The sequence below is a fragment of the Rhinatrema bivittatum genome, chromosome 3, assembly GCF_901001135.1.
Source record: "Rhinatrema bivittatum chromosome 3, aRhiBiv1.1, whole genome shotgun sequence".
In the NCBI taxonomy this organism is placed as follows: domain Eukaryota; kingdom Metazoa; phylum Chordata; class Amphibia; order Gymnophiona; family Rhinatrematidae; genus Rhinatrema; species Rhinatrema bivittatum.
Genome location: NC_042617.1, coordinates 514621398 through 514740685, shown reverse-complemented (window position 1 = coordinate 514740685; position 119288 = coordinate 514621398). Strand labels below are relative to the sequence as shown.

The 119288-nt window shown below is 42.7% G+C and overlaps 1 protein-coding gene across 1 annotated transcript; it reads right to left on the bottom strand.

The window, feature by feature from the left end:
• Positions 1-14631: 14631 nt before the first annotated feature.
• LOC115088184 lies at positions 14632-71567 on the bottom strand. Its single transcript, XM_029596202.1, has 4 exons — positions 71445-71567; positions 55471-55821; positions 29466-29636; positions 14632-15426 (listed from the first exon to the last, which is right to left on the bottom strand). Exons 1-4 carry the CDS (start codon positions 71515-71517, stop codon positions 15398-15400), a joined length of 624 nt encoding a protein of 207 aa, XP_029452062.1. The 5' UTR covers positions 71518-71567; the 3' UTR covers positions 14632-15397.
• Between the last annotated feature and the right edge of the window lie 47721 nt (positions 71568-119288).

Below are 119288 nucleotides of genomic sequence, written 5' to 3'. Positions count from 1 at the left end.
TGGCGGTGGCGTCCTGGCCGCCACAAGGAACTTTGAGGTATGCGGCGATAGAGGCTAGCCCCACTGCGAGCAGGCCCAGAGAGGGGAGAAGGGCAGCACAAGACATAAGTAGACACAGTTGCAGCTGTCTGCGACCGCCGGTCATAACATACACTAACTGCCTGGCCTGATTCACTAAAAATGTCCTCCCATTTTGTGTCTATGGGAAAAAGCTTAGGGGTTAATTTTGAAAAGATTTAAATGACCAGCTTCCTGAATCCAGTTAATCCTTGCCACTTATAAAAGGATCCCCCTCTGATCAGCTAAATGTATCTTCCCTAAATGTAGAAGGAACATACATTTATTCCATTTAAATAAATTGGCATCTCAGGGGCAGTCCTGGGCAGATTTAAGACTTAGCTGGTTAGTTCTGATTTTCAGCACTAACTAGATGTTTAGGAAAATAGAACTAGGTAAATGAATTATTAGCTTAAATCTAACTGATCAAATTTTGACCAACTACATTTAGGGAAATTTTCAACTGAAAACCTGGTTGAAAATGTGACTAAAGATTATTAGTTAAAATTAACCAGTTATCTTTCCTGCTCAGCAACGTTTTGAAAATTGATTACTTAGTGAATCAGGCTCTGTAGTTGTGTGGATGCATAGTTAGGGCACTTCCCATTGCCAGGGCACTTCCCATTGCCTGGCACACATGATTACATGATTAATGAGTTAATTGAATGGGTAAAATCCTAAAAATAATATATATATATAAATATATTTTTTAAATCTATAGTACAGAGTCTAAAAATGAAGACACAATAAGTTCTGTGCAGTGACTATTGCAGTGGCCACTGTAAAATTGTATGCCATATAGTGTAAATGAGGACACTAGGATCCCTGACCTGGCAAGAGAGAGCCAGTCAATGAGGATAAAAGGATCCCCATCCTGGGAAAAGAGAACCAATCATTGAAGATCAGGGGATCCACCCCAAGGGTCTTGCAAAGGAAGAGGGTAAACCCAGTTTCAGGAAATCACCCCTCTCTAGGACCTGGGTAAGAGAGGAAAAGTCAACAGCCTTTAAACTTGAACAAGAGGGAAAGCCGACATTCATTCAGCAGTGCATAGTTCAGAAGGAGGTATTTTTGAAGGATACTAATGAAACAGCTGAGATAGGGGATCCCAACAGAGAGGTTCCAATAAAAGCAAGTAGTCCATGTACCTAAAAGTAAAGATTCACCTAAGCTAAAGGATTCCAAATTATTCCTAATAATGAAAAGCAGGTTGTTAATAAGAAACAAAAAACACACTTTGACATATCTGTATGCCAATGCCAGAAGTCTAAGAAGTAAGATGGGAGAGTTAGAGTGTATAGCTGTGAATGATGAGATAGACATAATTGGCATCTCAGAGACCTGGTCGAAGGAGGATAACCAATGGGACAGTGCAATAGCAGGGTACAAATTATATTCCAATGATAGGGAGGATCAACTTGGTGGTGTATCATTATCCCACAGGATAAAGATCATACAGGAGACTAAATGCACAGTAGTATTTGTCTGGATAGAAATCCCTTGTGTGTTAGGTAAGAGTATAGCAATAGGAGAATACTACAGTCTACCTGGCCAAAATGAGACGGATGATGAAATGCTAAGAGAAATCAGGGAAGTTGATCAATTTGGCACTGTAGTAATAATGGGTGATTTCAGTTACCGCAATATTGACTGGGTAAACGTAACATCAGGACATGCTAGAGAGGTAAAGTTACTGGATAGAATAAATGTTTCAGGTGCAATTAGTTCAGGAACCTTTGAGAAAGTGAGTTATTTTAGATCTAATTCTTAGTGGAATGCAGGATTTGGTGAGAGAGGTAATAGTGATGAGGCCACTTGGCAATAGAGATAATAACATGATCAAATTTGAACTAATGACTGGAAGGGGGACAATATGTAAATCTACAGCTCTAACACTAAATTTCAAAAAGGAAACTTTGATAAAATGAGGAAAATAGTTAGAAAAAAAACTGAAAAAAATGCAGCTGCAAAGGTTAAGAGTGCACAGCAGGCATAGACATTGTTTAAAAATACCATCTTAGAAGCACAGTCCAGATGTATTCCACTCATTAAGGAAGGTGGAAGGAAGGCCAAACAATTACCGGTGTAGTTAAAAGGAGAGGTGAAAGAGGTTAATTTATCCAAAAAATGTTCTTTAAAAATTGGAAGAAGTATCCATTTGAAGAAAATAGAAAAAAGCATAAGCATTGTCAAGTTAAATGTAAAACATTGATAAGACAGGCTAAGAGAGAATTTGAAATGAAGTTGGTCACAGAGGCAAAAACTCCTAATAAAAAATTTAAAATATATCCAAAGCAAGTAACCTGCGAGGAGTCAGTTGGCCTGTTAGATGATCAAGGGGTTAAAGGTGCACTTAGGGAAGATAGGCCATTATAGAAAGACTAAATGAATTCTTTGCTTCTATGTTTACTAATGAGGATGTTGGGGAGACACCAGTTCTGGAAATGGTTTTCAAGGGTGATGAGTCAGATGAACTGAACCAAATCACTGTGAACCTGGAAGATGCAGTAGATCAGATTGACAAACTAAAGAGTAGCAAATGACCTGGACCAGATGGCATATACCCCAGGGTTCTGAAAGAACCCAAAAATGAAATTTCAGTTCTATTAGTAAAAATTTGTAACCTATCATTAAAATCATCTTTTGTACCTGAAGACTGGAGTGTGGCCAAAATAATTCCAATGTTTAAAAAGGGCTTCAGGGTGATCTGGGAAACTATAGATCGGTAAACCTGATTTCAGTGCCGGAAAAATAGTGGAAACTATTCAAAAGGACAAAATCACAGAATATATAGAAAGACATGGTTTATTGGAATGCAGCCAGCAAGGATTTACCCAAAGGAAATCTTGCCTCACTAATCTGCTACTTTTTTGAAGGGGTTAATAAACATGTGGATAACAGTGAACTAGTGGAAGTAGTATATTTGGATTTTAAGGAGGCATTTGACAAACTCCCTTTGGCGAAGCTTCTAAGAAAATGAAAAAGTCATGGGATAAGAGCAATGTCCTTTCATGGATTGCAAACTGGTTAAAAGACAGGAAGCAGAGTAGGAATAAATGGTCAGTTTTCTCAGTGGAGAAGGTAAACAGTGGAGTGCTCAGGGATATGCACTTGGTCCAGGGCTTTTCAATATATTTATAAATGATCTGGAAAGAGAAACATTAAGAGGATCAAATTTGCAGATGACACAAAATTATTCAGAGTAGTTAAATCATATGCAGATTGTGATAAATTGCAAGAGGGCCAAATGGCAGATGAAATTTAATGTTGACAAGTGCAAGGTGATGCATATAGGGATAAATAATCCATACTGTAGTTACACAAGGTTAGGTTCTATATTAGGAGTTACCACCCAGGAAAAAAGATCTAGGCATCATAGTGGATAATACATTGAAATCATTGGCTCAGTGTGCTTCAACAGTCAAAAATACAAACAGAATGATAGGAATTTTTAGGATGGGAATGGAGAATAAAATGGAGAATGTCATAATGCCTCTGTATCTCTTCATGGTGAGACCGCACCTTGAGTACTATGTGCAATTCTGCTCATCGCATCTCATAAGAATATAAGAAGATAAGATATGCCATCCTGGGTTAGACCAAGGGTCCATCAAGCCCAGTATTCTGTCTCCAACAGTGGCCAATCCAAGTTACAAGTACCTGGCAATTACTCAAACATTAAATAGATACCATGCTACTAATGTTGGCAACAACTATTCTCTGTTGATTATTAATAGCAGTTTATGGACTTCTCCAGGAACTTATCCAACCTTTTTTAAACCCAGCTACACTAACTGCCTTAACCACATCCTCTGGAAATAATTCCAGAGCTTAATTGTTCATTGAGTGAAAAAAACAATTTCTCCAATTTTTTTTAAAATGTGATACTTGCTAACTTAATGATATGTCCCCTAGTCTTTGATTTATTCAAAAGAGAAAATAACTGTTTCACATTTACCCATTCAAGTCCTTTCATGATTTTGTAGACCTCTGTCTCTTCTCCAAGCTGAACAGTCTTACTCTTTTTCACCTTTCCTCATAGGGTAGCTAACTGTTGCATGTCCTTTATCATAGTTGCACTGGAGAAGGTACAGAGAAAAGTACAGAGAAACGTACAGAGAAAGGCCTCTATATCGCCCATGATGAGACCACACCTTGAATACTGTGTACAATTCTGGTCGCCGCATCTCAAAAAAGATATAGTTGTGATGGAGAAGGTCCAGAAGGCAACCAAAATGATAAAGGGGATGGAACAGTCTCCCTCTGAGGAAAGGCTGAAGAGGTTTGGAGAAGAGACGGCTGAGGGGAGATATGATAGAGGTCTTTAAGATCGTGAGAGGTCTTGAACGAGTAGATGTGAATCGGTTATTTACACTTTCGAATAATAGAAGGACTAGGGGGCATTCCATGAAGTTAGCAAGTAGCACATTTAAGACTTTCAGAGAAAATTCTTTTTCACTCAACGCACAATAAAGCTCTGGAATTTGTTGCCAGAGGATGTGGTTAGTAGGGATGTGCAGAGGGACCTCATACGTTACATTCGGTATTCGTATTCGTGGGGGGGCAGATACATTGCATTCGTCAAGGGGGGCCCCAATCCGTTCATGCATTCCATTCTTATTTGATTCCTGGCTAAAATTTAATTAACTACAACCCCCCACCCTCCTGACCCCCCCCAAGACTTGCCAAAACTCCCTGGTGGTCCATCGGGGGTCTGGGAGTCATCTCCTGCACTCAGGCCGTCGGCTGCCGGTAATCAAAATGGCGCCGATAGCCTTTGCCCTTACTGTGTCACAGGGGCTATTGGTGCCATTTTGAATACCGGCAGCTGACGGCGTGAGTGCAGTAAATGGCTCCCGGACCCCCGATGGACCATCAGGGAGTTTTGGCAAGTCTTGGGGGCAGGTGTAACTCTCGCGCGCGGGCCAGCTGCCCGCGCGCCAGGTTCCGGTCCGGGTGCTGATCCCGAGGCCACGGCCACGCCCCTGGAATGCCCCCGGGCCGGAACACGCCCGCGGCCACGCCACCAGAACGCCCCCGAATGACGTGTCACCGCGACACGCCCCCCGACATGCCCCAACATGCCCCCCAGGAAAGCCCCAGGACTTACGCGTGTCCCGGGGCTTGCGAGTGCCGCCGAGCCTATGCAAAATAGGCTTGGCACACGCCGGGGGGGGGGGGGGGGTTTTAAAGGGTTATGTGCATAACTTATGCACGTAACCCTTTTAAAATCTACCCCTTAGGGAATAGCCACTGCTACTAATTGCATCAGTAGCATGGGATCTTCTTGGTGTTTGGATAATTGCCAGGTTCTTGTGGCCTGGATTGGCCTCTGTTGGAAACAGGATGCTGGGCTTGATGGACCCTTGGTCTGACCCAGCATGTCAATTTCTTATGTTCTTAACCAAATCTATTTAGCTTTTCCTCTGTGAGGAAAAGCTAAATAGATTTGGGCTGGAGAAGAGATGGCTGAGGGGGGATATGCCAGAGAATGTGGTTAGAGCAGTTAGTGTAGCTGGGTTTATAAAAGTTTTGGATAAGTTTCTGGAGAAGTCCATAAACTGCTATTAATCAAATTGACTTAAGAAAAGCGACTGCTATTACTGGCTTTAGTAGCATGGGATCTATTTAGTGTTTGGGTACTTGCCAGGTACTTGTAACCTGGATTGTTCACTGTTAGAAACAGGATGCTGGGCTTGATAGACCCTCGGTCTGATCCATTATGGCAACTTCTTATGTTATTATGCTCTTAACGAGGGCCAGGAAAGGCCCACCCAAGCCTGGATCCCAAGAGGAGAGAAAAAAATCAGCACAGGATAACTTAAAAAAAAAACTCAACACAACTGTGTTTTTTGTGGATTTCCACTTCTTGTATACTAATATTGAACTCACCATTTTTATGTGGACAGTTAGGGCACATGGTTGAGATGCCATTTGAAACAATAAAACTCTAATTTGGTCTTATAATTGAAAACCAAAATCAAAAAGGTCAGTGTGGTGGCTGTCACAGCAACCAATTAAAATCACCAGAGGTCTGGTAAAAGGACACCTACCTACCTACCTACCTAGAATTATACCTGTGCCATCAGTCAGATGTAAATTCACACTTCTGGATAATGGACTTTAATTTATGAGTATCAATCAGTAAACTTTATTTTAACACCCAGACTTGGTCCTGTCTCAATTATTACAGCCTCTCACCTCATGGGAAGCACCAATACAGTTTGCACATACTGGTGACTTTTTTTTCATCTGGGTCATAGGGAAGAGCTTCCCCTCATAAAAAGAGTCATCCCCCCGTCCCCCCCCCCCCCCCTGAGGATTAGGAGTCCTGGATGGGAGCAGTATGCTAGCTGGAGCAGCCCCGAAGATATACATTAGTTGTGTGCCCTTAGTGCAACAAATCTACCAAAAAAAAGGGGTTACACAAGAAATGGGAAGGTTTCATAACCACAGACCCAGGTCATCTTCTAAGAGCTCCTGGGGGGAAACATTTCCATCCCTCGCCCATGACTGCAGAGGCATCTTCACAGCTCTCTTTTCACAGTTCTGACCATTCTGGTGTTCCTAGCTAGGCCAGGGATTTTCCAGCATGATATTGGCCTAAAAAAATATCATATTTGTGTCAGTAACTGTGTGCCTGCCTAAAAAATGCTGACCATCTTACAACTTATTTGTGAAATATTTTTCTGAGTTAACCCTTAGCAGTGCACAGTATTGTATTGCTAGGCATGAAGGATAATGTTGTCAGAGCCAAGCTAGCCTCTCTCTGATTCTGTTCACAACAGCATGCTACAGAATACTTCATATCTTGTATTATATACCATAGGTCTTTACTGTACTTTATAATTTGTTAGGATACATTTTATGAATTTTTAGTGCCATTCTGCAATAGCATTTTTATATTTCATTCACAGGACTTCAGTAGCTTGTATGAACGCTGTGACAAAATTGCACCTTTATTCAGAATCACCCAAGAAAACAATTATCTTTTTTAAAATATAATATAGTTCAGTACAGTAGTATAGTGTGTGGGCAGAAGCTATAGTTACATTACATGAAGTATTCTAGTTTGCTAAGTCATCTGTATTGTTACGGTCCCGGGCCGTGCCCTGGGACCTCCACTTACTTTTAGGCCGGCCCGGGCCGCTGAAACGACGACAAGGCCCATCCTGGCCTCGGCCGCGGCGCTCCCTCCTCGAAGGAGACACGGCGATCTGCCACGTCTGGCCCCCGCCCCCTAGGCGCACGCGCATGCAGGGGCTCAGAATTTAAAGGGGCCAGCGTGGGAAACCAGAGGACTGCCTCCAGATGACGTCAGACATTGCAGGGATATTTAAACCCTGCAGCTAGGCTCTTACCTTGCCTTGCAACGAGGTTCACTCTGGTTAGAGTTACTAGTTGCTGCTTCGGATCCCTGATCTTATCTTCGGCTTCGGACTTCTGGTTTTTGACTCCGGCTTCCGTTCCTGGACTTCCGACTCTGCTTCTGTCCTTGGCTTTGACTTTGGCTTCTGACTCCTGGCTTCTGACCTTGGCTCATCCACTGACTTCTGGCTTCAGCTTCCGCCTCCGGCTGTATTCCGGCTTCTCTTCATCCACAGGTATCCGGTTCTTCACCCACCAGGGGGCCTCGCCAAAGTCCCAGTGGCTCGGGTCCTCACGGGCTCCTCCCGGGGGGGACCGCGGGCTTCCAAGGGTGAAGTCTTCATCAACCTCCTGGTGCTGGCTGCTTCCTGGGCCTATCTCCTCTGGTCCTCGGTCGCAGAGGATCTCGCCTAAGTCCCAGTGGCTCGGGTCCTCACGGGCTCCTCCCGGGGGGACCGCGAGCTTCCAAGGGTGAAGCCTTCCAGGGCCTTCTCCTCAGCGCCGCCTCCTGGCTGCGACATCCACTGTGGGTTCCCACAGTGCATCACCATCCGTCTCAGCCGACTCAAGGGTCCACGTTCCTAACATGTAGTACTTATAACCATATCACTGGATCCTATAAAATAGCTACAAGGGAGCAAACCATGGAACTGATGTACTAAATTGAGTGAACGTAATAATTCAGACAAATGTGGTGGCTAACAAGCATATAAATAGCCAATGTTAATGAGTTGCAAATGAGACATGTATTACCACAGACAGGAAAGTATGCATATACTTGTGGATGATAATGCAAAAGTTTAAGCATTCAAGGAAGTGTAGTTAAGTTTTTGCATTAATGGGTCTGCGACTGCGTTACATTTTGCATGCTTTAGTGCACATCATTTTTTACTGCGCTAATAAGTAATGAGCTATTTGCCATACTTGTGCCTCTTATTATTTTATTAGAATATATTTTGCTTTAACACTAATGCAAGCTAGTTTACATGAGTTAACAACACTCATATTGTTAATGCAATTTAGTAGAACCTAATTTTGTTTATTTTTTAAAATGTTTTGGAGATTTTTTTTTTTCAATTTGTTTAATATTTATTTTGGATTGGTTCATTGCTGAGCCAAAATAAACACATAAAACAACCCCCAAAAACATTTTTAAAGGGACATTCAAGGGGCAGGAACTGAGTAGGCGACCCTCCTGCCACTTTCATTAATAGGACCCCCACAGAAGTCATAAGTGGAAGGCTGGAGCAATCCCTGGCCCTTCCAGCTTTTTCAGGACAGGGGTTGGAGGTGTTTAGATCCCAGTGACTTTTTTTGGGGGAGGGAGGTTAAAGGGGCCTCGGGAGGTCCCAGGTCCCAGTAGATTTTAGGGGGTGTCCCAGAGATCACTCGGGGAGCCACAGGAAGATCCAGACTAGCAGTGACATTTAAAAAAAAATTGTAGCAATGATTCCAAAAATAAAAGAAAGGAAAACCAACAGTACCATACAGTTCAGTATATTGGCCACCGTGTCATCTGACCTCCAAATAATCCATTGACTGACCAGTACAAGATGCATTTTGTAGCCATACCTCTTCAGAGTTATACATTCTTCAACCATTTTAGGGATAGATAGTCATTGACATTAGCTTACAAAATGCATGTCATAGAAAATAAAGAGTGACTTATCCACAGAATGCAAAGGATAGAAATAGAATCTATGATTCACAGGAGTCTTCATAACAGGGCAATTCTGAAAGTCGATTTCTGCAATAAAACAGTTTTTACCCATATGAATTGGTTCTTGAAAATAGCCCTCCCTCAATATGGATAGAAATAACTGCATAGTTCTACAATACATGTACTTTTATCCGTTTTGGCAGGAGTCATTCTGACGGTGTGTTTAAGGTTAGGGAGGAAAACTGTATGCATAGATTGCATTTTCAAACCTACGCATTTTATCTTCTTGAAAACTTTTGTTTGCACAAAAAGCAGGCACAAATACTGTGGTTGCTTTGTAACTACAGCAATAATCAAAGCACAACTCCATGCAAAATTTTGCTTTGATTCTTGGTACAAATACCACTGGTAAAAGAAATGCAAACAGTATTTGCACCAATGATAGCAGTTTAATTATAATATACCACACAGTATTCAGTAAGTTAGCACATTAAATTGTATTAACTGGTAGAGATGTGAATCGGAACCGGAATATGATCGGTTCCGGTCCCGATCCAAATCTTAAAATTTTTATCGCCCAGCCTGATTTGAGTTCTGATTATCGGCTGCGCCCGATCCGATAATCAAAACACCCTCCCAAACCCCCAAAAAAGGTTTTAAAATTACCTGGTGGTCCAGCGGGAGCGCGGGGAGTGATCTCCCGCTCTCAGGCCATCGGCTGCGTTAATAAAAATGGCGCCGATGGCCCTTTGCCCTTACCATGTGACAGAGCAAAGGTAGCGCCGGTGCCATTTTGAATATTGGCAATACGGCCCGAGTGCAGGAGATCGCTCCCGGACCCCCGCTGGACCCCCAGGGACTTTTGGCCAGCTTGGGGGGGCCTCCTGACCCCCACAAGACTTGCCAAAAGTCCAGCGGGGGTTCGGGAGCGACCTCCTGCACTCGGGCCGTATTGCCAGCATTCAAAATGGCGCCGTCGCTACCTTTGCCCTCACTATGTCATAGGGGCCGACGGTCGGTGGGGGTCAGGAGGCCCCCCAAGCTGGCCAAAAGTCCCTGGGGGTCCAGCGGGGGTCCGGGAGCGATCTCCTGAACTCGGGCCGTATTGCCAATATTCAAAATGGCGCCGGCGCTACCTTTGCCCTGTCACACGGTAAGGGCAAAGGGCCATCGGCGCCATTTTTATTAACGCAGCCGATGGCCCAAGAGCGGGAGATCGCGCCGGGACCCCCCACTGGACCACCAGGTAATATAAAACATTTTGGGGGGGTTCGGGAGGGTGGGGGATTTGTTTTAAAGGGTCGGGGTGGGTTTTAGGGTTGTTTTGGTGTGCCGGTTTTCCCACCCTCCCCCCTCCCCCGATTTATGATTTTTCACGATAAATCGGGGGAATTTCTATTGTATCGCGACTCTAACGATTTTTGACGATTTAAAAAATATCTGACGATTTTTTTAAATTGTCAAAAAACAATTCACATCCCTATTAACTGGTGAGAGATTTGAGGAGGAGAGGAAGCCTGCAAGGGCACTCCCGGTCCCCAGAGTGATTGCAGAGGCTATAACACCTGGCCTGTGCTGGATCGCTGCAGGAGAGACATCATCTGGGTGCGCCTGCCGGCTCTTTAAATTTGCCGGCTTAGCGATGCGCCGTTGCTGCAGAGGCACCGCCTAAGCCACGTGTGCCAGAAAAGCCATGCGGCTTGGTTTATTTGTTTTTTGCTGCCTTTTGCCGCCAGTTAGATTGTTATAATGGGGAAGAAAAGAAAGGCCAAAATTGTGACTTTCTCTCCTACTTCTCATCTGATTCACGGCCCTATGGACTCTCACTTGATGAGAGTGAGTGAAATGACTAACTGTCACTGCGTTGTAGGCACTTCTAGTGCTTCTTTGAGACCAGGCGGTGGTCATCCACCTCCACAACCTTCTGGTGTTCTACCTGGTGAAGTGTTTCAGCTGAAGGAGTCAGCGACCTGCCGTGGAACTGAGTCTGAGATGTGGTCTGCAATGTCTCAGTCTGAGAGAACTCCAGTTATTCAACATCTTGATACTGTGAGTGATTCATATATACCATCAGATATCAATAAGGTTCAACAGGTTACTGATGAACCTATCAATGTAACACTCACATACTTGTGGAGAACGTTAGTTAAGTTGGACACCAATATCTCCCAGGCAAATGTACATTTTTCTTCCTTAGTTAATGCTAATAGATCTACTCTTGAAGAGCAAGGTAGAAAAATTTCTGAGTTAGAAACCTCTGTTCATATGTTAAATTTAAAGGTTCAAGTGTTACAAAATGCTGACAATATGCATACCAAAGATAGTCTGGTACTACATAGTGAACTGGAAAATATTGAAAATGTGTTGAGATCTAAACATTTACTTTTAATTAATTTTCCCTATACTCATTTATTGTCAGCTTATGAAATGTTTAAAAAATTCCTCAAAGAAATATTGGCTTCTGAGGAAAATAATATTCCATCTATTTCTAGAATTTTTTATTTATCGAGACAGAGAAGAATTAATAATATAGAGCAGAGAGAAAATGAAGAATTGGTGTCTAGTCCAGGTATTACCACTTTTTTTTAGAAGAGTCGGTTGATATTATATCTAAAAGGGCCACACTATTAGTATCATTTTGCTCTGAACATGATAAAGAAGATTGAAAATGTTTTAGGAATAAGGATATTTTATTTTGCGGTCAGAAAGTTTGTTTATTTCCTGATGTCTCTAAAGCCACTCAGGCTCATAGGAGACATTTTCTTTCCCTGAAAAGCAAAACCTTAGCTATTGGTGCAACTTTTATTTTTAAATTTCCATGCAAATGTTTTGTTACTTTTCAGGCAAAAAAAAATTATGTTTATTGATCCTTTACATATGGATACTTTTATATCAGATAAAAATACTTAATGTGAAAACTCTTCTTAGCTATGTGTATGTTAATATGACCAATACATTTTGCTTTGACTCCTCTCCTCTTATTAGGATTACTTTTCCTTCTAGATTAAGTTATTTCCTCCCCCCCCCCCCCCTCAATGGATATTGGGATTAGATTATACAGATATTATTTTTGTTGTTATAATTAGTATTATTGGTGGTTTACAGATCTTATTCCTATTCTGTATAATTTGTTTTCTTGATTCTCTTTGTAATATAATTAAACAATTAATAAAGAAATAATTTAAAAAAATTGTCTTAACTGGGTATTATTCTTCTTATTGGTGGAAAATGACTTCTGTATCAACTTATATTCATTTCTGTTGTCATACATTGAAAAATGTAAAGAATCACAGGTGATCACTGAATTCAGTAGGATATCCATCCCTTGTACAGTTCTCTGCTTGTTCTTGGGTGTCTACCAATTATTTTGTACTTCACATTTATTAAGGGCTCATTGTCAATGCAGATTGCACACAATAGGGAGGCTAATACCAGTGCATAGGGCAAGCTTAAGTTGTAAACACAAGGCTAGGATAATTAGACAGTATACAAAGCCAGAACAAATCAATCTCTAGTTAAATTAATATGCCTGCCTAACAGTAATAAAAATAGATCTATTTTGCTAGCATGAATTTTTCATAAAACAACCTTTCTTTGCCAGAAATGTTTCATATGCTAAATCAGCTCATATAATATAATAATTATTTCTTTTCATCCAGAGAGATTCTCAGTAATCACAATTGTCTCAATCACAATATAAACACCAAGGACAGGCCATTTTTTTAACTCATGGAAGCTAGCAACCACTAAGTTATCTGACTCCAGAAAACATCATCTAAAATGGTAACTTGTATTATATTATTTTCATATCTGAATTATTGATCTTTGAAGGAATGGTCAGAAAAGTGAATACATACTTTTGGAGAAGAGTAGCATGAGAGAAGGAGGAAGATGCAGACCTCGGGATAATACCAATAGAAAAAACTAGAGGAAATAATGCTTCTGTTCAGGTTACTTGTAAGATCTCATCTGGAGTATTGTGGCCAATTCTGGAGGCTAAACCTTCACAACAGAGATAGTCCAGAGAATTGTTACCAATATGGTGCAGAGTCTGTACCATAAAATGTATAAAATGATACTTTAATATGTATCACCTAGAAGAGAAAAAAGGGGCATGATAGATACATTCAAATACCTCCATGGCATAAATAATGCACAAGAAAAAAGAAATTTTCAGTGAAAAAGAAGTTCTAGAATAAGAGGGCATGATATGAGGCTCTAAGGAATAACATTAGTAAATATTTCTTCGCAGAAAAGATATTGGATTCATGGAACTGCCTCTAAGTGGAAGTGCTGGAGGCAAAAGCATAAAAGATCCTTAAGGATAACTTTCAAAAATCTCCACACAGCCTCATATTCACGTGTATATGGGTGTGCAGAAATCTACTATAGTATTTTACAATCTGTGCATATCTGGTTCATGCAGAATATATCTGCTCCAGCATACATGAGTATGTTTCAGTATGTGTGAATATTTGCAACATTTTGAAAGCATGTCCTTTTTCTACCTATTTTATAAATGTATGTGCATATATTTTACACGCAAAAAAAAACAAACAAAAACTTGTAAGCATAAATCCCTGATTTGCGTGTGGAAGTAAGTCTATTTTAAAATACGCATGCCTACTTGAAATCACCAGTTTACCAATATATCCACATTTCATCCAGTCCATCTCCAGTTCACTGAGACCCCTCCCCTACTACTTCACTCTGAAATCCCCCTAGTTCACCCAAAAACAGCAGACAATAGATGAGCCTGATATCAATTACCCTGGTTTATCTGCAGGTATAAAATTGCGCAAATATGTTGCCTAATAGAGATGTGAATCGGAACCGGAATCGGATCGGATTCCGGTTCGGATTCACATCGTGTTTTTTTTTTGTCTGGCCCGATCGCGGTTTTGTTTATCGGCTGCGCCCGAGACGATAAAAAACCCACCCTGACCCTTTAAAACTAATCCCTTAGCTTACCCCACCCTCCTGAACCCCCCCAAAAAATGGCGCAGGCCATCCAGTGCTCCTACCATGTGACAGGGGCTGGCCAATGGCACGGATACCCTGTCACATGGTAAGGGCAAAGGCCATTGGCGCCATTTTTGTTAGTGGCAGCCGACGGCCCGAGAGCAGGAGATCGCTCCCGGGACCCCCACTGGACCACCAGGTACCTGTAAAAAGTTTTTGGGAGGGTCGGGAGGGTGGGGGAAGCTAAGGGATTAGTTTTAAAGGGTCAGGGTGGGTTTAGGGGTTGTTTTTGTGTGCCGTTTTTCCCGCCCTCCCCCAAAACGATAAGAGAACCCCCACGAACAATATCGTGGGGTTTTCCTATCATTTTGGGGGAGCCCCCGATTTCTGACGATTTTGAAAATATCGACGATATTTTCAATCATCCGAAGCCCGATTCACATCCCTATTGCCTAATATATTTGTGTGAATCTCTTTTAAAATAATTTCCGTATGTACCTCTTGGTCCCATCCCAGAATATCCCTCGGCCACCCTTTTTAGTGAAGGTAAATGTGCACGCGAAACCAAAAATATGTGAGTACGTTTGAAGTTTATAAAATAACATGTACATGAATACAAGCTACTTATGCGCATATGTACTAATTTTACATGTGTAACTCCTTTGAAAATTAACTCATTAGTTTGACAGAAAGTCAGGGGAAAACCAGAGATCAAATGAAATCTGCCATCATATTTTATGGTTTTATGTTTGAAATACATTGCAATATGATAAATTGTAGCAATAATAAAAATGGTAGTTTTCTTGATCAAAGAAAAAGAAAGGAAGTTGGCAACTCTGGTTTCTCAAAAGCATTTTCAAAGATTTCTCAGAAAGTCAAGACCATTGCACAATATTCTCTAAAAGTCCCAGGCAAATCATAGAAAGGTAGATATTTAAAAAATACGCGCATGCCTCCATATGCATGCGCTACTTGGCACGCGCACATGGACGCATGATTTTATAACATGCGTGTACTGGCAAATGGCTGCTGTACCGGCGCCTCCAGCTCCGCCCCCTCCCCGCTCCCCGGACTGCCTCTTTTCTTGGGCCCGGCGTTTCTGCCCGTAAGGCCGGGCCCCTTTGAAGCTGCGTGCGGCACGCGCAAGGCCCAGTCGCACGCATAACCCCTGTTTTCCCCGCGCGCAGAGGATTTAAAAGTTAGCCGAGAGACTTTAAAATTGCCAAAGGCCATTGATATTCTGATCACTATAAACCATATGCAAGGTATAGTCCTTGACTAAAGACAGTCCTCTTGCTGTGGTTCCTTGACTGTGCTTTTCCATCTTGGTTTCTTTCTTTCTCTTTCTTTCTATGGTGAATCTCTAGGGACAGTGACACCTTAAAAGCAAAAATAAAGAATATGGAATGATTAGTAAAATGCATTCTGATAAGAAGAATATTTTCTACAAAAGCACAAAGAGGTCGATATTCAAAATATTTAGTTGTTTAAAATTTAGCTTTTAACTGCACAAATATTGGAAGTTAAAAATCACCCCCCCCCCGCCCCCATTTCCTTCCCTTTTCTCCCATCCATCTTGAATCTATCCACAAAAAATAACTGTTCAAACAAATTTAGCCAGACAAAAAAGGGACTGAGTTAGGGGCATGCCCAGACTTGGATTTTCAAATTTATTTATTTATTTATTTCGGATTTTTATATACCGACATTCTCAATACAAGTATCGAATCAGGTCGGTTTACATAGAACATTAACTGTCGCAATAAAGGTGTTACATTAAACAGCGTTTCTTAACATATATTTTCTTAACATATCACATATAAATATAACTATAAATACAACTTAAATATAAGTATAAATACAGTTTAACTTAAATATAAATACAACTTGAATATTACATAAACAATAATAATACTGATGATAATAATAACTCGTCAACAGGACGAAGATCAATATCAGGAAAGTTTAAAGCGTGAATAAATATCTTGAATAATTGGAGGGACAGTCTAAATTGTGATGTGAGGGTACATATACCTTGTTGAAATGCAAAAACCGAGTTATGCATGAATTAAAGAAGACTGATGAATCAGAGAAGTAGTCTTAAACAGGTGAGTTGTTCAGGTCTGGCGTGGTTGGTTCTTGAGGGGAATATGGGTGATCGATGATCTGATGTTGGACTGTTTTCCTCTTTGACCGGTGTCTGAGTGATCTTGTGACTCTGAATAAGCTTGCCTGAAAAGCCACGTTTTTAGGTTTTTCTTAAAAGTTAGATGACAGGTCTCTTGGCGTAGATCCGGCGGTAATGAGTTCCAGAGGGTGGGCCCAGCTGTGGAGAGTGCTCGTTTTGTTAGTGTAGATTTGATCGGGGGAGTATATAAGGAACCTTTGTAGTTGTATCTGATGGGTCTTTGTGATGTGTGAGGGCGGATTTGTGTGATTAGATTTAGGTGAGCGATGCCCATGATATCCTTGTGGATCATTGATAATGTCTTGTAGGAGATTCTAGCTTTTATAGGAAGCCAGTGGAGGCTGTGAAGAATAGGTGTTATGTGGGCTCTTTTATTTGTGTTAGTGAGTAGCCTCGCTGCGGCATTCTGCACCATCTGTAATGGTCTTGTGGATAAGGCTGGAAGACCTAGCAGTAGAGAGTTGCAGTAATCCAGTTTAGACAGGATTAAAGACTGGACTACTAGCCGGAAGTCACTGAAGTGAAGAAGAGGTTTAAGATTTTTTAGCACTTGGAGTTTGAAATAGCATTCTTTAGTTGTATTGGTGATGAAGGATTTAAGGTTGAATTTGTTGTCGAGATGCACTCCCAGGTCTCTGACTGAGGTGGAGTGGTTAATAGTTAGTTTTGAGAATTAAGTTGCGTTTTGGGAGTTGGTGAGGGTATTGTTTTCGTCAGGTGAGATGATGAGGATTTCTGTTTTGTTTGGATTAAGTATGAGGTTCAAGCTGGATAGCAGAGTGTTGATAACCTGTAAGCAGTTGTTCCAATGTGCCCAAGTTTTTTGCAGTGATTCTGTGATGGGCAAGAGAATCTGAATGTCATCAGCGAAAATATAATGTTTTAGCTTTAGGTTAGAGAGTAAGTGGCAGAGTGGAAGCAGGTAAATATTAAATAGTGTAGGTGAGAGAGATGATCCTTGAGGTACTCCTCGAGTTGATTTGATAGGATGCGATTCTTCATTATTGATTTTTACTTTGTAGAATCTGTTCTCCAGGAACGATTGGAACCAGCTATAAGCTTCTCCTTGGATTCCTATATCGGATAGCCGTTCGAGTAGGATGGTATGGTTGACCGTGTCAAATGCGGCGGATAGGTCAAGAAGAGCGAGGAGGTGAGGTTGTTTTTTTTCGAGATTAAGAAGGATGGTGTCCGATAGCGATGTTAGAAGTGCTTCAGTGTTTTGAGATTTCCTGAAGCCGAACTGGAAAGGGGAGAGAATGTTGTTATCCTCCAGGTATTCCGACAGTTGTTTGTTGATGAATCGTTCCATTACTCTTGAGATCAGGGGAAGGTTGGCGATAGGGCGGAAATTTGCAGGGTCATCCGTTGAAAGGTTTGGTTTTTTTAGTAAAGGTTTCAGAACGGCTATTTTGAGTTGATCTGGGACCTTTCCTTGAATTAAGGAGCAGTTGATGATGTCTGCTATTGATTTAGAAATGGTGTTAGGGGTCGATAGGAGAAGATTGGAAGGTATGGTATCCAGTGGATGGGAAGAAGGTTTGAGTTTCTTGAGAATAAGTTCGATTTCCAATGATGAAGGAGTTTCGAATGATGATAAGCTGTATTCTTTGTAATGTGGTGAGGTTATTGGCTGAGAAACTGTTGAAGGTTGGGTAGATATAGGCTTAAGGAGGTTGGTGATCTTTTTATCAAAGTAGATTGCTAGTTCCTCAGCTTTGTTGGCTGCTTGATCATCTGGAATGATAGGTGGAGTGGGTTTTGTTAAGGAAGATACAAATGAGAAAAGAGCTTTTGAGTCCAGTGCAAAGTTGTGGATTTTTTTTGCAAAGAAGTCTTTTTTGGCCTTTAAGATGGCTAATCTGTATGTGTTGAGATGTGATTTGTAGTTTAGCGTTGTGATGGTGGAAGGAGACTTGCGCCAATTGTTTTCTTTTTTCCGAAATTTAGGCCTAGATTTATAAAAATGCTATAAACATAGCAGAATTAGTGCTTGCGATAAAAAAAAGGGGGCAAGTTTAGGCTAATTTCCCTGCTCCTGCATCACATAGGTAATTTCCACAAGATGCGATACATTAATTACATCTGTGCTTTTTTTCACTTCATGAGCTAATGAAGCTGGGAAAAAGGTTTTGTTTTTTTTACCACACATGCCATTTGGGCAGGAGAGAGAGAGAGAAACAAGATGTCAATCTACTATTTATACCACTGTAAGAGGGAGGCACTTGTAACTTGGAGTGGGGTTTGTTGCACTGTTTACCTACCTTGTCTGAAGTAGAGAGTGCATTGTACAAATCAACTCCTCTTGTACCTTTCATTGATTCAAACAGCAGAAAATCTTCAGTGATGTCAACTTTGCTGTTCGTATCTCTTACTGTGTATGTAAAACTGCCCCCCAAACCTACACCACCCAAACTTCACTCCGAGTTAAAAGTGCCCCCTCTTACAGTTATATTAATAGTAGAGTGACATAATTTTAAAAAGATATAGTTATTTTTGGTGTTAAAACCTGCAATGCTGTGCATTACTCTATCTCATTTGATGTTAGGAACTGCTCACTACCATTAACTCTGCCCAACTCCTCCCATTTGCATAACAAATGTGACATTTGCATACTAAAGCATGCGTTATGGCATTATCAGGTGTGTTAAGGCCCTAATGATAAATGACCCTTGTTAGCTGGTTAGCACAATTTTAAGCTTTAACCTGCTATATTTTTCTTGTGAAGTGTGGCCATACAAATGGTTGTCTTAAATCTAACCAAATCGGTTTTGTGTGGTCAGATTTAGCAGAATCTCCAAACATAGCTTTAGCCAGTTATCTGTGGCTGTTTAGTGACTCTTTGAATATTTACTACAAAGGGTTAAAAAATTGTTTCTAATAGTGGAATCTGTGGACTTTGAGGTGCTGTAATGCACATGACATGTCATCTGGAACTAAGCCAGAGCAGCAGATCCTCTATGCTTATCACAGGCTTTTTTGAATTCCATTATTATTATTTTTTTTTGTCTCCACCTCCTCTATTGGAAGGTTATTTCAAGCATTTACCACATTTTAAGTGAAAAAATATTTTTGAAATGTTATTCCTGAGCTGTCACAATCTTTTCTTCTTGAATTTTCATTCTATGGAAAAAGTTTATTTCTTGTGCATTTTGTCTATACCTTTGAGGTATTTGAATGTTTCTATCATATATTTAGATAGATCCTCAATTCTCAGCTCATAGGGGTTACGATGCAGATTGTACGCCTTCTCTATACTGCTTGCATTCTGTGTCCTCCAAAACTAGACCTAATATACCTGATAAGGATTCCCATAGAGGCATCATTACTTCACGTTCCTCTATTGGTAACGTCTCCCTGGCATTCTGGCTCTGGCCATTGCCCTGTAACACTATGATATGATATGGTTGCTCAGAGTTCTCTTTCTTATTTGAAGCACATCAAAATTCCATCGACTGGAATCCCTCACTGCCTTTTTTTCAGTGAACACTATGCAAAAGCATTTGTTCAATATTTCTCCCTTTTCCCTGTTGCCCTTACACATTCCCTACACTTCTCAGTTTTACAATCTTACCCTTGCATAGCTTCCTTTCACTAACATATCTAAAAAAAAAAAAGTTTTTATCTTGGTTTACTAACTGTCTTACTTTTAACTCTGTTTCCTCTTTTGATACCCCTAAATAACTTCTCTGCTTTCCTCAACCGTTCTAGATATGTTTGACCCTCCTCCTCCTCCTTTTGGGATCTCTTATTTTCTGACTGCTAACCTTATTGCTAGTGTTATGTTTTGTAGGGTTTGGGTGGACCCTTGGACACTGTGGCAGCTGACCACGCCCACAGGGGGAAGTCCCGTGAGGGGCCACAAGTCAGGCTCAGCGTAGGACACACAAAGACAGATTATATCTTTTATTAGACAGTTTATGAAGCCAGCAGAGGTGGCGGTAGTGAGTAGAAGATGGAGCCTGGCTGGGCTAGTATTCCTCAGGGCGCTGGAACAGCGGCTTCTCCGGTAGCAGTGCTATAGGAAGAAGAACTGAGAAAATGAATACACTGAGATATTCACAGAGTCCCCAGTATGGAGAAGCCCCGAGATAGGGAGAGCTGGCCCTCGAGGAGCGAGTACCAGATCCCTAGGCACAGAGACTCGTTGGCAAGTACTCATGCAGCAGTTCTCCATGGAAGATGGCACTGGTGCTGGAACAGAGGCAGGCCCTCGAGGAGCGAGTACCTGGTTCCAGGGAAACAGCTCTGAGGAGTAGATGGTAGTAGTACTCACAGATGGTGTCTGTAGCAAATTCTTCTAAGTAGAAGAGGAGATGGACACAGGCAGCGCGTCAGGGAACATGGGCCCTCGAGGAGCGAGTACCGGTTCCTGATAGCGACCTGAAAGAAGCAAAGAGGCCCCCGAGGAGCGGGTACCTCATTAACACCAAAGAGTCCAAATAGAAGTTGGAGGCAGAGTAGCTGGGTACGGAGAGCGAATCCCATCCATAGGAAATACCTTGCTAACTCAAAGGCTAGCAATAAACAACAGGCTTAAATATCCAGGCAGCATGACATCATCACAGGGGGACGCCCCTGAGGTTCACGCTATAGAGGAAATAAGAATGAGGGCCACGTGGCGCGCGCGCCCTAAGGTACCTGAGGTGCATGGTGGGAGGCAGTGCCCAAGCCAGTCCAGGGACACCGGAGAGGACAGAGGGCAGACCCCGTGGTAGCCAGACGTCCACAGGGAGAAGGAGGAGTTGCAGAAAAAGAAAGGTAGGTGGAGTGAAGCCGTTGGGCCACGACGGTTGTAACAGCTAGTCAAATCTTTTGAAAGGAATATAGGTCTGTTTTCTCTTATGTATTGCATTTATGTATTTTCTTAATGTAGACGTTAATGTAAGGACCTGTGGTTTCCCTGCTAAAAATTAAGCCTTCCTAAATGAGGGCGTATGTAAGGTAAATTGAGTAGCAGTCGGGTTACTATTTTCTTGGGCATACCCAAGGAAATAGGTCCTATTCTGTGTTAGAAGGACACTTCATGGGAGGAGGGGGTGTTTTCTGTGTTTTTGTGAAGGAGAACGGAGTTGGAGCTTGGAAGGGAGGGAAACGTTCTTTCCCTCTTCCAGCCTACAGTAGGTTGCAGGCTGACACCACAATCCTACCAAGGGCATATTGTCCAGTTGGGGGATCAAGCATCTCTTGGTGGGGCAATGAATTGGTCAGCAGTGGTGCTGACAGGTGCTATTTGGGAGGCAGTGCAGCCATAGTGGCAGTATCCTGTCCCATTGGATTCTACCACATTAAGTATGCATAGATTTATGGGCCAGTGGCATTAGAATAGCCACACACCCATGAGCCCTTGCATCTTGAAAAGGGGCAGATTTGGGCAGGATGCACTGTGCCTTTGCTGCCACTGCTTGTTCAAAGCAAAGGTGATCAGCACAGGCAGTGAGGTGAGCAATGGCCCTACAAAGGAGTGGATTTGTCTTACCAGTGGTCATTTTCATCCTTGGCAAGCTCTGGGTCAGCAAGGATCACAGTATGAGTGGATAATGATGAGGAACCAGTGGTGGTAGAAGTGAAGATCTGGGTAGCGGTGGTGGTGTTGGAGGTCTAGTATTATGTATAGAAAAGTGGCCCTGGACTGAACATAAGAATGTAAGAAATTGCCATGCTGAGTCAGACCAAGGGTCCATCAAGGCCAGCATCCTCTTTCCAACAGTGGCCAATCCAGGCTACAAGTACCTGGCAAGTACCCAAACACTAAGAAGATCCCATGTTACTGATACCAGTAATAGCATTGGTTATTCCCTAAGTGAACTTGGTTAATAGCAGTTACTTAATAGTCTTCTGGGTAAGGCTCTAGGAGTAGAGATGGAGTGTGTGTGACTGTAGGAGAGTGGCCCAGAGCTGGAGCTAAAGATGGGGCCCCAGGAACACAGTGTTTACATAAAATGCCTTATCCACACATACTGCAGATTTCAGAAATCCTAATTATCTTTCCTTACATAGACACAGTATGGCATCCCTCCTGACTGATGCAGGGCCTCTAACTGACTACACTTTTACTTGTCCCTTTTCTTATAACAATAGAAACTTCCTATGCCCCTGGCCCCACAAAAGGTTAAGGAGGAGAAAAGGTTAAGGAGAGAAAGAGAGACTGAGTGGGGGTAAAGGGAAGAAAAAGACTGCAGAAGGGGAGAATAAGAGGGAGATAAAGGGAGATAGAGAGAGACCCCTTGCCCTGGGACTATTTTTGCCACAACCCACTCCATGTCTGACTGTGAGAGTCTTTAGAGACTTCTTGTGGTTATAGGAAGCCTCATTCTGTTACGTCTGCAGAAGATTTGTGTTGATGTTAAAAGAGAGATTTATGTATTTATTTATTTTAAAATGCTTATGTACCACCTGTACAATTGGGTTATAGATCTAAGCAGATTCAAAGATGGCATACATACATAAGATTTTTCATTACAAACAAAATATAAAATCAATAAAATAAGGGAAAATAAATAGATAAAATATTAAGATATAAAAGCAGCAATCATAATAAAATGACAGAAAGTAAACTAAAGAATAAACAGATAATGCTGATCTAGTAAGGAAGGTAATCTTAATGATTATAGATCTTATAAATTATTATAGGCGAGAGTACAAAAGTATATTTTAAGTACTTTTTAAAAATTCTTTGGTATTTGATGAATGTGTTCTGGGAGTAGTTCCACAAGATTGGTCCTGCGACAGAAAATGCAAGCCTGCAAGTCAGATCCAGTCTTGTCATCTGTTATAATGAGCGGTGTTTGGGTGGATCCTTGTGTACTGTGGCAGATGACCACGCCCACAGGGAGGAGCCCCGTGAGGAGCCACAGTACTAGGCTAGACTCAGAATGCACAAACACAGTTAGTTCTTTATTAAACAGCTTTGAAGAGTGCCACCAGAGGTGGCAGTAGTGAGGCAGTCTGGTAGTTGCAGTCTCAGGGACCTCGGCAGAGGGAGCCCTTCTCACCCTGTTGGTATTAGGAGGTTCCGAAGCAGGTTTCCCAGCAAAGAAGTACTGTGGATGAGATAGAGTGGGAGGTAGTGTACTCACTAGGTGTTTGCTTTAGATAGGCAATTCCACCAGGTTGTAGAAGTAAGTACAGGCACTGAGGCAGGGAGAGCAGGCACTCGAGGAGCAAGTACCTGTTCCCTGTAAGGCACCTGAAATAAAGCAGAGGGCCCCTGGGGAGCGGGTACCCAGGTTAGCAGTTACCCCGAAGAGCAGAGAGAGAGCTTCCAGCGGCAGCACGGAAGGGGCAGAGTACCCTAGACAGGAACAGAACGTATCTGGAATAAAGTCCTTGCTAACTCAATGAGCTAGCAAAATAGTAGATGTTATATACTCGGATGGCGTGATGCCAGTAAGGGGGAACGCCCCTGAGGTTCACGCCAAGGGTTGCATAAAGACGTGGGTGGCGCATGCGCGCGCACCCTAGTAGGTATCTGGGAGGAGCATGGCGGAAGGAAGCACCATAGCCGTTCTGGGGACACCAGAGAGGTTGGCTTGTAGATGTGGCGGTAGCCATATTTACTAGGTAAGTGGGAGGAGCCGTGAATAAGGTGAGGCAAACGGGGCGAAGCCATCTAGAACTGACAGACGCAACATCATCTTTACTGTAGGTACTTTGAGAGTACATTTCTCCATTGATCTTAATTGACAGGAGGGCTGATAGATTCTTAACATTGAACAAAAACAAACAGATGATAGATTGTATATCAAGTTGTGTATGATGATGAGCACTTTATAATGTATATGATACGCTGAGAAGGCAATGCAGAGTTTGTAAAACAGGTGTAATGTGTTCTTTACGAAGAATGTTCTGTATTATGCAGGCAGTTGAATTTTGAATGAGTTGAAGAGGGCGAACAGTCAAAGCAGGGCAACCTAGATACAAGGAATTACAATAGTCTAGACCTTATAATATGAATGCTTGTACAACTGCATGGAAATGAGAGGGAAATAAGAGAAGTTTCAGTTTTTTAAGTATTTGTAGTTTAAAGAAAGATTTTTTGATGATTGCAGAAATATTGTCATTGAAAGTTTTGAGTCGATTAGAACACCTAAATTTCTAGCATAGGCCTGGATTTATCAAAATGCACTAAATATTGCATGTGATAGGAAAAGGGGTGTGTTTATGGTAATAGGCAGTTTATCACAAATTGTGATAAGTGCCAGAATTGTTGTATTTCCTACATATAGCCACTGGGGGGACCATGTTTAAGATGGGGGAGGGAGAGGAAGAGAGAGAGCTAGCTATAATGCTTTCCCACTAGATAGGTATTTATATCTCTATGGGAGGCCCACCTAGTAACTCGAGGTGAGGTTTAGGTTTTAGTGTAGGGGTTAGGGGCTACTTTGACATTTAAAGTGAGACGTACGAACAGAACAGTGTTCTCTTGTGAAGATTTGATGACCTTCCAAGTTAGGAAACTCACCCAAAGATGAGATTTGTGCAATGTTCTTTCAACCTAGCTTGATGTTACCCAGGTAGAGAGTCCATCAAGCTAGGTTGAGAGAACATTGCACAAATCTCATCTTTGGGTGAGTGTGACCTATATCAGCTCTCGTTCCCCGCGAGTTGAGCCTTTGGGTGCCGGGGCCAGCAGGACTTAGGTGGGCCTCTGTGTATAGTTGCGAGAGAAGTTGATTCAGCCCAGAGACAGCGGGCAAGGTATGGTACAGTCTTACTCTGGACTGGATAATGTTCTGGAAACTCGGGCGCCAATGGAACAAAGGCAGACAGGGGGTGCTCGAGTAAAGGTAGGCCGCAGCCTGATAAATCCATGTCCAGGGAGTAGGAGAAGAGGCGTCCAATGGTAGGCTTGAGTCAGGGCTGGCGGCAATCCATAGGCAGTGGCAAGCAAGGCTGAGGTCTGATCACGGAGATAGTCAATAGCATAGTCAAGTAAGGCTGGGGTTTGATCCCGAAGATAGTCAGTAGTGTAGTGAAGCAAAGCTGAGGTCTGATCATGAAGATAATCAATAGTGTAGCCGGATGAAGCAAAGGTCTGGGTCTGGAGGTAGGCAATGCATAGTCGGATGTAGCAAAGGTCTGGGTCTGGAGATAGACTGTAGCATAGTCAGGCGAAGCTGAGGTCTGGGTCTGGAGATAGGCTGTAATGTAGTCAGCAAAGCAGAGATCTAGGTCTGGAGATAGGCTGTAATGTAGTCAGCAAAGCAGAGGTCTAGGTCTGGAGATAGGCAATGGCAACATCAGATAAAGCAAAGTCAAAGTCCGTGTAGTCAAATCCGAAGCATAAGCAGGGCAGGAACGAAGAGACAGGAACCAGGAACAACAAAGAACAGGAACGTAGGGATGAAACAAATCTCTTAGTAGCAACGAGTACTCGACCAGCGAGGAGACCTGCTGCAAAGGCAATGCTAGGGAGCAGAGCCTGAGCTTATATGCTGCTCCAAACACTCCTCCCTCTCTTGATTCTCCATGGGCTCTGACTTTGAGCCCTGGATTCCCTAAGGAGAGAAGGAGAGTCAGAAGGAGACAGAAACGTCTGGGCTCTGACCTTTTTAGTCACCCTCCAAAACCTTCAGGCACTTTCTATTGTGAAATGTCTGAGAAGCACTACAACTCCTATGACATCGCTGCAGTGTGGCTTTGGAAAGACATGCCTCACTAAAAAGGGACCTTTAGACCCACTTACATAGCATATCACTTCTTATCCAAGTCAATTTTTATTGTATTCTTCACTGGTTCTCTAGCATCCCAGGTAAATGAGCATATTTAATCTAACATTCAAATCCCCCCCCCTCCCCACCACCACATGTTTTACCACCAAGCTTTGTGATAATCTCACAAATAAGAGGCTGTTGCTCTTAAACCCAGTCACCTATGTATCCATGATCTTGCTGGATGGTATCTGGCCACCACCACCAACCTGCTGGTATTGACCCAATTGATTTCTAGGGAGTTACAGTCTGCTTGTTCCCACCAGGCTACCCTCAGGCCTGCAGAGTAACCAGCTCATGCTTTCTCTATTTGTGCTTTCTTTTTTCCTTACCACATCTCCCCTTATGTCTACTCTTAAGGGAGTGAAGGCTGGCTTGTTTGCAATACTTGCCTCTGCCATTAGGGCCTATATCAATTCTCCCCTATTATTAAGCAGAGACAGAATTTCTGACAAAGCTTGGTGGTGTAAGTGAGGAGAAATGGGGTGTGGCTTGGGGAGCATCAAATGGGATTAGGAACTAGGGACAGGGCTAGTGGTGGTGATGGTGATGGAGGAAGGGGGAGAGTGGAGAGAGGACAGGGACAGGTGATCTGGAATGGATTTTCTCCAGATGCAGCTGGGGAAAAAAAATCCATTGAATCTTCCTAGTGAATCTGTGGAATATCATAAAATTCCGTTGAACTAGATCTAGGCTGAAATTCACCTAGTTTGAGCTTGACATGAAATTATTTGCACATTCACTTTGTAGTCAGCGTTCATAACCTCCAGAATGAGAGGGGCATCAGACAACCAGGGACACCTGCTGGCTGATGAAAAGCATGATCATCAGGGAGCTGGAGGGAAGTTTAGTATGTCCTCAGTCGAGAATATTGGCTGACTTGAATAACATATGGCTGAAAATTGTTTTTTATCTTATACAATAACATCTACACTTATTCCATTCTTTTTTGGGTAATTAAAAGAAATTCAAAGCATCAGATTCTAAAAAGCAAGAAGCAATTACCATACCTGGGAATAAACTCTCCAAATTTGATCCAGAGACTCCAAAATTCTGAACGAATTGCAGAGTCTCTGAGCCAACACCCCAAAAATCCTGGTGTTCCTGCAGAAGCAGACCCCAGAAATACAAGTTGCTAGAGCTGCACAGGCAGGAAGAAGGAGGAACACTGGGCTCACATGGAGAGGAAAGAGGGGCAGAGCCTGTCCCACTGCCCCACTCAATCAGTATTGCCCAGAGCCAAAGAAGTGGCCCTGTAGCAGGACCACCTTGAAATCCATCCCATGGTGGCCTGAGAAGAGGAGGCACGGCAGCAGGGCTGCCTTGGACTCCATCCCATGATGGCCTAAGAAGATGAGGACAAGAGGTGAAGGGGAGACCAAAGCTCTGATAGAGAATGTATATGAGAGAATGTTTGTGTGTGTGTGTGTGAGTAAAAGAACATATGAGAGTGAGAGCCTGTGTGTGTGTATGAGAGAGAGAGGGTGTGAGAATAAGAACCTGTATGTGTGAGAGAAAGAGAAAGCATGTGAGAGTGAGAGTGTGTGTGTATTTATGAATGATAGAGACAGCAGGTGAGAGTGAGAGCCTGTGTGTTTGTGAGAGAGCGACAGTATAGAGAGTGAGATCCTGTTTATGTGTGTAAAAGAAAGAGAGACAGAAAGAGAGAGAACATGTGAGAGTGAGAACCTGTGTGTTTGTGTGTGTTTGAGGGAAGAAGAAGATTGGGACTCAGTGCCAAAGTGGTGGAGTGGAATACAAACTGGTTGACTGACAGGAGACAATATGAAGAAAGAACAGTGTTAAGTGGAGTGTCGCAGCGATTGGTTTTGGGACCGGTTCTGTTTAATATCTTTGTGAGTTACATTTCAGAAGAGATAGAAGGTAAAGTTTGTCTATTTGCAGATAATACTAAGATCTGTAACAGAGTGGACACAGCTGAACGAGTAGAGAGACTGAAAAGTGATTTAAGAAAGTTTGAAGAGTGGTAAAAAAAACTTGGCATTTGGAATTCAATGCCAAGAAGTGCAGAGTCATGCATCTGGGATGCAGTAATCAAAAAGATCTGTATGTAATGGGGGGGAGGGGGGGAATGATTAATGTGCACGGACTGGAAGAGGAACCTTGGGATGACTGTGTCTGGTGATCTGAAGGCAGTGAAGTAATGTGACAAGGTGATAGCTAAAGCCAAAACATGCTGGGCTGCATAGAGAGAGGAACTATCAATTTAAAAAAAGAGTTGATAATGTCCTTCTGTAGGTCCTTGGTGCGACCTCACTTGAAGTATTGTGTTCAGTTCTGGAGACTGTATCTCATAAAGCATAGAGACAGGATGGATGCGGTCCAGAAATCAGTGACCAAAATGGTGTGGGTTCTGTATTGGAAGACTTATGAGGAGAGGCTGAAGTATCTGAATATGTATACCCTAGAAGAGAGGAAGTGCAGGGGAGAGATGATACAAACCTTTAGATACCTGAAAGGTTTAAATGATGCATGTTCCGAGAACCTTTTCCATTGGAAAGCAAACAGCAGAACTAGGGTAACAATATGATACTTCAGGAAGGGCAACTCAGAACCGTCATCAGAAAATATTTCTTCATGGAGAGAGTAGTGATGAATGGAATGCCCTACCAGAAGAGGTGCTGAAGATGAAAACAGTAAATACATTAAAAAAAGGCACTCTGTGGTAATACCTATGTGACGCACTAAGATAGCGTACTTTGCGATAAATAGGCTATTACCATAAAACACGCCCCTCTAACTATCGCATGCGATAGTTTGATGAATCCTGGCCTTTGTCTTGGCACTTCCAGATAGAAAAAAGGCATACAAAGTAAAACATGCATAGTCAGAAGCATTTTTCAATAGGACCTAACCCCTACAGTACTCCATTTACCCCTATCTGACTCTATTTGCCAGTGATGGCCAAAATGGCTACTCAAATCAGCTCTTCTTGATAAATCACAGGTTGACTTTGTATCTTCCCGGCAATGTCTGTAAAAACTACCTGAATGAATTTGGCCTATTTGGACATTTTAAGCATATATAGTTTATTTATTTATTTATTTATTTTATTTTGTTTTATATACCGGCAACCGTTTGTTAAAATGCATTTTATAATATATATTATAAAATGTTAAATATATAATATATAATATATAATATATATATTATATATTATATATAATATATATATATATAATATATAATATATATATATAATATATAATATATATATATAATATATATATAATATATATATATATATATATATATATAATATATAATATATAATATAATATATAATATATTATAAAATAGTTAAAATGCATTTCTGATATGAGACAATCCAAATACTGTCATTGGTCTCGCAGTTTTTTCAGCTTATGCAGCTGCAATGATTGACAAATACACCCAACCTTACTCAGTGCAGTCTTATTTTATTTATCGTCTGTTCATCATTTCCTGTTCTGGTCTTGGTTAACAGGGAGATAACAATTCAGACTCTTATACTCACGTTTCTTGTACAACACATATCCCACTGCAGCCAAAGCAACTCCCAGAAGCAGCATTGCAGATATGATGACACCAGAGTAGGATCTGGTTGTAGAACTCTGAGCGGAAAATTGGTTGGGCAGCTCTTGAACTTCTGGAAGCTGCATTTCCTCCACACAAGAATGCCCCTTTTCTTTTGAAACAAAGCAAATAAATCAGTTTTACAAAAAAATGTTAAAATACTTGATAGTAATGACTATACCAAAATATCTTGCACTTTATTTGTACCTTCGATTGTCAGTGGAAAGAGGACATTAAACCAGAGCATGCTACTATTGTCTCTTGAGATCTGCCTGTTGATAAAGCCTTAACAGCACTTATTCCCAAAAATCTGCCATCTGATCAAGTGAGACATGGATTTTAACACCCAAATTTTTAAAAACCTGCTCAGCAGGCAAACTAAATGGGTACTTTTACAGTACCTCCTTGTGATGCTGTTGCAGGGGTTACTGCCTGCTCCTATATGAGGTCAGTCCCCTCTGGTGGATGTGTAGATTTTTTTTTGGACATCAGAGAAGGAGGAGTGTTTTCTGTTTAGTTTCTGATTTGGGAAGAACATTTTTCCACCTTTCCTTTCATTCTAACACATTGGGACCGATGCAATACGGAGCGTTCGTCTTAGCGCAGTCGTGAACACGCAATTGAATGTATATTTTTCGAGCGCAAAGGGAATGCGAATGCAATAATTGATTTTACACATCCTTAACGCACGCGGAAAATCTGCGCAAACGGCATAACGCCAATGGCATGCAAATCTTAGTTAAATGTGCCAATTAGGTATTCGTACCCGATGCAATAATGCGTGCTGAAATTTTGTGCATCCTTAGTGAGTTTTTTAGCAATCAAAACTTTGCACCTGCTTTACACTGGCATTATTGTGCTGTTAGCTTCTGGTTTATGGTTTTTTCTTTATTTCTGTAATGGATACTGTTTATTTCTTTGTCATGTTGACCTTTTTCTTGCGTCTGCGAGCAAGAATTAGGGCAACTTCACGGGCAATAGCGAATAACCCCACCAACAGAAGACTGGAAGAAGATCGTGCAGCCCGCACAGAGCAGGCAGAGGTAAAGAAATGACTTTCGTTTTAAATTTTCATTGAAATCTAATGAATTCACGTCCAATTTTTTGGCCATTAGGATACCCTAGGGTTGTATGTTGATTACATCGATGGTTTACCGTTGAACGTTTATTAATTTTGCGCTTTTAATACTAAAATTCTTTAGTTCTGGGTCTGTTTGCAATTGCTCTTTTTTAAGCTAGGGTTGTGGTTGGTCTATGTTAGAAAACACCTTAGGGTCAGAAGGGTCCATATGTCTTATGTTCCTTACATTATTCTGTTTCCAGGTGCAGCCTGGAGCCATCTGTAGACCCTTGAGGCAGTGTGTAATCTGGCCACACACAACTATCCTAGGATTACTGGAGCCTGAAGTGATGCGAAGAAACCATCTCAGTTCTAGAGCAATTGAGACCCTGTACCAGGACCTGCGCAATGATATAGAACCCATCGCCTCTCGCAACCATGCTGTCCCGGGGCTGGTGAAACTTCTGTGTGCCTTGCATTTTTTTGCCACAGGAAGTTTCCAGAATGTAGGCAGACTGGTTTTGCGGGATGAATCAGTCCTCAGTCTTGCGGCACTTTGAACAAGTCTTGAGGGCTATGATGAAATGCATTCAACTGTATATTTATTTCCCGGTGGACCCAGTGCAACTGCAGGAGATCTGGCGTGGATTCTTCGACATAGCTGGGATGCCCAATGTATTGGGAGCAATAGACTGCACCCATATCGCACTTACCCCCAGCTCGGAACAGGAGACTGCATTCCGCAATTGGAAGTCATTCCATTAGATGAATGTGCAGGTGGTATGTGATGCTCGTCAACAGATCCTGAATGTAGTTTTGAGGTTTCCGGGGAACTGCCATGATTCCTACATCCTTGCTCATTCCTCGCTTGGAACCGATTTTCCGGAAGGGAAATACAGTGATGGCTGGTTGCTTGGTATGTAACAGTAGGTAACTGTAGTCTTGATAGAGAACCAGGTGGCATGGGGTAATGCCAAGTAGAAGTAAATTGCCTTATTCTAGTGTTTTGTTACTATTGTGTAGGTATGTGTTTCCTGGTGTTTGTTTTGTCAGTGTCAAAGATGCAATATTTATTACCTCTGTTATAGGTGATGCTGGGTATGGCTGTAAGCCATGGTTGCTGACTCCACTCCAGGCCCCACACACCGCGGCAGAAAGACGGTACAAAGAGGCACATACAAACACTAGGTCTGTCATCGAATGGACATTTGGCGTGCTGAAAGGGCGATTCAGATGCTTGGATCGGTCTGGTGGTGCCCTCCAGTACAGTTCTGAAAATGTTGTATGCATTATTATGGCCTGCTGCATGCTATATAACCTTGCCTTGCGCTTTGCTTGGAAGTGGAGGTCCCAGAAAACTTGTCCCCAGATCCACCTGAACAACCGGCTGCAGAAGTGGACAACACAGTGCAAGGCTCAGAGGTTCGCTGAAGGGTCATCGAGGAGTATTTTGCATGAAGTCTTACAAATAACCCCTCTCCTAAGATATTTCCCAAATTATTTTATATTTCTGGGGTTGTAATTGGAGTCTGAAAGGCTCTGAAGGATCTTCAATTATTTTAAAATGTTAATTGCTTTTCTGACTTCTTTATAGTTAATAAATAATGTTTCTGCAGCTGAGTGTTTCTGTGGTTTAATGTAATTCCTTTAATCCAGAGCTTCCCAAACTGTGGATCGGGACCCCAAATGGGGGTCACAAAACCTCCAGCCGGGGTCATAAATTCCTCAAAGGGCAGCCATCTTCAGACATCACCAGCAGCAGAAGTAGTGGAAATCAGCATGGGATCTTTGAGCTAGCATGCACTCTCAGGTCTTGCAATGGTCCCGCCCTCGCTTGAGTTTCCACGTTAACAGGAAGCCATGTGTGAGGAGGGACTGGGGCCACTGCAGGGCCTGTAAGCTTTTACTGGCTCACAGATCCTGTGCTGACTTTCATTACTATTGCTGTTGCCAGTTGCAGATCAACATCAGGCATTGGACCAGTCATTGTGGAAGAGTGGGCAGAGTGTGCACAGGTATGTGCAGGTTGTCACTTCTCTATCCTCTCCCATCACTGAACTTACTTACCTAAGAGAAAAATGTTGCCCTTGTCATCAGCCTGCCCTCTCTTCCCACTAGTTGTCACCCACTTATCGCCTGAGGCCCAAAGGAAAATGTTACTGCTGATCCTAGTCAAGGGGATGTTTGGATGGGAGCTGTTTGAAGGAAGGGATCAGATACAGGAAGTGTTTGAGAGTTGGATCAGTGGGAGAAGGATTGGCTGTGGAAGGTGATGCAAGAGAGGAACTAGGGGTGAGAGTATCAACTGGGGGGGGGGGGTATGTGAGAAAAGAGAGAGGAAGGAGATGACAGATGATCAATTGGGATTACAAAAATGGCTTGGAGGTGAGAGAGGTTCAGTGGGGAGGATGTAAAAAGCTGGAGTGGGTGAGCGACAGGCTAGGCTGGGAAGGGGAGAGGAACCGGGGGATATAAGAGGGGATCAGTTGGAGGGGTAGAGGTTGAGAGGCCCTCTGGAGAGGGATGAAGGTTGAGAGAGGGGATCAGTTGGAGTTCAGGAATGGTGAGTGGAGGGATTGTTGGAGGCAAACTACACCCCTGCTAATTGTTTGGTTGTCCTCTGAGGTCATGTGAATTTCCAAGTGCTAAAATGGGGTCACATTGGCTAAAAGTTTGGGAAGCCCTGCTTTAATCCTTACTGACATTTGGAACTTGGCCGCTTACGCCCGAGGCATCACCAGCCTAGAAAGGATGCCGAGGTTAAAGACGTCCATGAGGGCCACATGAAAGGCTGTCCCCAAAGCGACCCTTTTAAGGGATGCATGAAGACTAGTCCAGGGGGATTGGTCCCTTAAAGGCGCTGGACTTGGGCCGCCGATGTCATTGTTTGGAAACCCGTTTGGTGCCCTTAAGGGACAGCATAGTTGACATCCAGCAGGAGCCGCAGTAATGGACATTTTAGGCCAGGGGTGTTCCTTAAAGGCGGCTGACTTGGGCTGCCGATGTCAGGTTGTTTGGAAACCCATTTGGCACCTTTAAGGGACAGCATAGTCATCAACATCCATGAGGGGCTGCATGACTTATGACGTTCATCCCCCGCGGCCACGCCTAAAACATCAATTTTGTAGCTGACAATGCCATGAGGAAGAGGCCGCCTTCCTAACTTTGTGGATGGTGATGTTCGGCTGCTGGCCTGCCTCATTGTAGAAGATGAGAGGCACCTGTTTTTTCACCCTGGGCGTTGGTGCAATCAGGAGAGGGCAGATGCTGCCTGGCTGGCGCTCAGGGCGAGATTCAACACCCAAGCGTCCTACCCCAGGGAGGTGAGTGTGATTGAGGTCTTGAATTGTAGCTTGAATTGTAGGATGGGTGGGAGGTGCAGGCCCAGCATTAAATACTGTAGTGTTTATAGTAATGTTTGCATTTTTTATTTCTACCCTCCCTGCATATGGGTGAGGCCTCCACTGGTAGCTTGAATTGTAGGATGGGTGGGAGGTGCAGGCCCAGCATTAAATACTGTAGTGTATATAGTAATGTTTGCCTTTTTTATTTCTGTCACCAGGTGGAGGAGTTGAAAAAGAGGGCCAGGCGTCTGCGGCGGGAGGAGGAGTGGCTCCTGGCCTTCTGCACCAGACATGGGCAGCCGCATGGTGCGTATATTAGGAATTACATACGATTAATACACTTCCTAACTCAATAATATAGTGTGCACTTGTCCATTTACTTGGCTTTCCGTCAATATAATTATTGTTGTGAGTAGAGATAATAAGGTTTATTTATATCTGTTGTGTTAAATCAATGCATCCTTCCTTCCATCCTTCTTTTTCCCCAACATCTTTTGCAATTTACTATTTCAGACACCTTGAGCTCAGAGGAGGAGGAGGAGGAGGAGGAAGAGATGGATGTGGTAGCAGTATAGATGGAGGAGGAGGAAGATGAAAGGCCACCACCAACAACTCCACCCCCAACACCGCCAACCCCAACACCACCCGATTTCTGGCCCCCACCCCAAACACCACCACCCCCAACGCAACCACAGCCCCATTCCCCATCCCACCTGCCCATTTCCCACCCCATGTCCCTGGGGGACGAGGAGGTAATTGTCATTGACGACGAGGAGCCCTCCATTGATGCTCCATCGACGGCCCGGGACCAGAAGGAGCAAGAGGCAAGATCCAAGGATGTGCCTGGTGAGGAAGGAAGGCCTTCTTCAATCCAGGCATGCCAGGATGCTATTGTAGCACTGCTTGGTCGGCTGGACCGCAGGATGGACACAATGCAAGGGCTCCTGGTGTATGTGGGGGCCAAACTGACAGAGCTGGTACATGGCCAGCAGCAGGTAATTGAGCTTCTGTCAACCATGGCAGGAGCTGGATTGCTGATGGTCCTGTCCTGGCCCTGGCCAAGTGGGCCCCCGCCGCTGCACCAGTGATGCTCCTCCTCATCCCCCTGGGAGACATGCCCAATCCCTGTCCTCTATCCCTACTCCCTCCTGTACATATTGTAAATAGTTTTTTTTTTAAAATAATAATTATTATTTTTTCAACATTTGATGCTTGTCCTGTTGGCTCTGCAGTATTATGACCAGCACCGGCCTTCAGTGCTGTCCCTGTAATGTGCAAGGGGAAAAATATGATAGAGTGGGAAGAGGTTAGAGGAGAGGATGATGACAAGAATAATTTCATGAAGATACCAGGCAAGGGGTAGGGGTGTCTCGGTGGTGATGTCTAGGGGTTGGGGGAAGAGGTGAGAAAAGTGATAAAAATCTGAGGTTGTGCCATTATCTCCTGTGTTTTTATTAGCAGGCTTCCCATCTTTAATCATACTCTAATAAAGCTTAAGAAGGTAAAAAATAGATATCTTGAAAACAATGTAAAAATGAGAGACATTGCAGCCTTTGAAAAACAGGGAACTAATTTATTGAGAAGACATAAAGAAAACTGTCACTTTGGTGTTGCTGATGTGAAGACTTGGTTTAAGGCCTCCGCAGCTAGAACCAGTCTTCCCACCAGTGTGGTGATGTTGTTCTGGAACTCTAGATTCTCCCGCTGTATCTGCTGGAGGACCGATTGGACTCCGGTCCATCCCTCTGCAACAGCAGAGTTGTGACCTTTCTGATGTTCTATTAGGTTGGTCACCATGTTGTTGGCAAGCTCATCTAGGCAGATGATGGGCATGCCAACCTCCTCCACTTGCTGCTCTTCTGTAGCCCTTGCAATCTCTGCCGGCTGTGGTTCAGGGACGTCCTCTGGAGGGGTGTCCTCCTGCAGGGTCAGCGTCCAAAGTTGTTCAGGCTGCATCTCTTCGACCACTTGGGTCTCAGTGGGAGGGTTCTCATCGGTGATGTCGGGGAACATGAATTCAGGCATGGGAGGAGAGTCTGAATCATCTTCCACACCCTCATCCATATGTTTGAGAAGAAAAATCTCCAACAACAAGCGAGTAACAATTCGAGTAGCTGAACTGTTACCCCTCCGTCGAATATGATTAAGAATGCTGTAAATATACTGTACATTGTAGTTATTGTTTTATATATACTGTACATTGTAGTTATATTATTATAGTTCTATTTGTCTATATTTACTCAGTTATTCGACTGTTACTTGTAAGGGCCCCGCCCAAAAGTTATTTGTTTTGATGTAAACCGATACGATGTGCGAACGGCTATCGGTATAGAAGAAACTTTAAATAAATAACTAAATAAATAAATAAATAAATAAATGTTTGACACAGCAGCTGCAGGAATAGACAAAACATTAAAAAATTAGTTAGGTCGCTCGCCCAAGCACATAGAAATAAACAAAGAATGCAAACATGGTAGTAATTTAGAAAATTGTACCTTCTGGTCGACCAGAGTCACAGCTGTCAGGTGCAGTCACTCCGTCAAGTGCCTCTGGGCGCAGTGTGGAGAGGACCAGCTCCTCCAGGGGGGTCAATTGCAGAGTGCAAGCAGGCCCACCACCTGTCCGTTTATGTGAAGCCGCAATTTTGGCAGCTTTCTCCTTCACCTCCCTGCGGGTGTCATGCCACCGATGCTGGACCTGCTTCACATCCCTGGTCTTGACCCCCTGGAGACTGACCTCTCGAGCAATCTGCTCCCAGATTTGCTTTCTGGTGGACTATGAGCACTTGGATTTGAAGAGGGCCCGGTAGTTTTCGCACACACTTGGGCAGAGCTGCTCCCTCTCCGCATCAGAGAAGCACACATCACGCACACACTTCTGTGGAGGTGGTTGGACACCACTAGGGCCTACTTGCTCTTCATCCGGATGCAAGCTTTGTTTTCTTCAATTGGCATTCTGATGCCCTTTCACTTGACCACCATTGTTCTACATGTCAGTTACTCGCTGCCGAAACAGAGACAGGAAAGAAAAGTATTGTACTTCAGTTAGTGGCAATTTAAAGAACAGCTATGATACATGAGAAAACACATTGGACAGGTACAGAGAGAGAAAGGGCTATGAGAGAACATGGACAGAGAGAAAAATAAAGAGTCACAGGCACCCCAGAGAGCATAAGGCTTCCCAGATTGATACCACAAAATAAAAAATAAAAGGCAAGCTTTAATGGTGCCAAAAAAGAATCACCCTAGAGAGAATGGACAGACATAAAAATAAAGAGACACAGACCCCCCAGAGAGCATGGACAGACAGAAAAATAGAATCACAGGCACCCCAGAGAGCATGGACAGAGAGAGAAAGGCTTCCCAGATTGGTACCACAAAATAAAAATAAAAAGCGGGCTTTAATGGCGCCAAAAAAGAATCACCAGTGTACACGGATTGAGCGTCCTTAAGCTAACAGACGTTATTAACTCGGCGCCGCAAAATGGATTTCTAGGGGCCAGAAAGCAAGGAATTTCTGAATGTGTATAGAAAAACTCTAGGAAGGACAAAGAAATACAGCCCCCCAGAGCATGAATAGAGACAGAGAGAGAAAGGCCTCCCAGATTACTACCCCAAAATAATAACATATAAAAAAATCAAGGGTTTTAATGCCGAGTCACCGGCGGTCAGGGATCAAGCATCCTTTAAGAAGCTAACAGACATTCGAAAAGTGGATAAGAATGTCTGTGCCGGGGGTGGCTGATGATGATGTGAGCCAGGCATACAGGAATAGGATGCCGACAAAAAATGCAGAGAAAAATTTTACAAGTGGCTTTCAGGAACGCTTATCTTATGAAAAGGTTTGCCCCCTGTACACACATTTCCAATACCAGCGGACCCATTGATTTTGCGACTCCCTATTTTTGGACATTGATCTTTAACATGCTCTATCCTCAAACTCTGTATTTAAAGACGTACATTTATAATATATTCAATAAAAAAATAAATATATAATATAAAAAGTGTTTATAAGTAGAAAGCAACCAGTTCTTACCTTTGCAAAATGAAGGAAATGAAGAGATGAAGCTCAAATCTTGATGAAGCTCAAGTCTCGATGAAGCTCAAGTCATGTGAATTCAAGGGACCAGTCTGTAGCCTGTACAGATTCAATCAAACTTCACACAAAGGGGAAGTTTACCTGATTGCAGCAATTGATATACCCTGCTCCTAATAGGATTATGATGCACTTGCAGACTTCACAGGCACAATGGGGGAGCAATAGAGATGTGCATTCGTTCTGAACGAATGCACAATCCACAACATATAGGTCCCTATTCATTGCATTCTTGGGGGTTCCGAAACGTATGGCAAACCCCCATGAATGCAACGTATCACGAACGAATAAAACCCCCACCGTCCTGACCCCCCCAAGACTTTTGTGCTCCTACCATGTGACAGGGGCCAACCAATGGCACCGGTAGCCCCTGTGACATAGTAAGGGCAAAGGCTATTGGCGCCATTTTGAATACCGGCAGCCGAAGGCCTGAGTGCAGGAGATCGCTCCAGGACCCCCGCTGGACCATCAGGGACTTTTGGCAAGTCTTGGGGGGGTCAGGAGGGTGGGGGTTGTAGTTAATTAAATTTAAAGGGTTGTGATGGGGGGGGGGGGTTTCAACTTTAATGGGAAACGAATACCATATGTAACTAATGGACAAATCGGGGTCCCCCAAAAACAGATGCAATGGATTTGGGTCCTGACGAATACGAATACCGAGTCGTATGAATCCGTCCCTGCTGCACATCCCTAGGGAGCAAAGCAGATATCAAATATGCATTATTTGTTTTAAATATCGATTTTTGTACTTCAACAATTGTATTACATTTGCCAAACCTTTTTTTGACAGATATACGCAGACTGAGCGCACCAGCGATGCAATATTGAACGTCCGATGCAATAAAAACAATGGCGCTATAGACGCTCTGTTTTGAACAATGCGCATGATTTTTGCACGCTTTTAATGTCAGATTAATTTAAATACTGCATCTAGGGTGCCGGTGAAAAAATGTGCACGCGTTAAAACCGCGTGCGTCCCTAAGGAACGCAATTTGTTTGCGTGTGTTTTATAGCATCGGCCCCATTGGGTGAGAGTTCAGACTGTTTCTTGTTCCTGAGCATAGCAAACTTTCCCTTTTCTTGGACCTGATCGATTGATCATTGATAAGGCCCAAGATATAGGAGTTCCCTTCAAAAATTCTTCCTAAATGCTAATAAACCTTAGAAACTAGATGTAAAAAAAACTCCTTCATCCCTCAGTATTCTTCCTATAAAGAGCTCAATAGAGACAGTTGGGATAGGTAGAATTAATTTTCCCTAACTCACCAATTCTTACTGACTTGTATTATTCAAATAAACTGTAATCTCTAAAAACGATCTCAGAAGAACACACCTGACACTGTGCTTGAAGGGATACAGCCTTAAATGCAGACTGCCAGCAGAGACACCGGAAGTGTGGCTCGTCCTAAACAGGGCAATATACAGCTCCGTTGATGTCTCTGTATAGGGAGCAGAGCCTTGAGTCAGCATCAGTGTGGCTGGATTTAGGGGGCAATCCCATGGAGGAATTAGACACATGTCAAGCCCCTGAGGAAAGCACTGCAAGCAGGACAGCAACATTCAATAGAATAAAGTACACCGTGAAATTTTCAAGCTGGGTCCTTTTAAAGGAAGGCACTGGCTTCCAGTACAGTCCCCATGGAGGGGACAGAGCCTTCAGTCGGTATCAGTGTGATAGTTATCCTATTTAGGGTCCTACAGGTTAAGTCTGCCGCATCACAGAACCTGTTTCCCCAACCCTGCAGCAAGTGGATCAGTGCTCAGCAGGACTTGAAAGTGTGACCCCTTCCCCTTGTAAAGAGGGGTTTACACTGAATATCTCTTGGATATATGTTTGTATGGCTATTGCTATTCAGAATTTTGAAGATATTTGTCCTCCAGAGGCCAGCAAGAATTTGGGTGAATAGCTGCTCAATGTGCACCCAATGAGAGAGCTGAAATGTTCAGACAATATCAGAATATGATTGGCTAGGATAAATACCCTGTACTGTACAAGTATACGATTAGCACAGCATCAATATAGGGTTAAAAGAATCTATTTATATTTAAATATCTTTCTTGAGGGAATGTGTCTTGCATTTCATTAACTAGAAGTTATTATTGAACAACTGTTTCATTTAATAAAAATTTCACTGGAACAGGTGGTCCCACGATGAAGTAGTAAATTAAATTTTGCTGTCTGTTCTCAAGTATACTTTCATTAACTCTGACTTTAATTATTTGCCATTAGCAAATTTTTGCTAAGAAAGTAGTCATTAGGGACAACTGTAAAATTATTTTACAGTTTAAAATAGGCAGTACTTGTCACTAAAAGAGTCTAGGCTCACTTCCATGCCAAATAAAGAATCCTCATTTTTTAAAATATAATTAGTGACAGTTATTACTGTCAGAAAAATGTAATAACACTTTTAGTAACACCTCCAAAAGCAAACTAACTAGGTGCACGTACAGTAACTTTTTTTTAGTTATTATGCTTGCTGGAAACAGTATATCACTTCAGTAGAGTTTTATTTTAGCTACAAATTTACAAGCACGTATAAACATATAAACAGGAATGAATAGAATGTTGAGTTTTAGCCTGCTTTAAATATTTAAACATAGAAACATATAGAAACATAGAAACATAGAAATGACGGCAGAAGAAGACCAATCGGTCCATCCAGTCTGCCCAGCAAGCTTCACACTTCTTTTTTCTCATACTTATCTGTTTCTCTTGGCTCTTAGTAACCTTAGGTTCTATTTCCCTTTCACCCCCACCATTAATGTAGAGAGCAGTGATGGAGCTGCTTCCAAGTGAAATATTAAGTTTGATTAGTTGGGTAAGCGGCAGCATAGCTCTCTGCCGTTGAAGCAGAGAGCAATGCTGGATATGCATGAAGTATTAGTTTTTCTTCTCCCCTGCCGTTGAAGCAGGGAGCTATGCTGGATATGTATTGAAAGTGAAGTATGCCTTGAAAGTCACATTAACTATCATCAAATATTGAAAAGCCTAATAATTGGTAATTGAATAAGCCTAATAATTGGTAATACCTATAGCCCATGAACCCATCCCTGTTTTTTTCTTTTTTTCTTTTTGTTCTTTTTTTAATTGGGAGATGGCAGCCCTCCATCCTTCCGCTCCGTGAAGGTGGAACACCAACCACTGGTCACTGGCATCCCGCTCCGTGAATGCCTCTGTGGCTACTGCCGCTCCGTGCAGTAAACATTATTTATTAAAGAGACTTTTGAACATTTCATAATCCCTTGTATCTTTAATTGGTAGAGACATTTAAAACCTTAGAAACAGATATATATGATGGCAGAAAGAAATCATGTGGCCTGCCTAGTCTGCTCACCTACAAAACTTTTCAGCTCTGCTATTCCTTCAGAAATCCCCTATGCTTGTCCCATGCTTTTCTGATCTTAGATACTTAGGGGTAGATTTTCAAACGAGCGCGAACAGCCTACTTTTGTTTGCGCTCCAGGCGCAAACAAAAGTACGCTGGATTTTAGTAGATACGCGCATAGTCGCGCGTATCGGCTAAAATCCTGGATCGGCGCGCGCAAGGCTATCGATTTCGTATAGCCTGCGCGCGCCGAGCCGCGCAGCCTACCCCCGTTCCCTCCTAGGCCGCTCCGAAATCGGAGCGGCCTAGAAGGGAACTTTCCTTTGCCCTCCCCTCACCTTCCCCTCCCTTCCCCTACCTAACCCACCCGCCCGGCCCTGTCTAAACCCCGATCCTACCTTTGTCGGGGGATTTACGCCTCCCAGAGGGAGGCGTAAATCCCCGCGCGCGAGCGGGACCCCTGCGCGCCGGGCCGCGACCTGGGGGCGGGTACGGAGGGCGAGGCCACGCCCCCGGACCGCCCCGGGGCGTAGCCACGCCCCCGTACCCGCCCCCAAAACGCTGCCGGCACGCCCCCGAAACGCCGCGCAATCCGGCCCCGCCCCCCGACACGCCTCCCGACATGCCCACTCCGAAAACCCCGGGACTTACGCGAGTCCCGGGGTTGTGCGCGCGCCGGTGAGCCTATGTAAAATAGGCTCACCGGCGCGCAGGGCCCTGCTCGCGTAAATCCGCCCGGTTTTGGGCGGATTTAGGCGAGCAGGGCTCTGAAAATCTACCCCTTAGTGTCCTTGTCTCTACCACCTCCACGGGGAGGCTGTTCCATGCATCTACCACCCATTCTGTAAAGAAATACTTCCTTAGTTTACCCCCTTTCCCCCTAATCCCATGACCCTTCATTCCAAAGTCTAAGAGACCCAATTCCTGTGTATTGATACTTCAGAGCTTTTTAAATAGGGATGTGAATCGTGTCCTCGATCGTCTTAACGATCGATTTCGGCTGGGAGGGGGAGGGAATCGTATTGTTGCCGTTTGGGGGGGTAAAATATCGTGAAAAATCGTTAAAAATCGAAAAATCGAAAAATCGAAAAACCGGCACACTAAAACCCCCTAAAACCCACCCCCGACCCTTTAAATTAAATCCCCCACCCTCCCGAACCCCCCCCCAAATAACTTAAATAACCTGCGGGTCCAGCGGCGGTCCGGAACGGCAGCGGTCCGGAACGGGCTCCTGCTCCTGCACCTTGTCGTCTTCAGCCGGCGCCATTTTCCAAATGGCGCCGAAAATGGCGGCGGCCATAGACGAAAAAGAGTGGACGGCAGGAGGTCCTTCCGGCCCCCCGCTGGACTTTTGGCAAGTCTCGTGGGGGGTCAGGAGGCCCCCCACAAGCTGGCCAAAAGTTCCTGGAGGTCCAGCGGGGGTCAGGGAGCGATTTCCCGCCGCGAATCGTTTTCGTACGGAAAATGGTGCCGGCAGGAGATCGACTGCAGGAGGTCGTTCAGCGAGAGTTCCGGTGCCTCGCTGAACGACCTCCTGCAGTCGATCTCCTGCCGGCGCCATTTTCCGTACGAAAACGATTCGCGGCGGGAAATCGCTCCCTGACCCCCGCTGGACCTCCAGGAACTTTTGGCCAGCTTGTGGGGGGCCTCCTGACCCCCACGAGACTTGCCAAAAGTCCAGCGGGGGTCCGGAAGGACCTCCTGCCGTCCAATCGTTTTCGTCTATGGCCGCCGCCATTTTTCGGCGCCATTTTGGAAAATGGCGCCGGCTGAAGACGACAAGATGCAGGAGCAGGAGCCCGTTCCGGACCGCTGCCGTTCCGGACCGCCGCTGGACCCGCAGGTTATTTAAGTTATTTGGGGGGGGGGGTTGGGGAGGGTGGGGATTTAATTTAAAGGGTCGGGGGTGGGTTTTAGGGGGTTTTAATGTGCCGGCTCACGATTCTAACGATTTATAACGATAAATCGTTAGAATCTGTATTGTATTGTGTTCCATAACGGTTTAAGACGATATTAAAATTATCGGACGATAATTTTAATCGTCCTAAAACGATTCACATCCCTATTTTTAAATGTCTCCATCATATCTCCCCTATCTTGCTTTACCTTTAGGGTAATCATGTATAGATCTTTGTCTGTCTCCATATGCTTTACAACAAAGATCACTGACCATTTTAGTAGCCATTCTCTGGACTGACTTCATCCTGTTTATATCCTTTTGAACTGTATATAGTATTCCAAATGAGGTCTCACCAGGGACTTGCACAATATCTCCTCCTTTTTTCTGCTGATCATTCCTCTCCCTATGCACAGAAGCATCTTTCTGGCTTTTGTTGTTGACTTATCCACCTGTTTGGCCACCTTAAAATCTTCAACAAGCTAGATCCCGCTAGGGAAGGGAAGTCATTTGCAATGAAATAGGAAATACAACAAAATAGGAAATATCGTCTTTATTTTCGAAACCCGAAAAATGATAGGAAAAAACATGAAGGGTGGCCAATACCATTTTGAAAAATGGTGCAGCTTGTCCATCACCCCTACCATATGACAGGGACTGGCGGATGGCACTGGTAACCCCTGTCACATGTTAAGAGCAAAGAGCGGCCAGTGCCATTTTGAATGAGGGCAGCTGCTGGTCTGGGAGCGGGAAATCGCTCCTGAGGCCCCCATTAGACCATCGGGTGTTTTGGTGAGTACCGGGGGGGGGGGGGGGGAGTTGGGAGGTAGGTGAGGGGTCTGCTGGTGGGCTCTGATTTTTTATAAATAATAATAAAAAAATGGCACAACGAAAAAAACTCCAACAATCTGGGAGTGGACCCAAAATGGCCCAACCCTGGAATGAAAACAAAATCGCTACAATATTTTTTTAGGATGCTGCCCCTAGACCTGCTCTCATTTTGTCTTTAGAATAATTTCACCCCTGGATTTTTGCAACCCAAATGCATGACTGCATATTTTAGCATTAAATCTTAGCTGCCAGAGTCTAGACCATTCCTCAAGCTATGCTAGATCCCTCATCATATTTCCACATCTTCCTGGGTGTTGTTTACCCTGTTGCATATTTTGGTATCCTCTGCAAAAAGAGAAATCTTTCCCTATAGTCCTTCCACAATATTATTTGCATAAAGTTGAAAGGAATCAGCCCAAGACCCGATCCCTGCAGCACACCAATAGTAACGCCCCTATCTCTGAAGCAAGCTCCATTTACCACTACTCGTTCTCGCCTCCCACTCAACCGGTTTCTAACCCATTCAGCCACTTTAAGGCCCACACTAAGGATGTTCAGTTTATTTATAAGTTGCTTATGTAGATCCATGTCAAAGCCCTTAGTGAAATCCAAGTACACTACATCTTGTTCTCTTTCCCGATCCAATTCTCTGGTCACCCATTCAAAGAAATTGATGAGATTTGTCTGACAAGATTTACCTCTGGTCACAACTATTCCACTAATTTACTCAGCACAGAGGTGCGTTTTGAACTGGCCTGTAGCTTCAAGCTTTCACCTTACTTCCACTTTTGTGAAGAGGAATCACATCCGCCTGTCTTCAATTCTCCAGCACTATTCTTGACTCTAAAGAAGCATTGAAAATTTCAGCCAGCAAAGTTGCCAGAACTAAGAAACGTACCCCTAGATTTATCAAAATGCTATACATATAGCAGAAATAACACCTGCGATAAAAAAAGGAGTGTGATTAGGGTAATTACCCTGCATCCGCATCGCATATATAATTTCCGCAAGGCGCAGTAAAGTTATTGCACCTGAGCTATTTTTGTGCTGATTAATCCATTGCAGGGGTGTAGAGTGAAACAATTTTTATCACACATGCCATTTAGGGGAGGGAGTGAACGAGCAAAAAAAAAAGTAATCTTTCACTTTACTATTTATACCTCTGTAAGAAGGGGGACCTTTTAACTTGGTGTGGGGGTTTAGGGGTGAGGTAGGTTTGGGGAGGTGGTTTTTCATACACGATAGGAGGTATGAACAGCAAAGTTGACATCACTGAAGATTTTCTGCTGTTTGAATCAATGAAAGGTACAAGAGGAGTTGGTTTGTACAATGCACTCTATCTCTCTCGCTCTCATGAGATAAAAACCTTTTCACAGAGTTAAGATGGGCACAACACACAGAAAAAAAGTGTAGTTCTTTATTTCTGGCGTTAAAAAACCCGCTTTGCTGTGCATCACTCTATAGCATTTGACATTAGGAGCCACTCATTACCATTAACTCCACCCAAACTCCTCCCACTTGCATAGCAAATGTTACATTTGCATACATGCGCGAGTTGCGTAATTTAATGCATGCATTATGGCGTTATCGTGTGCATTAGGGCTTTAATGCTAGTTAAATGATAAATGACCCTGTACGTTCTCTTAATACCTTGTATGTATCCATCCAACCCCATAACTTTTTAGTACTTTAAGTTTAGCTAGTTCCTCACAAATACTCTTTTCTGAAAACTGAGGTTTATCTCATTTCTAATTCTATTTTTGTTTGTTTTCTCTAGTCTTACTCCTGCCCTTCTTCAGTGAACACCAAACAGAAAAATTAGTTAAGCAATTCTGCTTTTTCCACATCCGTCTCTACTTTTTCCTCCCCTTCTCCTCTGAGTCTCGCAATGCCACCTTTTCACTTCTTCCTAATGTAAAAATGTCTTTCCCCCTGTTTTTTATATTGTTTCTTCTATTTGCATCTTGACTACTTTCCAAGCTTCTCTTATCTTTTCCAGGTATTTTTGCCTCTTTTCTTTCTACAATCTCTTGTACACTAACATTGTTTTCTTGTTTTTTGTCTGTTTCTTTAGAAAACCATAGCATCCTCTTCTTTCTCTTATCTTCATTTACTTTTCTAACAAAAATGTTAGTAATGAGAATTTCTGCATAATAACTGTATCTAATTAAACATTAGAGATGATTTTTCTGTATAGGAAACTAGGCAAGAATTGCAATCAGTTGGTGATCATAGGCACTAACTGTTGCGCTCAGGGGTGGACCCTTGTCCTGGAGCAGTGGAGAACGGCTCCCTGGTAGGGACCAGGAAGCACCTGCCCCCAGGGGGTGGAGCACTGGAGGAGACAGAGGCTAGGATGAGCTTCACCACTGGAAGCCTGAGGTCCCCCCAAGAGGAGCCTATAGGGACCCGGGCCGCTTGGACTTAGGTGGGCCTCACAGGGTCTCCTGGAGAGATGGTAAACAGGCGGGCCCACAGACAGAAGAGGAGCGCAGTCAGGTTCGAGACTGGAGGTCAGATGGAGCAAGGAGAGCCAGAACAGCGTAGGTGATGACAAGGCTAGAAACAGAGTCAGAATCTGAAGACGTGGTCAAGCAGGCTGTTGTGTCCGTTGCTGTCCGATGTCTCTGCTCCGCCCACCTTACCTCGTTGGCGACTCCCTCTGGGATTGATGGAAGGCTAGCTGCACAGTAATTTTTCACACAAGGCAGTAAAAAAGCTAGCACCGGCCCTGCCTTGCCTAGTTGTTACTTGTTCTCCTCTGCCTTGCCTTCTCTTGTCGCCCTAATAGTCCATCCTTGTTTGTCTCATCTGTTGTTCCTTCTTCCCTTGTTCTGATTTCCTGGACTTCAACCTTGACTTTGGACTTGATCCTGCTCCACCTGCCACCTGCTCAACCTCTGGCCTGTCTTCTGTTTCTGCTGTTTGCTGCCCGCCTTGACCTCTGGCTTGTCTTCCAGCTCTGCTGTCTGCTGCCTGCCCAGACTTATGCCCAGGACTGCCCTATGGACCCACCTAAGACCTGCCAGCTGCCAGAACACAAGGACTCAATCTGCAGGGAAGGAAGTTGGTGTAGATGAAGCTTCAGCCGGGCTCACATCTGGGCTTCTCTGCCAACTGGACTTGCCCACTAGGCAGTGCCAAACACTCCTCGGCACTAAGGGTCCACATCCCTGTTGAGTCTTACAAATTATAGTATACAACAATAATAATGGAGAGCCATCAGGGCCGGCACGTCCATTAGGTGAACTTCAGCAGTCGCCTAGGGCACCGAGCCATAGGGGGCACCAAAGAGCAGCCACATGGTGCTGCAAGCGGGACCTATCCCGCTCGCGGCAAAGAGAAATAGAGACTGAGTGCTTCTCAGGGCTGCGAGCAGCACCCCACCCCCCACCTGTTTCGGCGCTGACTGTGTGCTTCTCAGGGTCATGAGCCTATCCCGCTCGCGGCCTTGAGAAGCACACAGTCTCTATTTCTCTATGCCGTGAGCGGGATAGGTCCCACTTGTGGCACCATGCAGTTGCTCTTTGGCACCCCCTATGGCTCAGTGTCCTGAGAAACACACAGTCAGGGCAAAACAGGTAGGCGGGGGGGGGGGGGGGGGGGGGGGTGCGAGCGGGGGTGGGGGCGGTGTAGCAGCGCAAGGGTCGCCTTGGGCACCCAATACCCTTGCACTGGCCCTGGAAGTCGTACAGTGTGAGGGTTACAATAGGCAAAGAGGGTATCAATAAAAATATTTAGCACATCTAAAAAGGTGAGGGTATAGCAATAAATAAAGTCAGATCATTAGTAACAGGGGATAGCCGAGGAAGGGGTATAAAATAATAAACCTCAGGAAAACTAGAAAATCAAATTAGGATTTGGGTCCATCAATTTAATTGTCCATTAGCATTCCATAATTGAGATCTAGGATCTAAAATTTGTGAGATGGATAGAAATATTATAACTTTCCCAAACATACATTAGTTGCAGCATACGTGGCAAAGAAATGCTGCTAAAGTGTGTGTTACTATTGCATAAAATAACTATTTCATATCTTCTGATAAAAACAAGTAGCATTCTTTATAAGGAACTGTCAAATTAAAGGAGAACATCTAAGGAAAGAACGAGATCCTGACACTGTAGTATTATAAACTGAATGAAAGTATGTGGAAGAAACTCCTGTGTTGGTACTGCAGACCCTATCATCTGAGTCTCTTCCCTATTGCCTAGATAGAAAAGGGACGTTCAATAATCTTTTTATTTCCCCCCATAAAGATAGACCAGTTAAACTAGCCTACATGACCACATATAGGAGACTTTAGTAACATCTTCGGAAGAAATCTTGTGTTAGAGTAATTAGGAACATGCCATTTATTTATTTATAGCTAATTAGGTTCAAGAAAGAAGAAAATACCTTCATATCACATCCCAGTCAAGTGAGTGAGAGCTAGCAGAGACACACCCCATGTAGAAAAATAGAGAAATAATGAGAGGCAGCAAGAGACCACACCCTTGGCCATTCAAGCCACCCCCCCTTCAGCGAGATTCCAGCAGCCCTCGCTAGCGTCAGCAGGGGAGAACAATACAATGTACTCTAGCTAGTGCTACCTGAAAGGATATCAGAAAAGTGATTACACTAACTGGACCAGTGAGAAATAGAGATGTGAATCGTGTCCTCGATCGTCTTAACATCGATTTCGGCTGGGAGGGGGAGGGAATCGTATTGTTGCCGTTTGGGTGTGTAAACTATCGTGAAAAATCGTTAAAATCGTGAGCCGGCACACTAAACCCCCCTAAAACCCACCCCGACCCTTTAAATTAAATCCCCCACCCTCCCGAACCCCCCCCAAATGCTTTAAATTACCTGGGGATCCGGCGGTGGTCCAGAATGGCGGCGGTCCGGAACGGCCCCCTCAATAGAATCGTGTTGTCTTCAGCCGGCGCCATTTTTCAAAATGGCCGCCGCAAAATGGCGGCGGCCATAGACAAAAACGATTCAACGCAGGAGGTCGTTCCGGACCCCCGCTGGACTTTTGGCAAGTCTTGTGGGGGTCAGGAGGCCCCCCCAAGCTGGCCAAAATTTTCCTGGGAGTCCAGCGGGGTTCCGGGAGCGATTTCTTGCCGCGAATCGTTTTCGTACGGAAAATGGCGCCGGCAGGAGATCGACTGCAGGAGGTCGTTCAGCGGCGGTCCGGAACCCCCGCTGAACGACCTCCTGCAGTCGATCTCCTGCCGGCACCATTTTCCGTACGAAAACGATTTGCGGCAAGAAATCGCTCCCGGAACCCCGCTGGACTCCCAGGAAAATTTTGGCCAGCTTGGGGGGGCCTCCTGACCCCCACAAGACTTGCCAAAAGTCCAGCGGGGGTCCGGAACGACCTCCTGCGTCGAATCGTTTTTGTCTATGGCCGCCGCCATATTGCGGCGGCCATTTTGAAAAATGGCGCCGGCTGAAGACAACACAATTCTATTGAGGGGGCCGTTTCGGACCGCCGCCGTTCTGGACCACCGCCGGATCCCCAGGTAATTTAAAGCATTGGGGGGGGGGTTCGGGAGGGTGGGGGATTTAATTTAAAGGGTCGGGGGTGGGTTTTAGGGGGTTTTAGTGTGCCGGTTTTCCTGCCCTCCCCCTTCCCCCGATTTACAATTTTTTAACGATAAATCGGGGGAATTGGTATTGTATCGTGGCCCTAACGATTTTTTGACGATTTAAAATATATCGGACGATATTTTAAATCGTCAAAAAACGATTCACATCCCTAGTAAGAAAGTCTAGCTAGCCAAAGAATCATTTTAAGATAAGAGTGTGTGTATTCACAACTTTTCCAAGAAAAGAGTAAAGGTACAGACACAGGAAAAAGAACGTACAGGAACACGTCAGAAAGAAGAAACGTTAGCCAAAGAATTCACAAACTCATTTTACATTATCCAGTGATCTTTCCGGGAATTCTGAGATTAGAATTGCCACAGAATCTCAATTCTTGTGCTCTCTTTACAAAATAAGGTTGAAGTTTCATGAGGGGTTGTAGATCTACTGGAGAAATATTTACCTAATTGATTTCTATTGTGCATTGATAATATGAACAAATTGTTTCTATGAAATACTCACTTGCTGTATAAACAGTGAAAATTAAAAATAGTCATTATTGTTGGCCAGCCAGAGTAATTAAAGGTCTAGGTAAACCAGTGACAATGGAAATTACTTTCAGTCAAAAAATTGGTTCATTTTCATGCCATAACCAACTTAAAGGTATGAATATTATAGAAAACATTTGTGAGATTTCATAACTTTTGAAAGTTTTGCAAACTATTGTTGAATGTCAGAACTTATTTATTTCATCTGCCAGCTTAATTGAGCATAGCAATTCTAGCTAAAATATATTTTATTTATATATTTTTCTGGTTTCAACATTTAAATTCAAGTTTAACTTTAACTATTTTTTTCCACTGTAAACTTGCTTGAAGACTTACCAGCAGGTGACCTTTCTCAAATCTTCTTTGGAAACCCCTAAGCCTTAACAACAGCTATCATGTGACAAGTGAGAAAAAGCAAGGTCTTGAACCCGGTAGTTTACATAATGTTTATTTTGGTTAGGTTCATTTGTGAAACTAAAATAACATTACATTTAAAAAAAATCCCCAAAATGAAAATAAGACCTGAAACGGGGTCCCCATCTCCCCTGCCTCTTTTGAAATGAGCTGGGTGGGGCCTCCCAGGGCCTCTCCGCACCCCCCACAACTGAACCAGGGCCTGGCCCCACTTACCCCTTCCAAGTGGTCTTCCATGTATAAAGGGGAAGGAGCGATCTTCATTGCTCCTGCCTCATCAGCTTCCGCTTGCCAGTGGTGCCAGCCGACCCTGAGACTGGCGCCAGTGTTTCATGGCCGTAAAGGATATGGCCATACAACAAAATGGTGTTGGCCTTAGGGCTGGCTGGTGTCATTGCGGTACCGGGAGTCAATGGGGCAGGAGCAACTAGGAATCACTTCTGCCCCTTTCTATACTGAAAACTCTATGAAAGGGGTAAGTTGGGCTGGGAAGGCCCTGTTTCAGCTCTGGGTGAGGGGGTCAAGGATATCTGGGGAGAGCCAAGGAGGACAGGTTTCTTTTTTTTTTTTTTCAACAAATTACTGTGTCAGTTTTTCAATTTGTTTCATTAATAACAAACCAAAAATTGACTTATTTGTTACAGAAAAAATTGCATTAATTTAACATAGATATGCCTTCTTAGAAGCCAGTTTTGCTAGCTAAGAGGAGCAGGCTTGGACTTGATGGAAAAGACAGCTCTTTACCTTATAGAGAAGCGTCACTATCTCACTGGCTAGTCTGGCTCTGTCAGGACAGAGTTCCAGAGTATGGGGATGAATGAGAAGAAGACACGTTTATGGGTTCTGGCTAGTCTGGAATCTTTGGGAGTAGGGAGCTGTAGAAGTGCCCTTTCCTGGATACCTTCAAAGGATTGAATTTTGTATATGCAAATAAAACTGTAGACTTTTTATTACCTGAACACTTGTCTGATTATTCTAGACAATGTTTTTTCGGGGGGGGGGGGGGGGGGAGGGAGGACTAAGAGGAGGAGATGTTGAGCTGGGTTCTCCATCGTCTTTTCCTGACTCAGCTTATACGTGCTTTATATGAGATTGCATTCAGTGCATTCCAAATGTTTCACTAAAATATTTTAATAGAATCCTGTCTGTGATGACAGAGCAGGAGTTCTGTATGACCAAATAACACATCAGTTATGGTAAAATATCTCATCTTCTTTGGTTTCTCTCCAGCTTAGGAAGCAAAGTGAAAAACTGTACAGATAGATTGTAATTTTCGATTGGATCCTTTTTACCCCTTAAAAGATTCCTTTTTTGATTTACAAAAGTAATCCTGTCCTCAAACTTTAAACTTTGAGAAGCATTCTCAAACAGGGCTGTTTTGGAGAGGAGGTAAGTTATCTGGCTAAGGCCTAGATTCATTAAGCCGCAATGTTTTTGTTTTTTTTATCACGGGAGGAGTCCCATTATTGTGTGTGTGTGGGGGGGGGGGGATTGCTGCAAGGTGGGGACCCTCCCTTGAAAAAACTTTGCAGCTCTATGGTGCGTAATTTTGTCTCTTGGCCAAACACCCCGGGGCAAAAGAATGCACCTAGTGGCCCTTTAACGCATTGGCAGCCCCAACCTCATGGGACCAAAATGGCCTTAAAAGGCCACTGGCCCGAAAAATAAAAAGTGCCACCAAAATGGAAAAATTGAGCATGGGTCAGTGCTGACCTCTGTCTCAACCCGGGGCCACCACTCGAGGCAGCCCCATCTTCTTCAAAGTTAAAAAATTTAAAAGAGAAAGCCCGCAAGGTGACAGTCCCGGCCCCCCCTCTCCCCCAAAGACCATTAATAAACTTTAGTGTTCCAGCCCCCACCCCCTTTCCCCCCAAAGACAAACAATAGCATACCCCCTAGCCTCCCCAAGAGAAAAAAAAATTAGGGTCCCGAGCCCTAACCCCCCCCTTCCTATGTACATTCTCACCTGCTCCCTCTTCTGCACCCCAGAACCTTAAATTAAAGAAGGGGCTCCTGTGTTGAGGCTGGGATGCCTCTTTGCATCAGTTGGTAGACTGTTTCTACCAACTACAAGTGCTGAAAAGAATTAGACCACTTTTCCATGCCCAAGATTTCAGAACCATTCTACAAGCAATCATTTTTTCAAAATTAGACTATTGTAACACCATCCTACTTGGCCTTCCCGCTTCATACACCAAACCGCTTCAGATGGTGCAAAATACAGCTGCACGAATTCTGACAAATACCAGGAGAAGGGACCACATAACCCCCATTCTAAAGAGCCTCCATTGGCTACCTATACACTTTAGAATAATATACAAGGCCATTCTTACCACATACAAAAACATCCACCAATTGGCTCCCATTGACCTACAGATCCCTCTCCGACTACACAATTCATCAAGACCGACAAGAGATGCATATAGGGGATCGCTACAGGTACCACCGTCCAAATCCACCAGACACTGCACACTTAGAGAACGGGCTTTCTCTACAGCCATTCCACCGTTATGGTACTCCATCCCCACAAATCTCAGAACAGAACCATGCATCTCAACTTTCAAAAAAAGACTAAAGACCTGGATATTCACACAAGCTTTCCCGGACGCCAATTGATCGAACACCTCCAAGCCACCCCTAATCTCCAACTATACCATGGTTAACTAATCTCCAACATGGTTAACTAATCTCCAACTACACCATGGTCATCCTTATCTTCTATCGTTGTACCTGTGTGAATTTAATAACTTTTCCTTTCTCTTCCTTCTCAGCCAAGTTCTTATCACCCTGTTATATGTAATTGCCTTTTCAACACCATTGTTATAGTTATGTTTATTATGCACCCCTGTTCTATGTGAACCAGCACGATGTGACTGCTGTCTCGAATGCTGGTATATAAAAATCTGAAATAAATAAAATAAATTTGCACCTGATCTGGTTGGCGCCATTTTTCAAATGGGCACCAACCTGACCTTACCCCAGCTATGTGAATGGGGTATGGGGATCAGACCTCCTGCTCTTTAGGGGAGAAAGTGGTCGGGGGGGGGGGGGCAGGGGGTGAGACACTAATCTTTATTAATGGTCTTTGGGGGGGGGGCCATGGGACCCGGAAACTAATCTCTATTGATAGTCTTTTGGGGGAAAGGGGTACCGGGTGACCAGGACACTAATCTTTATTAATGGTTTGTTGGGGTGGCTGCGATCCTATTCTTTTTATTTGGACCTTTTGGAGGGAAGGGAGGCTGGGACTGTCGCTGCACAAGCTCTTTTTTCTATTTTTAACTTTGGGAGAGTTGAGGACGCCTCGAGTGGCAGCCCCAGGTTGAGACAGTGGTCAGCATTGACCCCCGCTCACCTTCTCCATGTAGTCACAATATATATTATTTCTTTGCTGGCTCTTTATATGTGAGGCATGACCCTCAGGACCTGCGTTAGTGTCCTGGGCTTTCCACCTCACAGTTAACACTTTTCAGATAGTGGTTGTTTTATCATGGCTGACCATTTTCTTGGTTGGCCACAATAAAATATGTGCATAGGATTGCCTATGTATGACCTTCTTTGTATGCATTTGCATTATTCATGCATGCAAAGAAGGTCATTGAAATAGGTGAGGATAGAAGGGCAGGGAGAGGCAAAATATCACATATATCAAGCAATATCACCGCTATAGTGCTCTATCGTACGATATACGCTGTTTAATATGCATTAGACCACTACCGGGGCTTGATGCATCTCCCGGTAATTTAGCCAAATATGGCTAAATACAAATAACTTGCTACTTATTTGGATATCTTCAAAAGATATCTGGGTAAGTAGCACTTTAAACAAGAAAAGAAAGATAAAGAAGTAAAGGGCCTAAGGTCCAATTCTCTATATTCCCATACAAAGAATTGTATCTGGCCCTGTCAGGCCATGCACTTCCCCCTTAATCCCCTCTTAAATTACTAAGCAATTGTTCTTGGGTCCGTGGATGCCACCTTCCCCCACCCCCTTCCCAGGTTTGTTCAATATTATCTTTGGCTGCTGCTGTCCTTCTCCAACCCTCTGCAATGTTTAGTGACCGTGCTACCCCCTCCCCCCCCCCCCCCCCCCACACACACACAGACCCTCTGGACCCTCCCCTCATCCCCATGAAGCATACAAATTCCCTGCTGGGAGCAAGATCCAAATTAATTCGCTCCCAGGACACCAGCGCTGCATCTGTTAGGAGCAACAACTACTCACAGTTTACACTTGCAGCACTAGAGGTGTAAACTAACCACAATTTACATTTCTAGCACTGGAAGCGTAAACTGTGGATAGTTTATGCTTCCAGTGCTGCTCCTGACAGATGCTTCATGGAGAAGGGTCCAGTGGGTGGGAGAGTTTGGTGCAGCACCTTGACACTGCCAGGGGGGAAGGGGTGGCAGCAGCCAAAGATAATATTGAACAAACCGGGGATAACTTTAGCTGGATAACTTGTTCGCTAAACAGCCTAGTGGAACATTGACCTCAGTGATTTTCTAAAGGTTGTCGCTACAATGCCCCAATGATACCATTGAGATCCATGGAGCTGTAGCAGGTTGGAGTTGCCAGCCTTCACTCATTTTAGCAGCTCCTCCCATTTTGCAAAGATGAGGTTAAACTCCATCGCTGGATAGGGTTGCCAACTGGCTCCAGATTTTCAGGACCTAATTAATCCAGTCCAGGTTTTTCCCTATTGCATGCTAAATCAGGACTGGATCAACCTATCCTGAAAATCTGGAGCGAGTTGGCAGCCCTATCGCTGGAGTATACTTTCTTCGATCCATTACAAGCCCTCATTCAACCTATGCTCAAAATATTACAGTCACTGCTGAAAGACTGAAATCTGGCATACTTACCTAGTACTTGCATATATGTCTTCCCTTTTCCGTTTGCTGCTTTCACAGTCACATCACATAGATACATTCCACTTTCATTAGCTTCAACTTTTTTCAGGAGAAGATCTGCTTTCCCACTCTGCAGTTTATCCAAGGGAAAAACTGAGTTTTCTCGATAGCTTTTCACATCTTGTCCATTGAAAATAATGATAACCTTGTACTCATCCAGTGCTAGCTCCTTTCCCCACAAAATGTAAACTTCATCTTGCGTGAAGTTGTGATTGTACTGGAACTGGCAATGAAGCCACATGTCTTCTCCAGCGCTTGCTTGGATCAGCCTTTTAGTGTGAAGATGAAGACAAGTTTCCATCCCTGAAGAAAAAATCAAGATGCATTATCAAATATTACTATTTTCTCAAATGAGCATGTATAGTATATATTTTCTATTCACTCATGTATACCAACTCTAATCCCCCAATCATATAACCATTAAAGACGCAAATTTTTGACCATCATAATAGGCTTCATTGTACAATAAAGGTTCTCTTTATTGCTCTGCCTTAATCTGCCTTTAATCATAGGTCAATATAACATCACTTATTTTTATCAATTTTTCATATTGCTGTGTCCCAAAATTGTTAAAAGTTCATACAATTGTATTGCGGTGTATACCATAACCATTAAAATTCATCAATTTCTCATATTGTATCAATTGTCGACATTCATGTTAGAACTTATCTTATCCAAAATGAAGCAATGTTTTTTGCCCATCCCGCTAATCAATGGTGCCAATGCCCGACACGGGGCCGTGTTTCGGACAACGGAGTCCTTTTTCAAGGGCAGTTTCTGCGTCAAAATAATGATAGACTTAATATACATACAGCATAAGTATAGTTAACAAAGCTTCTAAAGAGCAGCACAGGTCAAACTTGCTAAGCCGGCAGCCTACATCATCATAGAGTTTTTCGGGGTTTTTCCAATATTTCTCTTCCAGTCTACCCCGGAACTTTCTTATAAGCTAGATACATAAATACGTCACCAAATACCTGACTTGTACCTCAGTCCAAAAAAGGTCAATGATGTCACTGATCTCTCGACCCAAAATTAATTAACTCAAGGAATTCCACTCGATTGCTGCATTGAGCCCTGCTGGAGCTACTGTGTTCATATGAAAGATCCACTGCATTTCTCACTCATTTAATATTGTATTTGGATCACCACCTCTAGGATTAATGGGAACTTGCTCCATGACTCGCCATTACAGTTGCTGAAACGTATGTTGTTTTTCCAAGCAGTGCGCTACCATCGGTGCAAAGACTTTCCCCGTTGTAATACAACTTCGATATTCTGTGAGTCTCACTCGGATAGAGCGTTTAGTGCGCCCAATGTAATATAATTGACTGACAATCTGTATAATCTCGTGCAATATGTGTATTCCCAAATGCATCTGTCCATTGGGCACCTACAATGGCCTGACTGCAGATTAAACAATGTTGGCATGACCAATGTCCAGGTGGCAGTGTATTATCTAAATTTGAAATGGATCTAAAAAATGAATGTGTCACCATGTCTCCGATGTTTTTCCCTCGACAATAAGTTATAATAGGAGCCTCCCAAAATACTTCATGTATTTTCAGTATTGGCCAACGTTGACGTATCAGTGACGCTACTGTGGCAGCTTTATCAGAATGTGGCAATGTACACACTAAAAGACTGTCTTCCTTATCTATTGTTCTGTCCAACAGCAACCACTGTCTCTCAGCGTTCCCAGCTCGTTTATAAGCTTTCTTAATGTACTTATAAGGGTAACCACGAACTAATAATCGTCGTTGCAATTCATCAGCTTTCCCAAATTCTTGTTTGGAAAAGCAAATACGTCGCAAACGTAAGAATTGTCCCACTGGAAGATTTTTACATAAGTGGTGAGGATGGTAACTCGTGTAATGCAAAAGAGCATTCCCTTCACAAGGTTTTCTATACAGCGATATAACAAGCTGCCCATTTAACTTAGTAATTTGTAAATCCAAAAAACTGATGGTGTCTTGATGATAAATCATTGTGAATTGTACATTGCTATCTAAGGAATTTAACCATTGATGGAACCCTAATAAACTTTGCTCATCAGCATGCCATAAAAAGAAGACATCATCAATATATCTGATCCAATTACTCACTTTACCAAACTGTGATGCTGTATATAACTTTTGTTCTTCAAAATTTATGACATACAAATTAGCAAGGCTGGGGGCCATTGTGGTCCCCGTCGCTGTGCCCCGAACCTGTTTGTACCATATTTCTTGAAAAACAAAAAAGTTTCACATAATGCTAATTCCGCCAATGATATAAAAAATTCAGTAGGGATCCGCTGGGGTCTGATATGTTGTTCCAATATTTGTGTTAGGATCTTAAGGGTTGCTTGCTGCAGAATGTTTGTGTAAAGTGCTTGAATATCAAGCGTAAGCAGGATTCCTGAACCGATATTACTCACTGTTCATACCATATTTAACATGTGTTTATTGCCTTTACAATATTATCAAACCTCTGCCACAAAAGGATGGATAACTGCATATATTAAGTCTATCATTATTTTGACGCAGAAACAGCCCTTGAAAAAGGACTCCATTGTCCGAAACACGGCCCCGTGTCAGGCATTGGCACCGTTGATTAGTGGGATGGGCGAAGAACATTGCTTCATTTTGGATAAGATAAGTTCTAACATGAATGTCGACAATTGATACAATATGAGAAATTGATGAATTTTAATGGTTATGGTATACACCGCAGTACAATTGGATGAACTTTTAACAATTTTGGGACACACAGCAATATGAAAAATTGATAAAAATAAGTGATGTTATATTGACCTATGATTAAAAATAAGGCAGAGCAATAAAGAGAACCTTTATTGTACAATGAAGCCTATTATGATGGTCAAACATTCACGTCTTTAATGGTTATATGATTGGGGGATTAGAGTTGGTATACATCAGTGAATTGAACATTTTCAGCAATCCCCAACTTTATAATGAGTGTGGCACTGGTTAGACGTATTAGTATATATTTTCTTACATGTATTGGAATTTCTAATTTAAGAATGACAAAATCAAAATGAAAAAGCCATCTATAGTTACAATAGTGATATTGTGTGATATAGCTGAATATCGTTTACCATGGAAGAATACTATTTTACTCAGTGGGATTTCAATAGTAACAATGAATGGACCCTATTTGCTAAGGGGGTAATATTCAGTAAGCCGGCGAACAGACACGTTATCTGCCTACAGATAGCCAGATAAATTGTCCCAGATATTCAATGTGATAACCGTACCATTGAATGTTTCTGATTAAAGTTATCTGGCTAAATGTAGCCAGGTAAATTTAGACCTAATCAGCCAGAGTTTGAATATCTCTAGTTAGGTCAAAAGTTATGCAGCCATATGTGGTTGGATAACCTTCCACTTAACCAGATATGTTCAAAAGATATCTGGTTAAATTGTGCTCCTATAGTAAAAAAACAAAACACGAAAACCCAAATTGCAGGCCGCCTGGCCCTATTCCCATCCCCCACCACCATTAATCCTTTCAATTACTGCTGCTAGAACCCCTGCAACCCCTCCAACTTAAAATAACTCCTAATAATGATGCCTTCCCTCCACCCTCAGAGAATAAAAAAAAAATACAGGATCCTTGAGCCCTCCCCCCACATGCCCATGCAATGGAAGCACCAGGAGTGAGTAATCTTTCCCAGAAGGGATTTTGAAAGTGTCAGGGGGGTCCAGGGTGTTGGCTCAGCACTAATGCACAACAGGTGAGTGGGAGCAGGGTCTAGGGTGGTAAAGTGAATTTAAAAAAATGATAATGGGCAAATGGGAAGTAAGGGGGGCCTAATTTGTGGACGCTGGAGCAATTTTAACATTTAAGAGGGGATGTAGGGTGGGGGAGAGCAAGACTCAGCAGGATAACTTAGCCTGATATAGTTCAAAATTGGCTAAGTCAGCCAAATAACTAAACCTCTCCCAAAAACACTGCAGAATGCCTCTTTTTATCTGAAGTGGCTGAATACTGCAAAAGTTGTCATTTAGATGGATAACTTGTAAGAACCATGTTGGTTCTGTCCCATTAAACCATGTCTATTTATGTTGAGTATATTGTAACTTGTAAGAGATCCATCTAAATGGCTTTGAATTTTGACCTCTAAACGGCTTACTGAATATTGGTCTTCTTATTTTTTAAAAAAGTATACAACTGAGTCATGTTTATTCAGTCTACTTCACTCATGATTTTACTGATCTCTAACATGTCTCCCCTCAGCCATTTCTTCTCTAAGCTAAAGATCCCTATCCTCTTTAGCCTTTGCTCATAGGAGAGTTGTTCCATCCCCTTTATCATTTTGGTTCTCTTTCTTTGTACCGCTATATCTTTATTGAGATGTGACTACCAGAAATTCACACAGTACTATAAGTGTGGTTGCATCTTGGAGCAATACAGAGGTATTATGATATTCTTCATTTTATTCTCTGTTCCTTTCCTAATATTCTGTTTCCTTTTTTGACCAATGTAAAACACTGAGCCAAGGATTTCAATGTATTATTCACGATAACTAGATTATTTTCCTGGATGGTGACTCATAATATGGAACCTAACATCATGTAACTACAGTTTGGATAATTTTTTTTCATGTGCATTACTTTGCACTTGTCCACATTACATTTTTTCTGCCATTTAGATGCCCAGTCTCACAAAATCTTCCTACAGTTTCTGACAATCCACTTGTGATTTAACAACCTGGAGTAATTTTGTGTCTTCTGAAAATGTGATCACCTCACTCCAAGGCACCAAGACTATGGCAATGTGGCAATGTGGCACCAAAAGTGGCATGAATAGCCTAAGACACTGTAAAGGGGTAAAAAGTTACCAACAGTGACAGGAGTTCTCTAAGGTACTATCATAGGTTCAAGAGTGTCCAGAATACCTGAACGCTTCAAAAGAGGGCACCAATAACAGTACCATGAACCCCTAAAGATAGCAAGAAAGGGGTAAAATGGCACTCGGAGTGGCATGAAGGGAGAACAAAATAGCAAAGGCACAGAACCCCACCCCCCACCCCCCAGGCATTGACTGTGGTACCAAACAGTATAAAGAGTGGCATAAAGACCCCAATGCACCATGAGAGATGCAAAGCAACCACCCACAAAGGCAAATACACCCCAAGGTAGAGTCTGGGGTATGGTAGCAATGCAGAGTGACAGCAAGACCCCCAAGGTGTAGTAAGAAGAGTATAACAGTAAGGCAGAGTGGCAGAAGAAGACCAAATGGCCCATCTAGTCTGCCCAGCAAGCTATGCACTTTATCCATTTTTTTCCCCTTTTTCTCTCTCCTACCTGTTTTTCTCTCCAAGAGTCTGGGGTAGAGTCTGGGGTATGGCATGAAAACAGAGTGGCAGTAAGAACCCCAAGGTGTAATGACTGTGACATGGCAGGATAGCTGAAGGACTGAAAGCCCAAGCCTTTTGCAGTGCTTAGTATAGAGCAGTACTTTTCAACCATGTGCTGGGGCACATTGGTGAGTCTTAGGAATGTTCTTCCTGCACCACAGTCCTGACAGCTTCAGCATGATCCTTTCCCCTGGACTCATGCTGAACTCTAGGGGACAGTGCCCCAAATCTCTTACTTGCTGCTTCAGCCCAGCCCTCCTAGCCCCAAGTTACCAGATAGCAGCACTAAAGAAGACTGGAGTGGAGAGGCAGGATTAGAGAGCCAACACAGCAGCAGTGAGTGGCAGGGAAGAGCTTCTTCTCCCTGCTCCAGTCCCCTTTTCACCCCCACCTGCTTCCTGCTGTATAGGACTCCTTTCTCCTGTGATAAGCTTACTTGGAGAGTCACTACTCTAGGCTTTGGATGTCTGAACTGCAGGGATTTGAGAAACAGATGGAAACAGAGTAGCAAGTAACCCACAGATTACAGCCAGGTGAGAATGATTTGTGGGAAGGGAAGGAGAGTGAATGCTGAAAGATGGTGAGGGAAGAAAGGATGAATGGTTGGAACAGTGCAAAAGATTGTAAATGTTGAATGAGGATAGGAGTATGTGAATGCTTGTGGGATGAGGCACAGGATGCTGACATAGTGTTATGCACTTCTGCTCCTGCTGGGGATAGAGGGTTGGGAGAGGATTGGAAGGGCAAATTGGGCCATACCAAGGGAGGAGCAAAGGGGGGATAGGAAGAGACAAAGAGGATCAGGTATAATGTAGAAGGGGGAAAATCATTAGGGGCAAGAGAAGAGAGAGAAGACTAGGGACTGAGGGAGAGGAAGGACCTTGTGTAAGGCACAGGGTGATGGAGAGGGAAAGAAGATCCATGACCAAGTACTGGGAAGATAGAAATAGAGAAATATCTCTGGAATATAGAAAGAAGAGAGATATCAGAGAGGACCCTGGATTTGAAGGTGGAGGGATTCTGGGAGATAATGGAGGAAAAGGACAATGAGGAATAGAGGAGAGAAACTAGGAGAAAGTGGAGAAGGAATGAGGAAAAGAGAATGAGATGAGAAAGTATTAAAATATCCACTTAAGAAAAGAGACAAAGAAAAAAGGAAATATGACACCAGAGAGAGATTCAAGACAAGAAAAAGAACAGTGAACACAAGAGAATGAGAAAAAAAGAGAAAATCATCTAAAAAAGCAAGCCATAGACATCAAAGGTTGGAAACTTTTCTTGCTTGATAGACAATATTAATAACTCATCAATATAAAATAAACTGGGACACAGATCAAAGTCTCTGACCAGGATATTTATCTCACAGAATTTACATGTTGGGAAGAGTTGAATTGAGATGGTTAATTTTGACTTTCTGGTGCATAATTCATTCTCTTATATGCAGGACATACCCACTAACTTGGAGGCTTTTGTATTAGAATAATTTTTTGTAACAAAACCTAAAGGTTATGCTTTAGTATATTAAGAGTATAGCTTACAATAATTTTCCATGGGGGCAGTCCACCAGACTTTCTCCCTCCCACCAATGAACTGTTCACTCATTATTTACACTATAGGCACAAGTGTCACTGATTCACCCACCAGGACTCTGGTAATATTATGCTATCACCCTCCCCAATGGAAGGAGAAAAATACCACTTCTTATCTATATGCACTTCTATGCCCGCTTTAATCTGATGCTTGAATGTGTGGGGCCCTGTAATCTCACAGGATCAGCTGAAATCAGCAGAATGAGGCACACTTAAGTAAAAAAAAATTATACTATCTCCTGCTAGTGTGTGGAGGGAGAAGGAGAATTGTGCAAAATTTGGTTTAGTGTATCATGAGGCTGGAGCAGACTTGAAAGTGTGCCACAAAATAAAAAATGTTGAGAAGAAATAGTATAGAGTATGGCAACCAGACTGAGAAGCAGGAAGACACTCAAGGTGGCTCATCAGGTGGATGGCAGGTAGACAGTGACAGTAACACCCCCAGGTGGTATATCAGGGACAAGACAGGAAGTCAAAGAAGCAGCAAACCACCCCAGGTGTAGCATGAGGGGCATAGAAGCTAGGCTGAAAGGCAACAAGTCCTCCAGGGTGATACATCATGCAAATGGCAGCTAGGCACAGTCACAGCAAGACCCCCAAGAGGTAGATTGTGAAGAATCATAAGCAGCACAAAGGCATCAAAACCCCCAAGGCACATAGGAAAGGAAATAACAAACTGCAAAAAGGTATGAAAACGTAAAAGATGTAGAATGCAGGGAATCACAATCAGCTCAAAGGTACCAAAACTCCAAGGAATAGAGTACAGGCAATCAACCCAAAGGCCTAGATAGGCCTACACAGTAAAGCAGAACATTATAAAAGAGTAGGAGTGGTAGGTGAAACTTGTATTTTTTTTCTTTTTTCACATTTTTATTTTAGAGACAACATACCCCAGAAAGAAGTAGGGTGGGAGAACTAGGCTAGGATTTTACAGGGGCAGAACAAGATAGTAAAGTAGAAAACCAGAAAACTGGCAATATAAGAGGAGAAACCTGCATTTGTTTTCCTTTTTTCACACTTTTATTTTGGGGACAAAGTATAAACAAAAAAAGTAAGGTGCAAGAAATAGCCTGAGATCCAAATAGCAAACAATATATAGGTATCAAAACCACCAAGAAGGTATATCATGGGCTTAGCAGCTGGGTAGAGTGGCAGCAAGACCCCCAAGGGCATGGAAGATATATAGATTGACTGCAAGAGTCCCAAGGAGGTACATCTGGGGCATTGCAGGTAGGCAGAGTGTCATAAAGTCACGCCAAGGTGGTACATAAGGGCAAGAAAGATCATCTAAGGTGGCATATCAGGGCATGGCAGCTAAGCAGAGTGACAGTAAGACCTCCAAGGTGTTACATCAGGGGCATAGCAATTAGGTATAGTGGTAGCATGACCCCTAGGGTGGTACATCTAGGGCATAGCAGGTTGGCAGAATTGCAACAGCTCTAAGCTGCTTTCAGTCATCTTGCCATGTGCATGGAAATTCTGGAAAGTCCAGCAAGGGCAGATTGATTTTCAAAAAGAACTGCTTTTCTATCAACTTTGGCACCAGTCTTGAATGAGGGCTCACAATGTCCTCTGCTATTGAGAAGACACATTCACTAGGCATTCAGATGGATGGGTAGGAAAGATAATGCTGAGTCATCTTGGCTAGGTCAGGCCAGACCATCGACTGGTGTGCCCAATAGGCCTGCACATCTGGGTTCATATTCTTGAAGAACTCTGGTAGCATATTAGAGAAATTTCTGCTGGGGTCTCCTTTCCTGGGATGGGGTGAGGATCTCTCTTGCCAGTTGTTTAGCTATGGCCTGTATCAGGAAAGACTTTTCTGTCAGGGCAATGTGACTTTGGGCATATTGAGTGGGGGAGGAAGTAGTAGCTGACCAAGTGCTGCTTGTGCCTACACTGCTCTCAGGGGAGGCCACTCTTGCCTGCGCCTTATCCTTACTGTGCCTGTGCCTCTGGCACTCCTGTTCATGCACTTTATCATCATTATCTCCTTCATGTATGTAAGACTACCTTTCACCTATGCATCAACAAGTGCAGCCTGTATGCTTGTTTGATTTTGTATCAGAAGTTTCAGTTTCACTTGCTCCTGCTTCGGGAAAAAGTCCAGAACCTGCAACATCTTTGCTTCATTTAACTCTTTCATATGGAAACCCTTTAACTTTTCTTTCAGAATATTTACTATAGAGATGACCTGGGTGATACCTCTGGAACTCAGATCCTCTGTGGCATCCTTGAAGGGCTTCAGGATTTATAACAGCTGCCTCATCACTGCACAATCATGATGCCCCAGGGGGAAATCCTCACGATCTGTTTCCAGAGACAGATCATGTACGAGTGTCTGGTGCTCCACTAACCTCTGCAGCATCAGATAGGTGGAATTCCAGCAGGTGCCAATATCTTGAATCCGATACCTATGAGGCATTCCACATTCTGCCTGTTTCTCATGGAGAAGCTGCCCCATTTCATGCTTCAATGGAAATGCACCACTATATTATCCTGCACTTCTCTATCAGGTCCTTCAGTACTGGATTTCCATGGTCACTGGGCCACAGCCACAGGGCAACCCTCACTATCAGGTACAGCAAGTGTGCAAAGCAATGCATTCCCCGAAAGCCCTCATACTCTATTACATTCCATGCCATATTTTTCCCATTGTCTGTCACTAGTAAATCTGCATGAAGAGTCCAACTTCTCCAGTGTAGTTATCAACACTCCAGCATCTTTCTTATGACTAACAGAATATTGCACAAGTTGAGGGCTTTCCATTATTAGGGTTGCAGCACAGCCCACCTGCACCCAAATGCTTTCTCCCTGCTAGGCCTGCCCCTGCTTCAGCTAGCTCCCATCAGTGTGCTGTCAGAAGGAGGTAAGAGTGCTAGGGATGTGAATCGTGTCCTCGATCGTCTTAACGATCGATTTCGGCTGGGAGGGGGAGGGAATCGTATTGTTGCCGTTTGGGGGGGTAAAATATCGTGAAAAATCGTGAAAAATCGTGAAAAATCAAAAAAACGTAAAATCGCAAAACCGGCACATTAAAACCCCCTAAAACCCACCCCCGACCCTTTAAATTAAATCCCCCACCCAAATGACTTAAATAACCTGCGGGTCCAGCGGCGGTCCGGAACGGCAGCGGTCCGGAACGGGCTCCTGCTACTGAATCTTGTTGTCTTCAGTCGGCGCCATTTTCCAAAATGGCGCCGAAAAATGGCGGCGGCCATAGACGAACACGATTGGACGGCAGGAGGTCCTTCCGGACCCCCGCTGGACTTTTGGCAAGTCTTGTGGGGGTCAGGAGGCCCCCCCCCAAGCTGGCCAAAAGTTCCTGGAGGTCCAGCGGGGGTCAGGGAGCGATTTCCCGCCGCGAATCGTTTTCGTACGGAAAATGGCGCCGGCAGGAGATCGACTGCAGGAGGTCGTTCAGCGAGGCGCCGGAACCCTCGCTGAACGCCGGCTGAAGACAACAAGATTCAGTAGCAGGAGCCCGTTCCGGACCGCTGCCGTTCCGGACCGCCGCTGGACCCGCAGGTTATTTAAGTCATTGGGGGGGGGGGGTTCGGGAGGGTGGGGGATTTAATTTAAAGGGTCGGGGGTGGGTTTTAGGGGGTTTTAGTGTGCCGGCTCACGATTCTAACGATTTATAACGATAAATCGTTAGAATCTCTATTGTATTGTGTTCCATAACGGTTTAAGACGATATTAAAATTATCGGACGATAATTTTAATCGTCCTAAAACGATTCACATCCCTAAAGAGTGCATAGTATTTGTGCTGGTTCAGATATCACTGGTGAACTGTATGCTACTCCCTTCTGCCTTAGACAGCTGCACCTGTATGCGACTATGGTTCTAGATGTACAGGGTAGGGATAACCTGCCTGCTAAATGTAGTCCATAAGAACATAAGATATGTCATACTGGGTCAGACCAAGGGTCCATCAAGCCCAGCATCCTGTTTCCAACAGTGCCCAATCCAAGTCACAAGTACCTGGCATGTACCCAAACATTAAATAGATCGCAAGCTACTATTCCCTACTGATTAATAGCAATTTATGGATTTTTCCTATAGGAACTTATCCAAACTTTTAAAAATCCAGTTACGCTAATTGCCATAACCACATCCTTGGGCAATTAATTCCAGAGCTTATTTATTTATTTATTTTATTTATTTAAAGGCTTTTCTTTGCCGACATTCGTAAGGCACATCATGCCGGCTTACATTGAACTGAAAAGGAGGAAAATACAATGAACAAAAAACCAAATCGTAGTCAAAGCAAAACAAAGAGGTAAAAAGAGGGAACTATATACAAAATGAGGCATTATAAAACAGATATTTGAGGGCTAAGTGAACAAAAGGGCCGAAATGCAGGGGAGAAAAGAACTTTATACAGTCAATACAACGTTATCTTAAATAAGAATTCGTGGGTCGTGGGAGTTCCAAACAAGATTAAGGGGAGGAGAAGGGTAGAGTTCAAAAGAATCAGGGGAAATGATGAGGTAGGGAGGCGCTAGAGGTGGAAGGGTGCTGAGGGGGGAGGCTGGCTGGGGAAAAGGTCAAAAGTGAGATCTGTTTAGGCTATGGTCTACGTTATGTTTGTATCGGGGTAGGCTTGCTTGAAGAGCCAAGTTTTGACTCCTTTTTTGAATTTGGTGAGAGACGGCTCTATACGGAGGGGGTGGGGAGGGAGTTCCAGAGGGAGGTACTAGCTATGGAGAAAGCCCTTTCTCTGGTGAGGGACAGATGCGCAGACTTAAGGGAAGGGGTGTGTAGGGTGCCTGCATGGGCACTTCTTATGGGGCGGTTCGATGTGCGGAAGCGAGGCATTTCTTCAAGCCAGGTGTGGTTGAATTTGTGTAGTGAGCAGTGAAGAATGGTCAAGGCTTTGTACTGAGAGCGGAAAGCGATAGGTAGCCAGTACAGTTCCTTTAAAATAGGGGTGATGTGTTCCGTTTTGCGAGTATTTGTTATGACTCTGGCCATGGCCATGGAGTTTTGGAGGATCTGGAGTGGCCTGATGGTGGAAGCCGGGAGGCTGAGTAGCAGGGTGTTGCAGTAATCCAGTTTCGCAAGCATGGTGGTCTGAACTACACTGCAGAAATTTTGAGCGTGTAGTAAGGGTTTGAGTTTTCTGAGGACATTTAGTTTGTAGAAACCTCCTTTAAGGAGGGAGTTGATGTATGGTTTGAAATTTAGTTGATGATCTATGATGACACCCAGGTCTTTTACTGCTCGTAATTGGTATGGTGTATTATGTGCTGAGTGAAAAATAATTTTCTTCAATTTGTTTTAAATGAGCTACTTGCTAACTTCATGGAGTGCTCCCTAGTCCTTTTATTATCTGATAGAGTAAATAACTGATTTACATTAACCTGTTCAAGTCATTTCATGATTTTGTATCTTATCCCTCCTCAGTTGTATCTTCTCCAAACTGAACAGCCCTAACCTCTTTAGCCTTTCCTCATAGGGGAACTGGTCCATACCCTTATCATTTTGGTCGCCCTTCTCTGCACTTTCTCCAGTGCAACTATCTTTTTTGAGATGTGGCAACCAGAATTACACATAGTATTCAAGGTGCGGTCTCACCATGGAATGATACAGAGGCTTTATAACATCCACTGTTTTCTTTGCCATTCCCTTCCTAATAATTCCTAACATTCTGTTTGCTTTTTTGATCACCACAGCACACTGAACTGACGATTTAAATGTATGATGCCTAGATCTCTTTCCTGGGTAGTAACTCCTAAAATAGAAACTAACATTGTGTAACTACAACATGGGTTATTTTTCCCTATATGCATCACCTTGTACTTGTCCACATTAAATTTCATCAGCCATTTGGAAGCCCAGTCTTACAGTCTTACAAGGTCCTCCTGCTATTTATCACAATCCACTTTGAGATGTAACTACTCTGAACAATTTTGTATCATCCACAAATTTGATCACCTCATTTGTCATACCCCTTTCCAAATCATTTATAAATATATTAAAAAGCACCAGTTCCAGTACAGATCCTTGAGGCACTCCAATGTTTACCTTTTGTCACTGTGAAAACAGACCATTTAATCTTACTCTCTGTTTTATGTCTTTTAACCAGTTTGCAATCCACAAAAAGACATTGCTTCCTATCCCATGGCTCTTTAGTTTTCTTAGAAGCCTCTCTTGAGGGTCTTTTGGCAAACGCCTTCTGAAAATCCAAATACACCACATCTACCAGTTCACCTTTGCCCACATGTTTCTTCACGCCTTCAAATAAATGGAGATTTATTAGCCAAGACTTACCTAGGGTAAATCCATGCTGGCTGTGTCCCTTTAAACTATGTCTATTTAAATGTTTTGTGATTTTATTCTTTATAACCATTTCCAAGATTTTTCCCGGTACTGAAATAGGCTCACAGGTCTATAGTTTCCCAGATCACCACTGGATCCCTTTTTAAATATCGGTGTAACATTGGCCACCTTCCAATCTTCAGGTGTCAATGGATGATTTCAATTAAAGGTTACAAATTAATTGTAATATGTCTGAAATTTCATTTTTTAGTTCTTTCAGAACCCTGGGATGTACACTATCCAGGTCCAGGTTATTTACTACTCTTCAGTTTGTCCATCTGGCCTTCCATGTCTTCCAGGTTCACTGTGATTTGGTTCATTTCATTGAATCATCACCCTTGAAAACCATCTCTGAAATGGGTATCTCCCCAACATCCTCTTCAGTAAACACCGAAGCAAAGAGTTTGTTTAGTATTTCCATGATGGCCTTATCTTCCCTAAGTGCTCCTTTAAACCCTCGATCATCTAACGGTCCAACTGACTCCCTCACCATATCCTGTGTTCCACTGAGAATTAGATCTAAAAATGCTCCCTCTTTTGTCGGTTCTTGAACCAATTGCTGTCATTTATGTCATCTGGGGACTTTCTCTCTCTAATTTGTCCTGATGTTACACTTACCCAGTCAATATTAGGGTAATTGAAATCCCCCATTATTACTGCACTACCAACCTGGTTAGCTTCTCTAATTTCTCTTAGCATTTTCTGTCTATCTCATAATTTTGGCCATGTGGATGGTAGTACACTCCTATCACTATACTCTTCCCTAACACACAAGTGATTTTTACCCATAAAGATTTGATTGTGTATTTAGTCTCTTGCAGGATCTTTATCCTGTTGGACTCTATGCCATCACAGACATGAAGTGCCACTCCATACTTTGTAATTGGGGGCTAGCACATGGAATAGATGCTTAAAGTTCATATTTTCTGTATCTTTAGGGAGTGGTCACCTAGGGCAATGATTTCCCTAGTGCATTTTGTTACTATTTTTGATGCTGCTTGTCTCTTGTCTCTTTATCTGCACTGCCTGCTTTTCCTGGGGGTGATCCCAACACCATTAGTATCATTTAACTCCCCATCACTTCACTGGAGTTTAAGATACTGCTGACTAAACCTCCCAAATTTTCTTCAGCTACTAGCTCTTCAAGTTCTGATTCAGGGAATCCCAGACGAGATTCTTCCTCAGAATCAATTGTTGAAAATAGTGCTTACTTTGCCTCAGAAGCTGTAATCATACAGACGTGTATTTCTGGTTTTGGGTGATGCTCTTCTGCTGACCCTGTCCATGCCCTGCCCTGCTAATGAAACAAAAAAATAGACTAAAGACTACAAAAAACAATGGAAAACAGAATGGTACACCAGAAAGGTAGAAAACAGTAACTAAAAGCAAATAAAAGACAAACTAAAAAGAATATAATAACATAAATAAGTAATAAATAAATAATAGCCAACCACAAAACAAATCACTATCAAATACATATTACAAAGAATAAAATATACTTATAAGTAAAATAAAACCATTTAAATAAATAATAAACTATAAAAACAGAGAACAATATAACATACTAACATGATCATATTCCCACCATTCCCTCTTCTGTCCTTTCCTTGCAGTGTTATGATGGAATTTGAAGGGCTCATTGGGAGTATATATTGATACTGTACAACCGCTCACAATACCACTGTAGTGTTTGTAAAAATGTGTGTCTCTCTCTCTCTCTCACACACACACATATATAGTGAATATGTGTGCACTGCTGTATGACTGTACACACATAAAAAATGTTAGAAACAGAACCAAGCAGACTGACAAGATTCTGCTTATCTTCAGTCTACCTGCAAATAAGCTATCTGCACTGTTGCATCAGATAGAAAAAGAAAAATTACTGGGACTGCTTCAATCTCCACTTCACTCCTAATCTATCCCTAGTGAACAAAGAAAGCAGTGCCACTACTTTTCTGTTTCCATCACATTGAGTGAAAGACCAGTGACTGCAGGAGAAGATCAGAAAAACCACTTTACCAGTGCCAAAGCCTACAATTTTTGAGAGAGCTTTTAAAAAGAAATCTTTTTCTGCAAACTGCTAGAAAGTAAATAGAGATTTTCTTGCACATGCTCGGATCCTTCAATGGAAGGATTTCTGTGACACTTGATCCAGATGGCAGCTATAGGCTAGTTAAAAAGATGCTTTACCTTGATTTGTCCTCCATTTGCCAACTTGTCCTACCTCAGCTTCCAGGAAGTTGTAATGTTACATAGGCAAGAATTGGTTTCTCTAGTTACCAGTTAGGCCCTGCCTGCACCTGTTTGCTCAGCCCAGCCATAAACTTGAATGGGAAACATGAATGAGATCAACATTTTCATTTAAATTTGTGAGCAACCTCCATTCATTTCGGGAGTTCACAAATGAAACAAAAATTGACCCATTTATTTCATTTTACCCATTTGTTTCAAATGAAGGCATATCCTTAGTAAACAGACAAAGAAAGATGAAAGAGACTTGCCTAAGATTATGTAGAGAGTCGATGATACAACTGTGCTTCACGTTTACCTCTTAGCAGATTCAAAGCTCAGTCCCCTAAGCACTGCCAATCCTGCTGTTCTTTAAAAGTAGAGTGAGGGCAAGGAATACCATTCATTGCTTACCTGAAAAAGGCAGAATGACTAAACATGGCATCAAAACTGTTTTGAGAAGAGCAGATAAGAGCACCATCCTCATAGTATTTTCAATCTGTAAACTTTTCACTATTCTTACTGAGACAACAAACACAGCAGCTGGACAAAGTCTGAAACAGCAGCAGTAGGGAGCCAAAAATATACTAAGGTGGAATATGTAGGAGTGGCCCTGGATTGAAATACCTGTTGGAGGCATTGTATAACCGGTTTATTTGCATTTCAAGCAAAAGAGAGTTGGAGGCAGAATCTATTTAGCAAATGTTGATTCAAAAAGTTTGAATTAGCTTCCACTGCTGCCTGGATAGGAAAGATGAGATTTACATGGAAACAAACACAGATTTTGCATAGCATTAGATGATAAAACAAAGAATCCTCTTTAAATCCTTGATTTCAGTGCATTACAATGATAGCTGTTCTAACTCTTGTAATCAATATTGATGCACTGTTATACTACAGCTAAAAACATACAGTTACTAGCTGACTGGCTCCAAACCTTTACCCCTTTCTATTGTAATGTGTTGTAGAAATTCATGTGATGTGTAAAACTCGATTTTGCTGCAGGGATTTAAGCTCTTTTTTCTGAGTATTTTTTAGTGGCAACCTGTTTACTGCTTATTTGGAGCCTTGTAGATTTTTCCTACCACCCACCCTGCATTCTATTCTTAATGTATAGACACTGATCCCTGAGTGGAGGCCGAAACTTCAGTTGTGCCTGCTCTTTGAAATAGAATAGCCTCTATTTTCACTTCAAGCATTCTTGGGGTAAATGAAATACAGCAGGTTGAAGGAAAAGAACAAAAGAAAGAGGAAGAATTTCATCCTAGGAGAATCTTTGTACAAATATTCAGAATCTTGCTAACAAAATATCTGCCCTGGAGGCCACCATTGTAGATGTGTTTGAAATTACTGAGTTTTTGTGTAATGGAACTTGGGACTGCATGCGACCTTTACAGAGTTTTATTGTTTCTGGAAAGACATAAAAGGAAAAGAGGTGAGAGAACTGTGTCGTTATCTTATAATAAAAGTCACTGAAGTACAAGGATAACATAAAAGGACTTCTAACTATATATGAGTAATATATAGCAAGATGCATTATGATGAATTTTGATGATATTTATTGTGATTCATGTTATGAACCTTGCTTTGAACTTATTTTATGTAAAAGTGGGTTATAGATTGAATAAATAAATATACAGTTGCCAGTCAAGCAGATTCTAATATGTACTATGAATGATTTTGGCACTTTAAAAATAATATATAAATCTAGCTGTAACAGACCCTTTTCTTTTACTATATCACATAGCACTTCAAAAATAATTTTGACAAACTTTATCTATTTTTTTATCCCTATTTCTGAAACCACCACCGCAGATGGCAACTTCAGGTAGCTCAGGTACCCTTGCTAACTCTGAAGTTTAGCGGAAAGCTTGCTGTAAGTCTATCCCTCACTATTGCTCTCTATCGCTGGCAGAGGCAGCCAAATTAGTGGCAGTCATTTTCCTTCTTTCCCCAAGTATGAGCATGTCATTTGCAAACTTCTTGGGGGTTGATATTTAGCTGCTGAGCAGCTAGTTAAATTAGCCGGGTACACCTATCTGGCTAACTTAACCATGGTATTCAGCGGCAAAGCAGCACCGCTCAATATACCCGGCTATTTTAAAAGTTAGTTGGATAGGTATATCCAGCTAACTTTAGACCTGCCTTACAGCGTGGTTAGAGTTAGCCAAATATGGGCCTGATTCATCAAGGTATTTCCCAAAGACAAAGAATGGGGAAAAGCTTAAGGGGTAGATTTTCAAAGGGTTGCACGCTTAAGATATGCGCGCAACCCCCGAAAACCTACCCCTGCCTCCCCCTGCGTGTGCCGAGCCTATCTTGCATAGGCTCAGTGGCGCGCGCAAGCCCCGGGGCGTGCGTATGTCCCGGGGCTTTGAAAAATGGGCGGTCCAGGGGAGGGGCAGTGGGTGGGACCGCGGTCTGGGGGCATGTCCGAGGGCGTAGCTGCAGTCCGGGGATGGTCCAGGGGCGCGGCCAAGTGCCCCGACACACTCGGCCTATCCAACTAACTTTTAAAATAGCCTGGGTATATTGAGCGGTGCTGCTTTGCTGCTGAATACCACGGTTAAGTTAGCCAGATAGGTGTACCCGGCTAACTTAACTTGGGCAGGCGTAACTTTCTCAACAAAGGTATGGGGGGATTTAGTTAGGGCTGGGGGATGGGTTAGGGAGGGGAAGGTGGGAGGGGCTGGAAAAAAGTTCCCTCCGAGACCGCTCCGGAGGCAGGCTGCTCGGCTCGGTGCACGCAGGTTGCACAATTGGGCACCCCCCTGCGCACGCTGACCCTGGATTTTATAACATGTGCGCGGCAGTGCGTGCATGTTATAAAATCGGGTGTAGATTTGTTTGCGCCGGGTTGCGCGAACAAATCTGCGCCCGCGCGCAAGTTTTAAAATCTGTCCCTTAGTGAATTAGGCAGTACATTAACCGGCTAACTCTGCTCCTTCCAGAAATGCCTATTGCCTGCCCCTGGAATGCCTCAGCCTTACCCGACTATATTCTAGCCGAGTAACAGTTTTTAAAAATTTCAGTTTGGCCATTTAGACAGATAACTTTGCATTTATCCATCTAAATGGCTTTTGAATATCTATCCCCCTTCTATTTTAAAATACTGGCTAAAGATTTTCTTAGATAAAGACACTTCTATAGATATAGAGTCAGTGTCACTCTTTATACAAGGAATAACTGTTTTTGAAACACTACTTTGCACTATAATAATGTCTACATTCTCTTCTCACCAAACTAACCTATCCCTGATAGAGGACAATTTATAGTAGTCTGCATTGATGAAAGATATGCATATGTTTTGGTCTATGCCACTAAATATTCACGGTGAAGGCGCTACTTAGCCAGATAAGTTAAACCTGGCTGAGTTAGATTAGCTTTATGGCTGATCTGACTTATCCAATTAACTTAACCGGATAAGAACAAATCTCTCTATTTATCAGGTTAAGTTAACCGGATAAGTAGCAGTGCCCAGATCCGCTCATTGCCAGCCACAAATTGACCTTCTAAAAGATAGCGAGATAAGTGATTATGAATGGGGCTGCAAGAATGATTATGAGGTCTCAATCCCATGAGCATATAATTTCAATTTTATATCTACAATAGTTGCCAGTAAAGGAAAGAATAAACTTTAAAATGTTGGTATTGTTGTTTATAGCAGGACATATTGAAGATTATTCTTTGTCCAAATTAGTTCAACCTTATGCCAAAGGTCGCACCTTATGATCATTAGAACAAAATATTTTAATGGAACCAAATTTTAAAATTTATAAGTTTTAGGAAATGTGACATAGATTTTTCTCCTTTAAAGGACCAAAGATGTGGAATTTTATTTGAGGAAATGGAGAACTTTAAGGTTTTTAAGAAATTTGTAAAACCATATCTGATATATTTTAAAAGGAACATGCGTGCGCCCATAAACACGCATATTGCAGTGCGAGCAAAAATACACCTCATTTTATAAAGTACATGTGTAGCATTTAAAATACTGTTGCCGTGCATATTTCTACAGGGGTAGATTTTCAAAGGGGTACGCGCATAAGATACGCGCGTACCCCCCGAAAACCTACCCCAAACCCCCCTTGTGTGCGCCAAGCCTATTTTGCATAGGCTCGGCGGCGCGCGCAAGCCCCGGGACGCGCATAAGTCCCGGGGCTTTGCAAAGGGGGCGTGTCGGGGGCATGTTGGGGGCGTGTTGGGTGGGTGGCACAAATTTCAGGGCGGGGCAGGAGGCATGTCGGGGGCGTGACACCGGCCCGGGGGTGTGGTCGAGGCCTCCAGACCAGCCCTGGGTCAGGTGATGGCGCGCCAGCAACCCGCTGGCACGCGCAGATTTATGCCTGTTTTCGGCAGGCGTAAATCTGCCAACAAAGGTAAGGGGGGGGGTTTAGATAGGGCCGGGGGGGTCGGTTAGGTAGGGGAAGGGAGAGGAAGGTGAGGGGAGGTGGAAGGAAAGTTCCCTCCGAGGCCGCTCTGATTTCGGCCTCGGAGGGAACAGGCAGCGCAAATGTGCACCCCCTTGCGCACGCCGACCCCGGATTTTATAAGATACGCACGGCTACGCGCGTATCTTATAAAATCCAGCGTACTTTTGTTTGTGCCTGGTGCGCGTGTAAATTTATAAAATCTACCCCACAGCCTTTATATGTATATCTTGCACAAGAGGGATCGAGACAGCTCCTCTGTATAGAGTCAGTCTGACACTATATAAAGTTACCACTCTAGAGGGGCCCTTTGAATCAGGATAAGTTTTTGGGAGGTGGGTTAGGGGGGGCTGTTACAGACACATTCAGAGGTGTTCATAGTAAAATTGACCTCAGTAAAGAATTATAATCCTGAGGAACTTGAGACTGGGGGAGGTGTCAACATAGCTGCTTGCATGTAGCGTGTCTCGGGAGCTCCCACAAAAAACGTTTCTACTTTCCTTCAAGTTCATTGAACCATGCCCTCTAAGCAAAAGGGGAAGGTGAGGGTTTTTCCCTCTGCACCCCCCTCCCTGCAGGACAATGAACCATCTCCAAATGCGCTGCCATTTACCCGAAACAGGAGGAGCCGGTCCCCGCTGACGAGTTCGGCAAGGGAGCCTCCATCACATCTGGGGAATTTTCACTGAGCCCTCCAACCATAAGGACTCCACAAGCGATTTCCTCAAGCCTGCCGCCAGAATCTGTGTTAGCGACACCGAGAATGGAAAGCTCAGAGGAAGCTATTGAGGGAACAGTAGTGAGTGGATTGGCGCGAGGAGAAATATCTTGGCAAGGAAGTGGCCCAACCCTAGTTTCGGTGGATATTTTGAAGCCAGTTTCTTCTATGGGCGCTAAGACCATTTTGATTCCTACAATCAATGTTTCCTCTTCTATGGCTTTTGTGTCGACACAGGAACAACGACCTGAATTGGTTTCACTACCTAAACCCACTGTGGTTACACTGGACTCCCTCTGGGAATTGATGGCCCAACAGAATTTGGCCCTACAAAATTGTGTAACACAGATTACCCAGATTTCATCTAGATTAGAAACTGTGACTCAAGATCATGATACTCAACTATAAGAACAAATAAACAAGATATAAGTCCTTGAGAACCAAGTGAAAGAAATACAAAATGTTCAGTCTGCTACGATTCAAGATTGTGTTACTCTTAATAAGAAGACAGAGTTGCTGGAAAACCACCTAAGACGTCTTAACTTGAGACTATTACATTTTCCCAGGATACTAGCGGAACAACCACAAATTACTCTGTGGAGATATTTAAATGAGAAATTCCTCTGGATAATATACCACCTTTTAATAAGGTTTATTTTCTACCTTTTACCTGCTCAAGAGATAATATTATATATAATCAACTAGACCTGGGGAACTTAACAGACTTATTGGAATCCTCGACTACAGAGATATTTGAGAGGGTGACTTTGTTAAAATTAATTTATGAACAGGATATGGGTATGGTCATGAAGAATTATTTTCAACATATGAGGGTCAACTTTATGGGCCAGTTCATCCAGATCTTCCCTGATCTGACAAAGGTCACACAGGAAAGGAGAAAAGGTTTCCTGGCATTACGTCAGGAAACCCGATCCCTGGGTACAACATCCCAACTTAGATACCCGTGCAAATGTATCATCAAGTTTAGTATTGATACTTATATCCTTTTTATACCGGAACAACTTAAATTGTGGCTGAATTCCCAGAGAAGGTTGTTGACTGTTTCGTCACCAACTGAGAGTCCCAATACTTAGATTTGTATAAATGGGTAAAATGTCGCAAGCTATTGGCAATTTCCTCTTTGATTTCTGATTTAAGTTTGTACTTTCAGCAGTGGTTCCCTATTTCTCTGTCTCCCCCCCCCCTCATTGTCTATTTTGGGGACTAAAAATTTAAATAATGTTTCTGCTGGATGATTGTAAATGATTTGTTTCTTTTTTTTTTCTGTACAAAGATGACATGCTTTGTAATTAACTAAAATGCAATTAAAAAGAAATGAATCATATTCCTTATAAGTGATGAAAAGTCTAACAAGAGGAGTTGATTTGTATACTGCAGTGTACAAATCTCCTCTTTCCCTGCTTCTTACAATTCGTGTTGTTCACATGCGGCCCACATACGCAAGTTTGTTACCGTTTTTTTGCACGAGCTTTGCTTTGAAAATTATGCAGTTGAATTTTAAATTTAATTTTGTATAAAATTTGTAAACTGGTCTGTGATATGCTAAAGATTATGTATGTTTTATTCTGTAAACTGCACAGATCAATGGCGTTGGACGTAACGGATTCTAAATGTAACAAATAAATAAATACATAAATCTAGCAGCTGCTGATTTTCAGTGGACTGCTAGATAACCGGATAAGTTCTACTTATCCGGCTATCTAGCGCTAAACGCGTTTTCAATATTGGGCTCGCTTTTATCTGCTTTCTAAACACATTCTTCCCGTAATTTCTCTGGTAAAGTGTGTTTGCTATAATTTATTCTTCCTAGTAGCAGGCACACATGTTCTTATGTTCTTAATATTATTCTTATTATGGACATTACTTTACGGTTATCAAAGATTACTACTGGTTGTTACTGTTCCTGATTGCTGTTCACTGTTTAGCCATGTGAAATCAATAAAAATGATTACAAACCAAAAATAAAGTGAAAGTGGACAAGGTCATGAGGTCATGTGCTAAGTTTGAGAATATTAAGGGAGCTCAGAGATATTTTCTTGAAGCGGATTGCATTGAGGTGCTGTAGGTGGGTCCTTATTGCCAGAGGGCTCACAATCTAAATGGGTCATTTACTAAACCACAATATTTTATCATGGGAGGGGGACACATATTGCAATTCCTGCATTTTTCCCCTCCCATGAAAAAATATAGTGGCAGCTCCCCGTGATATATTTTTCTTGCTGAAAAATTCTACAGTACGGGCAAAGGCTGACTAGAGGTTGGGGGTCCTAGACTACCAGGGACTTCTTTTAAGGCAGGGAGTGGGTGGGGGGAGTAAAATGGCTCCTATGGAGGGGGGGGGGTGGGGTTGTAACTGGGAGGTTCAATCCCAGGGGTGGTGAGTTGTATTTGAAATGGGAGGGTTTGGGGTTTGTGGTGCCTTCCCTGTGATTTCAAACATTGATTGCTTTTATTTTTTTTTACTTTTAAGCTGCCTCTACAGGAAACAAAGGATGGTGGGGGTGGGGAGGAGGGGGGGGGGTTACATGGTTGGGGGGGGGATTGGGTCATTTTGGCCTTTACATTTTGTGCAGGAGCATTGGGATGTGCATTAAGATCCCAACGTTCTAGTCAAAAAGTTATTTACAGCTCCTGAGTTGTAGCCAGCTTTTCAGCAAATAATGCGGCTTGCATTAATTTTTGCAAGCCGCACTGGATTTGCATGAAATTTGCTATACATGAGCTTCTTTGCATGCATTTGAAAACTGTAAGCACTGGGTACTTGCCAGGTTCTTGTGGCCTGGATTGGCCACTGTTGGAAACAGGATGCTGGGCTTGATGGACCCTTGGTCTGACCCAGTATGGCATTTTCTTATGTTCTTATGTTCTTAAAGACGTTTCTTCCCCTCAGATCGAAGGGTTCATTTGGCTTGTAGGACTGAATTTTTTCTCTTACCACAGAGGGATATTCTGCATGCAACAGTTTATGTGTAATCACTTACATCTTAAACTGTGATTGATATTTAACTGGCAACCAGTGAAATTCCTTCAAAGCTGGTTTTATGTGATCATGTCTTAACAGACTTTTTATAAGGCGTGCTGCAGCATGTTGATCAACTTTGTAAGACACTTATCAGCTTCTCCGGGAGCCCAACACATAAACTGCTACAATAGTCCATTTGTCCCAGGACTAAAGATTGGAACACTGACCTAAACACATCCTCCAGCAATATATTCCTTAGTGGTTTTAGCATTTTATCCTATAAAAGTCCGCCTTTGCTGTCTGGCAGACATGTGGTTGCAGTGTTAATTGGGAGTCTAACAGTACTCCTAATTTATGTATTTCAGAAAGGAAAGGAAAGGAAATGCCTTCTATCTCAACAGTAGGTATGCCAATCTCTGCTGTTTACTCCCCCAACCTAAATACCCACTCCCCCCCAGGAAAGTCCCTTTATAATACAGCTATAAGTATGCCTGGGGAAAGGAGGATGAGCAATGAGACACTGTGATCCAATGTACAAATTATATCAAAATGATAGGCCAAGTCAAATTGGTGGAGGGGTGGCACTATATATTAAGCATGGCATAGAGCACACAACCCAGATATGGCTTCCTAACAATATAATATAATTATTTGTATGGGAGGAAAAGACTTCAGACCTGAGTGGAAACTGTCAAAGACCTGAATACACACTCAGCAATATCAATCATAGGTCTAAAAATTTTCTTTTTTATAAATGTATGTGATTTCTCAAGACTAATGTGAAACAAAAATTTTTTATATGTGAAATTCTCTTTAAAACTCCATTTATTTTGTTCAATAAAATCTAATTTTTGGTCTAATATGCACCAAAAGATGTAATAGAGCAAATTGACAAACTAAAGAATAACAACTTACTGGGTCTGGACAGAATACATCACAGAGTTCTGAAAGAAATCAAATATGAAATTCCATACTTATTACTAGTAATCTGTAACTTCTTATTCAAATCAGATATGGTACCTAAGAAATGGAGCATGACCAATGTAAAGCCCATTTTTAAGAAAGGGTCCAAGGGTGGTCTGGGGAACTAGAGACCAGTGAGTTTGATGCAAAATAGTAGAAGCTATTTGTGAATAGCTATTAGCTATAACCTATGTCTGTCTGGCCTTCTAGACAAAAGAAAAAGGGGGGATCAAAAAACTATTTTAATCAATAAATGTTTACCCATAGGCTAATAGGATACAATGTATGTAATGATTATTTCTTATTAAAACTGCATCAGCAAGCCAGACAGCATATCTCTTGCATTGAAAGAGCTCGCCTAGTCTTCTCAATCATTTGCGGGTTTTACCAGAGTCTGTTAAAGGAGAATAATTTATACAGTTCTTATGTTAGATTCTCTTCCTTAAGTACAGTATAAATGGCCGGTGTTTAACGTATTGATGTTAAAGCATTGAAGACATCTCTACGTGGTCTGGCTGCTGAAACGGAACTTTAAAGAGCACAGTAATAATTTCTCCAAAGGTCAAACTGCTAAACGGAACTTCTGAAAGGCTCAACCACGACCGAAGTTTCACTTGAGAAGCTTCATCAGGAGCCCAACTTGTCAATATTCAATTGGACAGATAGCGTCTCCTGTAATTATGCAGTGTAACCTTGTAAGAAAAAAAGTACAATAGATGAAATTTCTATAACCACTTAGCTTTCTTGATGGTCACAAAGGTTGAATCCTTACTCGGAACAGCAATGTCTCCTATTTCTTTCAATGCCAAGCAGAGCCCGATAGTAGACACAGCCTCTGTTTAAATAGAAACATAGAAACATAGAAATGACGGCAGAAGAAGACCAAACGGCCCATCTAGTCTGCCCAGCAAGCTACGCACTTTATCCATTTTTTTCCCCTTTTTTTCTCTCCCAACTGTTACTATTGGCTTCCAGTACCCTCCAGCCTTAATTCCCCTCCACCTCCAAATCAGGTGGACTCTGAAATCACATGAACCAATGGGAACACTTCACAGCAGGAATTATGTCATCTCGCGATGATTTAGACAACAATCAGAGAAACACCTGTAGATCTAAACTCGCGTTAAGACCAAGGGGGTGTACCGTATGCAAACGATGTATCCAACGCTGTGGAAGCAAGTGCAGGACTTTATTCCATCACTTCCATCACAGCATCAGGAAGCAGCCCAAATGATTATTCATAAAGGACTAGAAGCAGGCAAACACAAGGTCCGTGCGGCCTATGATGGTTTTGAGACAGCTTCCAGAGTTGCTGCATCGGGTATAAGCGCCAGACATTGGGCATGGCTTAAAGCCTCGGACCACAGGCCTGAAGTCCAAGACAAGTTAGTAAATCTCCCATGTCTTGGTGATAATCTTTTCGGATCTAAGATTCAGGATGCAGTTGCTCAATTAAAAGAGCATACAGAGACCCTAAGGCAGCTATCAGCGATTCCACAGGATCTTTATATATGGGCCATTTTGAAAATACTTGGATAAATCGGCCACATCCATTCACTCAGCATATCAAGTCCTGTAATCGATACATCGATGACATTTTTATTTTGTGGCAAGGTAACAAACAAGAATTTGATGTCTTTTTTGCTTGGTTAAATTCATGTAATAATTTCTTGAAATTCACTGTCAATTTTCAATCCCATCAGATCACTTTTCTTGACATTCTGGTTATTAAAGACACTGATGGATTTACGACCACTTTGTATCGGAAACCTGTAAGCAGCAACACACTGCTGCATTTTACGAGCGCACACCCGAGGCATCTGAAAGAAAATCTTCCCACGAGTCAGTTTTTTAGAATTCGCAGATTGTGTTCATCTCTGCAAGAATATAAATATCAGCACCAACTGATCCCTTGCTGGGATTCTCTGAATCAGAAGATATTGAAGAGTTAGCAGCTGAAGAGAATTTGGAATGTTTAGTGAATTGCATCTTATTCTCCAGTGAGGTGATGGAGGAGAAAGATGATTCTGATAATGTTAAGATCAAACCCCAGGAAGAATAGGCAGCACAGCTAGGAGTGTGAGTGATACCCCTGGCATTTTTCCTCAGGTTCTACCCTCTACCTCAACTCCAATGCCAGCTTCAACCCCAAAGAATGTAGAGAAAGGTTTGAAGAAGAAATTCATGATTTGGAGGAACTTTAAAGTGAGATAAGATCCATGCTTGCTCTATTATTCACTGCAGGAAGTTTACTAGTTGAGGAAGCAAGTGGGACATGTCACAAATGCTGGTATACAGCATCACCTGAGAAGCAGCACTCACTTGCATTGGCATCAGGGGAGGATGATAGTAATAGCCTAGGAATACCTTCAGCTTCTCAAAGCAAATGCCAGAGGAAAGGGTTGAAAGAGAGAATATATTTCCTCAAGCTTATCCCATGGCCCCTACCACCCATAAAGTGGCAGGCCAGCAGTTCTCATCCATGAGTACAAAGTGGCAATCCACCACAGAAGACATTAGGTAGTGTTCTATAGAACTGGGGAAAGAGGCAGGCAGCATCTAAAACAGTAATGAGAAGCACTGGGGAAATGATTGTCTTTGATGACCAGCTCCTGCAAGTAGTGGAGAGTAGGGATGTGAATCGTTTATCTGACGATTGAAAATATGGCCCGCGCCATTTTTAAAGATGGCGCCGGCCATCCATTGCTCCTACCATGTGACAGGGGCCGGCCAATGCACGGATACCCTGTCACATACTAAGGGCAAAGGGCCATTGGTGCCATTTTCTTTACTGGCAGCCGACGGCCCGAGAGCGGGAGATTGCTCCTGGGACTCCCACTGGACCACCAGGTAGTTAAAAAATTTTTTTTTGGGGGGGAGGGTTGGAGGGGTCCAGAGGGTGGGGGGATAGTAAAGAACTAATTTTAAAGGGTTTGGCTGTGTTTTTGGATTATCGGCTCGGCACAGCTGATAAAAAAAAAACGATTGGACCACAGGAAAAATAATTTCCCGATAGTTCACGAATCCGAAACCGGAACCGATTCCAGGTCCGATTCACATCTGTAGTGGAGAGAGTGAGCTTTAAATGTCTGCTGCATGTGTTAGCACCCAATTACTAGAGATGTAATTCGGGTTGGTATATCATGTCAAGCTTCGTTTTGGGGTCCCCCTGTGTGAATTTTGTTTTTTCACGCGGTTCAGGTTTTTTTTTCCAGGGGCCCCGATTTTCAGGTTAGCGCGCGTTAACTCCTCGTTAGCACACACTAACCTGAAAATTTATTTTTTTCTGAAATTTCAGAAAAAATTAAATCGTTTTTTGGTTCTCCCGAACCATTCCGAATTAGGCAATTTCATTGAAATTACTTAATTCAGGAAAAACGATTGCACATCACTACCAATTACAAAGTCCCCTCCAGGGCTATATTTAGTAGGAAGGTCATTTCTTCCCTGTTCAACCAGTTCTATAGTTATATGCAGGCACATCTGGCTAAGGCAATGAGGAGTAGGGTGCATTTTACCAGTGATATCTGGATCAGCACGAATGCTATGCACTCTTACCTCTCCCTAACAGCACACTGGGGGGATCTGGGTAAGGCAGGGGCTGGTAGCAGCTCTAATGGGGACAGAGCATCAGAGTGCAGGTGGGCTTTGCTGTATGCTCATTTGATACATAGCCCCCATACCTCATGCAATATTTTAACAGCCACAAGAAAGATGCTGGAGGGTTGGCAGCTAGTTTGGAGAGGAAGGAATCTTCAGGAAGGTTTATTTGTGCAGACTGTGGTACAAATATAGAAAAGGTAATAGAAGATGAGGACTTTCAGGGTATTCATTGTTTTCCACACTTGCTGTACCTGGCAGTAAGGGATGCCCTGAGGCTAAAATCCAATGAGGATCGAAATCCATTTCTGAAGAACCTGATAGATGCAGCAAAATAGCAGGGCATTTCCATAGACTTGTGAAGGAGGGGTCTTGCCCTTGGGGCTTGATGATTGGTAAGTGATGAGGCAGCTGGTACAAATCCTGAAGCCCTTCAAAGATGCCATGGATAATCTGAGCTCTAGAAGTGCTAACCTGGGTGGGATCAACCCTATAGTAAATATTCTAACAGAAAAGTTAGAGGGCTTCTGTGTGCAAAAGGGAATTCAAACAGAGGTGTTGCAGTTTCTGGGCTTTTTACAGCAACAGCTGCAAGAGAGACTGAAATCTTTCATAGGAAATAAAACATACATATTGGCTACACTTTGTGAGCCACAAGCCAAAGGGAATCTGGCTGTCCAGGCCCATTGTTTAACAGTCATGAAGGAGATGCTGGTAGCTATCATGTGTGATCAGGTGTGCCGGAGGCAGAGGGTGACAGCTGGAACAGCACCCTGTCAGCTACAACTTTTTCCCTACTTCAAAACGCCAAAGCCACATAGCCTGAAAAGAACCATCTCTCCTGAAACAGACCATGGCTAAAGTAGCTGGCAAAAGAGACCCTCACTCTACCCCAGCAAAGGAGACCCCAGCACACATTTCTGTGACAACCTATTTCATAAAGCCCATTGAGAACAAAGATACAGATGTACCAACATATTGGGCACACAAGTCTGGAGTCTGGCCAGACCTAGCCAAGGTTTCTCAACACAGTCTTTCCTGCCCATCAACCAGTGTGACCAGTGAACATTTTTTCTCAATGACATTGTGAACCCTCATAACTTAAAGCCAGAGTTGATAGAAAAGCTGATTTGAAAATCAATCTGCCTTTGTTTGGGTTTACAGAATTTCCATGCAAGTAGCAAGATGACTGAAAGTACTTTGAAGGTCTTGCTGCCACGCTGCCTACCTTCCATGCTCTAGATGTACCACCTTAGGGGTTTTGTTGATACCTTTCTGCTTACCTGCCATGTCCCTAGAGGTCTTGCTGCCACATGCTTACCTGTCATACCCCATATGTACATTAAGGGTCTTGCAGCCACTGCTTTGCCTACCTGCATTCCCCTGATATACCAACTTAGGGGTTTTGCTGCCACTATTCTACCTACCTGCCATGTACCTGATATACTACCTTAATGGCATTGCTGCTACCATGCTACCTGTTCACCATGCCACTTATATATAATCTTAGGGGTCTTGATGCTACCACTCTGCCTACCTGCCATACCACATATGTACAATTTTAGGGGCCTTGCTGCCACATGCCCACCTGAAATGCCCCTTAGTGCTACTATTTCTCTGCATACCTGCCATGTATCTTATAAATCACCTTGGGGGTCTTACTGCTACTCTACCTACCTGCCTTGCTGCTGATATTAACACTTTGGGGATCAAGGAGTTAATATCTACCTAACATCTACCTATTATGTGACAGCATGGGAGTTGTTTTCTCTTTGGTTCTCAGCCTAGTTCTCCTAGCCTGTTTGTTTGTTGGTTATACTGAGATGTTTTCTTCTCAAACCAAAATTTAAAAAAAGAAAAAAAAATACAACTTTCTCCTCCCACCCAACCTCTTTTATGGTTCATCATTTTGATTGACTCGTCTACAATTTCAGCCTAGTTCTCCCACCCTATTTCTTTCTTATTTATACTGGGGTGTTTTGTCCCCAGAAAATAAAATTTAAAAAAAACACAAGTTTCTTCTCCTATCTCATCTCTTTTCTTGTTTTCTATCTTATTGTTTTGTTGTACATCTCTAGTATCCCCTCCTGCCCGTCTTCTTTCTTGATTATACTGGAGTGTATTGTTCCCAGAAACACTTAGTCAGAAGGAAGACATGCTGGCACAAAATAAATGATACACAGGAGAGACCTTTGACATGTTCTGAACATGGGAAAGGTTTTATAAGGAAGAGTGAACTAGTGCAACAATGCATATCAACAAAGAGAAGAGACTGTGTTCAGTTATAGCATATGGGAAAATCTTTCTTAATAAAGCAAACCTCACAAATTACCAGGAAAGTCACATTGAGGAGAGACCATTGTCATGTTTCGATTGTGACAAAAGTTTCAACAGGACACAAATTTCACAAGAAAGCTAAAATTCTACCCAGCAGCAAGATCAATTTCAACTAGGAAATGTAATAAAAGCTTTTGTCAGAAAAATGATAGCGATAGCGATAGCGAAGAAACACTTCAACAGGAAAACAGACATATCCTATTTTATTTATTTATTTAAAAATATTGAACCCACCTATCTAAAATACAAGGCAGATTAGAACTAAACACTTATAAAGATATAATGTCAAGAGACTGAATAAAAATAAGCAAATAAAAACAAAGACTCAAAAAACAAGAAAGAAACAATAAAACAAGTATAAAGACAACAAATATAGAATATATACATCGACTGCTGCCATTAGGTTATCTCATTCTGCATAAATCTAAGAATTAAAAAAACCTAGTTAGATCTGCTCAAAAGCTTGTTAGAATACATGAGCTTTCAATAACTCCCTAAATCTTACAAGATAAGTTTCAGCTTTAATTTCTCCAGGAAATTGATTTCATAAATATGGTCCTGATGCATAAAATAGGCGCTCTCTGGACTCTGCAAACCTCACTTGATGAACTGATGGGATTTCTAAAAGTATCTGTGAGGAAAATCTTAAATTTCAGACAGGTTTGTAAATTTTTAAAACTGAATTAAAATGCACAGGGACTAAGTGATAAATACACTTAAAAACAAAAACAGTAGTCTTAAACTTGGTTCTCCAAATAATAAGCAGCCAATTCAAATGATCCCAAAGGCTCACACCTGTAATCAACCTTGTTACCACATTTTATATGAGCTGAACAGCTCATATTGAAGTTTGAGGCAAAACAATATAAAGAATTGCAGTAATCAATAGTAGACATTACGAATATATATAACACAGTGTGTAAATGGGATTCATTTAAAAAAGGCTTAAGGGATCGCAATAAACAGAGCTTGAAAAAGCAAGAATGAACCACATTTCTAATTGTGGTTTAAAAGACAAGGCTGAATCCACTCTGCCTTGCTGCTATACTCCTTATCCTACATGTTAGAGGTATTTCTTACACTCAGCATTGCTGCTATACCCAGATTTTGTACCTTTTTGATCTTGCTATCACTCTGCCTTGCTGTCATACCTTAGATTCTAAATATTGCACTGCTTTTGCCACTGTGAGGGGCTGCTTTGCACCTCTCATGATTCCTTTCTATGTTGATGCCACTGTTTGTGGTGCTTTGTCCCTTTATCAGTGCCTTGGGGTTTTTTCCTGCCACTTTTTCTGCTTTTTTACCTTTATTTTGTCTTAGGATGTTGATGCCACTTTGCCTCTTGTTCTGCCTTCAAAGGTTCATGCCACTGTTGTCGTTGTTGCGCTCTTTTGAAGCTTTAGGATATTCTTCCCACTCTTGCTGCTTCTTTGCTCCTCTGATAATGTCTTGGAGAACTCCTGCCACTGCTGATACCCTTTGCCCCTTTATGGTATCTTGGACTATTCATTAGGGGTGTGCATTCGTTTTGAACGCATTTGCAATCCGCAACTTATTTTTTTTCAAACTTAAAAAAAGTGATGATGCGCAACGCATCGCGACTTCCAACTTTTGGCCAGCCCCCAAGCTGGCCAAAAGTTCCGGTTGGGTCCAGCGGGGGTCCCGGAGCGACCTCCTGCCACATGACCTACCTGTCACGTGGTAGGAGCACAAGATGGCGCCGGTGACCATGTGACAGGGGCTGACCAATGGCACAGGCAGCCCCGTGACACAGGCTATCGGCGCCGTGAGGAAATTGCAAAGGAGTGCAGGGATGGCTTCCTGACTCCCCGCTGGACCACCAGGGAGTTTTGGTAAGTCTTGGGGGGGGGATTAAGGAGGTTGGGGGCATTTAAATTTTTATTTAGGGAACCGGGAAAAGTATGGACAGATCCACAACTTATGGATTTCCCCATACTTCCATATTCAACGGAATCGACCCTCCACAAAAACGTATCACCGATTCAACGACTACTTTTTGTCTGCACATCCCTACTATTCATCTCACTTTTGGAATAACTTTGCCGCAATAGGTACCTTGGAGTTCTTTCCCCCTTCTGATGATGTCTTCCAACATTCCAGCAAGTGTCATTAGAATTGATGAAAAAATTCCAATTTTGGAATCCAAAATAGGTTGAAGTACTTCTCCCATTGACTTTAATGGTAAACAAACTAATAAATAAAGGGGGTCATTTACTAAGCATTTATCCCATAGACACAGAAGGGGAGAAAACCTTTAGTAAATGACTCCCTTAAATGAACAAATGATGAATTTTAGTTTGAAACTAATGAACCAAATGAATAAACTGAAATGAAAATGTTTCCTCTGCATAGCCCTACTTGTGACCTGGATTCGCCACTTTCAAAGACAGGATGCTGGGCTTGATGGACCTTTGATCTGTCCCATTATGCCATTTATTATGTTCTTATTTACACTGAAAGGGACAGTTTTCTAACCATGTAACTATGCTGTTATCTGGCTAAATGGCTTGGAAAATTGTCCTCATATTTCATTGCATTCACATCTCCATTCTTTTTCTTTATCACTTTTTTTCAATCATACCTTACACATGTACTCTTCTGGTCCAGAAAATTTAGATATGCAAGAAAGCCCTTTTATGTATATATACTAGGGATGTGAATCGTTTTTTGACGATTTAAAATATCGTCCGATATATTTTAAATCATCAAAAATCATTAGAGGCGATATACAATAGGAATTCCCCCGATTTATCATCAAAAATCGTAAATCGGGGGAAGGGGGAGGGGAAGGGGGAGGGCGGGAAAACCGGCACACTAAAACAACCCTAAAACCCACCCCGACCCTTTAAAATAAATCCCCCACCCTCCTGAACCCCCCCCAAATGTCTTAAAATACCTGCGGTCTAGTGGGGGGATCCCGGTGTAATCTTCCACTCTCAGGCCAAGGGTGCGTTAATAGAAATGGCGCCGGCGCTACCTTTGCCCTGTCATATGACAGGGCAAAGGTAGCACCGGCGCCATTTTGGTTCCTGTCCCCCGACGTCACGAGCGCAGGAGATCGCTCCCGGATCCCCGCTGGATCCCCAGGGACTTTTGGCCAGCTTGGGGGGGCCTCCTGACCCCCACAAGACTTGCCAAAAGTCCAGCGGGGGTCCGGGAGTGACCTCCTGCACTCAAATCGTATTGCCGTATTGCAAAATGGCCATACGGGGATACCGGGATGTGTGCAAGAAGATCACAACACCCCCAGTAACCGGGATAGGGCACTGCATGCAGGAAGATCACAACACCCCCGGTATCAGGAATAGGGCACTGTGTGCAGGAAGATCACAACACTCCTGGTATTAATAGGGATAGGGCACTGCATGCAGGAAGATCACATCACCCCTGGTATCAGGGATAGGGCACTGTGTGCAGGAAGATCACAACACCCCGGAGGAGTGAGGGTCAGGCAGCTCCCCCCTGTCTGTGAAGCCAGCCTCTCACTAGTAAAGCAGGGAGGGAGTTGTCTCAGCCTTCACCATCCTCCCCCCCCCTCACCCACACACCATTCACTTGCTGGGACTTGGGGGAAGGGAGGAGTTAGGGTCAGGCAGCTCCCCCCTGTCTGTGATGCCAGCCTCTCACTAGTAATGCAGGGAGGGAGCTGTCTCAGCCTTCACCATCCTCCCCCCCCCTCACCCACACACCATTCACTTGCTGGGACTTGGGGGAAGGGAGGAGTGAGGGTCAGGAAGCTCCCCCCTTTCTGTGAAGCCAGCCTCTCACTAGTAATGCAGGGAGGAAGCTGTCTCACCCTTCACCATCCTCCTCCCCCCCCCTCACCCACACACCATTCACTGGCTGGTACATGGGGGAGGGGAGGAGTGAGGGTCAGGAAGCTCCCCCCTGTCTGTGAAGCCAGCCTTTCACTAGTAATGCAGGTGGGATAGGGCACTGCATGCAGGAAGATCACAACACCCCTGGTGTCAGGGTTAGGGCACTGTGTGCAGGAAGATCACAACACTCCTGGTATTAATAGGGATAGGGTACTGTGTGCAGGAAGATCACAACACCCCTGGTATCAGGGTTAGGGCACTGTGTGCAGGAAGATCACAACACTCCTTGTATTAATAGGGATAGGGCACTGTGTGCAGGAAGATCACAACACCCCTGGTGTCAGGGTTAGGGCACTGTGTGCAGGAAGATCACAACATCCCTGGTATCAGGGTTAGGGCACTGTGTGCAGGAAGATCACAACACTCCTGGTATTAATAGGGATAGGGCACTGTGTGCAGGAAGATCACAACACCCCTGGTGTCAGGGTTAGGGCACTGTGTGCAGGAAGATCACAACACTCCTGGTATTAATAGGGATAGGGCACTGTGTACAGGAAGATCACAACACCTCTGGTGTCAGGGTTAGGGCACTGTGTGCAGGAAGATCACAACACCCCTGGTATCAGGGTTAGGGCACAAGTTCTAGTCACATTGACTGATCACATTACTTTTTTTGTCAAGCTACCAACTGTTTCCATTTCCCATCCCCCATATATTGTCAGTGGGAACCTTGGTAACATGAATAAATAAGAGGGCAGCCAATAGGAATACATATTCATTCCTAAACTGACCCTAACTGACCTGAAAAGTATCAAATTGTATCATTTTCTGTTAGTGCGCACTAACAATGGTTAGTGCGCACTAATCGGAAAAAACAATTTTTTAACTAAAAAATCGTGCCAAACACGATTTTCTTCTCCTGCCAGACGATTTCAATCATTAAGACGATAGGGCACACGATTCACATCCCTAATACACTGCAGATATATAAATAATATAAAATGTTTATTTACATAAAATCAAACAAAAATTTAACTCTCTACCCTTTTTTGCAGGTTGAGAAGATGGCAAGGACTAAGGGAAATGGTTAGGGTACGGGGTTCTTCCCCTGTCACTGCTGTCCCTTGGGATCCTGGTTGGCTTATGTTGCTCCTTCTCCTAGGGATATATATATATATATATATATATATATATATTTATTTATTTATTTTTTATTTAAAAATACTTTTATTACAAAACCAAATTATTCAAAGATACTCATTAGAAAATTTACCTTGAAATCATTTGCATATTACATTAATTGAATATGTCTCCTTTACATCATTAATTCATGAATACCATCCAGATTCATTTCTACTATACTTTAAACACATTCATACCCATACACAACTCCAAGCACAACCATTCATTCTTACAATTCAGTCATAAAAAATACACATTGATCTCCCACTTATTGCACAAATCATTATCTCACAATGAATACTACAATAATTACATCCCTTGTTTTAACATATTCTTAGAACAAATACATCATACATTTCCCATTCCCCTTGTTTCTCCTCACATTATCAAATGTATTGCAATATGTCCCACCAGCACTTCAGTGTGTTCTCGTAGTGTGTTGCAATATGGCCCAACAAGGCCCTTGTTTTGCCGAATCAGCTTCTTCAGGGGAAATAAATTATTGAAGAGAACCTCACTCGTTGAAAGGAGCCACTTAGCACATTTGTATTATGCTGAGAATAACCAAATGTGTATTCATTCCAAGTCTTTTACCTTCTCCAATTCTTACCGACCATACAACTATCTCCGCCAGGAGATGATATTTATTGGCCTTTGGCTCCACCCGCTCCTGATTTTTCACTGCTCACCTATGCACTTATCACTTCAAATATCTCAATGCTCACCCATGTACTCCTATAACTTGTTCTCATAGACCTTCAGGTTAACCTTAACTTGCCGCAACAGTCCTGTTTGTTCCTTAGATCTGTTTCATCTTCAGCATGCTGACACTCACTAGTTTCAAATATTATATATAATTATTTCTATACCTGAAAGAACACATTGTGACCTGCGGCTACAAAAAAAAGAAACAAAAAACAAAATTATTTGAATTTTCCTTAAATCTTTATCTAACCAACCATAACTAAGTTTAAACACAGCACTTGCAGAGAAGGAAAAAAAGCAAACAGATAAAAATAGTGACTGATAAAGGCGGTGAAAAGAAGGACAGTACAACCAGTGATATCCTACCGTATAAACAAAAGTGATAGAAATCTTGTAATGTTTTCAAGAAATGATAAATCTGTTCAAAACCAAATAGCACAGTGAAACACCACTCATTCTACAAAAAACACTTAAAACATTTAGTCAATAATTGTAATTAAATATAATATTCATATAGCATGAACAGTGCAGCAATAGACAATCAGCATAAGAATTCAACAACTTGGCTGAACTCATGAACTAGATACAGTAGGCATGCTGTCACAAGAACAACACGATTAGAAGCAGATAGCATATTCATGCATACCTGAAGATAGACACACATAGGTGTTCATGCAAACATGCAGCTAAACTCTTTTTGATGCAGAGGGTTGAAGCACTGGGTTAGTCGATAAGCTGTGCTTATTTTTTATTCACTGAAGCTGACAAATAACTTTTATCCAGAAAACTTTCCTTTCCTTGAATTTGAAAAAATCAACCCCTCAATTAATTTTTAATAGCTATGCAACATGTAGGGAATACTTCTCTGATAAAAGCTGAGTCACATGTTAAAACACCGATGTATACTGCATTTAAATGGCCAATATTACAGCACTTCTGAAACTCATCTAACATTAAAATGTAAACCTGTTGTAAAAAAAAATTCCTTTTTTAATGTGAGTTATTTGGTTGATCTGCAAATGCAGATTATCATGTTCGATTCCAGCAGATGTCAGTAGAGCCTCTCACAATGAATTTGAGTACTACAAGATCTAAGGCTATTGTTAGATTTTAGTCCCAGTAGTACTTATACAAACACTGGCCTATTTTTCTTATTCTTTTAATTCAAATATTTTCATTGCAAATATTCTTATTTCGAGCAATATAAACTAATATCCTTGAGGTCCATAATCAGTAAGCTGGGGAGCAAACAAGTTACTCAGCTAAAATTAGTTGGATAACTTAGATATTCAGTGGGAAAAGTCTCCTGCTGAATATACTTCTCTAAAGTTATCTAAGTACATGTGCTCAGATAATATTTAAACCTAATAGGTTATATCTGAATATAACCGGTTAGTTTTAAAAGTTCTCTGAGTATGTATACCCAGGTCATTTGTATCTTAATTGGTTATATAAAAAATATAACCAGGTAAGTAGTAAAAGTTTTAAAAATGTTGTCTGGCATAACTTTCGATCCCCCTCCTCCCAAGCAAAAAAAAATATTTTGAGGGCCATATAGACCTGTGGGACCTTCCTGCCTCTCCCCCGAATTTCCATACCACATGTGAGCCCATCCAGAATTACATTGACAGCATTGTTGTCAGAGTATTATCTGATGCAGTGCAGGATACCACAGGGAGTGTTCTTGGCAGCCTTGGGGATTTTTGGGGTGGGAGGGTTCTTGGTGGGCTGGGAGGATTTGGGTTGGGGCTGTGGGTGGGAGGGGGAAGGGGGAAGGGTAGGGCTTAGGAGGCTGCTAAGAGCCTGGCAGGCTCTCAGGAGTCATTTCATTCATGGACCCACCTATCTCCATGAAAGGAGGGGCTCTACCTTAACCAAGGTGGAACCAGGCTGCTGGCACTAACATTTAAACAGGAGATAGAGCAACTTTTAAACTGGACATGAGGGAAAGCTTAGTCGCTCAGCATTTCATTGTTTAGAGGGAGGTATCTTTGAAGGATATTAACAAAATAGGGAATTTAGATTGTCCTGACATACAGGCCGATTCAGTAAAGTCCGCGGGAGAGCGGGTGAACACCCGCTCTCCCGGTGCGCGCACAGGCTACTCGCCTGTGCGTGCGATGCAGAATTTAAATGAGGCCCGGTGGTAGAAACGGGCAAAAGAAGGCGCTAGGGACACTAGCATGTCACTAGCGCCTCCTTTTTGACAGGAGCGGCAGCTGTCAGTGGGTTTGACAGCCGGCGCTCAATTTTGCCAGCGTCGGTTCTTGAGCCTGCTGACAGCCACGGGTTCGGAAACCGGACCCTGGCAAAATTGAGCGTCCGGTTTTCGACCCGACAGCCGCCGGCCGACTTCCAATTTTTTTTCTTTTTTTTTTACTTTTTTTATTCTTCTTTTACTGCTTTTCTGTGCACTTTCCCGGTGCCGGAAGAAATTAGCGCCTACCTTTGGGTAGGCGCTAATTTCTGAAAGTAAAATGTGCGGCTTGGCTGCACATTTTACTTTCTGAATCGCGTGAGAATACCTAATAGGGCCGTCAACATGCATTTGCATGTTGAGGGCGCTATTATGTTCGGCGAGTTGGACGTGCGTTTTCCGCCCCTTACTGAATAAGGGGCAAGGGAAAATGCACGCCCAATGGCAGGTACTGTATCGGCCTGATAGAGATTCCAATAAAGGCAAAAGTAGCCCAGCTGCCTTTATAAATAAAGAGCACATTAAGTTAAAAGATTCCAAATTATCCCTGTCAACTGTTAGGAAGATTGTAAATATAAATGAAAAACATTTCTTGACACGTCTGTAATCAAATGTTAGAAGTTTAAAAGTAAGATGGGAGAGTTAGAAGGTATAGCACTAAATGAAGAGATAGACATAATTGGTAGCTCAGAGACATAGTGGAAGGTAAATAATCAATAGGACACTGTGACACCAGGGTGAAAAGTATATCGCAATGATAGGGTGGATCAAATATGTGGAGCAAGGGAGGGGATAGGGGTAGTGGCGATGATATACAGTATGTTAAGGATGCCATAGAATCAAGCAGGATAAAGTTCCTGCAGAAGATTAATTGGATTATGAAATCCTTAAGGATAGAAAATCCATGTGTGATGGGAAAGAGTACAGTAGTGGGGGAATATCATTATCCAGCCAGCCAGAATGAACACAGATGATGAAATGCTAACAGGTGCAGCTGCAAAAATTAACAGTTTATACCAGGCATGGACATTGTTTAAAAAATGCCATCTTAGAAGCCCATGTCAGATGTATTCCATGCATTAAAAAAGGTGGAAGGAAGGCCAAATGTCTGCAGCCACGGTTAAAAGGTGAAGGAAAGAATGTATTATTGCCAAAAACAGAAAGAGGATCCAAATGAAGAAAATTAGAAAAAGCAAGTTAGATGCAAAACATTGATAAGAAAGGCAAAAAAGGAATTTGAAAAGAAGCTGCTGAAGAGTTAAAACTCATAATAAAAACTTTTTCAAACACATCTGAAGCAGGAAGCCTGTGAGGGAGACAAGACCTTAAGATGAACAAAGAGTAAAAGGGGCACTGTGGGAAGACTAAGCTGTAGCAGAAAGACCAAATGAATTATTTGCTTTGGTGTGTACTGAGGAGGATATTAGGGAGACACCCATGTCAGAAATGGTATTTAATGGTGATTATTCGGAGGAGCTGGAACAAATCACAATGAACCAGGAAGATGTAAAAGAGCAAATTGACAAATTAAAGTGTAGCAAATTACCTGGACCAGATGCTTTACACCCTAGAGTTCTGAAAGCACTGAATAATAAGAACATAAGAACATAAGAACATACCATACTGGGTCAGACCAAGGGTCCATCAAGCCCAGCATCCTGTTTCCAACAGTGAACAACCCAGGCCATAAGAACCTGGCAAGTACCTAAAAACTAAGTCTATTCCATGTTACCATTGCTAATGGCAGTGGCTATTCTCTGAGTGAACATAATAGCAAGTAATGGAATTCTCCTCCAAGAACTTATCCAATCCTTTTTTAAACCCAGCCTCACTAACTGCACTAACCACATCTTCTGGCAACAAATTCCAGAGTTTAATTGTGCGTTGAGTAAAAAAGAACTTTCTCCGATTAGTTTTAAATGTGCCACATGCTAACTTCATGGAGTGCCCCCTAGGCTTTCTTTTATCCGAAAGAGTAAATAACCGATTCACATCTACCCATTCTAGACCTCTCATGATTTTAAACACCTTTATCATATCCCCCCTCAGCCGTCTCTTCTCCAAGCTGAAAAGTCCTAACCTCTTTAGTCTTTCCTCATAGGGGAGCTGTTCCATTTCCCTTATCATTTTGGTAGCCTTCTCTGTACCTTCTCCATCGCAATTATATCATTTTTGAGATGCGGTGACCAGAATTGTACACAGTATTCAAGGTGCGGTCTCACCATGGAGTGATACAGAGGCATTATGACATTTTACATTTTATTCACCATTCCCTTTCTAATAATTCTCAACATTCTGTTTGCTTTTTTGACTGCTGCAGCACACTGAACTGACGATTTCAATGTGTTATCCACTATGACACTTAGATCTCTTTCTTGGGTTGTAGCACCTCATATGGAACCTAACATTGTGTAACTATAGCATGGGTTATTTTTCCCTATGTGCATCACTTTGCACTTATCCACATTAAATTTCATCTGCTGTTTTGATGCCCAATTTTCCAGTCTCACAAGGTCTTCCTGCAATTTATCACAATATGCTTGAGATTTAACTACTCTGAACAATTTTGTATCATCTGCAAATCTGATTATCTCACTCATCGTATTTCTTTCCAGATCATTTATAAATATATTGAAAAGTAATACAGATCCCTGAGGCACTCCACTGCCCACACCCTTCCACTGAGAAAATTGTCCATTTAATCCTACTCTCTGTTTCCTGTCTTTTAGCCAGTTTGCAATCCACGAAAGGACATCGCCACCTATCCCATGACTTTTTACTTTTCCTAGAAGCCTCTCATGAGGAACTTTGTCAAACGCCTTCTGAAAATCCAAGTATACTACATCTACCGGTTCACCTTTATCCATATGTTTATTAACTCCTTCAAAAAAGTGAAGCAGATTTGTGAGGCAAGACTTGCCTTGGGTAAAGCCATGCTGACTTTGTTCCATTAAACCATGTCTTTCTATATGTTCTGTGATTTTGATGTTTAGAACACTTTCCGCTATTTTGCCTGGCACTGAAGTCAGGCTAACCGGTCTTAGTTTCCCGGATCGCCCCTAGAGCCCTTTTTAAATATTGGGGTTACATTTGCTCTCCTCCATTCTTCAGGTACGATGATTTTAATGATAGGTTACAAATTTTTACTAATAGGTCTGAAATTTCATTTTTTAGTTCCTTCAGAACTCTGGGGTGTATACCATCTGGTCCAGGAGATTTACTACTCTTCAGTTTGTCAATCAGGTCTACCACATCTTCTAGGTTCACTGTGATTTGATTCAGTCCATCTGAATCATTATCCATGAAAACCTTCTCTAGAATGGGTACCTCCCCAACATCCTCGTCAGTAAACACCGAAGCAAAGAAATCATTTAATCTTTCCGCGATGGCCTTATCTTCTCTAAGTGCCCCTTTAACCCCTCGATCATCTAACGGTCTAACTGACTCCCTTACAGGCTTTCTGCTTCGGATATATTTTAAAAAGTTTTTACTGTGAGTTTTTGCCTCTACGGCCAACTTTTTTTCAAATTCTCTCTTAGCCTGTCTTATCAATGTCTTACATTTAACTTGCCAACATTTATGCATTATCCTATTTTCTTCTGTTGGATCCTTCTGTTGTGTTCCGCGATCGTGGCGCCTCACGACTGTGGCCCCCTACCTTATCCGCAGCGTTCCTTCACCGCGGGAGCCCCGGGGGAGGGCTCTGATTCAGGCCATCGCTCCCACGTGGCCTCCCAAGCTGCTCGCTGCAGGGGGAGCTGTCCTGATCCCCCCTCATGGCATCCAGCGACGTCTCTCCTCCGCGGGGCAAAATCAAAGATGGCCGCCACCATCTTTAGGTGTGAGGCCGCGCCTCCTCATTAGCTTTAAAAGGGACATGATCCCTTTAACCAGGGTCAGCTGTTCCCTATGAGCTGGAGCAGAGGAAGTATAAAAGGAGACTTCCTCTGCTCATTCCTCGACTTGGCAACGTCTTCAGTCGCTGTCTAGTCTGCTTGCTTCAGTGAGTCTTCAAGTTTTGGATCTTGTTCCTGTTCTGTCTTGATGTTCCCGGTTCCTGACTTCGGATTGGCCTTCGGTGATTCTCTGGTTCCTGACTTCGTATTGGCAAGTGGTGATTCTCTGGCGTACGACTTCGGACTGGTGAGCGATGACCCTCTGGCACCCGACCTAGGACTCCTTCAAGACTACCATCTCCAAGGGTCCACCTAAGTCCCAGAGGCCCGGGTCCCTACGGGCTCCTCCCGGGGGGACCGCGGGCTTCCAGGGTGAAGCTCCAGTCAGCCCTTGCACCGTTGCCTGACCTCCCAAAGGTCCACCTAAGTCCCAGCGGTCTGGGTCCCTACGGGCTCCTCCTGGGGGGACCACAGACTTCCCGTGGTGAAGACACAGTGTCTCATCCTGTCTCTTCATCGCCTTCGCGCTCGCCTCAGTCTCCAGTACCAAGGGTCAGCTGGTCCTGTCTCCTGCTCTGTCTTGCCACCCGATGAGAGATCCTACGGACCCTCCAAAAGGTATACCATCCTCCCGTCGGCCAAGGGTCCACAAGCCTGAGCATAACACTTTCTTTCAATTTTTGAATGAAGATCTTTTGGCTAAAATAGCCTCTTTCACCTCCCCCCCTTAACCATGCCGGCAATCGTTTTGCCTTCTTTCCACCTTCTTAATGTGTGGAATACATCTGGACTGCGCTTTCAGAATGGTATTTTTCAACAATGACCACGCCTCTTGCACATTTCTGACCTATTACTATTACTAGTAATTTATAATTTAATATTAAAATTGTTTATTGAACCTGAAGATTGAAAGGTAGCCAATGTAACACTAATCTTTAAAAGGTGCTCCAAAGGTGATCCGGGAAACTACATAACAGTGAACTTGATATCAGTGCTGGGAAAAATCATAGAACGTATTCTAAAGAATAAAATTTCAGAATATATAGCTACACATGGTTTAATGGGACACATGCAACATTGATGTACCCAAGAAATGTCATGCCTAACCAATCTGCTATATTTTCTGAAAGGGTTAATAAACATGTGAATAGTAGTGACTCAGTGGATATAGTGAATCTGGATTTTCAAATGGCATTTGACAGTCACTCATGAGAGAATCCTCAGGAAATTAAAACTCAAAGGATAGGAAGCAATGTCTTATTGTGGATTGCAAACTGGTTAAAAGATAAAGATGTGCATTTGTTTTAAACAAATAAGTATCCTGAAACAAATTGGGTACAATTTGTTTCTTTTGGAGGTTTTCAAAATGAATGGAGAGGGACTCCCGAATTAAAAAATCTTGTTTTATTCATTTTGAAATAAATAATTTCTATGAGCAATTAAAGTCAATAGCCTCATAGAAATCAATGGAAGAGCAACAAGTGTACAGTTAGGAATTGATCAAAAGTATAGAGCAAACAGTCAGCAGATATTGGTAGGATAGACATGTTGTCAAGGGGACAACAGAGTCAACATAATGCAATGAAGCATTTTTCCAATCCGACCTATCACTGCGCACCAAATCCAGTGATGCTGATCTTGAAGACTGAGCATGTCGGAGAGTTGCTGTGCATTCCTTCTGAAGGCATTCTTTGTGAAGGACAATGTTTGAACTCTCTCTAAGTTCCTAGCTAACTTTTCCCAAACAACCTTTTGGCTGTTGCAAATTTAACTGTCCCTGTGCCAGTTAGTAGAGAAAGACAGGCACTGAGACAGGAACTCTGTGTCAGACTTGTGTTGCTGTTTTTTCTTTCCCTTTGTGAAGGGTGGAGGCAGAATATGAGGAACTGCTTGCAGAGCTGCTACTGATTTTGTCTCTATCTGTCTGGACAGTGGGCAGTGGGCTCTAGGTGAGAACTAAATGCACTAAAGAGACTGCAGAATTCCAGGCTGTGTTGTGAAGCTTGTCACTAAGCTCAGCTGTGTCAGAGCATTGTCTCTGTATTCCCTGCACACACATATTAGCATGGCACAATCAGTAGGCATACAGTTAGTTACAGTGCCATTGAGAAATATAAAATCATTCTAATCTAACTCTCAGTGACAAAATCAATCATGTCAGGGATATGGAAAGGCAAAGCAGGTATATGGAGCTAAATGTAGATAAAGTAAAATTGACAAGGTTGGCAGTGCCAGAAAGATACAAAGTAGTCCAGCACCTAAGATGAAGCAGGATGTCTTCAAGACTAATAAGGCAGAAGCCAACACTATCCTGAAGAAACTGACATATGGAGACGAGCATGTACGACTGCAGAGTGCAGATGACATTGAACTTGTTTCACTCCATTCTGTTTTTGAAAAGAGGGAAAAGATGGCAGACATTTTGCATCCAGAGAGTAGCAGCAAGAAGAAAGGGGTAGGAGAACAGTAGTGTCCAAAAACAGCAGCACACTCTTCTTTCCTCACTAGAGATGATGCAGCGAAGGCAATATTTTCATCCACTGATTCAGACGAGGAGTCTTTTCTTGGCTTGTCTGAATCAGAAGATATTGAAGGGATACTAGGAAAATCTGAGAGGCACATACAGTAGTATCTTAGCATCATCCAGTTCATTGATGGGGGAATCAGCAAAATGAGGACAGCGATGAAGAGCAGGTAGTACAGGTAGAGAGTGCAACTGATGCCCCTGGCATTTTTCCTCAGAGTCCACTGTCCACCCTCTACTTCCACTCCAGTGCCAGCATCCTTTGCCAAGGATATAGAGAAGTGAGTGCAGAAGAAATACATGATCTGGAGGTATTTCAAAATTAGGGAGAGCCCATGTTTTGTGAAGTGTAATCACTGTGCAAAGGATGTCAGTTTAGGGAAGCATATGGGGCACCTGAAAACACTAGCATGCATTATTAACTAGAGATGTGAATTGTGTGCCAGATTGTCTTAACTTCAGATTCGGCTGGGGGGGGGGGGGGGGGGGGAATCTGATCGTTAAGATATGTGAATTGGAATAATTTCCGATTCCAATTCACATCGCTAATTTTTTTTTTAGGGAGGCCCACGCCGCTAAAAAAAAACCCACCCACCCGACCTTTTAAATCGAACCCCCCTCCCGACCCCCCCAAAACCTTTTAAAATTACCTGGTGGTCCAGGGGGGCCTCGGGGGGCCTCGGGGAGAGATCCAGGGGGGCCTCGGGGTGAGAGGAGAGATCCAGGGGGGCCTCGGGGAAAGATTTCCCGTTCCCAGGCATCAGCTGTTCTAAAAAAAAATGGCCCCGATGCCCCTTTGCCCTTACCATGTGACAGGGTATCCGTGCCATTGGCCGGCCCCTGTCACATGGTAGGAGCACTGGATGGCCGGCGCCATCTTTAAAGATGGCGCCGGCCATCTTTACTCATCAGCCCTATAGCCCTGGCCACCAGGTAATTTTAAAAGGTTTTGGGGGGGTTGGGAGGGGGGGGTCAATTTAAAGGGTCGGGTGGGTTGTTTTTTTTTAGCGGCATGGGCCTCCCTAAGAAAAAAGGGTCGGGAGGGTGGGGGGTCGATTTAATGGGTCGGGTGGTTTTTTTTTTATTGGGCCATCGGCGCCATTTTAATTAGTGGCAGCCAAAATTGTGCCGATGGCCCGAGAGCGGGAGATCACACCGGGCCCCCCCCCCCCCCAACTGGACCACCAGGTAACTTAACAATTTGGGAGGGTTCGGGAGGGTGGGGGAGGGTAAGGAATTGGTTTTAAAGGGTCGGGGTGGGTTTAGGGGTTGTTTTGGTGTGCCGGTTTTCCCGTCCTCCCCCAAATAATTCCCGTGCCCTATTTAACGATACAATACAAATGCCCCTGACGATAAATCGGGGGCATTTGTATTGTATCGTGCACTCTAACGATTTAGAACGATTTTAAAATTATCTGACGATAATTTTAATCGTTCAAAAACGATTCACATCCCTACTATTAACCTTCCAACAGTCCTTTTAATCCTTGTTGAGGTTTTCTACTCAGAGACTCAAAAGATCATCTTGCTCCTGCCATTACAAATTTAGTAAATGCCTCACTATCTCAAGGCATTTTTCCAGATTCCTTAAAATAAACATCCATTTTTCCCATTCCCCCCCAAAAAAACCAAGACCCTACAGATTTAACTAATTACAGTCCAATTGCCTCATTACCATCCATTGCAAAAATCATAGAATCTGTAGTGCTACATCAGATATCTGAATATATTGAAGAGAATAATATCTTGCATAACAATCAACATGGTTTTAGAAAAGGTCACAGTACAGAATCCTTACTTATATCATCATTCGATTCAATCATTAGAGGCTTTGATTCCAATTCCAACTACATATTGGTATTACTTGATATTTCAGCTGCATTTGATACTCTAAACCATGACATTCTACTTTCCACCCTATTCCAGATTGGCATTAAAGGTCTTGCCCTACAATGGTTTTCCTCTTTTCTAACAAATCGTAAACAAAGAATTACGGTAGGTCATTATCATTCTGACTGGTACTCCACTAAGACAGGTGTACCACAAGGCTCTGCACTTTCAGCTTTGTTGTTCAATCTCTATCTACTACCTCTTTGCCATCTCCTTGCTGGGCTAGATCTTAACTTTAAAATTTATGCAGATGATATACAGTTTACCATACCTTTTACAGATTCCTGGGCCAAAACCTTTTCTCTATTACATTTGTATCTATCAACAATAAAAACATGGCTTTCCCACAACAGGTTGAAATTAAACACAAATAAAACAGAACTAATTTATTTATCAACTGTACCTGATTCAACTCACCTACCACCAACCTTCACTTTTCAGAATCAAATCATTAACATACAACCTCATGCAAAAAACTTGGGTATAGTTATAGATTCCAGACTTGCAAATCTTTCTACAAAATCTACATGTTAAAAAAGCTTAAACCACTTCTTCTTCCGAATGATTTCTGATTGATCACCCAAGCTTTAGATTACTGTAATTCATTGTACCTTGGTTTACTGTAATTCATTGTACCTTGGTTTACCTCAATCTACTATACAACCGCTACAGTTAATACAAAATGCAACTGCCCGAATGTTATGTAATGTATCCCGGAGAGACCATATCACCCCTATTTTACAATATCTGCACTGGCTTCCAATTTCATGTCGTATAACGTATAAAATTCTTTCCACAATACACAATCTGCTCTACAATACTAACTTCATCTGGTTATGCTCATTATTAAGAATCTACAGACCAACCAGACAACCAGACAACTCCGCTCCCTTGATAAATGTATTTTAGAAGTACCATCAATAAAATCCATTAGTTTATCTTTAACTCGTAAACGAGCATTTTCTGTAGCTGGTCCAACACTGTGGAACTCACTCCCAGAACTTATCCGATTGACGGCTAATCGTACAGAATTTAAGAAACTATTAAAAACCCACCTTTTTACCTGTGCATACAATCTATATTAAAGTCTATCACATTACATTATATCTGTTAATATAATGTCTATTTTGAAAATTTTTTAAATTGTTTGTATTTATGTACTGCTTAAATTATGTATGTGCGATTATGTAAATTGCCTAGACAGATAGTTCTCTACCCATTGTGCGGTATATAAAACTTTTAAATAAATAACTAATAAAATAAATAAAATTAACTGTAGAAGTAACACCCAGTAGTTCTGGCATCTGGGGAGGGTAGAAGCACTAGTAGTAGCCTGGGGACCCCTTCTTCCAATCAGGGGAAAGTGGTGAAAAAAAGGAAGAGTGTTCCCTAAGCTGATTCCATGCCCTCGACCTTTTCCATCAGTCAGGTAGTAGACCAGCAGCCCTCTGCCAAGCATTAGAAGCAGCAACCTACCATGGAGGAAATGAGGTGGTGTTCAGTAGAACTGTCCTGGGGGTACAAGACAGGCAGCATCAAAAGTTATAACAAGGAACATTGTTGAAATGATTGCCCATGATAGCCAGCCCCTGCAGCTAGTGGAGAATGCGTGCTTTAAGCATTTTGTGCAGTTGGCATTCCCATATTAGAAGATCCCCTCCAGAATCAACTTTAGTAGGAAGTTCATCCCCAGCCTGTACAACCATTGCCATAGTCACACCCAGGAGCTGCTGGCTAAGGTGAAGGGGAATAGTATGCTTTTCACCAGTGACATCTGGACTTCCATGAATGCTACATACTCTTATTTCTCCCTGACGCACACTGATGGGATCTGATGGAGGCAGGGGCAGGCAGCAGTTCTAGTGGGGACAGAGCATCAAGGTGCAGGTGGGTTTTGCAGTAAACCCAGTCAATGGATAAATCCCATGCTGGAGGGTTGGCAGCTAAACAGGAGAGTTAATAGTTTAAATGCAGGTTTCTTTGTCACAGACAATGGCACAGATATTGTTAAGGGAATACCTGATGGGGGCTTAGAGGGGATCCTAAGTTTTGCACACACTCTGCACCTGGTAGTGAAAGAAGCCCTGGTGCTGGGGTCCAAGATCTTTCAAAATGAATACTAGGCATAGCTTTTAGAGAAGTGCAGGAAAACTGCAGGACAGCTTCTCTGAGAGAAGCAAGAGACAATTGAGATACCTCTCAAGTGCCTTATTGTTGATATTGGCACCTGCTGGAATTCAATGTATCTGATGCTGCAGGGAACACCAGAAGTGCAAAGCTTTGAAGACCATTGTGATCCTTATGCTCACCTTCTTTGCCTGCTGGCTGCCTTACTATATTGGACTTGCCACAGAGATTTTAATTCTGTTTGGCACGATCAAGCCTAATTGCAGCTTGGAGGACAACATGCACAAGTGGATCTCCATTACGGAAGCTCTAGCCTTCTTCCATTGCTGCCTGAACCCAATTCTGTACGTGTTCCTTGGTGTCAAGTTCAGGATGTCAGCCCATAATGCTTTGATCTCAGTCAGCAATGTAGCATCAAGATAATGTCCAAAAAACATGGTGCCCACTCATTGGTTTCTACAGAGTTGGAATCCTTGAGTTTTCACTCCAGCTAACAGCATCCCCTGCTCCCCGCCCTCCTGTTACCAGAGAAAATGTTCTTTTATGACGCAAATAAGAGATTGAATGTTTTCGATAGCGGGTCCAAAGTTCTGGAATTCTCTGCCTGAGACGTTCGCATTTTACCAGATAGGAAGAGATTTAAATGTGAATTTAAAACATGGCTATTCAAAAAAACATATAATTTAACTTAAAAACATCAGAATATACAGAACCACAAAGACAAGAAGGACAAAATATAATAATCAAATCATGAAGAATAAATCAAATGAGAGAATGCAAGATTCTCAAAACAACCCACTGACTAAAATATGAAAACTATCATAGAGAAACATAGAAATGACGGCAGAAGAAGACCAAACGGTCCATCCAGTCTGCCCAGCAAGTTTTCACTTTTTTTAAAATTTATTTATTTGAATTTATTTTTTTATTTTTCCCCATACTTTTCTGTTACTCTTGTCCCTTATAAGTGACTTTTTGTTCTATTTCCCTTCCACCCCTGCCATTGATCTATTCCACCCCCGCCATTGATGTAGTTAGCAGTGCTGGAGCTGCATCTAAGTGAAGTATCTAGCTAATTGGTTAGGGGTAGTAACCGCCGTCATAGCAAGCTTACTCCCATGCATATTTATCCAACCTGTACAACTCAGTCCTTGTTGGTTGTTGTCCAAATATAAATCAACTTTTCATCATTCCCCCTGCCATTGAAGCAGAGAGCTATGCTGGATTTAATTGAAAGTGAAGTATCAGGCTTATTTGGTTTGGGGTAGTAACCAACGTATCAAGCAAGCTACTCCCCTGCTTTTTTGTGGATGCAAATCCTTTTTTTTCACATTTCCTCTTGCTGTTGAAGCATAGAGCAATGTTGGAGTCGCATTAACCGTGTGTATGTTTATTGAATTAGGATATTAATCTCCAGGTAGTAGCCGTCATTCCCGCAAGCCGCCCCATTGCCTCTTCACTTCATTCACATTCTCTAAACTTTATGGATCCACAGTGTTTATCTCACGCCTCTTTGAACTCCTTCACAGTTTTGGTCTTCACCACTTTCTCCGGAAGGGCGTTCCAGGCATCCACCACTGAAGAAATACTTCCTGACATTAATTCTGAGTCTTCCTGCCTGGAGTTTTAAATCATGACCCCTGGTTCTGCTGATTTTTTTGCAATGGAAAAGGTTTGTCATTGTCTTTGGATCATTAAAACCTTTCAAGTGTCTGTAAGTCTGTATCATATCACCTCTGCTCCTCCTTTCCTCCAGGGTGTACATATTTAGATTCTTCAATCTCCCCTCATAAGTCATTTGATGAAGACCCTCCACCTTTTTGGTCACCCTTTTCTATACCGCCTCCATCCTGTCTCTGTCCCTTCGGAGATACGGTCTCCAGAATTGAACACAGTACTCCAAGTGAGGCCTCACCAAGGACCTGTACAAGGGAATAATCAAATGCCTTTTCTTACTCGATATTCCTCTCTCTATGCAGCCCAGCATTCTTCTGGCTTTAGCTATTGCCTTGTCACATTGTTTCGCCGACTTCAGATCATTAGACACTATCACCCCCAGGTCTCTCTCCTGCTCCGTGCACATCAGCCTTCTCCCCCCATCAAATACAGTTCTTTCAGATTTCCACACCTCATATGCATAACTCTGCACTTCTTGGCGTTGAATTTCAGCTGCCATATCTTCGACCACTCTTCCAGTTTCCTTAAATCCCGTCTCATTCTTTCCACTCCTTCCGGCATGTACACTCTGTTGCAGATCTTAGTGTCATCCACAAAAAGACAAGCCTTACCTTCTATCCCATCCGCAATGTCGCTCACAAAGATATTGAACAGGACCGGTCCCAACACCAATCCTTGTGGCACTCCGCTTAACACAGCTCTCTCTTCAGAGTAAGTTCCATTCACCACCATACATTGTCTTCTGTTTGTCAACCAGTTTGTAATCCAGGCCACCACCTTGGCACTCACTCCTAAGTTTCTCATTTTATTCACCAGTCTCCTGTGCGGGACTGTGTCAAAAGTCCAAATAGATGACATTGAGTGCTCTTCCTCAATCCAATTTCTTGGTTACCCAGTGAAAAACGTCAATCAGATTTGTCTGACAGGATCTTCCCCTGGTGAATCCATGCTGCCTCTGGTATAGCAATTCTCCTGACTGTAGATAGTTCACTATTCTTTCTTTCAACAGCGACTCCATTACTTTTCCCACCACCGAGGTGAGGCTAACCGGTCTATAGTTACTAGCCTCTTCTCTGTTCCCATTCTTGTGAAGCGGGACCACCACCCCTCTTCTCCAATCATTCGGCACCACTCCCGTTTCTAGGGATTTATTGAACAGGTCACACAGCGGACTTGCCAGCACATCTCTGAGCTCCCTCAGTATCCTGGGTTGAACCTCATCAGGCCCATTGGCTTTGTCCACTTTCAGTTTCCCCAGCTCTTCCCATACATTCTCTACTGTAAATGGAGTTTCATCTACTCCATTTCCCTCCAATTTCTTGTTAACTAGCGATGGTCCTTCTCCGGGGTCCTCTTTAGTGAACACAGAACTAAGTATTCGTTTAATATTTCTGCCATTTCTTTGTCTCTCTCCACACATTGATCCTTTTCTAGGGGTGTGCATTCGTTCCCTCCGAATTGGGAATCCGCAACGTATAGGGCCCTATTCGTTGTATTCATGGGGAAGCGAAACTATCGCAATTCCCCACAAATACAACGAATCTTCGCCAAATTATTTGGCCGCCTAAAGGAGCCAATTTAAACAAACCCTCCACCCTCCTGACCCCCCCATGACTTACCAAAACTCCCTGGTGGTCCAGTGGGGGGTCCGGGAGCCATCCCCTGCACTCACACCCTCGGCTGCTGGTTTAAAAATGGCACCAATAGCCTTTGACCTACTATGTCACAGGGGCTACCTGTGCCATTGGTCAGCCCCTGTCACATGGCCATCGGCACCATCTTGTGCCCGCTGGATCACCGGGGACTTTTGGCAAGTCTTGGGGGACCCTCCTGACTCCCGCTGGACTTTTGGCAAGTCTTGTGGGGGTCAGGAGGGTCCCCCAAGACTTGCGAAAAGTCCCTGGTGGTCCACCGGGGGTCCTGGAGCGACCTCCTGCACTCCGGACGTCGGCTGCCAGTATTCAAAATGGCACCGATAGCCTTTGCCCTCACTATGTCACAGGGGCTATCGGTGTCATTGGCCAGCCCCTGTCACATGGTAGGAGCACAAGATGGCGTCGATGGCCATGTGACAGGGGCTGACCAATGGCACCGGTAGCCATTGTGACATAGTAGGTCAAAGGCTATCGGCACCATTTTGAAATCGGCAGCTGAGGGTGTGAGTGCAGGGGATGGCTCCCGGATCCCCCGCTGGACCACCAGGGAGTTTTGGTAAGTCTTGAGGGGGTCAGGAGGGTGGGGGGTTTTAGTTAATTTAATTTTAGAGGGGAAACGAATAGGAATTAACGTATAAATGTATCGGGAGGCCCCCTTGCCAAATGCAACGTATCTGCCCCCCGATGAATATAAATCCCGAATGCAACGTATGGTGTCCCTCTGCACATCCCTATCCTTTTCACCTTTCAATTTCACTATACCACTTTGAACTTTTCTCCTTTCACTGATGTATCTGAAAAATGTTTTGTCACCTCTCTTTACCTCTTTGGCAATCCTTTCTTCCGCTTGACCTTTTGCCATTTTGATTGCTTTCTTTGTCTCCTTCAGTTCCACCAGATATTCTTCTTTGTGTTCCTCCCTTTGGGATCCTTTATATTTCTTGCTGTTCTTTTAGCCTTTATTTTGTCAGCCACCTCCTTTGAGAATCAGATTGGTTTCATTTTTCTTTTTCTTTTCTTTACTTTTCTAACATATAGATTAGTTGCCATGGTAAGTGTTCCTTTAAGTTTGGTCCACTGTTGCTCCACTTCTCTCTCGTTCTCCAAGCCTACTAGTTCTTCCTCCAGGTATTTCCCCATTTCATCAAAGTCTGTGTTTTTGAACTGCAAAACTTGGGTCCGTGTGCTTCTTCTCCTTATCTTTTTTGTGATATTAAACCATACCATTTGATGATCACTGGTGATGAGGTGGGCACCCACCTGGACATCAGAGACATTATCTCCATTAGTGAGCACTAAATCTAGTATATCTCCCTCTCTCATGGTTCCATTACCATTTGTTTGAACAAAGCTCCTTACAGGGCATCCACTATTTCTCTACTATTGTTAGATTCTGTAAATGGGATTCTCCAGTCTACATCCGGCAAATTAAAGTCTCCAATGATCACCACTTCTCCCTTTTTTCCCATCTTTTGGATGTCTTTAACTAGATCTCTGTCAAGCTCTTCCTTTTGGTTTGGAGGCCTGTAAACCACTCCAATATAAATGGATGCCCATCATCTTTTTTTATGTCGGCTCATAGTGCTTCTTCATTGCCCCATCTTCCTTGTAGCTCAGATGCTTGGATATTGTTTCTGATATAAAGAGCCACTCCTCCCCCTTTCCTATCCTCTCTGTCTTTCCTTAGAAGTTATAGCCCGGTATTGCCGTAACCCAATCATGAGATTGCGTGAACCACGTCTCCGTGACAGCAACAATGTCCAAGTCCACCTCCACCATTAGGGCTTGCAGATCTGGGATTTTATTGCCCAAACTACGAGCATTTGTGCTCATAGCTTTCCAGCTTTCCTTGTACAGGTTACTGCTGTTCCTGGACTCCTTTTGTGACCTCTTTAGTTGAGTTTTGTTATCCACTTCTCCCTTTCCTTTGCATTTGTGCAAAGGAAAGGATTAGTGTCTCTGATGACAGATTCATCCAGCACAATGAGTTTTTTCCTTTGGTTATTGATCTGGAATTTCTGTATGCATTGGGTTCTTCTTCCTTTTCAGTTAACACTTCAATCTTTTTCTCACGAACTTCTTCAGTATTTAATACAGAGAAGGCTTTTTGTGCTAGTTGCACTTGATGCAGTGTATGTCTCTGCATCACAGGTCTAATTCTACCAGAGCCCACTGTATTCCTGTTGTTTATTGAGTTCCTTCGTGCCCTGTGTAAGTGGGGGTAGACTTGTGGGCTGCACAGCTGTCAAGAATGGGTGCCTGTGGGTCACAGGTCTTATCCTACCTGAGCCCACTGTAAATCTCTTTTTCCTTGACTTTTTTTTTTTTTTTTTTTGTGGTAATGGGGAATTAATTCCTGAATATTGTAAAGTGGGTGAAACTTTCTTCATTGAAGCTAATTCAGCTTTAACTTCAGCCAGCTCCTTTTCCAAGGAAGAGAGTTCTGAACAAATGGGGCAAGCCCTATGTTTCCAGATGATTTCCCTTAGAATAAAGACTCCACAATAGATACATTGGATTGTCCTCATTTTGGTAATTTATTTGATGGATAACACTTAGGGAAATACTAATTTACTAATGTATTTTGTTGCCAATTATGAATTTAGGAAGACTATATTAGAAAAACAAACCTAGGGGTGGGTGGGCAGAGGGGTAGGGTGGGAGGAAGTTAAACAGTTAACCCTTGGTTAAGCTAGGTACCATATGTACTAGATCAATTTTAATATGTACTAGAAAATGTAACTTGATAGATATGAATGCCTGCCTATGAATACCACCTGTGTAATCAATCATTGTTTGTTAAGTTATAACAATGAATGTCACTTTGTAAACAGTTGTGATCTATATATGGAATGACAGTATATAAAATGTCTAAATAAATAAATAAATACCCATTCATAGTCTATCTCAGGAAATAGGGATAGGTATGAATTGCCCCCTGGGGCATCATGATTGAGCAGTCATGAGACAGCTGGTAGATATCCTGAAGCCTTTCAAGGATACAACAGAGGACATGAGTTCCAGAAGTGCCACCTTGGGTGATGTGATCCCAATAGGAAATTGTCTGATGGAAAAGTTGGAGGGCTTCTAGCAAGACATGAGAATGAATGCAGATGTGTTGCAGTTTGTGGACTGCTTACAGCAGCAAGTGTATGAGAGACTGATACCTCTGATGCAAAACAATGTATACAAGCTTGCTATACTGCTTAATCCCAGGGTGAAAAGGAATGTCACCCTGAAGTTCAAACATCTCACACAGATGAAGCAGATGCTGGAACTTTAGAGTTAGGGTATCTCAACAGAAAGGTTCCACTAATAACAAAAGTAGTTGAGGTGCCTATAATTAAAAACTCACCTGAGTTAAAAGATTCCAATTTATCCCTGACAATTGAAAAGCAGAATGTTAATACAAACAAAAAGCACACTTTGAATTGTTTGTATGCTAATGCCAGAACTCTAAGAACTAAGATGGGAGAATTAGAATGTATTAGGGATGTGCAAAGCCTGAACCTTTTGGTTCGGGCTTCATTCTCGGCTCACCACGGGAAATATCGTATTCGGGCCTTTGAAATTCAAGGGGACCCGAATTTCGGGTTAGTGCGCACTAACCCGAAAACAAACTTTGTTGTGACGTTGTGACGGTACCCACAAACTTTGTTGTGACGTTGTGGCGGTACTCACCTTAATGACGGTATAGAAAACGTTTTAAATAAATAAATAAAATAAATAAACTTTCCCCGAAATTTCAGGAAAAATTAGTTTGGGTTTTGGGGCCCCTGAACCAGGACGAATTAGGCAATTTCGTTGAAATTGCCTAATTCGTCCTGAACGAATGCACATCCCTAGAATGTATAGAAGTGAATCATGACATAGACTTAATTGGCATATCAGAGACATGGTGAAAAGAGGATAATCAATGGGATAGTGCTATACCGGGGTACAAATTACATCGCAATGACAGAGAGGAGCATCTTGGTGGTGGGGTGGCGCTTTATGTTCAGGATGGCATAGAGTCCAACAAGAAAAAGATCCTGCATGAGAATAAATGTACAGTCAAATCTTTATGGATAGAAATCCCTTGTGTGCTGGGGAAGAGTATAGTGATAGGAGTATACTACCGTCCACCTGGCCAAAATGTTGAGACGGACAGTGAAATGCTAAGAGAAATTAGGGAAGCTAACCAGACTGGTAGTGCAGTAATAATGTGAGATTTCAATTACCCCAATATTGACTGGATAAGTGAAACATCAGGGCATGCTAGAGAGAAAAAGTTCCTGGATGGAATAAAAGACAGTTTTATGGAGCAATTGATTCAGGAACCAACAAGAGAGGGAGCAATTTTAGATCTATTTCTCAATGGAGCACAGGATTTGGTGAGAGAGGTAATGGTGGAGGGGCTGCTTGGCAATAGTGATCATAATATGATCAAATTTGAATTAATGAGTGGAAGGGGGACAGTAGGTAAATCCACGGCTCTAGCACTAAACTTTCAAAAGGGAAACTTTGATAAAATGATAAAAATAGTTAGAAAAACTGATAGGTACAGCTACAAAGGTAAAAGTGTGCAACAGGCATGGACATTGCTAACAAATGCCATCCTAGAAGCACAGACCAGATGTATTCCATGCATTGTTAAAAGATGAGATTGAAAGAGGCTATTTTAGCCAAAAGATCTTCATTCAAGAATTGGAAAAAGAAATATAGGATAAAGCATAGGTATTGACAAGTTAAATGTAAGACATTGATAAGACAGGCTAAGAGAAAATTTGAGAGGTTGGCCATAGATGCCAAAACTCACAATAAAAACTTTTAAAATTATATCTGAAGCAGAAAGTTTGCAAGGGAGTCAGTTAGACCATTAGATGATCAAGCGGTTAAAGGGGCACTTAGAGAAGATAAGACCATCGTGAAAAGATTAAATGATTTCTTTGCTTCAGTGTTTATTGAAGAGGATTTTGGAGAGATACCCATTCTGGAGAAGGTTTTCATGGGCGATGATTCTGATCAATTGAACCAAATCATGGTGAACCTGGAACATGTGGTAGGCCTGATTGACAAACCAAAGAGTAGTAAATCACCTGGACCAGATGGTATACACCCCAGGGTCCTGAAAGAACTAAATAATTAAATTTCAGAACTATTACTAAAAATTTGTAACCTATCATTAAAATCATCTGATATACCTGATGATTGGAAGATGGTCAATTTTACCTCTATATTTAAAAAGGGATCCAGGGTTGATCCGGGAAACTATAGACTGGTGAGACTGACTTCAATTCCAGGAAAGATTGTGGAAACTGTTATAAAGAATAAAATCACAAAACATTTATATAGACATGGTTTGATGGGACACAACCAACATGGATTTACCCAAGGGAAGTCTTGCCTCACAAATCGCTCTTGTGTTTTTTTTTTACAAACATCAGGATATATCCTAATTGGAGCCCCAAAAATGCAACATCCTGATTACGAAAATATAATCATAAAACAGAGTCTTTATCCTGTTCAAACACAAATGAAACCAGTAATGAAGTTCTAGATACTTCCTCCTCCCCTGTTCTCTCCAAACACGTTGTTAAATTCAAAGAGTCTAAAATGGGTTCACCAGGAAGGGAATTAGGCAAATAATACATTTTATTAAATGAAAGAATAGCATTTTCTGGCATTTTAAGCACCTCAATCAGGTAATATTTAAACAATTCAAGAGGGGACACAGTAAGCATCTTAGGAAAATCAATAAGCCTCAGATGCAAATGCCACATACATTTCTCAAAACGCTCAATCTTCTTATTCACAACTATCCTGTACCAAAAAGGACTGTACAGCAGCCATCCGATTAATCTTGCCAGATACCCAAATCACATCCTGGGCTTGAGCTGCAAAGGAGGATTCCCAATTCTGAAATTGCTTCGTGTTTGAGTAAGAATGGCTCCAAAAGAGGGAAGTGAGAGCTGACCTGATAACGACAAGAGTAATATCTCAGGCTTTTCCAGGGTTGGAAAGCCATGGTTATCATTGGGGGAAGGGGGCGGAGGTTGCTCATTACTATCCGACCCCAACGCCTAATTCACCCCTGCTCCTTCCATGGAGAAAGAGAGGCCAGCAGTCCTCCAGTCGTTTACAGACATCAATTCTGGACAGCTGCTACTCTTACCATCCGCTGACATGGAGTGATTTACCCCCCCCCCCCCCCAGTCTCGTGGCAGTGACAGACCTCGAGAGGATAGGGGGATTCCCAATGATAATGGAGTTGTCACTCCAGTCCAGTTGTGGGGATATGATCCTGAGGCCTGCACTAAGAGAAACATCAGCCCCTAAGCTGGGAGTTGAACCCTCCGACTCCAATGCTTAAATTGGCCTCATCTGCTCCATGGGACTCGCAAATCCAACAATAGACAACAGGCAACCCCGGAGGGAGCTCCAATCTGTAGCAGGAGCAACCCTTACCCTGCCTTTATGTTTCCTGACCATCAAGTTAAGGAAAATAAGCAATAATTTAAAAGAAAAAGAAAGACACAGGAGCTGGAATTGTGTTGCTGGTTCAAACCACCATCTTGACCCTCCTTATATGCCTTTTTAATGATAAAGAATGGATAACGTCTAGCTAACAACCATGTACTCAGCTCTTGTGTCTGGACCACAGTCACTTTTATTTGAACAAATTTGATGTATTCACAAAATCTGACCAATTGTTAGATTAGATCTCAATCTGTATGGATGAAAACTAGATAAATGGAAAAGATGATTTCTCTCAGCTGGTTTGTGGTACAAAAGAGGTACCAAGCTTGTAATAAACTTTAAAAGAAAAATAATTTTTTGTAAATTAAATTCCAGAGTGAATCTGAGTCCAAGGTATATTTAACCAACTTATACATTGCTATAAATGCTCTAAAGTTGACGTCCACACAAAGATGTCATTAATGTTTCTAGACCATAATAATACATTTATTTATTTATTTATAGTTTTTTATATACCGCGGCACGTAATGCATATCACCTCGGTTTACAGCAAACAGTAATTCATCATACATGATGGAAGAAAGGGAATGAATATAAAAATTGCTCCTTAAACAAGTACTTCCTTCCTGATGAATTCCTACATCAGTGTTATTATTTAGGAGAGTTGTGGGTGGATTCTTGGGCTGGTGGCAGATGACTACACCCCCAGGGGAAGATCCTGAGAGGGACCACTGGTCAGGCTCAGACACACATTAGTTCTTTTATTAGACATTATACTGTACCTCCAGAGGTGGCAGTAGTGAGCTGGAATGCCTGGCTGGGCTGTAGTCCCTCAGATACTGGAACAGCAATCCCTGGAGGCTGAGCTGTAGAGAAACTGAAATATAGTGAGTAGGCAGAGTATGCAGAGTTCATGGACAGAACCTGATGGTAACACTCACAAAATGTCTCATAGAAGCCCAGGAGCTGGAATGAAGTAGGCCCTCGAGGAGCGAGTACCTGGTTCCAGGGAAAGCTCTGAGAGAGTGATGGTAACTCAAATCTAACAGAATACTGTGCTGCATTAACTACATTAAATACCCTTCTCCTCAAAAAAGCCAAGAAAGAGATGCTGGTGGATTCACACAGATTATTCCGCTATGGAAATAAATCAGGCAAGCTTCTAGCAAAATTTGTCTGTATCCAGAGAGGCAAAATGATCATTGATAAATTAAAGAATGAACAAGGTCGGGTACAGACCAAGGGAGCTGACATATGTGAGACTTTTTAAACATTTTACAATACACTCTATCAAGAAGACCGAACAGGTGGTAGCATACAGGAAGAAGAATTCTTTAAAGATCTGCAGTTACTCCAGGTTAACAGTCACCAATTAGAATGGGTAAACAGACCTTTCGATCTACAGGAACTTCGCAAAGCTATCAAATCGGGCAAATCCGATAAAGCCCCAGGCCCTGATGGGCTTTGTGCTGAATACTATAAAATTCTGCTACCAGAATTTTATATTATTATTACCAGAGGTTAAACCAGAGCCTACATTAAAGTCCTAGAGAAGCCAGGCAAAGATCTGTCAAAGCCGGCCTCTTATTGTCCTATCTCCCTCCTGAACTATGAGGTGAAACTGTTCGCCAAAATACTGGCAGATCGACTAAGCCTGATCTTCCCATCTCTTATATGCTCTAGCCATGTGGGATTCGTAAAGAGAAGGGCCATTAGCATCAATACTACCAAATTAGTGATAGCAATGAAGGAAACTAGGAAGAGCCAATGTCCAGCTATGATCATAGGCTTTGACTCAGATAAAGCTTTTAATAGAGTATCATGGGAATACCTATTCACAGTAATGGGGAGGTATGGTTTCTCAGGGGAAGGTCTAAAGTATATCTCTATGCTTTATCATAACCCACGGTCAGCTATCTTGGCCAATGGTTATGTTTCTACGGACTTGTCCCTAATTCGTGGGACTAGGCAGGGCTGTCCATTATCCCCCCTGTTATATATACTCCCCATGGACCCGCTCCTGCATAAAATAGAAGAAGACTCACTGATAAAGGGGTTTGAACATGGCTCTCAGATGTTCAAAACAGCAGCATTTGCAGACAATGTGTTGGTATTCCTGTCATCGCCACAATCTTCCTTAGAGCAGATATTTTGACATCAAACTTTATTTGGTTCCTTTGCAGGGCTTAAAGTAAATGTGGATAAATCAGAGGCCTTGGAGGTTTCTGGGGACATCTATGCCAATTGGAGAGGAGCCTTCCCCCTAAAATGGGTCAAAACAGAGATGTGCTATCTGGGTATCAAACTTATGAAGGAGCCTAGTAAACTTTTCGAAGCTAATGTACTTCTATTATTGAATTCCATGGAAGTTAAACTATAGACTTGGGTCTCACTGCCTTTATCCCTTACTGGGTGAATATTTCTCATTAAGATGATTGAATTGCCCAAATGGCTCTATGTACTACAACAATTGCCTCTCTGGATACGAAAATTGGAGATGGTCCATATTAATAAAGCACTACAACTCTTTTTATGGGCAAAGCATAACCTGAGACTCCTCTGAGTTCATAATGTTAGACACCTTTCATGGGGGCTTGAAATGCCCTAATTGGAGGGACTACAACTTAGCATGCATGCTCCGTCATGTCAAAGATTGGCTAGCTGGAACAAATACCTCCTTACCCCTTACATTCATACAAGAATGGCTAAAAACCATACTGGCTGGGAAACTTAGTTCAACTTAAAGCGAAGGAGATTCCCTCCCCATTTAGGTATAGCCTACTATTGCAGGCGAGCCAACAGACCTGGGCATACTTATGTGTGAATAAGTTAAAGTTAACTAGCACTCATTCAGTTTTTCTAATGCTCCGAGGAAATCCTCACTTTTCACCTGGACTAGACAATCCCTTATTTCTTAACTGGGAAATGGCCGTTTTGAGTAGTGTATACAACTTCCTCGATCCAGCCACACATAAGATACACAGCTTTCAAATCCTGCAAGCTCAATTCCACCTAGTACACAAAGATTTTTATGCCTATTTACAAGCCAGGCACTACATCCAGCAGCTTTGCCACAGACACACAAATTTTACATCTTCCCTTTCTTTGCAGGACATCTTTAGGGGATGAGGAGGGAAACCTAACTCATGCTCAAGCTTGAATAATGCAATCAGAAATATCCCAAATGATGAAGTCATTAACAATATAATTGCTAAAAGGCAGAAGCATGCGGGTTTCACTTTACAAAAAGAGTAGGTAACTATGACCTTACAATATTGTTCTACTACTGTGGAAAATGTCATCCTACGTGAAGTGGGCTATAAGGTTCTCCAATGTATGTATATCTCTAAGGCACAATCTTATTCAGCTAAAATGTGTGACACGGCTAAATGTTTAAAATGTAAAGATTGAAAAGGGACATACTACCACAGCCTATGGGAATGTGCACAGATATCCAACTTTTGGGACAGTATTTTACTTACTTTGGAATCAATGATGCATATCTCATTAATCAAATCTCCGAAGCTATGTTTTCTAGGACTATTTGAAGGTTCTCTGGAAGTAATTTCAGACCATGAAAAATTATTTCTTCGAAAAGCCTTCTTAGAGGCTCTGCAATCTATAATGTCAAACTGGATTGCGAACTCACTACCTAAGCTAGATCAATGGAAAATGAAGCTCTACAAACTATTTCATTTTGAATACTTTACAGCCACACAAACATCACAATTGGTGACTAATTGTAGTTGACCAATTTCTTCCTAGACCTTCTTTTCCTTTCCCCTATTTTGTATTAGGATTTGTAAATATCTTTTGTAAAATGTTTTAAAATTTTATGTAAAAATGTATATTTTTTAAATCTATTGCATGTTGGTTTTAGTTGCATGCTAGGTGCCATATCATCCCTTATTCTACCCCCTTTCAGGGCCTACTACTACATAGACATGTATATATATATATATATATATATAGAGAGAGAGAGAGAGAGAGAGAGAGAGAGAGAGAGAGAGAGAGAGAGAGAGAGAGAGAGAAAGGAGCTTCATTGAGAAGACAGGGGCTAAGCATCAGCCAGAAAGCGTGCACTAAGATAAGTGTTTGGTGAGTTCTCCTTCCCAAATCAGTCCTTAACAACAGTTACAGCATGGAAGTATGCATGGAGTGTTAGGCTGCATGGCCTATCGATTGGCTTCTGTTGACAGCTGATCTGCCATGCCTCAAATATTTTCCAATACCCACAGCAGCACACCAAGAAACAGAGTTAACTGAAACTGTATTCCTGAATGGGGTGCCTCACTGAATCCCACTCCCATCAAACAGAGTCTGGACAAGTCATTAGGAAGGGTACATATCACCAGCTTTATTATGTACACACAAATGCAGGGCTGTGTTCAGGTAAATCTGATAAGATCCTGGTTCGTCATACAATGTAATGCAGGTGTGACCAACTCTGGTGTTAAAGAGCCACAGCAGACATTGTTTTCAAGATATATACAATGAATATGCATGAGATAGATTTGCATACAATTGAGGAAGTGCATGCAAGTTTCATGCACATTAGGGCCAGATTTTAAATCACCTACATGCATAAAACCCGGGGTTTTACACAGGTAGGTAGGCCTTACTCGCGCTGGGCCAATTTTCAAAGTCCTGGCCTCGCGTGTGTATGTCCCGGGGTTAGTGAAAGGGGTGGTCCGGGGGGGGGGGGGGGGGGCAGGCAGGGCGGTCTGGGGGCAGGGCAGGGCTAGAGGCGCCTGGCACAACGGACATTTGCCGCTGTGCCAGAGGATCGCATGTCGGCAGGGTGCTGGCGCGCTCAATTTGCTCCTGCTCAGAAGCAGGTGCAAAAGGTGAGTTAATGATTTTTTTTTTGGGGGGGGGGGGGCTTTAGGATAGGAATAGGGGAAGGGCAGGATAGGGGAAGGGGAAAGGAGGTCAGGCTAGGGGATTCGGAAGTTCCCTCCCAGTCCCCTCCTTAATTGGAGCGGACTGGGAGGGAACTGGGTAAGGCCCTTATGTGTCGCCGCACGTAAATGCAAACATCTTCTCCCCCTTGCACGCACCAACCTGGCATTTTAT

Bases quoted from the DNA above. Each gene is read 5' to 3' on its own strand.
- LOC115088184 (XM_029596202.1), bottom strand. From the start codon at position 71,517: ATGAGGATGGTGCTCTTATCTGCTCTTCTCAAAACAGTTTTGATGCCA. The intron at 55,822-71,444 runs GTAAGCAATGAA...TTTTTTCTTCAG, and splicing joins AGTCATTCTGCCTTTTTCAG to GGATGGAAACTTGTCTTCAT. The intron at 15,427-29,465 runs GTGAGTATAAGA...TTTGCTTTTAAG, and splicing joins ATATGTGTTGTACAAGAAAC to GTGTCACTGTCCCTAGAGAT.